This window comes from Sapajus apella, unplaced genomic scaffold (genome assembly GCF_009761245.1).
Source record: "Sapajus apella isolate SASKATOON/1434 unplaced genomic scaffold, GSC_monkey_1.0 scaffold37, whole genome shotgun sequence".
NCBI lineage: Eukaryota > Metazoa > Chordata > Mammalia > Primates > Cebidae > Sapajus > Sapajus apella.
Window position 1 is genome coordinate 13,310,635 of NW_022436977.1, and position 136,710 is coordinate 13,447,344.

Here is a 136,710-nt window from a genome sequence, read left to right on the forward strand (position 1 = left end):
ACTGCACTCCAGCCTGGGCAACAGAGTGAGACCCTGTCTCAAAAAAAAAAAAAAATCATATACTCCTGTTTCAGCTTCTAAGCAAGTAGCTCTCTTTGGGCTGCCGAGAGCCCCTATTCAGATGGTCACAGGAATATCCTTTCCTACCGACCATGCAGACCTATCATGAGCTGGCCCTGACTTTCGAGCTGTCTTACTAATGGTGATGACTCAGCCTCGCTCCTGTGACCCATTGCTAACATTTGCATTCTGCCTGGGAGCACACCTTTCTTTGTATAAAACTAACACCAGGATGGGAATCGAATCTACAGTCTGGGTTTCAGAAGTAATATTGACTTGATGCAGTTAAGGAGGTAAGAATCACATTAATGCTGTTGAAAACTACAAGTTCCCGGCCAGGCTTCGGAGCTGGAAGTGAGGTGAAGAAAGTGTTTAGGGTGGAAGGAATGATAACTGTCCATTTTTGTTGAGGGGTCGTGTAAGATGAGGACTGAGAAATAACCGCTGGATGTAATAATGTGGAGGACAGAAATGATCTGAAGAAAAGCAGTTTTACTGGAATGGCAGCAGGGGGAAAGCGTGAACAAAGTCGGTTCAAGAGAGTATGGGAGGAGAAAAATCAGAGTCAGCACGTAGAGAAACTGTTTCAAGGATCATTGTTATAAAAGGAAAGAAAGAATGTAATCGCTGGAGAGGAAGTAAAATTGAGATGATTTTTTAAAACCTTTCTTCGTGTACATTTTCCAGCATACAAAAGAATAAAGCGGAAAATAAAATGAACCCACATGTACTCATGATGCAGTTTTGTTTGTTTGTTGAGACAGGGTCTCTCTCTGTCACCCAGGCTGGAGTGCAGTGGTGCGGTCTCAGCTCACTGCAACCTCTACCTCCCAGGTTCAAAGGATTCTCATGCTTCAGCATCCGGAGTAGCTGGGATTACAGGCACTCACCACCAACTAAGTTTTATATTTTTTTGTAGAGACAAGGGTCTCATTTTGTTGCCCAGGCTGGCCTCAAACTCCTGGGCTCAATAAGCGATCACCCGCGTTGGCCTCCCAGAGTGCTGGGATTACAGACGTGAGACACCACGCCCAGCCAAGAGGGTTTTTGGGTTTTTTTTTTTAAGAATTAATAGCATGCATGAATGCTGATGGTAGTGATGCAAGAGATGGAGCATCTGATAATGCAGGCAGGAGAGGAGAGGAGATGAGACGTAGTGCTGTGAGGAGGAGGAGCCTGAAGGCTCATCCACAATAAGAGGACAGAGGCCAAGTACAGTTGACCCTTGAACAACACAGGTTTGAACAACATGAGTCTACTTATAGACAGATTTTTAAGCAGTTGCTGATAGAATATACAGTATTCAAGGGATACAAAATCCAAAAGGCTGATCTTTCACCTACACTGGGTTCCACAGGGTATTCTTGGGGGTGTGGAACCCATCCCTTGCAAATATAGAGGGATAATTGCATATGGACACAGATGCACAGTATTGGGACATGTAGGAGAGACAGGGTGTGGACGTTCTATTCAGATGGCTTTCATTTTCTCCGTGAAATAAAAAGAATTCTTCTGAGAGCCAGGGTGAGACAGGTGTTAGAGGTTTGAGGAGAAAAGAGGAACTGAGAGAGCAGGGGCTGAGTGCTAATTATCCATGTCACCATCCTTAAGATGAGGAAGAGGAAGGCAAGTCCATCAGCTTGCCCGCCATTAAAATGCAGTATACAGTGAACACCTGGGGCCTGTTGCGTGGAAGTAAAATATCACCTCAGGGCTGAGGAATTTATCTTAGCTTTGGACATGATCTGAATGCCAAGTTACTGGAAATTTTATTTTTAAATAGCATTAATTAATGAGCCATTTCAAGGCCTAGTGATCTAGTTATTACAATGTTCTTTCCAGTGAGCCTGAAAGGGGAGAAACTGCCTTTGCTCCCATTTTCTTCCTTGAGGTTCTGTTTTCTGATTTGAAAATTTGCAAAATCAGACTGAGCACAGTGGCTCACGGCTGTAATTCCAGCACTTAGGGAGGCCGAAGTGGGCAGATCACGAGGTCAGGAGGAGTTCGAGACCAGCCTGGCCAACATGGTGAAACCCCATCTTTACTAAAAGTACAAAAAAAAAAAAGGAAAAGAAAATTTGCAAAATCAACTTGGAATTTTTCTGAACTGTTTCAAAGTTAATTGGAAATAAAAGATTATTCAAAGTACACATGATTTTTCCTGTTTCCCTCTTTTACCTTTATCTCTCTTCTCTATATTCCTGCCTCCTTTCAAGAGGATCAGTAACTTACGATGGCTAATTAGTATTTATTCACCATGTACTCTATGCTGAGTTCTACTCATTTGAGAGAACAGACTCAGAGGCTAAGTAACTTGCGTGAAGACATGTGGTTGGCAAGAGGCCAGTTCTTGAAGCAAGATCATCTGGTTTCCAAGACTAATGTCTTAGCCATGACACTGTGTTTTGCTTTTGTTTTTATTTGTGAGACAGGGTCTTGCTTTGTCACCTATGCTGGAGTGCAATGGTAGGATCATGGTTCAATGCAGTCTCGACCTCCTGGGCTTAAGCAATCCTTCTGCTTTGGCCCCCCGAGTAGCTGGGACCATAGGCACCACCATGCTCAGCTAATTTTTAAATTTTTCTTTTTTGGAGACGAGGTCTCGCTATGTTGCCCGGGCTGGTTTTGAACTTCTGGACTCAGGCAATCCTCCCGCCTCAGCTTCCCAAGGTGCTGGGATTACAGGTGTGTCACCGTGCCTGGCTCTCAGCCATGACTCTGCATCTGCCTTGTTCTTACCCAGAGGTTCCCCTCTGGGTTCCAGTTGAGAAACGACATGCTGAAAGCTTACCAGGAAGAGCTGGCCTGCACTCACCCTGCCTGCTCTCATCTCAGCCCTGCCACTTTTAACTGAATGACATTGGCCAAGTGTATCCAATGTGTTTATACAGTTGCTGCCTCCGCATCCGTTTGCAGGTCTGGCCTAAGTTGCCTGAAGCCCAGTCTCTCTGTATCACCTCTGTCTGGGTAACGCTCCCCGTCTGAGTGGTTGTTTGTGATGTGGCCCATTTGTTCTTCATCCCACTGATGCTGACAGAGAACCCCCACATCACACAGCTGCTGACAACTATAAAAACCTAATGGTCAACACCGGAGTCCGGTAAACAAGCCCCACTTCGCACCTGTTCTTTTTGAATCAGCGAAGCCACACCCCCGCAGGAAAACCCGAGAACAAAGCTTCAGGCCCTCAGGCCCTCCTGCTGCTCGCTGGTTCCCCTCGGCCTCCAGACTTCCCCTCGGGCTCCTGCTGCTCACTGGACGTCTCTGGGCTATGTAAGTAAGATATTTCTTCTGTTCCTGCATTTTGCTTTTGTGTCCACCTGGTGCCTCACCTGAGTGACACCCCAGAGCTTACCTTTCTCCCTGGCCAGGGCTCTCCCAGAGAGTGGCTGGCTTCTGGCCCCCTCCAAAGAGAGACCTCAAGACCAAATTAGAGAGACGCATAAATATATGAATCACAACACCATGTTATTTAACTTCCCTTAACTTCTGTTATCTCATTGGGAAAAACATGTCTATTATTTATAACATGAGGTTGTCTTGAAATCCAGAGCCAGGCCTACAACAAGTGCTCAAAGTGTCACCTAAGACACTGTTGTTGTTCTGACCGCTCGTCACTTTGGGCGAGACACTTAGGCTCTAATACTGCCTTGATTCACTTGATAGAGTTTTGGGAATCATTGTACAATGTAAGGTATGACCCGGGTGATCGTGCGCCCCGGCTTTGCGTTGTTCGAACGATAAATTATAAAGACACCCAGATTTCCCTTTCTCTGGTGGTCCCAGGAAACTTGTTTCTTCCTTTCTTACAGTGATTGCATTTGTCCTGGTGAGCTGTTGTAACCTATCTGCCTATTATTTACTTGTGGGTACAGTCCAGAGGCTTTTTACTTCTTGTCGGCGCTGCTTTCCTGCAGAAAAAGATTAATTCTAAGAAATAAACCATGTGGGGGCTGGGAAAGCCAAAAAAAAAAACCCATGCAAAAATTAAAAACAAAAATCAAAGATGCTTTTGGGGAGAGAGGAATATAATTTTCAGGTCACCAGAGATGAAAAATCTAGCCCACGAGCTCCGTCGTGCTCAGTTCTGTACAGTAATCAGACAGGCAGAGAGCCCAGAGACAAAGATTTTGAGGTTTTGAAGGGAGAGTCTTGGTCTAACGTCCTCAGCTTTTATTCCATTTGGAGGTTCACCTGGGCTTAGGCAGCAGATGGTCTCACCTCTGCGTCTCCCTTTCAAAGGTCCACCTGGCAACCAATGGTGTTTGCACACCAGGAAACCATTTTCTTGCTTGGTCTTTAAAGCTCATTTTGGAATTAAGTGTTACCGGTGAAGAATGGCTCAGGCTTTAATAGTTGACTTGGGATGAGTACGGTATGTGCCTCTGGTCACCTTGCACACAAGTCTTTTGGTCCTTAAAAACGCTCAGATTTCTGTACTTTGAGATGTAAGTCCACGTCATTTCAACATGGCTGAAAGTTACATTTTTCTTTAAATCAAAATCATAAAATTATCTGATTGCTCCGGGAAAATGTGCAGAGATCTGATTGAGTTCAGCAGTTGTTCAACCGCTTACTCAGGTCTTAGGTCTTGTGTGGTTAAATTATCTGGACTTGAGATTCCCCTTGGTGGTGGTAAAATGCACTCATATATGAAAGCTACCAGCTGTCACTAGTATTTCAAAATGGGAAGAAATTGGATTTTATTTTAAGACACTTTGGGAAACATGTTGACCATTTCTACATTTGTGCTGTAACAAATACACCCAAATTCCCTAAAAAAAAAAATTATCCCTCACTCAAGTATCATTAAGTATATGTAATAATGTAATATGTAACATGGTTATTAGCAGTTTATAAAAGTGAATTGTCCTTTCATTTCTTATGTATTATTTCTTGGGTACTTTGTTTCCATTTCTAAACATGGAGGATAATACATTTAAAGGCCGTGTTCTTCTAACCAGTTGTAAAGCTAATTAGTTGAATGAAATTCCAATTTCATGGTTCTGTTTTATCTTTACCAACTTTTCTGTAAGGCCACCACTGGTCAAATTTGGGACAATGTGAGCATCAAATAGATAATAGGAAAGGATTAGAACCCACGGATAAAGTTTAAAAAAAAAAAAAAAAAAACCGTGAGTCAATGCTGTTTCTCTAGGGAGACCTGGTTCCTTTTATTGGCTGGTGGTATTTACATGCTGAGCTGCATTTTACTTTTGTATATCTGTATTCATTTGACCTTAACATTTTTGTTAGCAAGATTACATTTAATGAGGTAAAACTTAGCTAGCTTTTTATATCATTATTTTTTATCACAAAATTACTTGTATCAAATTTGATAGGAAATCAATGATTCATTTTTCTTAACATATTTGCAAATAATTGAATATTTATTTTAAAGCTTTAGTTTAAAGCATAATAAGTGCTCATTTTTTTCAGTTGGATTATATCTTACCCCCCCTTCTCAAATTCTGTTGAAAAGATTGATTACAGCTCAATAATCAGCAGTAGCATTAATGCAGTGGACGTTGGGGGTGTCAGCAGCAATGTGGAATTTCCAGATTTAATGTAAATGGGGTAAACTGACAGCAGAGCCCAGCTGGAGGGATCTCGGGGCCACCTAGGGCAACAGAAAGAACCTTTCAAAAACATGAAAATGTTCTCTTACAAAATGATGGAACAATGCCAAGATGAGAATCCCTGGCAGTGGGCTGGGCCCATCTTCCACCCCACACATCTTAGCCCTAGGTGTTAACTGACCCCAATGATCACCAGATAATGAAATAAAAGTCTAATTGCATGGGAGAAGTAAGACTCAGCAGAAAGAATACTCCCAAGGATGCATAATCAAAGAAGAAACTAGAATAAAACTCTAAAGGAAACACGGATATCTCAGATTTGGAAGGATCGCCAGCCTTTTTTTCTATTTCTGTGATTAAAGTTCTTGGAAATCAAAAATATTGCTGAAATTTGCAGGGCATTACAAGTTTTTTTTTTGTTTTTTTTTTTTTAAATTTTTTAAGCAGGGTCTCACTGTGTCCCCGAGGCAGGAGTACAGTGGTGCAATCTGGGCTCACTACATTCTCTACCTCCCGGGTTCAGGCGATTCTCCTGCCTCAGCGTCCCAAGCAGCTGAGATGAGATGTGAGCCACCACGCCCAGCTGATTTTTGTATTTTTATTAGAGGTATGGTTTCACCATGTTGACCGGGCTGGTCTCAAACTCCTGACCTCAGGTGACCCGTTTACCTTGGCCTCCCAAAATGCTGGGATTACAAGCGTGAGCCACTGCGTCTGTCCTGGGCATTACTTCTATGCTCACCCTTGTAATCCCAGCACTTTGGAAGGCCAAAGCAAATGGGTCACCTGAGGTCAGGAGTTTGAGACCAGCCTAGCCAACATGGTGAAACTCCACCTCTACTGAAAATACAAAAATTAGCTGGGCATGGGGGTGCATGCCTGTAATCCCAGCTACTCAGGAGGCTGAGGCAGGAGGATTGCTTAAATCCAAGAGGCGGAGGTTACAGTGAGCCGAGATCATGCCACTCCACTGTAGCCTGGGTGATAGAGCAAGACTCCATCTCAAAAGATAAAAATAAAGTATCTTTTAAAGTGGTTTTTTCATCCAATAGTTCTTTGCAATTTAAAAAATTATATAAAATTTACATAATGTAAATCATCTTAAAGTATACAACTCAGTGATTTCTAATATATTAACAGTATTGTGCATCCATCTCATCTCAGAAAGAAACGTCATACCCATTAGGAGTCACTCCCAATTTTTTCCTTCATCTCCTGGCAACCATTAACCTACTTTTTATCTCTATGGATTTGCCTGTTCTGGACGTTTCATATCAGAAAAATCAGACAACACATGGCTTTTTGTGTCTACTTTCTCTTAACATAGTGTTTTCATGGTTTGCCCACGTTGTGGCATATGTCTGTACTTCCTTCCTTTTTTATGGCTGAGTAATACTCTACTATTTGAATATACCAAACTGTGTTTATCCGTTCATTGGTTGATGAACATTTGGGTTGTTTTACTTTTTGGCTGTTAAGAATAATGCTGATACGAACTTTGGGCTTTTGTGTGGACATGTTTTCAATTCCGTCCAGAAGTGGAATTGCTTAGTCATATGGTAACTCTAACGTTTTGAGAAACCACTAACCTGTTTTTCACAGTGGCTGCGTTATTAAACATTCCCACCTGCAACACAGGAGGGTTTCCCCTCCTTCCATGTTGAAACCTCAAGATTCTGGAGGGGAAAAGGAAAGCACTGCCCAGGTAAGACCTGGGGAAGAAACACCTGTGCCCTTAAAATACAGAGGACTGGTGACTTCTGGCCCCTTGGCTTTCCTGACACCTCACAGCCACTCCCCCCCCCGCCCCCCGCCCCCCGCCGCCCCGCTGTCTTGCCAACACTACAGCTGAAGGGCAGGGCACCCATCCTAGATGGGTCAGAAGTCAGCTCCAATCCATCCTCCCTCTGCCTCTTACACAGACAAATGTGCTGTTTCTAACCCACATCACTCAGCTGCTTCTCACTCCAAGGCCTTCATTCCGCATTGCCTGCCATCCAGCTCCTGTTACAAGTTCTGCTCAAGCAGCTAACAGTGCCACGTTTCTAAACCATGCCTCTTTTAATATTTGAAACTCAAAGGAATTGAAAATGTAGGTGACAGTAGTTCATAAAAACCCAGAGCGAAAGCACTACAGTCCCCATGTGGTCAAGCGTTCCCCCTGTCAGGATTTGTCCATCAGTCCCCTTGAGCATGGCTGGTGGAAGGACTAGGCTTACCATGTGCTTGCTACAGCTCTCCGAGTCTGGCCAGTTGAGGAAGGCGTCCCTGAGTCAGAACACCTAGATCTGGATGCTACCTTCCTCTGCAATAGTCACTTCACAGAAATGCATTTTAGCAGCCTTTGGAAGCTCACCCTGAGGTGCAAGGCTGTGCAAAGTAGCCGCATGGCATTGTGATCCTTACCTAGGTGCTTCCAGCTGTGAAGCAGACCGCCTCTGTTGCCAGACTGTCCTCCCCTCTGCCACCTCTGTCCGTCAGTCTTCTGGCTCCATAGACCTTAGCACCAGGGCAGAAGCCACTTGCCTCCTGCTACACATTGGCACAGTCATACACACCAGGCACGAGGGGTGTGGCTAATGCTAGAGCACTCCAGGCCCCAACAACGCTGATGCTTTTCCAAGGAGAGGATGAGAGGCAAGCAGCTGACATGAGCTGGGACGGACGGACGGACGGACGGACGGATGGACGGGCGGGCGGGTGGGGAGAAGAGGAGCCAGGAGCCGGCCACCCGGCACCTCTGCCTCCTGTGCCTCCCAGCTGCCCTCCTGACCTGTTTTCTAGATTTCCCTTTTCTCCATGAATACGTAACATAGTGCTGCCCCAGCATAAGCCTTATACTGTGAATTCTGGTTCTTATTTGACCATGATGTGGCCTTTGAGGTTACCAAGTGTGGTTCACCCAAATACCTGCGGGGTGAAGATATGCATGAAGCACTTAGAACACCGCCTGGCATGTGGCGCCTCTGAAATGTGAGCCATCCTTGATCCTGGGGCTACCATCAGGCTTCGTAATGCCAGAAGGGTGTAGGGGACTCCTTCGGGGAGGTAGGACCCTCCATTTTGCTTAAAAGCCAGTTTCCATCTGTGCCTCAGGTAAGGACATCCCCTGAGAGTTGAGACCAGTGAGGCCGCTGCTCTTGACATGGCTCGTAATGATAGTGACCCTGAATATCTGGGTCTTGCCTCCAAGTGTTTCCTGCATTTGATTTATGAAAAATGCCAAGTGGGAAAGAAGTTTCTGCTGACCTAATGCTTGTCCATAAAATGTGTTTTTAAAAATAAAGTGTAGATTTGATGAATCGTAAAGCCATCCTGCCTCCAAGACTAATAAAAAGTGGTTCTGGCAGCCCAAAGAGAGGTAAGGGACTGTGAAGGGACCACTGGTTTGCATTTATCATCTGCTAAAAGCAGTTGTTTTGAAGGTTTGGTTTTATGTGTTTGTGTTTTTAAGAGTCACAGGCTAACTTGTGCTGTGAACACATGATAAAGAGGAAATCTAGCATTTTGTTTTCTTCTGGAGGAAGAAAATAAATCCATGCCCTGCATCCCCACTCTTTGCCCTGTGCGAAGGCCATGAAGTCTACTGCTCTCATTACCTTAGGATTATAGTTAGTAGAAACACTGACTTTGACCCCAGGCTGGATACTCTGTTCTGTTCCTACCTCCAAAGTGGAGTCTTCACCATGCTCAACCCATCTCTAGTTTTAAAAGTCGTTCAGGTGGCAGGGCGTGGTGGCTCAGGCCTGTAATCCCAGCTTGTTGGGAGGCCAAGGCGGGTGGATCACTTGAGGTGGGAGATTGAGACTATCCTGGCTAATACAGTGAAATCCCATCTCTACTGAAAATACAAAAAGTCAGGTGTGGAAGCCCATGCCTGTAGTCCCAGCTGCTCTGAAGACTTGAGGCAGGAGAATTGCTTGAACCCAGGAGTTGGAGGCTGCAGTGAGCAGAGATCATGCCACTGCACTCCAGCCTGAGTGACAGAGCAAGACTCTGTCTTAAAAAAAGAAAATAAAAATAAAACTACAGATGCCCCTGTGAGCCCTAAAGATTCGGTCTGAGTGGCTTGGATGGGGTGTGGCATGAGTTGGTTCTAGAAATTCCCCGGGTGGTTCTATTGTGCAACCAAGGTTGTGCATCTGGGTGAACCACTATATCAAATGAATATCTAATACTCATCTTTTTATGATAATACTGTTCCATTTGAGCTCAGTCAAACTAATTGACCTGGTTAAGATTTCTGTTAAATATTAAGCTACTTAAAATAAAGACGCCCACTTGGAGTAGATGAATGTCAGCTTTTTATTTTTCAAAATTATACAGTCATAATTTTAAAAACCAAATGGTTTAATAAGGTGCCTTAGGAAAAACAGCAGTGCCTCGTCTCCCTCCCTCCACTTCCCAGCCCCAGAGGCAGCTAACTTCTTCACATTATTTTAACTCATCTTTATAGTATTTATTTCTGTATCTTTAAATAGAATGCTTGGATGACTGTGTCTTGATTTCCAGCCTGGGACAGTATTAATTGTCTTTGCACTGTTGTAAGTAGGGATTTTACTCTTTCACCTCTCCCTGCCCCGTATCATCTGCCACACACACAATTTCTGTTTCCCAACCCCACCCAATATAATTATATCATAACTTTGGTTAAATCAATATCATTATTTACATTGACTTTGTATGCTAGTCAGAGCTGAGCCATGTAATTAACTGTGATTACTATTTTGTACCTTTTTTTTCTTGAGTTAATTGTCTTAATTTTTTTTTTACTTGTTTTTGACTTGCTTTTTGTAAACTCTCAGGAAACCATCTTTAAATTCTCTAACAGTTATTTACATCTCTTATCGAGACATTTATCTACCTCAGGTATTTTGTGTATTTTATCTTCGTGAAGAACTGTCTCCCATAGCCATCTGATATTCTCAAATCTGGACTGATTGTCCTCTGTGACTGCTGTACAGTTGCTATCCTGCAATGTCCGTTCATTATCCTTATCCTGGGCTTTCCTTTGCTTGCTCCTGTGTTGGATCTCTTGTTTCTGTATACCCGGCCTTTCTCTTTCTTGGTTTGCCCCCTCATTTTGATGGAACATATCCTCTAATATCTGTCTCAGAACAGGTAGGAGGTAAATATTTGAAGCCTTGCATGTCTGAAATGTCTTTATTCCACCTTCACAGTTTAATAATACTTTGGGTATAAAATTCAATTAAAATTTTTTTTTATTTTCTATGTCCATAGGTTTTAGGAGAATGGGTAGTGTTTGGTACATAAATAAGTTCTTTAGTGGTGTCTTCTGACATTTTGGTGCACCCGTCATATCTGGGTATAAAATTCTAGATCTCAGTTTATTTCCTTTCAGAATTTCAGAGGCGTTTCTCCATTTTATCTTACCTTCCAATATTAAATATATTCTTCCATGTTCTTTAGCTTCCAGTGTTGATTCCTGATCGTGTGTATGGCCTGTTTTCTCCTGTTCAGAAGCCTGTAGGTTCTTCTCTTTGACCCCAGAGTTCTGAAATTTGACGATGATATGTGGGTATAGTTTTGTCCATTGTGCTGGGCAGTAGGTAAAGCTTTTCAATCCGGAAACCCCTGTTCTTCCATTCTGGGAGATTATCTTGGTTCATTCCATTGACTTTCTTCATACTGCTTTGCTGTTTTCTTCCTACTGCTATTGCTAGTTTGATGAGCTTCCTTGTTGGTGTCTAATTTTCTTATCCTTTTACTACTATTTTCTATTTCTTAGTTTGGGCCTTTTTTGTTTTGTTTTGTTCCAGCTAGATTTCTTTATCTTCCAACTCTTTATTTAAATTGTTTATTCCTTTACATTCTCAGCTTCCTAGAGTTCTTTTTGTTGTTGTTGTTCTCTGAATATTTTTTATAATATGTCCCTTTTCTTTTGTTTCATGGATGCATAATATTATCTTTCTGTGGATATTAAATATACTTCTCCTTATAGTCTTCATTTATTCCAAATACTTCAGCCCCCCACTTTGGTATCATTAATTTTTTTTTTTTTTGCTTTGTTTCTTTAATGTTGGAGGTTTTTCTTGGATGTTTTGTTACCGTAGATTCTTGGCCTGTATCTTAAGAGCAGGGCCTGAAATAAAATTGAAAGCTTTAAGGGTCCTTAGGAGCATGCTTCCCTGCAGGGTGATCTGGCTAGGCCGTGTGTTGGGAGATCTCAAAAGTTGTTACCCCAAGGTCCTTGGGAGGGTCAGAGTTCCTGAGGAAGACATTTTCAATCTCCTATGAAAATCTGAGATCAACATGAACCGCCAGGTGTGGTGGTACACCTGCACTCAGGAGGCTGAGGCAGGAAGATCACTTGAGCCCAGGAATTTGAGTCTATAGTATACTATGATTACGCTGGTGAATACCACTGCACTCCAGCCTGGGCAATATAATGAGTCCCTATCTCTTTAAAAAATAAAAAAATGTCCTTGACCTCATGAAACCTATGTTGTAACTAGAAAAGACCGTCAACAGTTGGAATTAGTAAATACAGTATGTCAGAAAATAGTGTGTACTGTGAGAGAGAGGGAAAGAAAAGTGGAGTAAAGGGGACCGAGAGTAGGTAGGGAGGGGTTGTCCTCCTTGAAAAGATGAGGTTTTTACAAACACTTGAATGGATTTAGCCAAGCAGATATCTGGGAAGTATATTCCAGGCAAGACAGGAGAAAGAAGCATGCGTGGCATGTTGAGGAGTGGTATAATGGCCAATGTGGTCAGGAACAGGATGAGCCAGAAGTACAAGGCAGTCACTGAGGTGAGAGAGGCAAGGGGCTATGGGAGTGCAGATCATGTTTAGCCCTTGGGACTAGGCTGAGGACTTTGGCTGTCGCTCTAGGAGGAAGGCAGAACTAATGCAGAGTTTGGAGCAGAGTGGTGGCCTGCTGTGACTTAAATTTTAAGTATCGTCCTTTGAGAATAGAGCATGATGGGCAAGAGCAGAAACAGATTAGTATGGAGGGGCTATTATAATAATGCAGATCGTGAACCATCATGGCCATGATCACAGCAGTGACACAGGTTCAAAATCTAGGTATGTTTTGAGGTTGGAAGTGATAGGATTTTCTGATGAATGAGACCGTAGTTCAAAATGACAAGGATTTTGGCCAAGACAGCTGTAGGAACGTAGTTGCCATTATGAGATGGAAAACACTAGGGAAGCAGAGGTTTCGGGTGGGGAGAGGACATCAAGTTCAGTTTTGGATTAATATAAAAGATTTGTGATTTAGCCTGAGCACGGTGGCTCACATCTATAATCCCAGCACTTTGGGAGACCAAGGCGGGTGGATCATTTGAGGTCAGGAGCTGGAGATCAGCCTGGCCAACATGGTGATACCCCGCCTCTACTAAAAATACAAAAATTAGCTGGGCGTGGTGGTGGGTGCCTGTAGTCCCAACTACTCTAGAGGCTGAGGCAGAAGAATCGCTTGAGCCTAGGCTGCGGAGGTTGTAGGGAGCCAAGATTGCACCATTGCACTCCAGCTTGGGCAACAGAGTGAGACTCTTGTCTCAAAATTTTAAACAAAAAAAAAGATTTAGGATTTACAAAATCATCTTGGGCTAAGGGAGCAAGAATAGTAACAGGGAGACTTGTTGGGAGGCTGTGCAATTCAGTAGATCAGAGAAAACAAGAGAATCCAGCAGAGAAGACCAGGAAGAAGCAACCAATGAGGTAAGAGGAAAACCAAGAATGTGGTGTCCTAGGGAGCCCAAAAAGAAAAGTACATCCACTCCATTCATTCCATGATGGTCAGTTGTACTGTTTAGTTTCAGTAAATTACAATTGCACTTTCTCGAATAAACATATACATGTACAGTTGATTGTTGAACAACATGGGTTTGAACTTTGTGGGTTCACTTATGTACACAATTTTTTTCAGCCAAATAGGGATAGAGGCCAGGCGTAATGGTCTATAATCCTAGCACTGTGAGGGAGGCCAAGTCGGGTGGATCACTTGAGCTCAAGAGTTTGAAACCAGCCTGGCCAACATGGTTAAACCCCACCTGTACTAAAAACACAAAAAATTAGCTGGGCATGGTGGTGCATGCATGTAACCTCAGCTACTCAGGAGCCTGAGGCAAGAGAAATGCTTGAACCTTGGAGACGGAGGTTGCCATGAGCTGAGATTGCATCACTGCACTCCAGCCTGGACAACAGGGTGAGACCCTGTCTCTAAAAAATAAAGAAATAAAAAATAAAAATAAAAAAATATATAGAAAATACAGTATTCAAGAGATGCCAAACCTACATATATGGAGGGCCTGACTTTTCATATACAGGGTTCTGCAGGGCCAACTGCAGGATTTGATTAGCAGCTGTCCTAGAATCAATCCCCTGTGTGTGGGGAGGGAGGACTATATATACTTAGGCTGATGCATTCTCTATATACCACTGTTGATGAACTTACATTGGATCCATCATTGAAATCATCCAGGCATTGTTTTAAATCTTCACTAGAATTAAACTTTGACTTAAAATGCCAGACATACACATCTTAGTCATTGCAGTTTTTTTCTGCTTACATACCTTGAGTCCCTTAATTGCCACTCGAAGAGAGTTTGGCCCTTCTAGTTCATCACTTATCTTGAGCAGATAATCTCCCATAAGGCCCTGTTATTCTGTTATTCTGTATTTGTCATTGTATTTGTCATCTACCGTCTGTAAGTCTGTGCCCCCATTCAACACACAAACATGCATTAAGAAATTGGTGATAGTGGTGACTGAAAAAGGGAATATCATAGCTACAGACAGCCTCAGAGTCACATCATTCCAAAAAACCAAAGGCCAAAGAAAACATCTCTTAGTATATACAAGTAAAGATTTTTAGAGAGGGTCTCTGATTGGCCTTACTTGTCACAAGTTAAGTTCCCCTTAACTGAACATTATGAAACAGTAAGTTTTCCTTTGGTATAGTCCCTCAGTTTCTGCATACCAGTGAAACTAGTGACATCAGCTAGTCTGAAGGATCCCCCAAGGAGTTGACTCAAAGAATGCAGTTTCCACAAGTTCTGCTGATTTTTTTATACCCCTTACTTCGACCAATCAACAGTCACAATTTTCTAGCCCCTTGCCCTTCACAATTCTCTTAAAAACTTCAGCCCTGAATTCCTCAAAGAGATGGATTTGAGGGTCTTCTCCCATCTCCTTGCCCAGCCACCCTGCAATCATTAAAGTTTTTCTCTGCTGCAAACCTTGCCGTCTTGGTGTATTGGTCTGTTACTGCACGGCAGGCACACAAATCTGTTTTGTGAGCCTTTATTTATTTAGAATCTGTAGCCAAGGAGATGGGGCAATGTGATTGGTCAGTAAAATCATATGTTCACCCTTTGGCCTCGGGGTGGTGAGTACTGTGATTGGGAGGCCATTTGAAGACCAAAAGATGTCATAGGATTCTCTTCAGAAAGAGGTGATGTTACTAGAAGTAGGTAAGGAATGCTGGCATCCCAAACCAATAGATGTATACTGTTACAGGACCAACAGTTTTGTGTGCCTCCTATGCAGTAACACACCAAGGTGGCAAGGTTTGCAATAGAGAAAGACTTTATTGATTGCAGGGTGGCTGAGCCAGGAGATCCTCGTATCCATCTCTCTGAGAAGTTCTGAGCTGGAGTTTTCAAAGAACTGTGAAGGGCAAGGGGCTAGAAAATTGTTGCTTGGTGGAGGTAAGGAGTATGAAAATCATCGGAATGTGGAAACTGTGTTCTTAGAGTCAACTCCTTGTGGGGTCCCTCAGACCAGCTGATGTCACTAGTTTAATTGGCACGTAGAACCTGAAAGAATAAATCGAAGGGAAAACTTAATCACTCATAATGATCAAGTTGTTATCTATAGAGCAGTTAACGGGAACTATAATCTGGGGTTTATGTGATTGTAGTCCAACAGGTACCAAACAACTATGAGGAAGCAGGTCAGAGAGCAAACTGAGTGAATAATTATTGCTGAATGTGCTACAAGCATGGTTTATTTTTGTTTCTTCCTCTCCCTTATTCCCTGAATAATTGTATAAAGTTTATAGGGACAGTGTCATTAACAGAGTCCCATTCATTTATGCAACAAACATCCGTGGAGAGCCTATATGGACCAGGTGCTTTACCAGAAAATTTTGTGTATGCCTATTTCAGCTAATTCTCTCAATAGCCCTGTGCAGTAAGAAATATGATACAGGTGCGAAAATCAAGGCTCAAATTTTAAGTAAGTCACCCAAGATTGCAAAGCAAGCCATCTTTGGAGTTGGGACATAGTGACTTATTTTCTGGCTTTAAGCCAAAAATCTTCCTGCTCCATTAGTCAAGATGAGTCTATAGTTGTTAACTCTTTAACGGGAGGCAGGAAAGGGCTAGCTAATAGGTGGTAGGAAGCTAGGAAGAGATGATGACATAGGTGGAGGGTAAGGAAATCTGAGTCTGACCTCACCAGATCATCTGTAAAGTACATGTTAAATTCCAATAATAAACTCAAAACACAGTTGGAAGGATCTGACTCTGCAGACCCCATGGTTTGGCTGCCCCATACCCCTCCCCAACTTTGTTATTTCTTTGACTGTACATTTGGAATTAGAAAAGTTAATAGTTGCATTCTCAGCTACCTTTGCAACTAGATGTAGCCTTGTGACACATTCTGGCCAATTATATGTTAGCAAAAGTCTGTTGGGAGGTTCTGAGAAGTCTTTGGTTTCTTAACATAAACGGATGGACAATACCAGCATGATCCTTTCTTCTTTCTCCTTGCCTTGAATATAGATTCACATGGATGAAAATGTGATAGTAGCCGGGCGCGGTGGCTCACGCCTGTAATCCCAGCACTTTGGGAGGCCCAGGCGGGTGGATCACGAGGTCAAGAGATTGAGACCATCCTGGTCAACATAGTGAAACCCCGTCTCCACTAAAAATACAAAAATTAGCTGGGCATGGTGGCGTGTGCCTGTAATCCCAGCTACTCAGGAGGCTGAGGCAGGAGAATTGCCTGAACCCGGGAGGCGGAGGTTACGGTGAGCCGAGATCGCGCCATTGCATTCCAGCCTGGGTAACAAGAGCGAAACTCCGTCTCAAAAAAAAAAAAAAAAAAAGAAAATGTGATAGTAACAGATACATAGTATGAATATATAACTGTGATAGTTACCTTGAACCCATAAGGGAAAGGTAAAATAATCAGATATTATCCCTGATATGTATATTTTTTAGCCACTGAACCAACACCAGAAGCTGCGTGTCTCCTGAATTTTTACTACATAAGAAAAATGAATCTCTTCTTTGGGTGAGATTCATTTTTTTTCCCCCCATTTATTTATTTTATTGCATTTTACATTTTGGGGTACATGTGAAGAACATGCAAAATTGTTGCATAGGAACACACGTGGCAGTGTGATTTGCTGCCTTCCTCCCCATCACCTACATCTGGCATTTCTCCCCTTGCTATCTCTCCCCAGCTTCCCACCCCCCACCCTCCCTCCCCTATTTCCCCCCAACTGACCCCAGTGTGTAGTGCTCCCCTCCCTGTGTCCATGTGTTCTCATTGTTCAACACCCGCCTATGAGTGAGAACATGCGGTGTTTGATCTTCTGCTCTTCTGTCAGTTTGCTGAGAATGATGGTTTCCAGGTTCATCCATGTCCCTACAAAGGACCCAAACTCATCGTTTCTGATGGCTGCATAATATTCCATGGTGTATATGTGCCACATTTTCCCTATCCAGTCTATCGTCGATGGGCATTTGGGTTGGTTCCAGGTCTTTGCTATTGTAAACAGTGCTGCAATGAACATTCGTGTACACGTGTGCTTATAGTAGAACGATTTGTAATCCTTTGGATATATACCCAGTAATGGGATTGCTGGGTCAAATGGAATTTCTATTTCTAGGTCCTTGAGGAATCGCCACACTGTCTTCCACAATGGTTGCACTAATTTACACTCCCACCAATAGTGCAAAAGTGTTCCTATTTCTCCACATCCTCTCCAGCATCTGTTGTCTCCAGATTTTTTAATGATCGCCATTCTAACCGGCGTGAGATGGTATCTCAGTGTAGTTTTGATTTGCATTTCTCTGATGACCAGTGATGATGAGCATTTTTTCATATGTTTGTTGGCCTCACGTATGTCTTCTTTTGAGAAGTGTCTGTTCATATCCTTTGCCCACTTTTGAATGGGCTTGTTAGTTTTTTTCTTGTAAATCTGCTTTAGTTCTTTGTAAATTATGGATATCAGCCCTTTGTCAGATGGGTAAACTGCAAAAATTTTTTCCCAATCTGTTGGTTGCCGATTCACTCTAATGATTGTTTCTTTTGCTGTGCAGAAGCTGTGGAGTTTGATTAGGTCCCATTTGTCTATTTTGGCTTTTGTTGTCAATGCGTTTGGCGTTTTGGTCATGAAGTCCTTGCCTACACCTACGTCCTGAATGGTTTTGCCTAGATTTTCTTCTAGGGTTTTTATGGTGTTAGGTCTTATGTTTAAGTCTTTAATCCATCTGGAGTTAATTTTAGTGTAAGGTGTCAGGAAGGGGTCCAGTTTCTGCTTTCTGCACATGGCTAGCCAGCTTTCCCAACACCATTTATTGAACAGGAAATCCTTTCCCCATTGCTTGTTTTTGACTGGTTTGTCAAAGATCAGATGGTTGTAGATATGTTGTGTTGCCTCCGAGACCTCTGTTCTGTTCCATTGGTCTATATCTCTGTTTTGGTACCAGTACCATGCTGTTTTGATTACTGTAGCCTTGTAGTATAGTTTGAAGTCTGGTAGTGTGATGCCTCACGCTTTGTTCTTTTTGCTTAGAATTGACTTGGCTATGCGGGCTCTCTTTTGGTTCCATATGAAGTTTAAGGTGGTTTTTTCCAGTTCTGCAAAGAAGGTCATTGGTAGCTTGATGGGGATAGCATTGAATCTGTAAATTACTTTGGGCAGTATGGCCATTTTCACGATATTGATTCTTCCTAACCATGAACATGGGATGTTTCTCCATCTGTTTGTGTCCTCTCTTATTTCGTTGAGCAGTGGCTTGTAGTTCTCCTTGAAGAGGTCCTTTACATTCCTTGTTAGTTGTATTCCTAGGTATTTTATTCTCTTTGTGGCAATTGTGAATGGAAGTTTGTTCTTGATTTGGCTCTCTTTAAGTCTGTTATTGGTGTATAGGAATGCATGTGATTTTTGCACATTGATTTTGTATCCTGAGACTTTGCTGAACTTGCTTATCAGTTTCAGGAGGTTTGGGGCTGAGACGATGGGGTCTTCTAGATATACAATCATGTCATCTCCAAATAGAGACAATTTGACTTCCTCCTTTCCTATTTGAATGCCCTTTATTTCTTTTTCTTGCCTGATTGCTCTGGCTAGAACTTCTAATACTATATTGAATAGCAGTGGTGAGAGCGGGCATCCTTGTCTGGTGCCACATTTCAAGGGGAATGCTTCCAGTTTTTGCCCATTCAGTATGATATTGGCTGTTGGTTTGTCATAAATAGCTTTTATTATTTTGAGATACGTTCCATTGATACCTAGCTTACTGAGTGTTTTTAGCATAAAGGGCTGTTGAATTTTGTCAAAGGCCTTCTCTGCATCAATTGAGATAATCATGTGGTTTTTGTCTTTGGTTCTGTTTATGGGGTGAATTACGTTTATAGACTTGCGTATGTTGAACCAGCCTTGCATCCCCGGGATGAAGCCTACTTGATCATGGTGGATAAGCTTTTTGATGTGCTGTTGCAATCGGCTTGTCAGTATTTTGTTGAAGATTTTTGCATCTATGTTCATCATGGATATTGGCCTGAAGTTTTCTTTTCTTGTTGAGTCTCTGCTGGGTTTTGGAATCAGGATGATGTTGGTCTCATAAAATGATTTGGGAAGAATTCCCTCTTTTTGTATTGTTTGGAATAGTTTCAGAAGAAATGGTACCAGCTCCTCTTTGTATGTCTGGTAGAATTCAGCTGTGAACCCATCTGGACCTGGGCTTTTTTTGGGTGGTAAGCTCTTAATTGCTGCCTCAACTTCAGACCTTGTTATGGGTCTGTTCAGGGTTTCGGCTTCTTCCCGGTTTAGGCTTGGCAGGAGGCAAGTGTCCAGGAATTTATCCATTTCTTCCAGGTTTATTAGTTTGTGTGCATAGAGTTGTTTGTAATAATCTCTGATGATGGTTTCAATTTCTGTGGAATCTGTGGTGATATCCCCTTTATCGTTTTTTATTGCATCAATTTGGTTATTCTCTCTTTTCTTTTTTATTAATCTGGCTAGTGGTCTGTCTATTTTGTTGATCTTTTCAAAAAACCAGCTCCTGGATTTATTGATTTTTTGAAGGGTTTTTTGTGTCTCTATCTCCTTCAGTTCTGCTCTGATCTTAGCTATTTCTTGTCTTCTGCTAGACTTTGAGTTTTTTTGATCTTGCTCCTCTAGCTCTTTCAGTTTTGACGATAGGGCGTCAATTTTTGATCTCTCCTTGCTTCTCATGTGGGCACTTATTGCTATATATTTTCCTCTAGATACTGCTTTAAATGTGTCCCAGAGATTTTGGTATGTTGTGTCTTCATTCTCGTTGGTTTCGAAGAACATCTTTATTTCTGCCTTCATTTCATTGTTTATCCAGTCAACATTCAAGAGCAAGTTGTTCAGTTTCCATGAAGCTGTGCGGTTCTGAGTTAGTTTTTGAATTCTGAGTTCTAACTTGATTGCACTGTGGTCTGAGAGACTGTTACGATTTCCGTTCTTTTGCATTTGCTGAGGAGTGATTTACTCCCAATTATGTGGTCAATTTTAGAGTAGGTGTGATGTGGTGCTGAGAAGAATGTATATTCTGTGGATTTGGGGTGGAGAGTTCTGTAAATGTCTATTAGGTTTGCTTGGTCCAGGTCTGAGTTCAAGTCCTGGATATCCTTGTTAATTTTCTGTCTGGTTGATCTGTCTAATGTTGACAATGGGGTGTTAAAGTCTCCCACTATTATTGTGTGGGAGTCTAAGTCCCTTTGTAAGTCATTAAGAACTTGCCTTATGTATCTGGGTGCTCCTGTATTGGGTGCGTATATATTTAGGATCGTTAGCTCTTCTTGTTGCATTGATCCTTTTACCATTATGTAATGTCCCTCTTTGTCTCTTATGATCTTTGTTGCTTTAAAGTCTAATTTATCAGAGATGAGAATTGCAACTCCTGCTTTTTTTGCTCTCCATTTGCTTGGTAAATCTTCCTCCATCCCTTTATTTTGAGCCTTTGTGTATCCTTGCATGTGAGATGGGTTTCCTGGATACAGCACACCGATGGGTTTTGTCTTTTTATCCAATTTGTCAGTCTGTGTCTTTTGATTGGGGCATTTAGTCCATTTACATTTAGGGTTAATATTGTTATGTGTGAATTTGATGCTGCCATTTTGGTGCTAGCTGGCTGTTTTGCCCTTTAGTTGAGCTGGTACTTGTTGTTCCTTTATATGTGTAGAGCCTCTTTCAGGAGCTCTTGTAGAGCTGGCCTGGTGGTGACGAAATCTCTGAGTACTTGCATGTTCCCAAAGGATTTTATTTTTCCTTCACTTATGAAGCTTAGTTTGGCTGGATAGGAGATTCTGGGTTGAAAGTTCTTTTCTTTAAGGATGTTGAATATTGGCCCCCATTCTCTTCTGGCTTGTAGGGTTTCTGCTGAGAGATCTGCTGTGAGTCTGATGGGCTTCCCTTTGTGGGTAACCCGACCTTTCTCTCTGGCTGCCCTTAGTATTTTCTCCTTCATTTCGACCCTGGTGAATCTGACGATTATGTGCCTTGGGGTTGCTCTTCTTGACGAATATCTTTGTGGTGTTCTCTGTATTTCCTGGACTTGAATGTTTGCCTGCCTTCCTAGGTTGGGGAAGTTTTCCTGGATAATATCCTGCAGAGTATTTTCCAGCTTGGATTCATTCTCTTCGTCGCATTCGGGTACGCCTATCAAACGTAGATTAGGTCTTTTCACATAGTCCCACATTTCTTGGAGACTTTGTTCATTCTTTTTTACCCTTTTTTCTCCAGTCTTGCCTTCCCGTTTTATTTCATTGAGTTGATCTTCGACCTCTGATATCCTTTCTTCTGCTTGGTCAATTCGGCTGTTGATACTTGTGCATGCTTCACGAAGTTCTCGTGTTGCAGTTTTCAGCTCCATCAATTCACTTATATTCCTTTCTATTTTGTCCATTCTTGTTAGCATTTCGTCAAATCTTTTTTCAAGGTTCTTAGTTTCTTTGCATTTGGTTAGAACATGTTCTTTAAGTTCACAGAAGTTTCTTACTACCCATCTTCTGAATTCTGATTCTGTCATTTCATCACACTCATTCTCCATCCAACCTTGTTCCCTTGCTGGCGAGGAGTTGTGATCCCTTTTAGGAGGAGAGGTGTTCTGGTTTCGGGTGTTTTCATCCTTTTTGCGCCGGTTTCTTCCCATCCTTAAGGATTTATCCACCTGTCAACTTTGTAGTTGCTGGCTTTCAGATTGGGTCTCAAATCTTTCAGATTGACGTTCTGTTTGTTGATGATGAGGTTGTTTCTGCTTCTTGGTTTTCCTTCTGACAGTCTGGCCCCTCTGCTGTAGGTCTGCTGAGGTTCACTCCAGGCCCTGCTTGCCTGGGGTTCACCTGCAGCAGCTGTTGAACAGCAAGGGTTGTTACCAGTTTTCTTCTTCTTCTATCTTTGTCCCAGAAGGATACCCGCCTAGTGTCAATCTGATCTCTCCTCTATGAGGTGTCTTTTTGGATATATAGGGGTCAGGGAGCTGCTTGAGGAGACGGTCTTTTCTTTATAGGAGCTCAAATGGTGAGCTGTGAGCTCTGTTGTTGTTCATTCAGAGCTGCTGGGCAGGTACTTTTAGGTCTGCTGCAGCTGAACTCATAAACTGCTTTTTGTTCCCAGGTGCTCTGTCCCAGGGATTTAGGGCTTTATTTATGAGTTTCTGTTATGCTGCTGCCTTCTTTTTTTTTTTTTTTTTTCTTTTTTTCCTTCAGACCTGCCCAGCCCAGCAAGGAGGCAGCCTAGTCACTGTCGGCCTATAGCAGCTTTGCTGAGCTGCTGTGGGCTGCGCCCCGCTGCCGAGTGAACTTCTCTGCAGTCCTGTTTATATGGGTGTAGTTAGAACTGCTTTGGCGATGGTGGCCCGCCTCTGTTGGGGCGGAGTCTCTGCTGTGGCGTGTTGCCTTGGCAACGGCGGGCTGCCTCAGCAATGGCGGGTTGCCTTGGCAACGGCGGGCTGCCACGGTAATGGCGGACGCCCCTCCCCCACAGAGCTGGACTGTCCCGGGTTCAGCTGCGCTTGCTGTGAAAGTCTCAATCCAGAGTTTCTTGTTGCTGTTCTTTTGTGGGGGTGGGACCAGCCGAGCCTGATCGCCTGGGTACCTGCCTCAGAGCCTTTTTTAAGTTGGTGTTCCAGTCGCCTGTTGAAGAGGCGCCGGGGTCTGTTTGTTTTCCCCTGCGGCCACTCACTGCGCTGGCTTAAACAGCGGCACTGAGGTTTGTGGCGCTTTTTTTTCTTTTTTTTTTTTTGCCCTGGAATCTACTGTCCTGGTTCTCTGCTCAGTCCCCTTTTTGAACCAGCATATGGGCGACTTCCCGTGGCTCCAATCGCCAGCCAAAAGGGCACCCGGACAGGTGTATTTTGTACGGAGAACCGCGGCTCCGGGGCGCCGACAAAGCAGCCGCACGGGGCAAAGCAGCGGCACCAGCCGGCACAGCCGCGCTGGCCGAAACAGCCGCGCTGGCAACCGTGGAGCTCCTCTGCCCGGGAATTTCCTAGTCTGTGGGCAATAAAAACGCGGCGTCCACTCACCCTCTGCGCTTTCACTGGGAGCTGCGATCCTGAGCTGTTCCTAAACGGCCATCTTGGATCTCCCTGAGATTCATTTTTAATAAGGCTCTAGGCAGGCTGATTTTTTTTTTTTTGTTACTTGCAGCGAAATATCTTCCTAACATACATTTCTGCTGGGAGTAGGTGGTTGACCAATGCTTGGCTGAATTCAATGTTTATCTGGGAATGAGAGCTTTGAGCTCATGGATGTCATGTGTCAATCATGTCATCTCTGAGGGGGAAAAACAGAAAAGAGTGTGCCCAGGTCTCTCTTGGTGTCTTCAGAATGTCTGTAGAAAGGGATTAGGAAAACCAAGAAGAACTTTTAAGGCAAACAAATGAAGATACCAGAGGAGCTTGGGGAGACTGGGAAAATGTCAGCATCCGGGCAATGAAAGAGCACCTGAAACCTCACCTCACTCAGCGCCCTGTTTTCCCTTTAGAAGCTTAGAGTTTTATTGTATTTGGACAACAAGGAGAGGCATCTGTTAAAGCAGGAGAGAGAAAAGACCTATGCGGACTGGGAGAGGTTTTCTCTCGGGCACAGTTGTATCTGTGTGTGTGCTGCTTCCCTGTTACATATGTTGAACCAAAGTAATAATCACCCTGTAATCTGTGCTCCTGAAGTAGATCATCCTGGAATGAATGTTTTCACGGAGCAAAAGAATGCATAAAAAATAAAGCTTATTTTATTCTGAAGATCCAACATTGAAGCTTTCTAGAAACAAATGCAGTTCAGCATGATTGTAATTATATGTTTTCATTGCCCCAAAAAATCCAGCAGCTAGAGCCAGAGGAAATTTGATTTAAAAGATATGTATTTAGCACCCATTGCACATTCAGAAAAGGCCCAATCTGGCTAAGAAGTTGGTTTCCTACTGAAAAATCAGGTCAGATAAAAAGAGACAAGGACTGGCCAGGCGCAGTGGCTTACACCTGTAATCCCAACACTTTGGGGGGCTGAGGTGGGTGGATTACAAGGTCAGGAGATCGAGACCATCCTGGCCAACATGGTGAAACCCTGTCTCTACTGAAACACACACACACACACACACACACACACACACACACACACACACACACAATTACCCAGGCATGGTGGTGCATGGCTTGTAGTCTCAGCTACTAGAAAGGCTGAGGCAGGGGAATCTCTTGAATCCGGGAGGCAGAGGTTGCAGTGAACCGATATTGCACCACTACACTCCAGCCTGGCAACAGAGCGAGACTCTGTCTCAAAAATAAATAAATAATAAAAAGAGAGATGAGGGCCATTACCCCCACCCACAGGATTGTGTCATTCATGTACCTTTAGAAACTAGACTTTCCTCCAGTGGAGACAGACCATCTATTCAAGGGGAGAAGAGCATTTCTTAGAATCAGTTGTCAAGTCTGGGTGTGGTGGCTCACACCTGTAATCCGAGCACTTTGGGAGGCTGAGGCGGGTGGATCACCTGAGGTCAAGAGTTCAAGACCAGCCTGGCCAACATGGTGAAATCCCATCTCTACAAAAACACAAAAAGTAGCAGGGCATGATAATGGATGCCTGTAATCCCAGCTACTTAGGAGGCTGAAGCAGGAGAATCACTTGAACTTGGGAGGTGGAGGTTGCAGTGAGCTGAGATCGCACCATTGCACTGCATCCTGGGCTGGAGTGTAATAGCATGTAATAAATGTGATAGTAACAGATACATAGTATGAATATGTAACTATCATAGTTACCTTGAACCCATAAGGGAAAGGTAAAATTATCACAGATATTGTCCCTGATATGTATATTTTTTAGCCACTGAACCAACACCAGAAGCTGCGTGTCTCCTAAATTTTCACCACATAAGAAAAACGAATCTCTTCTTTGGGTGAGATTCATTTTTAATAAGGCTCTAGGCAGGCTGGTTTTTTTTTTTTTTTTTTTTCTGTTACTTGCAGCGAAATATCTTCCTAACATACATTTCTGCTGGGAGTAGGTGGTTGACCAATGTTTGGCTGAATTCAATGTTTATCTGGGGATGAGAGCTTTGAGTTCGTGGATGTCATGTGTGCAATCATGTCATCTGAGGGGGAAAAACTGAGAAAAGAATCTCACACAGTGAGATTCCATCTCAAAAAATCAGTTTGTCAGGAGAGAGAAGTTGGGTATTGGGTGGTTTGACATCTCTCACAAGTGCAGTCTTTACCACAGCTATTTATCTTTTTAAAGCTGCCTTCCAGTAACAGCAAACCCTCAAGGTCGGCAGTTGCACTGGGAGGCCTGCAGTTACCAAGACCCTTCTGCGGAGGCTCACAGCCGGCTGCAGCAGGAGGTGGGAGGGGTGGTAGGCTGGATTTTCAAAAGCGGCCAAAAGATAGAGGGAACGTCGGGAGGGAGGGAGTATCCCATGGGTTAAATGCAGCCTGGTTACCTGGCACAGTCTGGGTCATGCCAGGCATCTATGCTGCCTGATGAGGGGCACTCACACACAGCCCTGCTCTCCCAATGCAACCTGCTGCTGGGAGCTGTAGAGATGAGAAGCAGCTCTCAAACAGAACTTCCCAGTAACTCTGGTTCTCTGTGTGCGATGGGTAATGCACCCTAGGCTGTTGCCTGCAGTGAGGTAGAGCACTCACCGGTCCCCAGGAGCCCTGGATATGCAGTGGCAGAAAGGCTGCCTTTGTCTCTAGACTCAGCATTGGTCTTCTGGGAATCCAGCATGCTTGGTTTGCTGCTTTTCTGCTCCTGTAGGAGAGAACAGTGGAGCCCAGAGGCACGTGGGCATCTCGAGATTGCTGGTGTGCTTCCTCCTTTGAGCAGAATTTAAATTATCTCTCAATCTGAACTCTTCCTCTGTTGAAGCTAGAGATTTCAATTACTTATTCATTTACACATACGTACAATTAGGTCCTTGTAATTTTTTTTTTTACAACTCAGTCTTCTTTATGCCCAAACGTTTCAAATTCCCAGCTTATATAACAGCATATCTGTAACATATATTTAAAATACAGGCCTGGTGCAGTGGCTAATGCCTGTAATCCCAACACTTTGGGAGGCCAAGGCAGGTGGATCACTTGAGGTCAGGAGTTCAGGACCAGCCTGAGCAACATGGTGAAACCCCATCTCTACTAAAAATATAAAAAGTAGCCCGGCGTGGTGGCAGATGCCTATAATCCCAGCTATTCGGGAAGCTGAGGCAGGAGAATTGCTTGAACCCGGGAGGCAGAGCTTGCAGTGAGCTGAGATCACACCACATCACTCCAGCCTGAGTGACAGAGCAAGACTCTGTCTAAGTTTATATATATGCATATGTATTTAAATATTTATAGGCTGTATAAATGACTCAGTACTTCAACTTCACATAGCCATTTACAATTATCATTATGATTTTACGCCTCTGCTGGAGGGAATGGAAATTGGTACAGCCACTTCTTATTTTAATATTTTTAGACTTTTATTATGAACCATTTCAAAAAAGCAAACTTAGAGAAAATAACATAGTGAATCCCTCAAATACCCATTAGCCAGCTTAAAGCATCATCAATTTACAGCCAGTCTTGTTACATCGCTACCCACAGTCCCTCCCCATCTCTCCTGTGAGTGAAGCTCAGGCCCTCCAGGCAAGTGCCTGAGTCCTCCGATGTGAGCACAGTGGTCTTCAGTATGTTGCTTGCTTTTTGGTATGACAGGATGTCCAGATTCATCCCACACCTTTGCTCCCCGAAACTAGAATCAGCTGTTTCCTTTCAATGGGAAATAGTACTTACAGGGCATAATCTGGGTTCTTGGGGTGCTGCTGTTCCTAGGATGGGCACTGTTTCTAGGTGACGATGCCCACTTTGGAGTTCTTCTCATTGGCTGTTAGACACTTGGATTCTCATGACTATAACAGGACATGCTTGGCTGTGACTTTATTTATTTTGAGATGGAGTTTTGCTCTTGTGGTCCAGGCTGGAGTGCAATGGCACAATCTTGGCTCGCTGCAAACTCCACCTCCCGGGTTCCAGTGATTCTCCTGCCTCAGCCTCCAGAGTACTGGGATTACAGGCATCTACCACCATGCCCAGCTGATTTTTTTAGTAAAGACAGGGTTTCATCATGCTGGCCAAGCTGGTCTGGAACTACTGACCTCAGGTGATTCACCTGCCTCAGCTTCTCAAAGTGTTGGGATTACAGGTGTGAGCCACCATGCCCAAGCCTAACTTCATTTAGAATAAGGATACAAAGGCATGAAACAGCATGCCAGATGCTTAATGGCAGGTGTCTCTCTAGCTCCTTTCCCCCAAGTAGGGTTGCCAGATAAAATATAGGATACCCGGGCCAGGCGCAGCAGCTCATGCCTGTCATCCCAGCATTTTGGGAGGCTGAGGCAGGTGGATCACAAAGTCAGGAGTTTGAGACCAGCCTGACCAACATGGTGAAACCTCGTCTCTACTAAAAATACAAAAATTAGCTGGGCATGGTGGCACACACCTGTAGTCCCAGCTACTTGGGCAGCTGAGGTGGGAGAATCGCTTGAACCCGGGAGGCAGAGTTGTGTGAGCTGAAGCCACTGCACTCCAGTCTTGGTGACAAAGCAAGACTCTGTCTCAAAAAAAAAAAAAAAAAAAAAAAAAAAAAAAAAAAACCCAGGATCCCTAGATAAACTGAAATGTCACATAAACAGCAAATTAAAGCCTTCTATTCCAATGAGAAACTGATATTTCTAGTAATGGTCTCATGGGTATAGATTCTTCGTCTCCTCAAGGGGCATGCCCACTTCCAAGAGTCAATACTCAACTCCAGAGCCACAGCTTCCCACCAGGTACTTATGATTCATTCACGGCCCTCGCTGTCCAGAGGCAGTGGATCATTTTTACCGCGAGCATTGTTGCCTGGTAACACAACCGACGTTCCACCCTGATCAGGTTTCCAGGAGAACGCAGCTAGAAAGAAAATGCCATAGAGAATGAGAAATGAGGTTTTAAGATCAATTATTAGAAGGCATTTTTTAAATGAGAAATGAGGATTTATTAGCCCTTTACATATGTAGGCCTTTTCACTGGTCAGAGCTAGGATCGTAGAGAGGTAGATGGTAGGTAGGTAGATACGTGATGGATATTGAGATTAATACGCAAAATTATAGTGAAGTGGGGAATGATAAAATTGTGATGCCACCAAAGTATGGAATATTATACACTCTTATTGATGACATAGGTTTACAAATACTTTTTAATGATGAAAAATAGAAGATTTATATAATCCTAACTCATCTTCTCACAAATGCTTATTTAGTACCTACTGTGTGCTTTGAGCTGTTCTAGGTGTTTGGGATGCATCACAGAACGAAACTGACAAGGATCCTGCCTTCCTGGTGCTTATATTGAGGGGTGATGGAGAGACGAACAGTAAACACGATACATAAGGAAATTGTAGAGGGGAAAGGTGATAAGTGTTGAAAAAAAACAAAACTAGCATAGGACAGGGAGGCTGGGGCACCAAGGGGTGAGGGGAGGGCAGGCTTCGGGCCCAGTAGGGCAAGGGGGTGCTCAAGGCCAGAGGGCTCAGCCACCGTCTGGAGGAGACATGGCCTCAGCTGCCAAATGAATATTGTAACTTGTAAGTTATGCATACTCATATGTATATTCTTTACCTATTTCATATCTTTTCATAGAAAAGGGCTAGAAAAAACACCAAAATGTCAGCAGTGGCTATCTATGGAAGGTAGGATTGTGGTGACTTTTAAAAATGGGATCTTTTTAATAATTTGCCTCACTTGGTAAATTTTATGACATCAGTAGGCACAGTTTTCTTCTCTGGAAATAAAGTATATGCATTATTACCTATTATGTTTCTAAAAGCAGAGCAGATGTACTCTCTAATCCCCAGAAGGGTTTTCTGCAAGGGGCAGCATGTAAGGTTTGCAGGCGAGGAGTGTGTGCTTGGCCTCTGTGAGCAGAAGATGTTCTTCCACAAGGGGGCGCCTGGCTTTCGGTCAAGGAGGGGGCTGAGCCCTGAGTTTAGGAGTGGGGTTTTAGGGAAGGGGTGTGCCATGCGTACATCTTCCATGTAACTCCCCCAGTGTGTCTAAGAGCCACACTCAAAGTGGTTTGAAAGCTTTGGGCCCTCTAATGCCTGCCTCTTTGGTCTCTGATAACATACAAATCAGTGTTCCCTGAACTCAGCCAGTATCGTGTAGGAGGCTTGCACTCTGCAAATGCAAGGAGGAAGATGTTCTCCTCCCCCATGCGGGGAGTTCACATCTAACCAGAGAGGCCAGACTCGGGGTTACCCGTGTACAGTGCAAAGACCTGGGGGGCAAGGGAAGATCCCAGGGAGACCAATACATGCAGAAGCAAATGCCAGTCGGTGAGAAGTCCTCAGATGCTTGGAAGATGAGTGCATGAGGAGGGAAGGGACCTGGGGCAGGAGAGCAGGTAGAGGTGGAGAGATGGCAAGGCTGGGTGTGTGTGGGAAGCATAGACAGTGCTGGGAAAAGCAACCAATCTGATGGCACCTGGGATTTTGCAACCTAATGACCCCAAGGACTAGTGCCAGGAATTGACCCCAAGTACCAGAAATTGCACTCCTGGCCCAGATCTCTTAGCAAACCTGACCTACGTGAATCCAAAGAGAAGTCTGTGGCTCACAGCCAGTTTGGCTTACAAGTTCCTCCTTGTCTGAAGGAAGCTGGACGCACTCCCGACCTCCACTACCGAGGCTTGCTTCGCTGCATGCCTGGGAAAACCGGGTTCGGGGAGGCAGGCCCTGGCCAGATGACTGTAAAACAAAGCTGGATTAGACATACGCCCAGGGGAAAATTTATCTTGTACAACACGAGATGCTATGGGAAGAGAAACACCCAACCCAATCTGAGAGGTCAGGGAGGGCTTCCTGGAGGACATGGCACTTGAGCTAGTCAGGAAGGTTGTTTGAAAGTTAGAGAGGAAAGGGTTCCATGCAGAGGGGACAGTGTGGGAGCAAGAGAGAAGGGGCCATCTGTCCATGCAAGTGGTTCAGTTTATCTGGAGCCTGGGGTGACTGTATGCAAGTGGTAAGAGATGATGGTGGAACGAGGGATGCTCTATTGGAAGGGCACTGGGGAGCCTTAAAGGATATTAAATAGTGGAGTTAGCTGAGGATGGATATAGAAGTTTGCTAAAGTCACCAGTGACCTTTCTGTTGCCAAGTCCATTGTGAACATCTCGGTCTGCCTTGTATGTGAATCTCTCTGCAGCATTTGATCCTGCTGGCCTCCCCCTCCAGGCTGAAGCCCTTTTGTCTCTTGATTTCTGAGGCCCCCTTTCTTCAGTTTTCTGTCTACCTCTCTGATCACTCCGTCTCGGCTTCCCTTGCTGGCTGTGCCTCCCGTCTCTGGCCTCTACTGTTAGTGACCTACAGGGGTCAGTCCTGGTTCCTTCTCACCACTCACTCTTGCTTTTAACCACCTCTTTTCTTCCCATGCATCTGTTATATACAGTCATATCCGGGGCAGGGGAATACAGAATCAAGCAGAGGGCCTTGTCTCCTGGGTCTCACGGCTGAATGAGACATGTTCAGACTGAATTGTGAGCAGTTGTGGGATGAGTCAGGAGGAGTGGCTCAGGGATAAGCAGAAACACGCATTTAGAGGCTGACGAGTTGCTGATGAGTATAGTCGGTGTCCTGGATCTGAAAGAAAAGCAGCCTCCAGGACTCACTGCTCCCGAGGGTGGAGCGGAGGAGTGGACACTGTAATGTGCATTAAAAAGCCAAGTCCAAGGTCTGAGAAGAACACAAAAGCAGGGAGGGGCAGGGAAGATGGGTAGACGTGGCAGGGCAAGCAGACTTCAAAGTCCAGAGAGAAACTAGAGGCAGGGACCCAGGACCACTGGATCCAGGGGATGGATTGAAGAGTAGTCATCTCACTGCCTATGGGGACAGGGTTTCTTTTAGGGGACATAAAAGTTTTCTGAGATCAGAGAGTGTGGTGATGGTTGTACAACCTTGTTAATAAAGAGTATGTCACTGTGCACTTTCTTAAGGGCAAATTGTATGGTATATGCATTATACCAAAATTAACCTACTAAATAAATCTGAAGTGGGCCAGGCACAGTGGCTCACGCCTGTAATCCCAGCAGTTAAAGTGGGTGAATCACTTGAGGCCAGGAGTTTGAGACTAGGCCAACATGGTAAAACCCTGTCTCTACTAAAAATATAAAAATAAACTGGGTGTGGTGGCACATGCCTGTAATCACAGCTATTTGAAAGGCTGAGGCAGAAGAATCGCTTGAACCCCAGAGGCAGAGGTTGTTGTGAGCCAAGATTGTGCTGCTGCATTCCAGCCTGGGTGACAGAGCGAGACTCTGTCTCAAAAATAAATAAATAAATCTGAAGTGGATTACAGATATAAATCTGAAACATTAAATGTGGAAGACTAGTTCAATAATTTTGGTATGTGGAAGGCCATCCCAAGTATGATACCAAACCTAGACTACATAAAAGTCAATATTAGCAGATTGAGCTACGTTGAAACTAAAGATCTACGTGAAAAGACACAAGAAAAAATAGATATCATGGACTTTTACAACCTGTGTGACATATTTAGAGAGTGTTCTTTTTTCTTTTTCTTTTTTCTTTTTTCTTTTTTTTTTTTTGAGACAGGATCTTGCGCTGTCACCCAGCCTGGAGTACAGTGGCCCAATCTTGGATCACTGCAACTTCTACCTCCCAGGTTCCAGCGATTCTCCTGCCTCAGCCTTCCAAGTAGCTGGGACTACAGGTGCGCACCACCACACCCGGCTAATTTTTGTATTTTTTAAATAGAGATGGGGTTTCACCCTGTTGGCCAGGCTGATCTCGAACTCCTAAACTCGTCATCCGCCTGCCTCAGCCTCCCAAAGTGCTGGGATTACAGGCATGAGGCACTGCACCCAGCAAGAGTGTTCTTTAAAATCATTATGAAAAAGATGAACTCTCTGATAATATGCAGCGCTGGGTAGAGTGAGGAAAGGTGGGTGCCTGGGTAGAGAAACAGACTGTTTGTGAATAAAAATTGGTGCAGCCATTGTAGGGCAATTTGGTGTCTAAGAGTGAGATGCACAACGTTTCCGATGGGTATGACGCAGCCTGGGTCAGAAGCACCTGCTGAAAACCCACGTGGTGCACTGGGGCAGACAGGCTAAAAGCCCGTGGGAGATCCACTGAAATGTTCAGCATAAACCTACTCTGTTTCAGAGTTTCTGCTTCTGAAAGCGTATCCTCAGAAATGGCTCAACGACACACAAAGAATGTTTATTACAGTGTTGCTTGTGATAGTAAACAATGTCCATTCATAGGAAATTGGTTCTACAAATGATGATGTATCCTCATAATTATATACTCTGCGGGCATTACAAACAGCCGAGTCAATTACTACCAACATAGAAAGATGCTTGAAATGTATTGTGAGAAAAGAAAGTTACAGAACTGTATGCAGAATAACCCAATTACAAGTACATATATTTGTATATACATTTGAAAAATTCTGGATAAGTGTATAATAAACTATTAATATTGGTTACCAGAGGAGATAGGGATATTTGGATGGGAGAGAATATAAAGAGAGGGAAAAGAGGAAATTATTTTATGTATCTTTGAATTATTTTCACTTTTCTAAATATAAAAAAATAAAGCAGTTAGCTTGGAGGGAGTGGGGGGAAGAGGAAAGGCCCAAAATAATTAATAGTAATTAATAGTGATCATACCCAGGTAATGGGATTCTGGGGAATTTTTCCCACTTGCTTACCTGCATTTTCTAGTTTCTCAACAATGAGCATTCACTCACTCATTCATTCATTCATTCATTCATTCATTTATTATAGAGTTTCACTCTTGTTTGCCAGGCTGGAGTGCTGTGGGGCAATCTAGGCTCACTGCAAACTCCATGTCCTGGTTTCATGAGATTCTCCTGCCTCAGCCTCCTGAGTAGCTGGGATTATAGGTGCCTGCCACCACCTCCGGCTATTTTTTGTATTTTTAGTAGAGATAGGGTTTTGCCATGTTGCCCAGGCTGGTCTCAAACTCCTGACCTCAGGTGATCTGCTCACCTCAGCCTCCCAATGTGCTGGGATTACAGGTGTGAGCCACCACACCAGCCCTATTTTTAAAAATTTAGAAATAAATGTCCTCATGCTTCTCTGCTCAGCAGCTGGACAGATAAAGAAAGGCCTGGTGATGCAGGGGTGCAGGAGGCAGATTGTAAACAACGAAGCCATGTAGAAGATAGTGCTAAAGGAGTTGCTGTTGGAAACATTTATAAAAGTGAAACACCCTGAGTCACATATTTAGTATCATGTAAGCATCCTTGTAAGTCTTCTCTGAGATGTAACTTCAAACTTTAATGTATATTTTGTGAAACATGGACTTGAACCTCTATAGTTCTTTTATGCTAATTGACCATTATGGACAGTAGAATTCTAATAACATCTGAATGCAGATGGTACATAAATTAACGTTTGTTCGAAGTCTTAGAATTTCTTTGTCTTTTCTCCTGTTGAGCATGAAGGCAGCTAAATCAATGACTCAGGCAGGTTCTTTGTCTTAAAGTAATATGCACAAGAATGTTTATTCCAACATTCTCATTTTTGAAAAACAACCCTTTTATAAACTCTGCAAAGTGTGTATGGTCTGTACATGTGTGTATATACACACATATGTATATATTGATGCACATATATGTATAAAATAGGAACACCACCTAAGGATGAATATGATTACCTGGAATGAATGGTGGGGTTTTCTGATAGGGAAGTAGACCAGGCATGCTGGCTCCTGCCTGTAATCTCAGCACTTTGGGAGGCCAAGGCTGAGATTACAGTGGATCACTTAAAGTCAGGAGTTCAAGACCAGCCTGGCCAACATGGCAAAACTCCGTCTCTACTAAAAATACAAAAATTAGCCAGGCGTGGTGGCGGGCAGCTGTGGTCCCAGTTTCTTGGGAGGCTGAGGTGGGAGGATCGCTTCAGCCTGAGAGGTGGAGGTTGCAATGAGCCAAGAATGCGCCACTGCACTCCAACCTGGACAACAAAGTGAGACTCCATCTCAGAAAAATAAAATAGATTCAGTACATCTTCAAGGGTTTATGATGTGTAGGCCTTGTTCTAGGTGTTGAGGTCCATCAGTGAACAACTCTGACAAAGATTCCTACCCTTATGGAGCTTACATTCTAGAAGATAATAAACCAAAACCAGAATATAATTGGTAAATCATAAGTCACACAACTGTGATGCATAAAGAAATTAAGTAGTGCCAGGCACAGTGGCTCACATATGTAATCCCAAAACTTGGGAAGCCAACACAGGAGGAGTGCTTAAGGGTAGGAGTTTGAGACCAGCCTGAGCAACATAGAGACACTGACTCTACCATAAAAAACCCACAAAACACCTTTTAAAAAAAATTAGCTGGGCGTGGTGACACACGCCTATAGTCCCAGCTACTTGGAATGGGCGAGGAAAATCATTTGAGCCCAGGAGTTCAAGGTTGAAATGAGCTATAATCATGTCATCGTATTCCAATCTAGGTGACACGGTGAGACCCTAATAATTTTTATTTACTTTTTTTTTTTTTTTTTTTTTTTTAAATATAAAGACGGGGTTTCACCATGTTGGTCAGGCTGGTCTTGAACTCTCGACCTCAGGTGATCCACCCGCCTTGGCCTCCAAAGTGCTTAGTTTACAGGTGTGAACCACCACGTCTGGCCTACCCTAATAATTTTTAAATAAATACAGTAAATGAAATTATTTTTAAGAATTATTGTAACAAAACAAACATAAATTTTAAAATTAATTTTAATTTAAATTTTGCTAAATCAGTAACCTAAAATTTAATAACAACAAAAGTTACTGGTGTGACACCTAACAGACAGGTGAGTACATATTTTAATCATATAAGAAAGCTGAAAAAAACACCTGTGTAAGAATTCGTAGCCTGAATTCTAGTCCTGATTTATTTCTGTATTCTTCACTCACAAATGGGGATAATATCTGATCTACCTGACCTCATGGGATTATTATGAAATTCACATGAAGTATAGAAGAAGTATGCTGTAAAAATCATCAACCAATCATCACTATACATAAGTCAAGGGATTGTAAGTGATAAAGCTATAAACTATCCTGATAAACCCCACGAGAGACAAACTGGGGCCAGGCGCAATGGCTCACGCCTGTAATCCCAGCACTTTGGGAGGCCAAGGTGGGTAGATCACTTGAGATCAGGAGTTCGAGACCAGCCAGGCCAACATGGCGAAAGCCCGTCTCTACTAAAAATACAAAAATTAGCGGGGTGTGGTGGCACATACCTGTAATCTCAGCTACTTGGGAGGCTGAGGCAGGAGAATCGCTCGAACCCAAGAGGCGGAGGTTACAGTGAGCCAAGATCGTGGCATTGCACTCCAGCTAGGGTGACAGAGCCAGATTCCATCTCTTGGGAAAAAAAAAAAAAAAAGACAAACTGGTAACATCAATGCCTGGAGGACCCCAGTGGGTCTTGTTGGAGAAGCAGTACCCTGCAGAATGATAGGTCTGACAGCTGACTATAAAAAAAAATAGACAGGAGGCCGGGCGCGGTGGCTCAAGCCTGTAATCCCAGCACTTTGGGAGGCCGAGGCGGGTGGATCATGAGGTCAAGAGATCGAGACCATCCTGGTCAACAAGGTGAAACCCCATCTCTACTAAAAATAAAAAAAATTAGCTGGGCATGGTGGTGCGTGCCTGTAATCCCAGATACTTAGGAGGCTGAGGCAGGAGAATTGCCTGAACCCAGGAGGCGGAGGTTGCGGTGAGCCGAGATCGCGCCATTGCACTCCAGCCTGGGTAACATGAGTGAAACTCCGTCTCAAAAAAAAAAATAGGGAGAGAGAGCTTATTGCCATGTGTTGTAGGTACGTTTGGGGACAGCCAGCTAAAAACAAGTCCCCCACCTGCCTTCCACTCCTGATCAACAAGGGTTGACTCCCAGCAGCAGCAGCAGCAGCAAACCCTCAGCATAGCCCTGTCACCTGGACATATCTAACTAGACTTTGGGGAGGGCAGTATGATTTGCTTTCAGAGAAACCTTGAATTGGGAGAGAGAAATAGGCGTGAAGATGGACAGACAGAATAACTCTGTGTAGCTGGAGGGTTACATTTGAAGTTGGAGCTGCAGTGATATGTACTTACTTACATGTAATTCTGCAGACAGTAATTCTTAAAAATCATTTACTGAGTTTATTTAAAAATTATTTTTTGTTTAAAATTAGGGTCTCACTCTGTCACCCAGGTTGGAATACGATGGCACAATGATAGCTCACTGCAACCTTGAACTCCTGGGCTGAAGTGATTTTCCTCGCCCATTCCAAGTAGCTGGGACTATAGGTGTATGCCACCATGTCCAGCTAATGTTTTTTAAAAGATGTTCTCAGGCTGGTTCTACCAGAATCAGAAGCCCAGCTGGCTGAGAAAGAACAGAGCAGGGATGAGATGCAGAGTCCTGCTCGGGCTGCTGGCGCTCCTCCTCCCCTGGCCTGGTTCTTCCTGAGAATCAGTTCTTGGGCTCCACGAATCACCCTTGAATCCTGATAAATTGACTGTTTTTGCAAAGGCTGCTGTGAGGTGGTTTCTGTTGCCACAGATCCTGAGTTACGTGTATAATCTAGGCCTGGGTCGACTGACAGGGTTACAAACAGCAACAGCGCAGAGGCAGTTGAAGACCAAACTGCAACTGTGCTGTCTTAACTGGGTCACGAGCGTATTGTGCAATCCTAACAGGTACAGTCATCCCAGCAAGGAGAACAGGGAAGCAGTTGAGCAGCTGACTCAGGAGCAATATAATCGTTCACCTAAGCTGCACCCACACCTGACAATGCAATTAAGGATCATAAACCAGCCCAACCAGCCTTGTGTATTCCGAGAATTTCTAACTGCTCTTGGAATCACAACTTGGAGCTTGCTAGTTCAGAAGAGTCACATCTAAGGAATCCCAAAGTTAGATACCCCTTTGCAAACAACACAAAGTTGGAGAACTGTGAATACTATAACCCAAAAACTAATAAGCAAACCCCGCAGTGTCAATAGAGCGTCACTGTTCCAGAGCACCCTCAATCCAGCGGGAATTGACAAACGAGGCAGTCAGCATTCGTTTCCTTCTGGCTTCATGCGGTAAATACTGTGTGCTTACCATGTCCCAAGCCCTGTGTCAGGGGCTGGGGATAGGACCAAAGTCCCTGTTTCAAGGAGCTTATATTCTAAAGGGGAAAGACAGTCTGTAAATAAAGATACAGACTGGTTATGTGCTGGAAGACACAATCAAGCGGGGTAGGGGCATATGAGTGATGGGATGCCTGCTATTTTATATGCACTGGTCAGGCACAGCCCCTGTGATAAAGTGATACCTGAGCAAAGACTTCTAATGAGGGAGGGAGGGAGTGATGCAGCTCTCTGGGCCAAAAACTTTTGAGGCAGCAAGAAGAGCATGTAAGAAACCGTGAGGCGGGAGCCACTGTGGCCCAGTGCTGTTGGAGCCATGTGTGCTCAGGAGAGGGGAGTGGAGAGGTGCCTTGTGAGCCTCGGTAAAGACCTTGGTATTTACCCTCAGGAGGGGAGTCATTGAAATTTTGAGAAACTAGAGGAGTGTTGTGGTCTGACTTAGGATTTACAAGGATCACCCTGCGGGACTGCCTGGAAACTGCAGAGTGGCCAGTTAGGAGGCTACTGGCATGGTGCAGCAGGCGGGGAGGCGGTGCTGGGCCACAAGGCAGTGATGGAGATGGTGAAAACTGCTCAGATTCTGGACATGGCCATGGGATTCATTGATGGAGCAGATGTGGGTTTTCAGAGAAAGGAGTGTAAAATGTCTCCAAGGCTTTTGGCTTCTAAATGAAGATGCTTGTTCTGGGGGGTAGGGTGGGGGAAGCAGTGCAGATGGGCTCAGTCTTGTCTTTAGGAATCTGAGAGCTGCTATATTAAATTCATTTGGGCAACGGTTTGGCTGGTGAGAAAGGACCAGAAGCTAGATCCAAAAGTTGGTTAGAGCTGATGGGCATTATGGCTAGAGCAAGAACCCTGCTGTAGGTCAAAGCCAAAAGTTTAGATTGATAGGAGAATGCAATACTGGAGGCAGGGTCAAGGTCAGAATCCAGTGTTCAGTACAATTTGGGTGGCACGGGAAGTAATTCAAACAGGACAAGGGCAATGGTGATTTATTAAGTACCAGACATCATGCTAAAAAGGCTTTGTGTACAGTAGCTCATTGAATTCTTACAATTCCATGAATGAGGTATCATTAGCTCTACCTGACAAATGAGGAAAATCAAAAGGTCGAATGACCTCTGCAAGGCCACAAGGCTGGCAAGCACGAGAACTCTTTGAAGGTCTGTTTGGATCTGACTCTGAAGCATGCCTGACCACTATCCAGTGCTGCTAGGGTCAGTGTCCCAGCTGGCAGCTGAGGTTGCCTCAGAGGTTGAAGTCAGGAGGGTGTGGGTTTCTAAGTCCAGGTGGAAGCAGAGTCTAAACGTACAGACATGGATCCAAGTTTGTGGTTTACGTTAGGCAGGAAGAAACAGACTTGGACTGGACTTTGAACCAGGAGCCCAGGAGCAGCATCTCAGATCTGGCACCAGCATTCCCACTCACCCAACTACAGCAGCACTAAGACTTAATGAGGCAAGGTGTCGCAGAGGCAGACGATTGTAATGGAAAGTCAGTCTTGTGCTTAGCTAGGTTTGTAACACTCCCACTGTATTATACTAAGATAAACATGCAAATCCGGTAGAATTTCATTGTTTGGCCTCTGCATTATAACTGCAACAGTGCTGTAACGTGGATGGTCAAACACCCTTCCCTTCTGTAAGATATTTGTCATGCAGATGTCGGAATCTTTGTTGGAAGAGCTCACAAAGATCCTTCTCTTCACCTGGCTTAATTAAGGAGACTGCCCTAGATCCTCTAGAAAAGAACTTAGTGAGCTTTGCTCTTTCAAAGGCAAACAACCGTGGAGTTCCAATACTGGTGCCTTTTTCGCTACCTGTCAACTGGTAAGGGTGCACTGAACACAAAATTTCATTCTCAATCTGCTGAAAAGGTACATTTAATGCTCCCAGTTCAATAAAGATATTATAGAAGATCTATAAGCAAGCACATTCTGGCAAGAGCTAATCGCTATGCTATTATAATGGGTTAGAATTCAATAAGACAAGGTCTGGTACTGAAGTTGTTCCAGGTCAGGCTCGAGTAATACGCATCTTGTAGTTTAATAAGGAACGTAGGCTCGCCAAGATGGTGACACCCAAGTGATGGAGTCAGTGGTAAAACTGGGTCCAGAACTCAGATATCCTGATTTCCAATTCAGTCGTCTTCTCTACTTAGAAGGTGCTAGGATCTAAATGATATTTATTATAAACAGTGCTCACGTGGACACACTTCAGGTAAAACTACGATTGACTGTGACATACATGATGGACCTACTTAGGGTAGAGCCTCTATTGGTTTTTAATTCAATAGTAAGCAGGTACTGAAAAGGCTGGGAGCAGGTCACTGGTTCAGACAACTGTCCACTTGCTGAGTAGACCACTAACTGTGCTCTATATAAAACACATCAGGCCAGGCACAGTGGCTCACACCTGTAATCCCAGCACTTTGGGAGGCCAAGGTGGGTGGATCACTTGAGGTCAGGAGTTCGAGATCAGCCTGACCAACATGGAGAAACCCTGTCTCTACTGAAAATACAAAATTAGCTGGGCGTGGTGGTGGATGCCTTTAATCCCAGCTACTTGGGAGGCTGAGGCAGGAGAATTGCTTGAACCTGGGAGGCGGAGGTTGTAGTGAGCCGAGATAGCACCATCACTCCAGCCTGGGCGACAAGAGCAAAACTCCATCTCAAAAATTAAAAATAAAATAAAATAAAACACCAAAGCATCGAATGGAAAACACTACTTGCAAATAAAATGATAATTTCATAAGCAATACTACGCAGGTTTTTTAACTGAGAAGCAAAGGTAATACTTGCTCGGATTTTATTTGAAAACCCTATTTGATTCATGCTCTGCTTCTACTGCCTAGATATGGGCCCTTGTGTAAATTACATAATTGGCTCAGCCTTTAAGATTCAAGCTCTCTGTTCCCAGGCTGCAGTGGCTGAAGCAATAGGAAATGAGATACAAGGCAATCTCATATTGAAGCGGCTACATAAGGATCTCTCAGGTGTAGTCACAATTTCCTGCCATGCAGTTGCTTGGAATTAGAAATCCTGATTCCTGCTGGAGTTAAACTGAACATTGCAAAACTGGTAGGATTAATTCAATGGAAGAAAGTTGGTTTCTTGTTTGGAAGCATGTGGGTGAATAGGAACTCTTGTGCATTGCTGGCAGAAATGTGAGTCAGTACAATCACTTTTGGATTTGGATATGGCATCTTCATAGACTTGAAGATATATAGCAACTCCACTCCTAGGTATCTGCCGTAAAGACATTCTTACACATGTTCACAAGAATTCTCACTGCAAAGATATTGGTAGAAGCACAATTTTGGAAGATGTCATTTAACAAAATACATTGTGGCGTAGCAGTTAAAGCTAAAGCTATCAGGCAAATGATAAAAACACCAGGGGTGGCCATACTCATGTCAGAAAAAATGCTTTACAGTCCAGCACAGTGGCTCACATCTCTAATTCCAGCACACAGGGAGGCGAAGGAAGGACGATGGCTTGAGCCCAGGAGTTCAAGACCAGCCTGGGTGACATAGTTCCGGAGACCCTGTCTCTTAAAAAAAAAAAAAAAAAAAAAAAAAAAAAAGTTTAAAGTACTATGAAAAAAATTAAAAACTAGCTGGGCATGTTGGCTCATGCCTGTAGCTCCAGCTACGCAGGAAGCTTAGGCAAGATTGCCTGAGCCCAGGAGGTCAAGGTGACAGTGAGCTGTGACCATGTCACTGCACTCCAGCCTGGGCCACGGAGTAAGACCCTGTCTCACGGGAAAAAACCACTGTCAAAAACTGTCATAAGAGACAAACAGGGACATTGTATAACAGAGTAGAGAACCCAGAAAGAAATCCTCGCATATATGGCCAAGTGATCTTTGACAAAGATGCCAGCTGCTCCTAGCTACTCAAGAGGCTGATGTGGGATGATCACTCTAGCCTAGGTTCGGGGCTGCGGTGAGCTGTGATCATGCCTTTGCACTTCAGCCTGGGTGGCAGAGCAAAACCTCTGTTTCATCTTCATTACCCTATAAAGATACTTTGATTACAGGTGGGGAAAAAGTAAATGGCACATATAGTTTTTAATTGGAAATTGACTTTACAAGTTAATACCCAGCCTGGGTCACCCTAAAGCAAACATATTTTATATAAGGGATTTCAACGTTTTACTTACTTTGATGACTATGTTTTGACTTTTTTTTTGAAAGAGTCTCGCTCTCTTGTCACCAGGCTGGAGTGCAGTGGTGTGATCTCGGCTCACTGCAACCTCCGCCTCCTGGGTTCAAACAATTGTCCTGCCTCGGCCTCCCGAGTAGCTGGGACTACAGGTGCGCGCCACCACTCCCAACTGTGTTTTAGTAGATACAGGGTTTCACCATGTTTGTCAGGATGGTCTCGATCTTTTGACCTTGTGATCCGCCCTCCTCGACCTCCCAAAGTGCTGGGATTACAGGCATGAGCCAGAGCCCAGCCTGTTTTCACTTTTTAACGCCAACAATAGTCCATCGTGTAGATAGCCACTAAACTGCAAAAGTGACAGATTAAGTCCAGGAGCAAGTTTCCGAGTAAGAAAAATCCTAGGCCTCCTCCAGCGAAGACAGCATTTTAGATTCGAAGCTAATTATTCTCAAAATAAACATTTATTTCCCAACCCCCACCCCCCCCCAAAAAAAAGTCCTAATGGAGGATCAGGGACAAATGTCTGCTGCCCGTTGCTTCCTTCGCCTCCTGTCCATCTCATGCTGTCATGACACTCAAAGCCTCTGCACTTATCACCCCACCCAGCTCCAACTATAAGGGTCCCATTTTTTTCTACAAATTCTCATGACTGCATTTCAGAGCTTGTCCTTTTAAGGTAATTTGTGCATGTGTTTAAAGTCTTAACGTGATAGCATTCAAGCAGAGAAAATATATATCTTAAAAGCTTTGTGAATCCAGATGAAGTCTGTTGTTGGGAAGGTAGGTGGGCGGATACTAACAGAATTGGTGTTGTATAAAACAAGGATGAAAGACACACTGAAAAGTGAGGTGAAAAGGAGGATGGTTTTATAGCTGGATAAGTAAAAGGTTAAGTTCCTAAGCAAACGAAAGATGTATCATGGAGCAAATACTTCTCAAGTTTTCTGACGGCAGTTCAAAGCTTCGACACACGTCTTACCTAACAGTTTTGAAATGTATAAAGCCTTATTCCATTGTAATGTGTGATGGTTAAAGTCAAAAGACTTGAAATCTTCTCAGCCTTTCAGACTAGCTATCTATGGCCATAATTCAAAGTGATTCTGGTAGTAATTTTCATTCTAGCAGAAAATTTTCATTAACCCAAGAGTGAAACAGGAGCCGTGTTTGCTGGCCATGTTTTATTTGTCCTTTTTCTTCAAACAAGATAACCAAAGATACAGACAGTATTCAATAAAATAAAATAGATGAAACAAATTCTAAGAGACTGCGATGCCACATGCTACGTTTAACCTAATTTTATTCATGCTTGCCTTGGGATGGGGAATAGATCATTCAGTAAAAACATACAGTAAAAACAAAATGTCTTATATCATGTACAACTTTTAAACTACAATGATGTACCTTAATTACTTCCATGCACACAAGTCTAACATTCGTTTTTTTTTAAAAAATAAACACAATTAAGACTTCTAGGAGCATTTTATAATAAAGTAATTCCTAATTAATTTTTCTTTGTAGATAGATCAAGCACCTCCAAAATACAAATTCCTATACACAGTGAGCACGTTACTTAAAATGAACACTTAAGTAAATTAAGTACGTGGACAGCCTTGGGATAAGCTGACATAATATATTCAGCTAGGTAGGCAACAAACCATAGTGCCAAATGGAAAAAGTGTATTTGCAAATAAATTTTAAAAACTAAGTTAATTTTTATAATTAAATACAGAAAATATACTGATTTGCTAAAATAAATAAGATGTGATGTATTAACACTTCACTATAAAGAATGCATACCAGAACATTTATAAACAATGAATGAGTCTTATTAAGAATAGTTTACTACAATAAACGCTGGCTAAATAGAAGTGCATATTGTGAAGCACTATGGGTGGTATATGTTTTGCCACATACTTTTGTTACCTTGAGGTAGATAACACATGTGTACCAAATTCGGCATTCATTTTCAGTTGCTGCTGGTATCATGTGTTTTAAGAAATGTGTACAGTATGAAAAACTTGAAAATACTCATGAATGAAAAATGTCTTAGGAAAAAAATAGATATTTTCATGCAATTATGTACAGTCTCACTGTGTAATTTTCAAGGCAAGGTTTGTTTCCTGTAAAACAGATCACTGTTCTATGAGAGAATGTTCTTTGTCTTAGTGCATTGCTTTTGTCTCCTCCTGCGTTGCATTATTTTACTCTAGTCTTTATTTTTGTGTGCAAATGACATGCCAGTTAAAATGAAAACTATCTCACATGTAGAAAAAGAAAGTCTGGATTTTAAAAACCAAGAACTAATAAAATTCTTACTAAATGACACCATCTGATTCAAGTAAAAAATGACTTAAACACTAGTAATAAAAAAAGACAAACACACATTTCATGAAGAATACAAAGATAAGTGTCTGCTGAGTGTTTTAGTTCAGATGTTTCAGAATGCTGCTGTATGTTTTGTGAGGAATCTGAGGGGAAGATTTCATAGCAGAAGGTGTTAAGGTGGCCTGTATGGACTTGAGTGGTGACCCGACTGGGCTGTGAAACTGCGGGATGCCTATGGACTCGAGCTGCTTGTTAAAGAGGAACTCCCCACTGTTGTTCAGAAATCCCTCCTCATTTCCTCTCTCCCCAAGCTTCCCATCCTCTGTGGGCTCCATTTCTAGCATTTCAGTATCTTCTTTCCTGCTAAAGAACTTGTCCAGGTAACTAGTGTAAGTGTTTTCCTTCTCAAGTTGTTCATCCTTCCTTACCTCACAAAACTGATTTATGAAAAAACAGTCCTCCCCCCCGCTCACAAACTGACTATCCCAAGAAGACTGGTACAAGGCTTCTAATTGAGCCAAATTTGCCATTCCTTTTTCCTGTTTTTCTTGGCTTACTGACTTTGATATCAAACTTTTCAACTCTAGTTGGGACACTGAGCTATTCAAGTCATTTAATTTATCAACAACATCAGTAGGCTCATGTTGGGAACTAAGCTGAATAGTTCCTGCAATAAAGGAATCAAAATCAAATCCCTGATTCTTTTCCCTTTCTTTTCCAGCCAGTTGCTGGGATGCTTCCTCTAGTGCTATCTGGGCTTTAACCAATCCATTCCTTTCACATTTTGATTTGCCTTTCTTATCAGATTTTTCTTTGCTTTGTTCTTTCCAATTGGAAAGATCTATAATAAGCTTGGGTTCATAGTAATGGTTAACTTCACTCTCTCTCCAAACTAAGTTATCTAAATATGATGATGACCTCGTTTTGTAGTTACAAGTATGGCTACACTCCAGGTCACAGTATTTGTTTTCATGATGATCTGGGTACTGCCAACAAGGCTCAGTAGAGTAATTGGTATCAAAAGCAGGATCTTCCAGATACTTTTCCCGATCTCCATCCAAATATTTTCGGGGATCAACTTGTACTTCCTCTTCATCAGTGACATCAGACAAAGCTCTTGGATCAAGCTGAACTTCATCAATATCAAAGTTGTTATGTATAGGCCAATCATGCTCTGAAAACTGACAATCATGGTACCTGAAAAAAAATCAATACACACTAGTGTTACTCCATGTGGTTGATTTCATTTTCTAATTCACCGAGTACCTTTTATGTGACAGCACAGTGCTAGGTCTATGAGGGGATAATCATAGGAAAATAAAGCCAAATGCCTGCCTTGCCCTACTAGAACTTAGTCTGGAGGGGTAAGCTCTGTTACTATATTTGGTAACTGCCAATGAAGTTTGTAACCTCATGAGGAACTGAGTCTTGCATTCTTAAATAAGACCAATTCTCATTTATCTCCAGTTTGGTTTTTGTCCGCCAGATAAAAACTTTCATGGCCACAAAATACAGAATCTCAATTGAGTACCCTACAAATTTTTACTCCTCAGTAAGAGTAACTAGAAGAGGAAGTTCACTAAAAACTCATCACCATGAAAAGCAAAAATCTCCCTGGGTATACAGGTTACCGAATGTGCTATCCTACTACTGACCCATGACAGCAAAGTGACCCCACCATGCACAGTCACTGATATATACAAAAATTGGTTGGGGGACAGGGAAGAGGGAATAGAAAATGCAGGCCTGGTGCAGTGGCTCATGCCTGCAATGCTAGCACTTTGGAAGACTAACATGGGTGGACCACTTGAGGTTAGGAATTTTAAAACCAGCCCGGCCAACATGGTGAAACCCCATCTCTACTAACAATGCAAAATTAGCTAGGCCTAGTGGCAGGTACCTGTAATCCCGGCCACTAGGGAGGCTGAGGTTGCAGCAAACTGAGATTACACCACTGCACTCCAGCCTGGGTGACAGAGTAAGACTCCATCTCAAAAAAAAAAAAAAAAAAAAAAAAAAATTAATGCAGTGGTGGGCGCCTGTAGTCCCAGCTACTAGAGAGGCTCAGGGAAGCTGCAGTGAGCAGACAGATGGTGCCACTGCACTCCAGCCGTGGTGAAAAAGTGAGACTGTCTCAGAAAAGAACCATGGAGGAAAAAAAAGTAGTCTGCAAATTTGTGTAAACATACCAATATCTCACCATTTGAGGAGAGGGAAAAGAATTTTTTTTTTTTTTTTTTTTCTTTTGAGACGGAGTTTCACTCTTGTTACCCAGGCTGGAGTGCAATGGCGTGATCTCGGCTCACAGCAACCTCCGCCTCCGGGGTTCAGGCAATTCTCCTGCCTCAGCCTCCTGAGTAGCTGGGATTACAGGCACGAGCCACCATGCCCAGCTAATTTTTTGTATTTTTAGTAGAGACGGGGTTTCACTATGTTGACCAGGATGGTCTCAATCTCTTGACCTCGTGATCCACCCGCCTCGGCCTCCCAAAGTGCTGGGATTACAGGCGTGAGCCACCGCACCCGGCAGGAAAAGAATTTTTTTAAATCTTCTTTTTTTTGAGACAGAGTCTTGCTCTGTTGCCCAGGCTGGAGTGCAGTGGCAGGATCTCGGCTCACTACAACTCCGCCTCCCAGGTTCAAGCAATTCTCCTGCCTCAGCCTCCCAAGTAGCTGGGACTACAGACATGCACCACCACACCCAGCTAATTTTTGGTAGAGACGGGGTTTTACCATGTTAGCCAGGATAGTCTTGATCTCTTGACCTCATGATCGGCCCGCCTCGGCCTCCCAAAGTGCTGGGATTACAGGCGTGAACCACCATGCCTGACCTAAAATCTTAAGATTGGCATTAGTGGTTTCCAAACCTGGCCATGTATCAAAATCACCTGATGACTCGATAAGCTACCATCCTACTTTGAAGCAGAATTATGTTTAAACTTCCCCATAAATTATTTTTTTCAAATGAAGTCTCATTTTGTCACTCAGGTTGGAGTGCAGTGTCATCATCTCAGCTCCCTGCAATAGCCACCCTCCCAGGTTCCAGCAATTCTCCTGCCTCAGCCTCCCAAGTAGCAGGCCCCCACAACCACACCCAGCTAATTTTCCTATTTTTAGTACAGACGGGCTCTCACCACTTTGACCAGGCTGGTCTCGAGTTCCTGACCTCAAGTAATTGGCCCACCTGGGCCTCCCAAAGTGCTGGGATTACACACATGAGCCACGGCAGCTGGCCAAACTTCCCCCCAAAATTTAGAAATCCAATTCTTTCACTTTATAAAACATCAAAATATGGATAACATTGTAATGTTTAGACTATAAAAGTCCCTTTTACTGAACCTATGTTAAGTGTGTTCACAATAATTGTCATTACGAAAACAGATTCAAATATTGGCTGAGTGCCGTGGCTCACACCTGTAATTCCAACACTGGAAGGCTGAGGCAGGCGGATCACCTGATGTCAGGAGTTTGAGACCAGCCTGGTCAACATAATGAAACCCCACCTCTACTAAAAATACAATAAATTAGCCGGGCACCTGTAATCCTAGCTACTCAGAAGGCTGACGCAGAGGTTGCAGTGAGCCGAGATCGCACCACTGCACTCCAGACTGGGTGACAGAGTGAGACTCCATCTTAAAACAACTAAAATACTACATATGAGTCAAATATTTTTTATCTTAAGACATACCACTGAGACAGTGGAGATATTTTATTGGATATGAGTCTTGTCATCTAACATCTTAAATTGTTCTGACATTCATAAATGATTAATTTCTAACCTTCAGTTAAAGGACGTTATAATTTTATTAACTAAATATGCTTTAATGACTCTGAAAATGTTTCAAAGTAGCATTTAACTTTTCCCATTATGTATCGTCTGAGCAGTAATTACTTTATTAAACATTTAAAATAGCTACTGGCCGGGCGTGGTGGCTCACGCCTGTAATCCTAGCACTTTGGGAGGCCGAGGTGGGTGGATCACCTGAGGTCAGGAGTTCAAGACCAGCCTGGCCATCATGGTGAAACCTCATCTTAAAAAAATAAATAAATAAAATAGCTACTTATGGATATTATTAGGGACCATTAGTAAATTTTTCTTTTTGGAATGAAGTCTTGCTCTATTGCCCAATCTCAGCAGCCTCTGCGTCCCGGGTTCGAGCGATTTTTCTGCCTCAGCCTCCCAAGTAGCTAGGACTACAGGCACCTGCCACCACACCCGGCTAACTTTTGTATTTTTACATCACTAAATTTTTAAGACTTCTACCTTGTCTTCTATAGGATTTAAAAATAAAAACTGACTATATCTGGTTCACTGAAAGTTCAGTAAATATTACTTTTCTAATTTAATAGTATTTCACCTTTCCCAGTTATAAATGTGACTGTGAGTTTCATCCATAAGCAAAATATCATCAACTTCATCTTCAATATGAAAAGGATGGCTTGAAATTGGCTCATCCATTGGAAAAGAATATATGCTCATGTAAGGATGGGAGAGCGCTTCTTCTGCTGTTAACCGATCCATGGGGCTAAATGTCAAAATTTGTTCCAGGAAATCCAGTGCTGCAGAAGGAAAGGTAAAAGTTTTTCAGAAAAGAATCGCTTCTCTTTAGGAAAACAGCAAATGTTGATTTCATTTATTTAAATGACTAGCTAAGTGATTACCTTAGCACTTCATACTATGCAACAGGAACTGAGCATCTTAATTGTACTATAGAAGTCCCCATCTTATAAAGGGGAAAAATGGACTACACAATTACACAGTTAATTTGTTGGCTGGGCACGGTGATTCATGCCCATAATCCCAGCACTTTGGGAGGCCAAGGCAGACAGATCACGAGGTCAAGACCATCCTGGCCAACATGGTGAAACCCCATCTCTATTAAAAATACAAAAATTAGCTGAGCATGGTGGCACTCGCATATAGTCCCAGCTACTCGAGAGGCTGAGGCAGTAGAATCGTTTGAACCCATGAAGCAGAGGTTGCAGTAAGGCAAGAATGCAACACTGCACTCCAGCCTGGCAACAGAGCAAGACTCTGTCTCCAAAAAAAAAAAAAAAAAAAAAAAAAAAAAAAAAACAGGAAAAAAAAAAATACTATTTTAACTACTATAAAAGTTAGACTTTGATTTATACCAACAAATCCTAAAGCTATGTTACTACTCCAATTTGAGACATGAAATTTATTGCTTTAAGGTTGACAAAGTTTTGATTCTAACCTCCTATATTTCTAAGCTTGCATAATTCTTCACATTTAGTATCTACCACTGTTAACACCAATCCACAAACTCTTTTATGTTTTGCTCCTAGGGATTAATCCAGAGTCACATACACTATTTTTGCTTGGGTTTTGCTCTTTCCTCCACCTCTTCCTTGTTGCTTTCCCCAGGACTCAATTATCTTTCACATCTAAGTCATATCCATACCATTATAACTTAACATATAACAGAATTCCATCCCAACTTAACTTTCTGGAATCTGGAAAGTGATTCAGAGAAATAAAAAAACAGATCATAGCCTAAATATCAAGACAAAAAAAGGGAAAACGAGAGTTAAAGTTTCAGGTATACCTTAAGTGCATAAAGACTATTTGAGAGAAAGCCCATATTTATGGATGAAAAACTCAAGCTTCCCTACACAGATTCTGCTTCACACACAGGCATTAATGTGAGGGTTACTCTCAAGTCACAATACCTTCTCTACTAATTCCTGGAAGCAGCTGAGTTAAAGGTTTGTGTGGCTCAGTCATGTCATTTCTAATGTAAACTGGAATTACGCTGAGAAGCTCCTGACGATCTTCCTCATGTACAACAGGAATAGATTCTAAAATCAGCTGCATCTGTTCAAGTTCATGTGCACCTGAGGGTTAAAACACACACACATTCCTCAATGTTTGTTTATTTCACAATAAACATACTAAAATAAATTTAAATTTATAATGACCAGTGGGGGAGGGAGTTTGAATTGAACAATCAGCAGGTTTTATTGCTTTGAATATCGCCAATCTATCCAACTTTCTGCTTACTGAGATACATAGTTTTAGCTCCTTTGTTTCCACAGGAAACTCACTCTAACTTTGGTCTCATATTAAGGTTATAACAAACTAATGGAAAAAAAAAAAAAAAAATTGAGATTGAAGAGATCTGGATTCTGGTCTTAACTGTACCACTAATTAACTGGCTATAACTTCAGAGACAATAGCCAACACCTTAACTTCATCATCAACGAAATGGAGAGTTGGATGAGATTTGTAAAACAAGAAGTTTTATAGTACTATGTCAGGGCTCAGTTAGCATTTCTAGGCTGTCAGGCAATTAAATAAAGGGGGAAACTTTAGGCTAAATAGGTGACCTTTAAAAATTCCATTTGCTGTATATGCCAGCCTGGAAGACAGAGAACCTGTCTCAAAAACAAAACAAAAAAATTCCACTTGCCTTTCCTTTAATGTCTATAAATTCATTTAACATTTTAATTTTCTCTAGCCAGGCTGCCAGCTAAAGAAAAAAAAATTTTTTTAGTTTCCACTATGAAGCAGTCTCTGCCTTCATGGATTTTATAATCTTGTGGACAAAGACAATTCTGTAAAGAATAGTAGGTCTTATGGTGACATATACTATAAAGAAAAATAGAGCAGGCTAAGGGTGATAGCACTGTTGGGAGGAATAGGGTTTATACTTCAACACCAGCTTGGCCAACATGGCAAAACCCCATGTCTACTAAAAATACAAAAATTAGCCGGGCCTGGCACACACTTGCTGGCTACTCAGGAGGCTAAGGTATGAGAAGTGCCTGAACCCTAGAGGAGGAGGTGGCAGTGGGCCACGATCATGTCACTGCACTCCAGCCTGGGTAACACAACCTCTGTCTTAAAAAAAATAAAAGATCAAGGAAGGCCTCAGAAGTGGAAAATTAAGGAAGTAGGGAATACATCAAACATTCATAAGGAAAAAGAAAGGAATTCTAGGAAGATGGAAGAGCCCAGAGGAGAGATGTGAGTTGGTATGTCCAAGAAACAACCATTAGACGAGTGTAGAAAAGTACAGTAGCTTGGGGCAGATAGTGGGAGATGAAGTCAGAGTGGTACTATACTAGCACACAGAGGGTTTGCTTTACCCTGAGTTGGATGGGAAGCCGTCACACAGTTTGAGCAAAGATATGACATGATCTACCTTATCTTTCAACAGGGCCACTGGCTTCGATGTGGTAACTAAAGACAGCAAACACTGAAGCAGGAAAGAGAAGGTCCTTCTAACAGGAGAGACATAATGGCTGACTGGACTGGGGCAGGAAATAGTAAGAGAGATAGTCACAAGCGGTTAGAGTCTGCATATAGTTTCAAGAAAAGAGCCCCCAGGATCTGTGCTAACAGAAGTGAAGGACAACCACAAGATTTTTGCCGAAGCAACTGAAAAATGGAGGTACTGGTTTGCTAACATGAGGGAAGATAGTAAAAACCAAGAAGGAGGAAGAATATCAGGGGCCCAGTTCTGGTAGGTTAACTTTGGGATGTTATGAGACATCTGAGTGGAGATATTGAATTAAGAAACCTGGGGCCGGGCGCGGTGGCTCAAGCCTGTAATCCCAGCACTTTGGGAGGCCAAGGCGGGTGGATCACGAGGTCAAGAGATCGAGACCATCCTGGTCAACATGGTGAAACTACATGAATACTTTTTTAAAATCTCCATGCAGCAGTAGGTACTGACCTCATTTCTATGACTTGGAGCATGACCAAATGATTTTTTTTTTTTTTTTTTTTTTTTTTTTTTTTTTTTTTTTTTTTTTTGAGACAGAGTCTCACTCTGCCCCAGGCTGGAGTGCAGTGGCACGATCTCGGCTCACTGCAACCTCTGCCTCCTGGGTTCCAATGATTTTCCTACCTCAGACTCCCGAGTTGCTAGGACTACAGGTGAGTGTCACCACACCCAGCTAATTTTCGTATTTTCAGTAGAGACGGGGGTTTCACCATGTTGGCCAGGATGGTCTTGATCTCTTAACCTCGTGATCCATCTGCCCTGGCCTCCCAAAGTGCTAGGATTATAGGCATGAGCCACTGCGCCCAGCCTGATTTTTCAGTCTTGCTCCGTTGCTCAGGCTGGAGTACAGTGGCACGATCACAACTCAGTATAGCTTTGACCTGCCAGGCTTAAACAATCCTCCTACCTGAGCCCCTTGAATATCTGGGACAACAGGTGTGTGCCACCACGCACAACTACATTTTTGTTTCTGGTCTTTTTTCTTGCAGAGACAGGGTCTCACTACAGTGCCCAGGCTGGTCTTGAATGCCTGGGCTCAAGTAATCCTTTGGTCTCAGCCTCTAAAAGTGCTGGGATTACATGTATGAGCCACCACACCTGGCTTGTTTTTCTGACTCGTTACTATGGTGGCTTTAAAATGTGTCCACTTGGCAGACACGGTGGCTCAAGCCTGTAATCCCAGCTCTGTGAGAGGCAGAGGCAGGCAGATCACCTGAGGTCAAGAGTTTGAGAGCAGCCTGGCCAAAAGGGTGAAACTACTAAGAATACAAAAGTTAGCTGGGTGTGGCAGCAGGCACCTGTAATCCCAGCTACTCGAGAGGCTGAGGCAGGAGAATCGCCTGAACCTGGGAGGCCAAGGTTGCAGTGTGCCAAGATCACACCATTGTACTCCAGGCTGAGCAAACAGAGCGAGACTCCATCTCTAAAAAAAATTACACACACACAGTTTACCCTTGTTCATTCGAGAAGGTGAAAAATGAAAAAGGTCCAAAAATTATTTTGATACTCCTCCCTTCAAAGGATGGATCTAAACTCGGCTCCAATTGAGCATGAAGTGTACTTAATGACTCGATAGTATGTAACTTTTGAGACTTGGTCACAAAAAGATATTTTACATTATTGTCAACTGATTTTTGACAAAAGTGTCAAGATAATTCAATGGTGAAAGACTCTTTTCAACAAATGTACTAGGATAAGTGAATGTCCACATGCAAAAGAATGTGTAAAAGTTGGCTGGGTGCGGTGGCTCACGCCTGTAATCCCGGCACTTTGGAAGGCCAAGGCGGGTAGATCACAAGATCAGGAGTTCAAGACCAGCCTGACCAACACAGTGAAACCCTGTCTCGACTAAAAATACAAAAATTAGCTGGGAGTGGTGGTGCATGCCTGTAATCACAGCTACTCAAGAGGCTGAGACAGGAGAATCGCTTGAACCCAGGAGGTGAAGGCTGCAGGGAGCCAAGATTATGCCACAGCACTCTAGCCTGGGCAACAGAGCAAGACTCCAAAAATAAATAAATAAATAAAATTCTTGTTTCAAAAGACACTATCAAGAAAGGAAAACTTCAAAATAAGAGAAAATACATGTAAATCACAAAGGATTTCTATTCAGAATTCTGTTGAACTCTTACAACTCAATAATAAAAGTACAACCTAATTAAAAAATGGGCACTGGCTCTGGATAGACATTCAGCATCATTAGGTATGCAAACCAAAACCACAGTGAGGCTGGGTGCAATGGCTCCCACCTGTAATCCCAGCACTTTGGGAGGCCAAGGCAGGCAGATCACTTGAGGTTAGAAGTTCTAGACCGGCCTGGCCAACATGGTGAAACCCTGTCTCTACTGAAAAAACAAAAACCAGCTGGGCATGGTGGCACATGACTTTGTAATCCCAGCTACTAGGAAGGCTGAGGCAGGAGAACTGCTTGAACCCAGGAGGCAGCAGTTGCAGTGAGCAGAGATCATGCCATTGCATTCTAGCCCGGGCAACAAACCAAGCCTTTGTCTCAACAAAACAAAACCACAATGAGATACTACTTGATACCTGGTAGGATGGCTATACTCAAAAAGACAAAATTTAACTCTCATACATTGCTGGTGGGAATGTAAAATGGTACAGCTGGGCTGGAAAGCTGTTCTTCAAAGAGTTACCACATGACTCAGAAATTCCACTCCGAGGTATATATACCCAAGAAAACTGAAAACATGTTCACACAAAAACTTGTACACAAATATTCACAGCAGCATTATTCACAATGAAGAAGAAGTAGAAACCCACATGTCCATCAACTAATGAATGGATAAACAACATGTGGTATATCCATATAGTAGCAGAATACTATTTGCCCATAAAAAGGAAAAAATTACTAACATATGCCACAACATGGGTGAACCTACAAAATACTGCTACATGAAAGAAGCCTATCACAAAGTCCAAATGTTATATGAAACATTCAGAGTAGGCAAATCTGCAGAGACGTAAAGTAGATTAGTGGTTGTCAGGAGCCGGGGAAAAGGGGAAATGAGAAGTGTCTGCTAATGGTTGCAGGATCTTTTAGGAGCAAAGACAGTATTCCAAAATTAGACTGTGGTGATGGTTACACAACTCGGTAAATACACTAAAAAATACAAAACTGTATACTTTAAAAAGATTTACTGCCTTTCTCCTTGCTTTCTTTTGGATCATTAGTTCCAGAGGAAGTCAGCTGCCATATTATGAAGACACTCAAGCAATCCTATGGAGAAGCTCACATGGTGAGGACCCGAAGCCTTTCGGTAACTGTCATGTAAATGAGCTATCTAGAAGTGGATCCTTCTGCCTTGGTCAAGCCTTCAGGTAACTGCTCCCTTAACAACAAACAACTTGACTGAGAAAACCTGAACTAGAACTAAACCACTCCCACATTTTGACACACAGAAACTGTTAAGACAATAATAAATGTTTGTTGTTTAAGCTACTAAGTTTTGGAGTAATTTGTCACACCACAACAAATACGGAATTATTTACATATGCTGGAAGGCACTTGATATGAGCAACATAATCTGCAATCACAGTATTGTTCTTAAGCAAAAATAAAAATAAAAATAAATCAATCCATTTAATCATTTAGCTTCCCGGAATCCCTCATATTTTTTCATAGTGATTGAATTTCAATTTAGAAAACTATCACACATCTTAGAAAAAAAAATTTTATTTTTTTTCTTGAGACAGTCTTGCTCTGTTGCCCAGGCTGGAGTGCAGTGGTGTGATCTCGGCTCACTGCAAACTTAGCTTCCCAAATTCAAGAGATTTTCCTGCCTCAGCCTCCCAAGTAGCTGGGATTACAGGCACACACCACCAAGCCTGGCTAATTTTTTTATTTTTAGTAGAGATGGGCATTCACTATGTTGGCCAGGCTGGTCTTGAACTCCTGACCTTGTAATACGCCCGCCTCAGCCTCCCAAAGTGCTGGGATTACAGGCATAAGCCACCACGCCAAGCATTTTTTTTTTTTTTTTTTTTTTTTTTTTAAAAACAGTGTCTTTCTCTGTTGCTGAGCCTGACTGCAATGGTGTGATCCCGGCTCACTGCAGCCTCAGCCTCCCCAGTAGCTGAGATTATAGGCGTGAGCCACCACGCCCAGCTAATTTTAGAGATGAGGTTTCACTATGTTGGCCAGGCTGGTCTTGAACTCCTGACCTCCAGTGATCCACCCACCTCAGCCTCCCAAAAGTGCTGGGATGCATGAGCTACCACACCCAAGCCAGAAATTTTACATAAACATAAGAAAAAATTATAAAGGACTGGCTAATGCTATATAAACTAAGTACTGGCATTAACATACTTAAAAGACATTTATGCATGCTGTCCTTTCTTCACCAGTGCTCTCCTATGTACACTAATCTTTTGTATGTAAATAGACCCTGGCCTATTCCTCTCCTGCTCTTGCCACAGTCCAGGGGTTGGCGGGGGATGGCCACTCTAAAAATTGTTATAGTGGGGAAAAAGCAGTGTCAAGGCCAGGCACAGTGGCTCACCCCTGTAATCCCAGTACTTTGGGAGGCCAAGGCAGGCAGATCATGAGGTCAGGAGTTCAAGACCAACTTGGCCATCATGGTGAAACCCTGTCTCTACTAAAAATACAAAAAATTAGCTGGGCATGCCAGTGCACACCTGTAATCCCAGCTACTCAGGAGGCTAGGGCAGAAGAATTGCTTGATCCTGGGAGACAGAGGTTACAGTGAGCCAGTATCTTGCCACTGCACTCCCGCCAGGGCGACAGAGCGAAACTCCTTCTCAAAACAAAACAAAAAAAGTAATGTCAAAAGACAGAAAAAGGCCTAAATCACTACCACATCACTTCCCCAACTAAAAAACTCTTCAGTACCCCCATTTTTTACTTTTCCAAATGGAAAATCCTCTACCTACTTTCTAAAATACTTTCTAGTATTCTGACCCCATCTTAACTAGTCATAAATATGTTTATTGTTATTTGACAATTTGCATGACTCTCAGATTCATGAATGCCCTAGGCTTATGCTTTTATTTATATGGGTACCCTTAAATAACACATTTTCTCTCTTCCCCAGTTAAAATTCCTTGCTATTTCTAAATAGTGAAAAATCTTTTGGACTCCATAATATCTTCCATTCCAGCAACCAATGATGCATAGCTTCTCTAAGTTTATAGCTCTAGTCTATATTAAATAATTTTATACAGACACATGCTTTATGACAAGACATTTTTCATGGATGATTCGTCTCATCTTGACAAAGTTCTCTCTCACACACTTCTTTACACTTCTAAATAGCACCAAACTTAAAAAATTACTTGTTTATAGAGGGAGGGGACCAAGAAAAATTTGTTGGATTTTCAACAATAGCTTAAAATTTTCACCAGGAAGTGACCACACTGACAGAATTATGCAACTCAAATATTAACACAAATTACCAACAAGTATTATGGGTCTACAACATATGAAATTATATTTAAACAGTAGAGTTCTGATAATTTATCAAGTGACCAATTTAGCAAATATGTGAATAAGTTTTCTCAATTTTTTGAATAAAAACACCAATTTATATGTTCATTTTAGTATTCTAGATCACAACAAATTATTTTAAATCTTATATGGATCTTGCTTCAGAGATAAACGCAAAATTATTTCACTTTGGGTAATTTTTTTCCCCACAAAATACTAACCTGCAAAAAGGGTTTTACCAGTCAGCATTTCAGCAAAGATGCAGCCTGCTGCCCACATATCAATGGCTTTCGTGTAATTATTAGGAGAAAGTAAAAGACGTGGAGATCTGTACCATTTAGTAACCAATCCTTCAGAAAGATGACCCTACAAAAGAAACAAACATACATACCTTTTTTTTTTTACTTTACCTAAAGAACAGCACTTAAAACTTTAACCCCAGCATTTTGGGAAGCCGAGGTGGGTGGATCGCTTCAGGCCAGGAGTTTGAGACCAGCCTGGGCAACATGGGGAAAGCCATCTCTACTAAAAATACAAAAATTAGCCTGGCATGGTGGTGCATGCCTGGCGTCCCAGCTACTTGGCAGGATGAGGTGGATGACTTAAGCACAGGACACAGAGGCTGCAGTGAGCTGAGATCATGCCACTGTATGCCAGCATGAGTGACAGAGCAAGACCATGTATAAAAAATATATATATATATATACACATACATACATAAAACTCTAGTTATTAACTCTAGGCCACACATTTTTCATTCTTTCTGAAAAATGAAAGCATTTTTCAGAAGATAAGCTGGTTTTCAAAGTCTTGAGATAATCAAGGAGCAGGTATGCTTCAATTCAGAGCAGAAGGGAAGAACATCAGAGGAGCTACTTATAAACCGATGTCAACCTCCCTACTGACAACCCAGGGGACTTGGCTCTACTATAAATCCTATTCATAATCAATTTATTCTACTTTACAATTACAAAGCATCTTATAAAACCTTATACACATATTGCATTATTTCATTTTCAAAACTACCCTAAGAGATTTTGATGGTAGGTATTAACTCCATTTTATAGGTGTGATGATACAGAGATTAAGGGATATGTTTCAGGTCATATAGCTAGTTGGATGTAGAAATGGAGTCAATTTTAGATAGTATAAGTCTTAGTTCACTGCTTTATCCATCAGACTTCACTGCGGATAGAGTGAATACATAAAAAAGACATGGTCAGTTTAATACTCATCTTTTTTTTCTCTAGAAAGAAAAAGTGTCTGTGTTGCCCAGGTTGGTCTCCCTCCTGCCCCAGCCTCCCAAAGCGCTGAGGTTACAGGCATGAGCCACTGCGCTCTTGGCCTAGTACTCATTTTCTACATTAAAACTTTCTTAAGTAAAAATATCTTAATGTGGGCAGGGCATGGTCGCTCATGTCTATAATCCCAGCACTTCAGTGGGCAGAGGTGGGTGAATCACCTGAGGTCAGGAGTTTGAGACCAGCCTGACCAACATGGTGAAACCCCATCTCTACTAAACAAACAATAATTACTGGGTGTGGTGGCGGGCACCTGTAATCCCAGCTACTCAGGAGGCTGATGCAGGAGAATTGCTTGAACCCAGGAGGCAGAGGTTGCAGTGAGCCGAGATCACACTATTGCACTCCAGTCTTGTCAACAAGGAGTGAAGCATACCTGCTCCTTGATTATCTCAAAAAAAACAAAAAACAAAAAACAAAAAAAAAACCAATGTGAAACAACACTTAGGAAGATTTCCTTTAGGCATGCACTGTGGAAAGCCAACAAAGCAGGGCTCCCACGGGTTCTTTACAACCAAAGCAACTCCACTTTTCTATTTTAAACATCGGGGTTCCATATAAGATTTCATTTCAAAACTAAAAGACCAAGGTTCAGCTTGAAAAATACTATCAAATTCTTCTATGAAGGCAATTTGCTCTCTAAGAGGAAGTTGCTATGAATCTTTTTGGCTATACTTACTGCAATTGTTCGTGTGAATTTAGATTTCAAACTAAACGTGGTTTAAACAAAGCAGAAATTAAGTATAGGCTTAATCAAAGGGACAAAAGAAGACAGAAGCTGGGTGTGCTGGCATGTACCTTTAGCCTCAGCTATTCAGGAGGCTGAGGTCAGAGGATCGTTTGAGCCGAGGAATTTGAGGCCAACCTGAGCAACACAGCAAGATCTTGTCTCTAAAAAAATCAGAAAAAAGGGCTGGGTATGGTGGCTCATGCCTGTCATCCCAGCACTTTGGGAGGCTGAGGTCAGGAGTTCGAGACCAGCCTGACCAACATGGAGAAACCCCATCTCTACTAAAAATACAAAAAAATTAGCTGGGTGTCGTGGCACACACCTGTAGTCCCAGCTCTCGGGAGGCCAAGGCAGGAGATTTGCTTGAACCCAGGAGGCGGAGATTGCAATGAGCCGAGATCGCCACTGCACTACAGCCTTGGTGACAGTGAGAGACTCCGTCTCAAAAAAAAAAAAGAAAAAAATCAGAAAAAAGGCTGTGCATGGTTGCTCATACATGTAATCCTAGCATTTTGGGAGGCTGAGACAGGCAGATCGTTGGAGGCTAGGAGTTCAAGACCAGCTTGGCCAACATGGTGAAGCCCCACCTCTACTAAAAACATGAAGAAAATTAGCTGAGCATGATGGCACATACCAGTAATCCCAGCTACTTGGGAGGCTGAGGTACTGAATCACTGCTTGAACCCAGGTGATGAAGGTTGCAGTGAGCCGAGATGGCACCACTGCAGACCAGCCTTTGAGACAGAGCGAAACTCTGTCTTGAAAACAAAACAAACAAAAGACCTAAAAGTCAAAGTAGCATCCCCTCTTACAATTCTGTCCCAAAGAGAAAAAAGTATATTCCGCTTTTAAATAACTAAGGGAGAATTTCATTTATAATAAATAACCACATACTTTAGAACTTCTTATAATAACCATCTATTTTTAGAAATTTATATTTAATTATCCCCCTCCACCTTCATTTCAAACAGAGAGACAGTGAAGGAAAGTACATCTGCATCAGAAAAAAAGGCACTATGTAAAGTTTAGTAAGATTAAACATTGTGCCACAATCTACAAAGAAAATACAAGTACCTATTCCTGATGAAGTGTATCAGTTTAAAGGTCTGTCTCAGCTGGCTTTCTACATACCTTATGGGAATAATGAGGATCCATGATCCGTGCAAGACCAAAGTCACCTATCTTCAGCACCAAGTCTTCAGTATTAATGAAAAGATTAGCTGGTTTGAGATCTCTGTGCAGTACATTTGCAGAGTGAATATACTTGAGCCCCCGTAGCAGCTGATACATGAAAAGTCTGGCATGCTCTTCCAGTAAAGGGCCCTGCTCCAGCACATTAGCCAAGTCTGTCTCCATGTACTCCTGAACAATGTAAACACTGTTCAGCTCCGTAAGAGAGCCCACATCGTCTGTTAATTGGCTTCCACTGGGACCAAGAATTTCAAACACTTTCACAATGTTATCATGATCAAGTCTTCTAATAATTTTGATTTCACGTAGAGCATGTTTGACACTCTGGGGATCGGTAAGGACAATTTTCTTGATGGCTACTCTTTTGTCACAGTCATTGTCTACAGCAGAAAAAACCAAGCCATTGCCTCCACAACCCAATGGTTTTAAGTCCATATACCTAGAACCCAGATCAAAACCATGAATGTTCATGAGACTTTCAAATTTCTCTGCCATTTTGAAACCCTTACTATTGCCTTTTCCTTTCGAATTGTTGAACTTGTGTAAACAAGGAAGAAAACTGGCATCAAAAGGAAAGATCTTTCAAAAAGGGAGAAGAAAAATAATTATGCTTCCACAGCAAGATGGTTTCTTGATGTTCATTGCATACGCCAAACAGGCCTGTTGAGTTCCCCTTAGATTTAAAGCTCAAAAAGCTCTACTCATATTGAGAATTAAAAAGATTGCAGTACTCATAGTTCAAGAAAGGGGCAGCAACTCTGCAGACATTTAAAGAAAACACTCAAACTCAAACGGAATGAAATGACATACTATGCCTCAGATTACTGTGCTAAACGATTTAACATTTAACAAAAATGTGAATAAATATGCACACAACAGGCTTCTATGAACATTCTCCTCACAGTGCAGATACATTCAGTGTTGGACTGGTCCTGAGCAGCATCGTTCTAAGGTGCTGGTAAGCACTATTTCCGTTTTGCTTCTTTTCTTCCTTTGTTACTATGTATTTCAACAGGAAGCCCTGGCGGCTGTTGGTTAACAGATGTCTTTTGTTAGTGATCAGGTGGCTCCAGCTCACCACAATCACAATCAAAGCTACCGTCCATCTTACTCTGATACAACCTGGGGAATAAGAAAAAGAAGGAAAAGTCACCACTGCAGGAAATACACTTTTCTTCAAATTTGTAATATGACACAAACTGGGCATTTAGCAATAAACTGCTACTGGAACATTAAACTTAATTATGGTCATTAAGTGACAAATTACCCTTAATCAAAAATAGCCTGCAAAAATGTTGTGAGAAATTCACACATATTGGCTGGGGCTCCAAATTTCACTACCCTAGATTCTTTTTTTTTTTTTTTTTTTTTTTTTTTTTTTTGAGACGGAGTTTTGCTCTTGTTACCCAGGCTGGAGTGCAATGGCACGATCTCGGCTCACCACAACCTCCACCTCCTGGGTTCAGGCAATTCTCCTGCCTCAGCCTCCTAAGTAGCTGGGATTACAGGCACGTGCCACCATGCCCAGCTAATTTTTTGTATTTTTAGTAGAGACGGGGTTTCACCATGTTGACCAGGATGGTCTCGATCTCTTGACCTCATGATCCACCCGTCTCGGCCTCCCAAAGAGCTGGGATTACAGGCTTGAGCCACCATGCCCGGCCTACCCTAGATTCTTGATAACACTTAGACTCTTTAGGTTGTGCCATTTCTGAAATGCCAACAAATATGGGAAGGTTCATCGTATTTTTATAGAACCGAGTTTTATGAGGGGTAAAACATTAGTGATAGTCTATCTAAAAGAACTGATAACAAGCCGGCGATGTCTGAGTTTGTTAAAGAGCATGTTTACTTATTAACTATGCCTATCAATATCCAATGAACAAAAATCTAACAGCACAAATAAGATAAATATGCAAATAATGCTCTTCAATTTACAAGAGTAAACTTGAACAATGAATACACCTATGAAAAAGCACTTAATGGGATTGATAGGAAACCTTAAGAGAACATTTCAGATTGAAAAAACATGCTTAGAGTCTGTTAATGTCAAGTCTGAGGAGTGTGGAAAAACAAACTTTCACACAATATTGGATGGAGTTTAAATTAGTAAAAAAAACTTCAGGGCAATTTGGCATGAACATATAAATGAATAAACAGCATATTCTATGACCTGGCCATTTTTCTTCACAGTAAACTCCCTAGAGAAATGCTCATTTTTTGGTAAAGAAAAAATTAGTAACAACCTAAAATTCGTAAAACAGAAGAACAGATAAGTAGTTATATGCATGTAAAATAGTTTTTTTGCTAAGTATATATGTATACCACAAAAGTAAAACAAATATGAAAAAAATGAGACTGACAAATACCAAGGTCATCATGATTACCTGGAAGTTATTAAGGAAAGAGACCAGAATAATTTCTGTTATTTATTTGAAAGTAACAAGCATGGCAGATTACTAGAATCTTATAAAGCTGGGTCGTATGTATATAAAGGTTCGTTATATTGATCTCTGTACATTTAAAATATTTCATGCTTTAAAAAATATCCAATGTAAGGGCAGGAAAAAATAGTCTCAACTCCAGTAGACAGTTCCCTAGCCCACCTGAAAAAAAAAAAATAATGCAACTTGGTTCATTCAGTTTCTTGATGGCTTAATCCTTGAATCTGCAGACTACCCAGAGTACCAGCTATGAGGCACTACGGAAAATAAGGTGGTAATAAGGTGGTCAGAATTCCTGACAAATAAGACCACACAATATTTTAAGCAGAAAGAATAATCTAAAGCCAACTTATTCATTTAATTGAATATATAAAAATATATTGAGCAACTATTATATGCTAGGCAGGAGCAAAGCTGATATGAGCAAAAGGATTCTGGCCCTCAGTAAACTCAACTCATTGTTCAATAGGAGAAAGACAGCTTTAATAAAAACTGATAATGGCCAGGCGTGGTGGCTCGTGCCTGTAATCCCAGCACTTTGGGAGGCCGAGGAAGGTGGATTACCCGAGCTCAGGAGTTAGAGACCAGCCTGGGCAACACTGTGAAACCCTGTCTCTACTAAAATACAAAAAAACAGCCGGGCGTGGCGGTGTGTGACTGTAGTCCCATCTACTCAGGAGGCTGAGGCAGGAGAATTGCTTGAACCTGGAGGTGGAAGCTGCAGTGAGCCGAGATCATACCATAGCACTCCAGCCTGGGTTACAAAGTGAGACTCCGTCTCCAAAATAAATAAATAAAAACTGATAATTTACTATCTCGCAGTTCTTTTAATAAATAAGAACAGGTCTTATATCTGCTTAATGTTATGAAGGACACTAACAGTATAATACTTTCTTTTACTGTAACAGAGATGGCTTCTCCTGTCCGCAAGTTTTTCTCTACTTCTTAGAAATCAGCCCTCCCAGCCCGGCAAAAAAAAAAAGTCCCCTAAAAATTCTGTTGCTTACCAGTCTATTTGTAATAAAAAACTTAAAAGCTGAAGTCTATGAATAAACTTTTGAATTAAACAATATTTCAAACAACTTAAGTTCAACATATCATTTGCCATTATCTAACCGAGCCCTTAGTCTCTTTTTGGTCTTTAGCCAATGGATTTTTTTTTTTTTTTTTTTTTGAGACGGAGTTTCGCTCTTGTTACCCAGGCTGGAGTGCAATGGCGCGATCTCGGCTCACCGCAACCTCCGCCTCCTGGGTTCAGGCAATTCTCCTGCCTCAGCCTCCTGAGCAGCTGGGACTACAGGCACGCGCCACCATGCCCAGCTAATTTTTTGTATTTTTAGTAGAGACGGGGTTTCACCATGTTGACCAGGATGGTCTCGATCTCTTGACCTCGTGATCCACCCGCCTCAGCCTCCCAAAGTGCTGGGATTACAGGCTTGAGCCACCGCGCCCGGCAGCCAATGGATTTTTAATGTTGTTATATGATCTAGGCTCACGTGACTATGGAAATAAGTAATAAAAATAAGTTTCTATATTCGAAAAAACTTTCAGATTTTTACAAAGGGCTTTAATATTGCATGTGTCCCTCCCACCAAGTTTTTTATGTTTCCTGTACACATCTTGATTCTCCCTGCTCCCCACGAAATACCCTAGGAAAACCAGTTTTGTTTTTGAGACACGGTATTGCTCTATCACCCAGGCTAGAGTGTAGTCGCATGATCACCACACACTGCAACCTCTACCTCCAGAGCTCAAGAGGTCCTCCCACCTCAGCCCCACCCCCACTGCCAAGTAGCTGGGCTACAGGCAGGAGCCACCACACCCAGCTAATTTTTGTATTTTTTGTAGAGATGGGGTTTCACCATGTTTCCCAGTCTGGTCAAGAAAACCAGTATTTCTCAAAGGCTCCACTATTTCCAAAATTTTACATCTGTAGTCTCTACCTGAAAAATAAAGTTTGTTCATGCCTACCTTCTTGCCTTAACGAAGACAATTCCTTAAAGCTCAGTCATGCTTTACATTTCTGATAAATGTACATTGTAGTCAGTTCCATAGAAAAATGAATTAAGAACATTAAGATCTCCAAGTTCTCTCTCAAACTTCTAGTTCACTAATATAGCAACCCAGTCAAGCACAAATAATGCTCTGTCCTTACATCACTGCTATATGACAGAACAGTACTATAGGAGGAGTTGTGGCCAGATTAGGGAAGCCATAAAAATGACAGATCCTTACTCAAGACCTCCATCCATATCTGCCCCCTTAAATTTTACCAAGACCAAGAAGCGTCACAAACTAGAAACTTCAAGGATGAGAATGACTCTTCAGAATTCTCAGTGACTGATCAGCACTTCATGAGGTAGAGGAAGTAAAAATTGATACTAGGAAAGGTAGGAGCTTTGGCAATACTGAGAACTGCGGTGTCACCACTATGGACTCAGATGATGAAAACTATACATTCTAACAAGAGAAGGTAGTATTTATAAACCAAACTGTAATTCCACAAAACAATGAGGATTATACCAATTAAACATCTGAAGGGAAAAAAGATTTATAATATCAGTGCTTGCTCAACGATTCTGCCTCGTTGCTCTGTGAGCAGTAGTCTTCAGAATCCTTCAGTATCCATTAGATCAAATGCTGATGGACCGCCTTTTAAATCAGCTAGGATCTTGGAAAGTAGACTCACTTTAATTTGTAAGTTGGGAGTAATGCTGTATATCTCTGTATCACAGAGTGAATCCAAAAAATGTGTACAATTCAGTCATGTTCCATTATTTGATAAGTATTTAATAAGTATCTGTGTCAATCTCCTGGCCCTGTAGATAAAATGGTGAGTAAAGAAAGACTTGAGACTCTGCCCTCATGGAGTTTATTGTGTGACTAGAGACAAACAAGCTTTTAAAAAAGAAAAGAAAACAGGGAAATAAAGAAACAACAAGTGGTACCAAGGAATGCTACAAGATGCTACTGAGTCTACACACTGGGGTCTGGCCTAACTAGAAAGTCAGGAGGTGTGCATCTGGTAGCCAGAAAAAGGGCAGAGGCCTCTCATGCTCTCCTAGTGACCCGAGAGAGAAACTGTTCCCTCCTTAACACCTTAACTCTTAGGGCAGTTATATTCCAAATGCTCATCTCCCTCCAACTACCTCCAACTTTTACATCAATCATGGAGCTCCTTGGCCTGACTGAACATCCATAAAACTCAACTAAACTGCAACCTCTGTCCACATGAGTGTTGCCACTATATCCACCATCTTTCGTGTTTAATTTTATAAAGGCAAAGTTTAAAGCTTAGACCCAGGAAAAAACTGGGGCTCTGTATTCTTTTTACATGTTTCACACACTCCAAGGGAGTAAAAAAGAAGATAACATAAAGGGACCCTTTCCAGTGTCTTTCCAATTTCTCTGCTTCCAAATAAATGCTACCCTTTCCTACTAGGCAGGGCTGATTCTGGGTTGTTTGGAGAGGGTAAAAGTTTGATTAGCTGGTTCAATACTGTTTTGTTTTTAACAATTTGGGTGAATAAAATGAAGTACAGAGAACAATTTATAAGAATAAAGTTGGCATTTTAAATTTGGCTTTCTTTCAGTGATTTACCATGCCATGGAATCAAAAGCTCTCTGTAATCCAGGCTGGATACCAGCTTCCTAAGTTTATAAGGCAGCTCCCTGAAACTGCATTAGTCACAGGTGTCTGCTCAAGCACTGCTCTCTTCTCTAAATTACCTCCTGCTCTGTCACCAGGTCTACCCCCCCGCCCCCCACCAACAGCAATGCTGGTACTGGGAGTCAAGCCTAAGTGTATAAAGTAATGAAATGCAAACAAAAGACATAAAATAACTTTATTCTGTTTCATCTCAACATTCTATAGAAGCTGAATTTTCTTTTTTCTTATCAAGGAGAAACCTGGCCTACCTATGTCAAAAAGGAAGTCTAGATGTGCAAAGAAGTCTTAAGTAAGGGCCATAAACATAATTTTTCTGGTTTTCTCCTCAAACTTCTGCTCTGCTGCTTCTCAGGATAAATGCTGACATGGGTCATCTGGCCTGTTCACAGTCACTGACGGCACTTCCCCCATCTCCTCTCCACAAAGGCTCTTGCTTATTTTGCTCTTCTCCATAGTCAAGCAAGTAATTTGAGTTAACAGGAATCTAGCCAGCCTCACATGTCCTCAGCCAAAACCCAGTTGCTTTTGGACAGAAGAAAAAGATTGAGCTTTCCTTATATTCACCTAGGGCTATCTCCTAACCCTGGCACAAGAGAAATGTAGCTGTAGCAAATTCACCCCTCCCTGGGATCATGTCTCAAGCTCTCATAAAAGCTACTAAGTTTTTCCGGCAGAGAAGGCCAAGTGCTACAGCTTAGCGGCTTGCTCATGTGCATTCTTGATAAACCCCTTGCTCCTAATGTAGGGTGGGTGGCCCTGAGAGTTATCAGGGACCCCTTTCAGTTATCAGTGGACCTCAGTATAAACTATTATCAGCAAATAATCTTAGGAATCTGGGAAGAGAAACAGGACCTTAAAACTAAAATGCCAAAGTCTAAAAAGCTTTGCAGAATATCAGTAACTATGCTTTTCTACAGAGACAAACTTTTGAAGTCAGAGACAGTAACAGAGCATCCAATTGAAAGACAAAACAGGCTGGGCAGGATGGCTCACCCCTGTAATCCTAGCACTCTGGGAGGCCAAGGCGGGCAGAAGACCTGAGGCCAGGAGTTCAAGACCACCCTGGACAACATGGTCAAACCCCCATCTCTATTAAAATTAAAAAACTAGCCAGGTGTGGTGGCTCACACCTGTAATCCCACCTACTCGGGAGACTGAGGTTGGAGAATAGCTTGAACCCAGGAGACAGAGGCTGCAGTGGGCTGCTACTGCATCACTGCACTTCAGCCTGAGCAATAAAGAGTGAAACCCTGTCTAAGAAAACAAAACAAAACAAAACAAAACAAAACACTCACCTACTGCTACCAGTTTGTGTTCTTAAATTGTCTAAGCACTTGCCTAAATGCATTTTAACATTAGGGCTTTCATTTGCCTTTGACCATTTAAAAAGCCATTGCGAAGTACTCGCCATTGTATGTTTTTTGTTGCTTATCTCTAGTTGTTATTTTCCAGTATGGACGACTTACAGTAAACGTGCAACTAGATTACTACTAGTAAGTCTAGTTACAGCCAGGCGGGATGGCTCACACCTGTAATCCCAGGACTTTGGGAGGCCAAGGCGGGCAGATCACCTGAGACAAGCCTGGACAACGTGACCAAACCCCATCTCTACTAAAAATACAAAAATTAGCTGGGCGTGGTGGTGCACAGCTGTAATCCCAGCTGCTCGGGAGCTGAGGCAGCACAATCACTTGAACCTGGGAGGTGGAGGTTGCAAAGAGCCAAGATTGTGCCACTGCACTCCAGCCTGGGGGTTAGACAAGACTCCGTCTCTTAGTTACAGATTTACTGTAACTTTGTAATTTTGAAATTCAAAAATCATAGACCTTGATAAGCTAGTAGTAACATCCCTACAGACCCTCCCAATTCTAAGTCTATGATTTACAAAAGCGCAGAACGTGTCTTTTATTTCTTTAGTTTTATTCCCAACCACTTACGGTGGGTGGTATGCTCAGAACGGGAGAGATGCTACTGAAATTGCTGTACACTAAACAAATATAATCCCTTCCACAAATGTATGGCCGCAAATTTTAAAATAATTATAATAACCCTTCATCCCATTTCTTATCTTCCTCCTGGTGGGAGGCATCATTCTAAGATTCCCAATCTAACTAACATTAAAGAAACATTGGAGCAAATACAGGACAGGAGACATGTGCACAGCCTCTTTCTTCAAGCACCTTTGGACACCTGAGGATTCTAACCAGATGAAAATATAAATTTTCATAGCAGTCATAGTAAGTTAGATGGCCCCCAAAAGTTTAAGTCTTGCTCATGCCACAAGTCCAATGTAGCTGTCAGCCAAGCTGTTAAAGTATCTACCATCTCAGCTATTGACACACTATGTAGCAGAGAAAACAAGTGAGACTATCTCACTGGCAACAAAGCTTCCATCCAAAAATGACACCATTCACTTCTCACATTTTACTGATGAAAGTAGGTCACATGGTCATATGTATACCCAAGGGAGTGGGGAAATGAAATCCCAATGTAGGCCAAGAAGCAGAATGAACCAAGATGCTTTTAAAACATCTTTTACACAGACTAAATAGATTCAACTCTCCCATCCATGCATTATCTTTCATTCAACAAAATTTTACTGAATGCTTACCATGTGCCAGACATTGTTTTAGGCATTAAGGTATAGCAGAGGTCAATTTTTTTTTTTTTTTCCAATCGTGAGCTCATAGGAACACATCATTACTTTTGGAGCACAGGGGCACTGTAGTGGATTCCTCCGTACCTCACTAGTATTTCACTTTTCTTCCTCTTCTTTCTAATGACATTGTCACTCCCTTTTCTTTTGCCATCTTTCCCCAGTCTAATCTAATTTGATTCTTCAGAACCTCTACTCTTCATCTTCCAGGGTACCATCCCCCTCCTTTTTTCTGTGGCTTTGTCCATTATGAAAGGTTTGGATCTAAGTAGCTTTGGGAACATTTCCTAAGCATAGTAATAGGTAATTAGTAGGTACCCTAAAATGTGTACAGAATGAATCAATGCAAACAGCATATTCTACATGGCAGTAGGAAGCTTTGGAGAAGGGAAGTCCTATCCTCAAATTTTTCAGAATGTGATCACATTCTGATCTGCCACTAGAAAACATCAGTGAAGGTGCCTAGATATGGTACTTTCCTTTCCAGGCATTCCACCAGGACCCTCACTCTATGCGAACGCATAGGTCTGCCAACAACATGAAGAAGGCAGCTGGTTTCAACCCACTCACAATGAAGAAATAAAACAGTTCAGCTTTGTTATAGCTCTCATCTTATTTTGTTTAGGTGGTGGGGAGGGATTGTGTCACTGAAATAGCATTCTATATAAGCAGACAAGCAGGACTCTTAAAAAGTCCTATCAGCCCATGTAATACCAAAGAAGGTATAACTGAAGATATGCAAGACCTAGCCACTATTCCTCAGTCCATCCTAGCAGGGTTGATAGCTTTTAGCACCATTGCTTTTCAGACTATAGATCAAACGTTATTGCTGTTGTTTTTGAGCTAACTCTGATGAGGGTCTAAGGAAGGTCACATTGTGTAAGGCCCTAAAAAAGCATCTCTAGAGTCTTATCAAATGGAGAGAACCAGATGCTTAGTTGGAGATTCCCTTTCTAAAAGACAGGGTCTCACTCTGTTGTCTAGGCTGTAGTGCAGTGGTATGATCAAAGTTCACTGAGGCCTCAGGCAATTCTACTACCTCAGCCTCCCGAGTAGCTGGGACTATAGGCACACACCACGCCCAACTACCTTTTTTTGTAGAGACGGGGTCTCACTATGTTACCCAGGCTGGTCTTGAACTCCTGGCCTAAAGTTATCCCCCAACCTGTCTTCCAAAGTGCTGGATTACAGATCAGCCCTGCATCTGGCCAATTCCCTAATTTTTAAAAACAATTCAGAATGGCATATAATTTTTCTGGAATATCCTTCCTCTTTCTCACTTTCTTCAGAACTGAAGAAAGCTTTCAAGATTTGGCTGCCCTGCCTGTGGAGTAGCCATTCTTTTATTCCTTTACTTTCTTAACGAATCAAAGAAAGTGAGAGAGAGAGAAAAGGAAACAAGGAAGGAAGGACAAAGAAGGAAAAGAAAGAAAACTTGCAAGATTTAAAAACAAAATTTTGTTACCTATCAGACACATACAAGAACTTGGCACTACTGAAAGAGTCCAGTCTGATTTCACTAGGCCTGCGCTATGCTTTGACTGTGACCCCAAGGTGCATGGGTTAGAAAATCCTCAATGCAAGAATTGGGAGGTGGGGCCTAATAAGTGACAATTATTAATCACTAGTAGGAAGTAGATGGGTTAATGTCATCATTGTGGGAGTGGGCCTTTATAAAAGTAAGTTTGGCCCTCTCTTTCCCTTCTACCATGGGATGATGCAGAAAGGAGACCCTCACCAGATGCCAGCATCATGGTATCAAACTTCTAAGCCTCTAGAACTATAAAGAAATAAATTTCTCACAGGGCTAGGTGGCTCACGCCTGTAATCCCAGGACTTTGAGAGGTTGAGGGGAGCAGATCACCTGAGGTCAGGAGTTCGAGAACAGCCTGACCAACATGGAGGAACCCCGTCTCTACTAAAAATACAAAATTAGCCGGGCATGGTGGTGCATGCCTGTAATCCCAGCTACTCTGGAGGCTGAAGCAGGAGAATTGCTTGAATCTGGGAGGCAAAGGTTGTAGTGAACTGAGATTGAGCCATCGTACTCCAGCCTGCACAACAGAGTGGGACCCTGTCTCCAAAAAAAAAAAAAAAAAAAAAAAGATAATGGACAAAAACTAAGACATCAACCCACAGATCTAGAAGTTTGATGAACCCCGAGCAGGATAAATACAAAAAAAAATCCACCAGGCACAGTGGCTCACACCTGTAAATCCAGCATGTTGGGAGGCCGAGGCAGCAGATCATGAGGTCGGGAGTTTAAGACCAGTCTGGACAACATGGTGAAACTCTGTCTCTACTAAAACAAAAATTAAAAATACAAAAATTAGCCGGTCATGCTGGTATGTGCGGTACACGCCCGTAATCCCAGCTACTCAGGAGGCTGAGATAGAATTGTTTGAACCCAAGAGGCTAAGGTTGCAGTGAGCCGAGACTGTGCCACTGCACTCCAGCCTGGGTAACAGAGCGAGACTCTGTCTCAAAAAAACAAAAACAAAAACAAAAAAAACATACCTATGTACACAGTCAAACTGTTGAAAACAAAAAGATAAGTGAAGAAAAAAGAAGCAAGGACGAGAAAGAACAACACTTGGCCAGGGCACAGTGCCTCATACCTATAATGCCAGCACTTTGGGAGGCCGAGACAGGTGGATAGCCTGAGCTCAAGAGTTTGAGAACAGCCTGAGCAACGTAGTGATAACCCGTCTCGACAAAAACTACAAAAATGAGCCAGGCATGGTGGCACGCGCCTGTCCCAGCTACTTGAGGGGTTGAGGTAGGAGGACTGCTTGAATCTGGAGGCAGAGGTTGCTGTGAGCCGAGATCAGCCACCACACTCCAGCCTGGGTGACAGAGCAAGACTCTGTCTCAAAAAGCAAATGACAAAAAGAATGACTCTTAAAAGCAACCAGGCAGGAGTCCAGGCACAGTGGGTCACACTTGTAATCCAGCACTTTGGGAGGCTGAGGCAGGCGAATCACTTGAGGTCAGGAGTTCGAGACCAGCCTGGCCAACATGGTGAAACTCCATCCCTACTACAAATACAAAATTAACCAGGCATGGTGGTACATGCCTGTAATCCCAGCTGCTCAGGAGGCTGAGGTGGGACAATCACTTGAATCCAGGAGATGGCAGTTGCAGTGAGCCAAAATCTCACCACTGCACTCCAAGCTGGGCAACAGGAGCAAAACCCCATCTCCAAATAAAAAAAAAAAAAATAGAAAAAAAAAAAAAAAAAGGAACAAGGAAAAAACAGAAATAAAAAAGTAACCAAGGCAAAGAGAGACAGAGTACACTGGAGAGGAACAAAAAGAATGATAGCTGATTTATCACGAGAAACAATGAAAATCCGAAGACAACAGAATATTTTTCAAGTACCAAAATGAAAAAAGCAAAAAACAATCAACCCAAAAAGAAAATAAGGAAAAAAATAAAAAAACAAAACTTATCAAACCAGATGTATTAGTCAAAGTTCTCCACAGAAACAGAACTAATAGGTTATATGTATATATGAAAGGAAGCTTATTTGGGAGAATTGGCTCACATAATCACAAGGCAAAGAAGTTCCACGTCAAGCCGTCTCCAAGCTGGGGAAGAAATAAGCCAGTAATGACTCACTCAAAATCTCAAAAGCAGGAAAGCCTTCAGTGCATCCCTCAGTCTGTGGCCAAAGGCCGGACAACCCCCAGCAAATCACTAGTCTAAGTCCAAGAGTCCAAAGGCCAAAGATTCAGTCTGATGTTCAAGGGCAAGAGAAATGGAAGGAAGCATCCAGCACCAGAAAAAGATGAAAGCCAAGAGCCTCAGCAAGCCAGCTCATCCCATCTCCTTCTGCCTGCTTTGTTTTAACCTCAGTGGCAGCCAATTGGGTGGCACCCATCCACATTGATGAGGGTGGGTCTTCCTCTCCCAGTCCACTGACTCAAAGGTCAATCTCCTTTGGCAACACCCTGACAGACACACCCAAAAACAATACTTTAGAAACTATCTAGGCAACCTTCAGTCCAATCAAGTTGACACCCAATGCTAACCATCACATCAGAATTCTATGTCTAAGGAAAATAACCTTCAAAAATGAAGACCTTTTCAAAGATACACCAGTAGAAAGATGCCAGGCACCATGGCTTATGCCTGTAATCCCAGCTACTTCTCAGGAGACTGAGGTGGGATGATTGCTTGCGTTCAAAACCAGCCTGACCAACATAGTGAGACCCTATCTCTATTTCAAAATGGAAAAATAAATGTATTTAAAAAACTGGATAGAATCTGTCTCCAGCAGACTTTCACTACAAGAAGTGCTAAAAAGAAGACTTTTAGGATGAAAGAAAAATACACCAAATGTAACTAACCCCAGATCTGCAAACAGGAATAAAAAACTCAGGGTAAATTCTCAAAAATATAAAAAGCCTATTAAAAATATCTAGCCATGGCCAGGTGTGGTGGCTCACGCCTGTAATTCCAGGACTTTGGGAGGCCGAAGTGGGAGGATCACCTGAGGTTGGGAGTTCAAGACCAGCCTGACTAACATGGAGAAACCTGTTTCTATTTTGAACGGGGGGTAGGGGTGGGGTGGGGGATTGCGGTGAGCCAAGATTGTGCCACTGCATTCCAGCCTGGTGACAGAGCAAAACTCCGTCTCAAAAAGTAAATAAAATAAAAACACTTAAATTTTTTTTTATTTTGAGACAGGGTCTCAATCGCCCAGGCTGAAGTGCAGTGGCATGAACACAACTCACTGAAACCTCTGCCTCCAGGGCTCAAGGGATCCACCCACCTCAGACTTCTGAGTAGCTATGACCACAGTTCAAGCTGCCACGCCCTGCTCAATTTTATTATCTTGGTAGGGACAAGATTTCACAATGTTGCTGAGGCTAGTCTTGAACTGCTGGGCCCAGGCGAGCCTCCCAAAGTACTGGGATTACAGGTGTGAGCCACCACAGCTGGCCAATTTTTTAATACTTTTTAATATTTGAATTTTAAAAGAATATAAGCAAGGTTTTATTGAGACTCTATTATGTGTGTGACACTGTGTCAGATATATGCCCTTACACTAAATCCCAACAGGCAAAATAAATATTATAATCTTTATTTTAAAGAATTTAAATAATACATTCAAGATCACACATGAATGAGACAGCCAGGATTTGAACCAGGATTGTAAACCAAATTCCATGATCTCTCACTGTAACTTTTTTAAATTGACATATAGTACATGTCTCCCTCCACTCCCCAACTCTTTGAGTAGAGTATATTTCCTATAGACAAAGACCTTCTTCTGGCTGGGTGCGGTGGCTCACACCTGTAATCCCGGCATACTGGGAGGCCACGGTGTGCAGGCCACCTGAGGTCAGGAGTTTGAGACGAGCCTGACCAACATAGTGAAACTCTGTCTCTACTAAAAATACAAAAAAATGACCCAGGCAGGGTGGTGCATTGCCTGTAATACCAGCCACTTGAGAGGCTGAGGCACAACAATCATTTGAACCCAGGAGGCGGAGACTGCAGTCAGCCGAGATAGCGCCACTGCACTCCAACCTGGGTGATGGAGTGAGACCGTCTCAAAACACAAAAAACACAAAAATTAGCTGGACATGGTGGTGCACGCCTATAGTTTGAGAAGGCTGAGGCAGGAGAATTGCTTGAACTTGAGAAGTGGAGGTTACAGTGAGCCGAAACTGCACTACTGTACTTCAGCCTGGGCAACAGAGTGAGACTCTGTTTCAAAAAAAAAAAAACCAAAAGATCTTCTGCATAACTAAAACACAATCATCAAAATCAGGAAATTAACACTCGTATAGTACTACTACCATCTAATAATCAGACCCTATTTAAGTTTCTGCAATGATCTCAATCATGTACTTAAAAGGTAAAGGACCCAGTTCAGAATAATGTTACATTGAGTACAATACAATTATTAATGTAGTTTTTCTATTCTGAGATTTAAAGGAATCAAACATTTTATACAGACTGCAAAAATCTACTGAGCACTTAGCACACGCCAGGCACTCTTTGATGATACAGTAAAGAATAAGATAGATAACCGTTCTTCTGCTTCCAAACAGCTTGCATTCAAGTAAAGAAAGACCAGCAAACAAGTTAGATAATTAACAAATCCAGACTTGGCCTAGTACCTGGGAAATGGCCATCTGAGGAACTGAAACCTGAACGATAAGAAGGTACTAGCTCTGCTAAGAGACAGGGGAAGAGCATTCCTAACAGAGGAAACAACAAAATGAACAACCTAAGGCAGGACAGAACATGGCATTTCGGAGGAAAAGAAATGCCCCTGTAGCCACAGCATCTAGAGCAAAGGGCATAGAAAAGGAGGTAGCAATGAGACAGGAAGAACACATGAGGCAGGATTCTGAATCTCATAACTAAGACCAAAGGAAAACTATGAAATCATTTTAAGCAGGCAATCTACATGATTGCATTTACATTTTTGAAAGACAATTCTTCTCACTGGGAGAAGCATGTCTGAAGAACGTAGCTGAGTGAAAGCAAAGACAAGTTAAGCGCTCTTTTGGTAAGCCAGGTGACAAAATGGTGGCTGAAACTAGGGTGGTAGAAATGAAGATGTAAAACAGATCACTGAATAAAAGGATTTCAGTGATCTTTTGGAGACCAAAACAACTTGATGATGGATTACCTATGGGGACAAGGGCAAGAAAGGATTCAAGGATAAATCCTAGGTGCCATTTACTGAAGAGGGAAAGACTGGAAACATATTACAGAAGAGGGTTCTATTTTGGACATGTGAGGTATATTTAGACAACTGCCTACTAGGTTACTAAGTGGTAATGTCTAGCAAGGCAGCTGGATATTATGTCTGCAGCTCAGGCAAGAAGTCTAAACCAGAAACATCAATAAGAGCATTTTCACATATAGATGGTTTTTAAAATAATGAGTTGAATGAGACCACCTAGGGAAAGAATTTAGAAAAAGAGGGGGAAGAAAAAACTTAGGTATTTTTTCCCCTCTTAGGTATACCAATACTTAGAGACAGGTAGAGTAGAGAAGCCTGTTGGGCTTGAGGGGGAGGCCGTATGCAGTAGCTCATGCCTGTAATCCCAACACTTTGGGAGGCCGAGGTGGGCAGATCACCTGAGGTCAGGAGTTCAAGGCCAGCCTGGCCAACATGGCAAAACCCAGTCTCTACTAAAAATACAAAAATTAGCCAGGTGTGGTGGCACATGCCTGTAGTCCCTGCTACTAGGGAGACTGAGGTAGTAGGATTGCTTGAACCGGGCAGGTGGAGGTTGCAGTGAGCCGAGATCACGCTGCGGCACTCCAGCATGGGCAACAGAATGAGTCTCTATCTCAGAAAAAAAAAAAAAAAAGGTAAACAACAACAACAAGAGTATACAATATAACAACGTATGAAGTAGAAGGAAAACAAGAACATATGTCTCATAAAATAAGAGAAGCAGATGAATAGGCAGAAAACAGCGGTCAACTACGTTGAATGCTCTGACAAGAGAGCCTATAAGATGAATTTGGTAAACAGAAGCCACTGGTAACCTTGACAAGAGTAGTTTCAGAGATAAGAATGGAAACCAATCTGTAGTAGGCTGAGAAGCAAAGGCAAGTAGAAAGAACACGCAAAAACAACTTGTGAAAACTGGCTGGGAAGAGAATCAGAGAAATCAGGTTGTAGCTAGAGAATAAGGTGGGATGGGGAGAGGGCTTATAAAGAAGGAAGCCTCACTTAGTGCGTCCAATAGCGAGTCTGCAATGACAGAGATGTTCTATATCTGCACTGTCCAACAGAGTAGCCATTAGCCACATACAGCTATTGAACAACTGAACTATGGCTAGCAACACACTGTGGAACTTTTAAAAAATTATTAAACAGCCACGTATTTCATTGCAAAAAGCACCATTGGTTAGTAACTACCATATTGGACAGTACACTTCTAAAGAACATCTGTATACTTATAAAGATGACCCAGAAAGGGAAAAATTAATGATGCAGGCAAGAGTTAAGTCCTTAAGAAGTCAACATGCTGGCTGGGCACGGTGGCTCACACCTGTAATCCCAGCACTTTGGGTGGCCAAGGTGGATGGATCACTTGAGGTCAGGAGTTCAAGACCAGCCTGGCCAACATGGCAAATCCCCATCGCTACTAAAAATACAAAAATTAGCCAGGCGTGGTGGCAGACACCTGTAGTCCCAGCTACCTCAGAGGCTGAGGCAGAAGAATCACTTGAACCCAGGAGGCTGAGGCTGCAGTGAGCCATGACTGCACCACTGGCACTCCAGCTTAGGCAACAGAGTGAGACTCCATCTCAAAACAAAGAGAGAAATCAACAGGCTGAGCAAAGTGGCTCATGCCTGTAATCCCAGCACTTCGTGAGGCCGAGGCAGGATGACTGCTTGAGCCCAGCCTGGGCAACGTAGGGAGACCCCATCATTACCAAAAACAACAAAAACAAAAACGAAAAAAAGGCAAGAGAAGAAACCCAGAGCACAAGTGGCTAAAGATACATGAGATACAACATGAATGAAGCAAGGCATTAGATTACAGTAACTGGTAGAGACCAAGACTCAGAATATGTATTAAGCCTTACTAGAATCTTAAGCATAAAGCTCAGTTACAGAAAGCTATAAAATCCAAGCAGGAGGGGAGAGTAGGTAACTCATACATACTAAGGACCTATTACGTGACAGGCATTTTCTTTCTTTCTGGTTTTTTTTTTTTTTGGCGTGCACCGGAGACTGAGTCTTGCTGAGTTGCCCAGGCTGGAGTGCAGTGGCGGTGATCTCATCTCGGCTCACTGCAACTTCTGCCTGCGGGCTCAAGCAATTCTCCTGCCTCATCCTCCCAAGTAGCTGGGACTACAGGTGCACGCCAACATGCCCAGCTAACTTTTTGTATTTTTAGTAAAGATGGGGTTTCACCCTGCTGGCCAGGCTGGTCTTGAACTGCTGACCTCGTCATCCACCTGCCTCAGCCTCCCAAAGAGCTGGGATTACAGGCGTGAGCCACCGTGCCCAGCCATGACAGGCATTTTCTAAATAACAAATTATTTCTGTCATCCCTAACCACAATCTTGTAAATATCATTTTACAAACAAAGAGCACTGCTGCTCCAAGAAAAGCAACTTCATGAAATTACACACACAGTAAATGCTGGGATTTGGACATAGGCCTGCCTGACTCTAGGGTCAGAATCTTCCCATGGCCATAAGGTAGGAAGTTAAGGCCAGGCATGGTGGCTCATGCCTGCAATCCCAGAACGTTGGGAGGCCGAGGTGGGTAGATTACCTGAGGTCAGGAGCTCAAGACTAGTCTGACCAACAAACTGAAACCCCATCTCTACTAAAACTACAAAATTAGCCAGGCATGGTGGCGCATGCCTGTAATCCCAGCTACTTGGGAGGCTGAGGCAGGAGAATCACTTGAACCCAAGAGGCAGAGGTTACAGTGAGCGAAGATTGCACCATTGCACTCCAGACTCAAAAAAAGCGAAGGTGGGAGGTTAAGAACCACTGTTTGTGCACCTGGAATTAACATAAACAGCATATCAATCTGGAAGTTATCACAAGTGCCAACAAGCCTAGAGATACCAGGCAGGAGGCAAAAACCATCGTCTCAATGCTTTCTACAGGATAATTAAGGAAAACTTATTTAATAGCCACTTTTTAAAAATCCAAGTGAAAATATCTATTGAGACGGGAAGAAATGGACCTTCTTACAACTTACATTATCTACTCTATTGAACACTGATGTACCCATTAGAAAATCAGCACTGTTTTTTTTTTTTTTTTTTTTTTTTTTTTTTTTGAGACGGAGTTTCGCTCTTGTTACCCAGGCTGGAGTGTAACGGCGCGATCTCGGCTCACCGCAATCTCCACCTCCTGGGTTCAGGCAATTCTCCTGCCCCAGCCTCCTGAGTCGCTGGGATTACAGGCACGCACCACCATGCCCAGCTAATTTTTTGTATTTTTAGTAGAGACGAGGTTTCACCATGTTGAGCAGGATGGTCTCGATCTCTTGACCTCGTGATCCACCCGCCTCGGCCTCCCAAAGTGCTGGGATTCCAGGCTTGAGCCACCGCGCCCGGCCTTGTTTTATAATACATACTAAAATAATATCTGGGCATATTAGAAAAACTAAGTCAACCTACCATCTCTCCGATTTGTACATTAAGAGAGAACAATTATTAAACTGAGTCTAACCAATTATTAAATTATAGCTTAGATTTTAGTGTGGGCAAAGATCATCTAGATCTGTGCTGTCCATGTAACCACCAGTTACATCCAACTATACAAAGTAATTTAAACTAAATAAAAAATTCAATTCCTCAAGCGTACGAGTTGCTCCTCAGGTATTCAACAGTCACACAGGGCCAATGGCTACCTCACTGAGTAGCACAGAACACATCCATCATCACAGAAAGTTCAACTGGGCAGTGATTAAATCCTAAATTTTCCATTTGACTTTTTTCAGAAGGACCAGTGGAAAGAGCAACTCAGAAGACTTGGGTTTTCCAAATCAGTACTAACGAGCTGAGCAACCAGCTCCTTATTTATTCATGTATTTTTTGAGACCGCGTCTCATGCTGTTGCTCAGGCTGGAACTCAGTGCGATCATAGCTACCGCGGCCTCATCCTCCTGGGCTCAAGTGATCCTCTTAGTCCCTTAAGTAGCTGGGACCACCACAACTGGCTAATTTTATTTTATTTTGTAGAAACAGGGTCTCACTATGTTGCCCAGGCTATATGCATCATTTAGCAGTGCTTCTGGAACTGAATGTGCACTGAATCACTTGAAAATCTTGTTAAAATGGCCGGGCGCGGTGGCTCAAGCCTGTAATCCCAGCACTGTGGGAGGTCGAGGCAGGTGGATCACGAGGTCAAGAGATCGAGACCATCCTGGTCAAGATGGTGAAACCCCGTCTCTACTAAAAATACAAAAAATTAGCTGGGCATGGTGGCGCGTGCCTGTAATCCCAGCGACTCAGGAGGCTGAGGCAGGAGAATTGCCTGAACCCGGGAGGCGGAGGTTGCGGTGAGCCGAGATCATGCCATTGCACTCCAGCCTGGGTAACAAGAGTGAAACTCCATCTCAAAAAAAAAAAAAAAAAGAAAATCTTGTTAAAATGTAAGTTCTTCCCAACATGTTGGGAGGCCAGTAGTTTGAGATTAGCATGGGCAACAAAGAGAGACCCCACTTCTTAAAAAAGAAAACAAAATTAGCAGTGTATGATGGCACATGCCTTAGTCCCAGCTACTAATACGAGAGGATTACTTGAGTTAAGGAGTTCCAGGTGGCAGTGTGCTATGATCACACTACTGGACTCCAATCCAAACTGGGCAAAAAATCAAGACTGTCTCTTATTAAAACAAAACAAAAACACAGTAAATCCTAAGATTCTTATTCAGTAGGACTGAGATGAGGTCAAGATTCTAACAAGTTCCCAGGTGATACCAACACTGTTGCTCCAGAAATTACACTTTTCAGTAACAAGGTCTTCAGTGTCTCCAGGCATTAGTTTCTTTCTTTTTTTTTTTAAAGAGAGTCTTGCTCTGTTGCCCAAACTGGAGTGCAGTGGTGCAATCTCCACCTCCCAGGATCAAGCAATTCTCCCGCCTCAGCCTCCTGAGTAGCTGGGATCACTGGAACCTCCGCCTTCCAGGTTCAAGCAATTCTCCTGCCTCAGCAACCTGAGTAGCTGGGATTAAAGGCACATGCCACCATGCCCGGCTGATTTTTATATTTTCAGTAGAGACGGGGTTTCACCATGTTGGTCAAGCTGGTTTCGAACTCCTGATCTCATGATCCACCCGCCTCAGCCTCCCAAAGTGCTGGGATTACAGGTGTGAGCTGCTGCGCCCGGCTCCTTGGTTTCTTAAGCTGTCAAATGATGTACATGAATGAGGCAAGATAATGCCCATGACCCCTCCAAAACACTAATATTTTGAAGTTTTATGATTGTACAGAATTAAATGCATATAGATTTGCACTCTCTGCAGACTTTTCTGAGGTAAATGCTAAAATTCTAAAAAACAACTTTTATGATACCAGTTTTTTCTGTAAAAAAACAAACAACAAAAATCAGAAAATTTTATTTGCTATATAAACATTCAATCTCTGAACAATTTTTTTAGAAATGGACTTAGAAGACCGACATGAATGAAAGACAGATCTTTTAAAACTCTATCAGAGAGGCACACAGTATTTTCCAAATAGGCAGTTCATGGAGGAGAAAAACCAATGCTGGACTCGGCCCACACCACTATCTTAAAAGCATCAGCTTCACGTGAAAGCAATCCCTGGAAAATGCCATTAACTACAGTAACATTGAAATTGTTTTTGTAAAGTCTCAGTCAAGGCTCTGAGCAATAAAAATGAGCAAAATTCCCACACCACAGCCAGGTTGCAGTGTAATGCAACAGCCCACAAAACAGGCCGAATGAACTGATGAGGGCAGCCAACAATGCCACACAGAATTTACTTCTGAGGCATCTTCTTTCCATTTTAACAGAGGCCCTAAAGTAAGACAAGGTTCAAATGATTCAAAAGCAACAAGGAACTGGATAGCAGTGGTGAGAAGGTTCAGCACTTCCTAAAGCAGTACCTTGGAGATAGGAAACAGGCTAAGATATCCAGTTGTGTTTTTTTGAGACAGAGTCTCGCTCTGTCACCAGGCTGGAGTGCAGTGGTGCTGCGATTACAGGTGTGAGCTGCGGTGCCCAATCTTGGCTCACTGCAACCTCCCTCCCCCTCCCCCGCCCCATTCAAGCAATTCTCCTGCCTCAGCCTCCTGAGTAGCTGGGATTACAGCTGCTCGTCACCACACCCAGGCAATTTTTGTATGTTTTGTATTTGGTCAGGATGGTCTCGATCTCCTGACCTCGTGATCCACCTACCTTGGCCTCCCAAAGTGCTGGGATTATAGACATGAGCCACCAAACCCAGCCCCAATTTGTTTTTAAACCCTGAATGATGCACCACAGCTAATTACCTATATTAGAGAACAACGCAGGAAATACGTTAAACCTTTAAGTAATGTGATGCTTTGAAAATATTCAATACTTTGATATTTGTATTTCTATGTTTCCTTTAGTAGGAAATATTTTTTTAAGTTTGAATTAAACTTTATAAAAAATCCTTTATATATAAATCATGCAATACTCTCCCAAAATAATTTCAAAAATTTAATTCATATTAACAATACATTTTCCGGACCGAGATCAGGGGTTTATGCCTGTAATCCCAACACTCTGGAAGGCTGAGGCAGAAGGATTGCTTGAGCCCAGGAGTTCAAAAACAGCCTGGGCAACATAGTGAAAACCCATCCCTACAAAAAAATATCAACAACTAGCCAGGCATAGTCGTACACAGGTGTAGTCCCAGCTACTCAGAGGCTGAGGCAGGAGGATCACCTAAGCCCAGGAAGTAGAGGTTGCAGTGAACAGTGATCATACCACAGCACTCCAGCCTCCGTGACAGCATAACCTTGTCTCACAAAAACAACAAACACTTTACGAACTCCTCAAATCCCTTTGGAAAAATAAACAGTATACATAGAAGAACTAGAGGATGGGGTAGGAAATTTTTTTCTTTTATTTTAAAAATTGAGATGGTCTCGTTATGTTGCCCAGACTAGTCTTGAACTCCTGACCTCAAGCGATCCTTCCACCTCAGGCTCCCAAAGTGCCAGGATTACAGGCAGGAGCCACAGTGCCCAGCCCCACTCAAACTGCCATTCTCAATCTTTTTTCCCCTCTCAATCGTATTTTAAGCCAAGTTGCTAAACGTTGCCTGTTTTAAAACCAGTCAAAAGATTTAATTTATTACCGAGTTACAACTTAAAGTTCTAATCTGGAACTGTACATTCAGCTTATCTTCAGAAAAAAGAAAAAAAAAAAAAAAAAACATCAAAAATAGGGCCTAATGCCTATGTCAAGTTGTCTTTACTAAAACAGAAAATTCATATAAATCATAAGAAAGCACAATATATAATCATGTTTTAATAATTCTACAAGAGTGAAACTTTCCTATTCAGAATTATAGCTGATTAAATATTAATCACTGATGGTATCTTTACGATACCTATTTAAACCAGTAATTTCTAGAGTTTATAAAGATAACTTATGTAACCAATAAAAACATAAGGTCAATTTCTACCAACACCATAAAAGTACTAACTGACTTTATAAATAACCTGTAACAAATCTCTATCAGCAGTAGCCAAAAACCTGCTAGTATCAAACATTTCATTTCACCACCTGACCAGCAATTGGTTTTACCTTTCCTCTCAGCAAATGTTACACAATTCCACCTGTAGGTTATATGATACCCTTTTAAAATGCATTTAAGAAGCCATTACATTTTTAGAGAAACTGCTGTTCCTCTTCAGAAAAAAAGAGAATGTCAATATGGACAGGAACATTTTAGCCTATCATTTAAAAAAAAAAACACTATATTTAAACAAAAAAAAAAAAAAAAAAAAGCCACGTAGCAGTCCGTGGGCAGCATGAGTCATCATCCAACTCAAAACTTGAAGCAGCACTTGTAAGCTTCCTCCTACCCGACCCCATCCCCTTCACCAAAGTACCCTGAGTCAGCAAACCTTACTATTTTGTCAGTTATGATTCTCACGATGCTTTAAATGAATTTATGTAAAGGACTGCAACACTTTTAGTGCTAACATTTCCCTTTAGAATGTGTGCATTTTATTGCAAAATTAACTGGCTTCAAATCACTCTTCTCTGGATTTTTTAATCACAGAAAGTAGCCAACGACAACTTCTAAACCACTTGCAAATAACTGAATTCCAAAATATACACGAAGCTTTTTCTAAAATAATTCTCCATTTTCCAGTGTTTTCTTCTGAACAATAATATCTAGATGATCTAATATGTTCTGCTCAAATCTGGCATATTTTCTAGATAACTGCAATTACTGAATTCAGGATATTAATAAATAATTTTACAAGCTTAACAAGGCAATTCTTACTAAATGACGTAACATATACGTGAAAAGACTACACTCCTTGGCATACGGCAAACACTTCATAAACATGTTTGAATACTACTATCTAAAGACAAAGTTTCTTTCCACCCAATTCAAAATTATTTTTCCAACATTAAAATCTGACATGTTTATGAACAAATTCCTGATTTCAGGGCCAGGCCCTGGTTGGACCCTACATTCTTCTGGTCAGATCATTCTTTCCACCTCGGTTTCCCAGCGTTAAAGAGAGAAGATATGCCCAGTCGGAACTGTAAGATACAGGCTAGAAGAATCAGTATCAGAAAATTACTCTGAAGCTGCTTGCTCTTCCTTGTACGGCGCGTTAATTTTTCCCCTTGACAAATCATCTGTATGCGTTTAAAAAAAAAAAAAAGGCATTACTGAGACTGCATCTTTAGCAATGAACATGAATTCTGCTGTTAATACAGTAGGCTTCTAATTCCAACTCACCAGTCCCTTTCACTGGATCTTTTCCAATGAATAAGCAAGAGAAAAAATAAAACAGGAAAGAAATCAAGAAGCTCCTCCTGCACAGAGCTCCCGTAACACCTGAACCGGTTGGGTCCTACACTCGCCAAGAAACAAAAGGCTACCAAAACACCTTTACTTTTCAACACAACTCACAGGCGGATTAAAATGCACAGCAAAGTGACGAGGCCCTTGTTGGAGAACCGACAAAACAAAATTTCACTGGGGCACTTTTTTACAGACCACCACTTAAGGTCCCGAAAGAAGCTAAGGAAAGACTGTAGGGCCGGGGGAGGAAATTAGGAATTTCGTCTCGGAGTTCTCAGTACCTCATTCATGGCTAGACTCAAAACTTGAGCGGACTTCAGAGCTCTGAGACAAGCCGGGTGAGCGCTGCGCGCTACGCCACTGGAGACTTTGCCCGGCCGGAGTCAGCTGAGGCCGAGTCACCGGGTGGGATGGGGGAGGAGACGTGGGAGCATTTCGAAAGGCAGCGTGCCAGGAAGGCGAGTCTCCGCGCCACCTCATGCTCTCCGGGCCGCCGCCCCTCGCTCACCCGCCCTCCAGTCAGGAGGGGTTTCGAACCCGCGGAGCCGGGAGAGGGGCGGCAGCCGGCACGCGTGGCCCGGGAGCGGGCGCGGCGCGGCGCTGACGGACCGGGCGACGGGCTAGGGGCGTGCCGGGTGGGAGGGGCACGCCAGCCGCCTCGCCTGCCCCACGCGGGGACCCCGGCCCGCCGCCTGCCTGCCCGCGCGGGGACGCGCCGGCCAGGCCGGAGCGGGCGGGCCGGCGGGCTAGCAGGGGGCGGGCAGGAGATTGAACAAAAGCGCCTTTGTTGAGCGGCAGCCGCCGGAGGGTCACACACAATGGAGGAGGTAGCCGGCTCCGCCGCCGCCGGGCCCGCCGCGGCGCCCTCCCGAGCCGCCCAGCCGGCGCGCCACGCACACGTACACACACACACTCACGGGACTTCTCCGACTCATCGAGAGAGTGCGGGGCCCGCGGACAGCCCCCAGTGTCGGCTCAGGTCTCCGGCTGTGCTGGCGGCAGCGGCGTCTCCGGAGCTCTCGCTTTGCCGCAGTCGCCGCCATGTAACCCCGACCCGCGAGAGAGGGCGAGGGAGGGGGGCGGGACCTCATTGAGCCACGCCCCCTCGCGTCACAGGCTCACTCCACGGGTTCCCCCGCCCCCGCCCTGCCCAGAGCGCCCGCACGCGCCGGAATTTCCAACGCCCGTGACTGGGCTGCGCGCGCCGCGGGGGCGGTGGGAGAGGCACGCGGCTTGTCCTCCGTCTCCCGGGGATTTTGCCTGCGGGTGGGCAGGGAGGAGGACAGCGGGCCATCTCAGCTCTACTACCTGTCCCGTCGTTAAAGGAACAATGTGACCAAACTCGGTGCGAGCGTTTACTAAGCACCTCCTACGTGTAAGGCACTGACTGGGCAATCCGAAAGGAATAGGCCTCAGTCTCCAGGATGGCTGGACCTCAAGATGAATTAGCTGGAAGGCGACAGTTCGAGCACAAGGCAGACGCGTAAGAGGCCACATATTAAGGTCATTCATTCTGCCAAAGAGTACAGAGGAAGGCTTTTAGGAGAGGTCACCACGGGTGGCCTTTTGGCTGCATCCTGCAGGAGCCGGTACATCCAGGAGGTGAGGGGGAGGCTGTTTGCCAAAGGAACAGTGTGAGCAAATACCTAGCTTGTTGCAGGAACTGGGATAGGCCAATTTGAATTTGGGAAGGTATGCACTGTGAAACGTAGAAAAATGGATGAGTACCTTCTTGGTCCTATTTCTTGCCTAAAAGCAAACTTAGATTACTTATCATGGAGTATTGAGTGCAAGGACCCTTTCCAGTGTTTATGTGAAATTTAAGTATTTATGAAATTAGAGACGCAGGTCAGCATATTTTTTGAATGACTTCATCACCATCTCTATGAAAACCAGACATACAACAGCCCCTTAGCCATTATTATGGGCATCTTCAAGAGTGAGGCAAAGACCAAAAAGATCACAGAGGGCTGGGCGCGGTGGCTCACGCCGGTAATCCTAACACTTTAGGAGGCCGAGGCGGGTGGATCCCCTGAGGTCGAGTTCGGGACAAAAAAAAAAAAAAAAAAAAAACACCAAACAGTTCGGGACCAGTCCGGCCAACGTGGTGAAACCCCGTCTCTACTAAAAATACAAAAATTAGCCGGGCGTGTTGCCGCGTGCCTGTAATCCCAGCTACTCGGGAGGCTGAGGCGAGAGAATCGCTTGAACCCCGGGGAGGTAGAGATTGCGGTGAGCCGAGATCGTGCTCCACTGCGCTCCACCCTGGCGACAGAGCGAGGCTCCATCTCAAAAAAAAAAAAAAAGGACAGAGTAACGAAGTGCTTGGGGTGAGCTTGAATGGTTTATATTTTTTAATATTTAAAACAACATCAGCTGAGTACCACGTGTGAAGAAGCGGTGACGAGTGGATACAACCAAGAGAAAAGGGGAGACTTGTTCCAACCGCAGAATTTCCAACTTCTGCAACGAGAGCTCTTACCTTCAGCCCCACTGCCCCTGCTCTAGGGTCTCCTTTGATTCTCAGGACATTTTTCCTCCCACTGTTTGAGAACTCATTTACCTTCCTCTTCCATCAATGTTTGATCACCTAGAGAAGGTGGGAGAATAAATACCAAGCACTGTGCCTTCCCTCAAGGAACGTATAAGTGTCACTGCTGACTTCCAGTAAATAACCTGTGGATCAGTCAAAGCCAAGTTGATGGTTTACAACAGTCAGGGAGACCACTGAATTGACAGAATCTTTGTAGCACTTCAAAAGGGGAGATCAAGGATGGAATGATTATAAGATTTGGGGCATCTAAGACTGTTTTTTTCAGTGAGGGGTCCTGATTGGGACTAGGACAAATTTGTGATATAATAGTTTAGGCTGGGTGGACAGAGGACCTGGAGAGTTTTGAAACCAGCCTAAAGGGATAAATAGTTGCTAAACCCAGTAGAGGAGGGGACTATTTACTCTGATGAAGGCAAATTCTGTCAGTAACTTACTGAGATAAATGGGTCTCAATCCACTTATCCAGCACGTTGGGAGGCGGAGGTGGGCAGATCACCTGAGGTCAGGAGTTTGAGACTAGCCTGGCCAACAGGGTAAAATCCCGTCTGTACTAAAAAATAAAAAAAAAAATTAGGCGTAGTGACGGGTGCCTGTAATCCCAGCTGCTGGGGAGTTTGAAGCAGGAGAATCACTTGAACCCAGGAGGTGGAGGCTGCAGTGAGCTAAGATCACACCACTACACTCCAGTCTGGGTGACAAAGCAAGACTCTGTCTCAAAAAAAAAAAAAAAAGAAAAAGAAAAACAAGAAAGTGAAAACTTTATCAAAATATGATATCTCATTGCTACATCCTGATTTTTTTTTTTTTTTTTTGAGAGAATCTCACTTTGTTGCCCAGGCTGGAGTGCAGTGGTGCACTCCATGGCTCACTGTAGCCTCAATCACTCAGGCTCAAGCAATCCTCTTGCCTCAGGCTCCTGAGTATTTGGGACTACAGGCATGCACCACTACACCTGGCTTTTTTTTTTTTTTTTTGTAGAGACGAGGTCTCACTAAGTTGCCCAGGCTGGTCTCCAATTCCTAAACTCAAGTGATCCTCCTGCCTCAAGCCTCCCAGAGTGGTGGGATTACAGGGATGAGCCACTGCACCTGGCCTAAATCCTGATTTCAGGCATGAAAAAGAGGAAGTACTTCTTAAAATTGATAAAATATATAGTTTATATAAATGTGTCTATTGGGTCATAATGTAAAATGTATTTCTATTTATTGCTCATTGTTGCTATGAGCTATGCTATTGCTAAAAGTTTGAAAGCCACCGCCATAGTGGAGGAATGCAGGAGAGCAATAAGTACAACGTGAAACAGCTGAGTGCTTCCTGAGCAGAGATGCAAATTACTTGCTCTTGTTGGACTATAATGGAAGAAACAATTTATAAGAACCGGGGACATCAGGAAGATAAAGTATTTGAACTGGGCTTGATTCTATCCAGTAGTATCTAGAGAAAAAATCCCGGATGAAAGAACAGAAATGTACAAAAACATGAGTATGCAGGGCACACTTTGGAAAACGGGAGAAGTCTGACAGGCCTGGGAGAATGAAGACAAGTTAGCACCAGATTGAGAAGGCCTTGATTGGCCAGGCATGGTGGCTCACGCCTGTAATTCCAGCACTTTGAGAGGCCGAGGCAGGCAGATCACAAGGTTAAGAGATCAAGACCATTCTGGCCAACATGGTGAAATTCCATCTCTACTAAAAATACAAAAATTAGCTGGGCATGGTGGCACACACCTATAGTCGCAGCTACTTGGGAGGCTGAGGCAGGAAAATTGCTTGAACCAGGGAGTCAGAAGTTGCAGTGAGCCGAGATTTTGCCATGGCACATTCCAGCCTGGCAACAGAGCCAAACTTGGTCTCAAAAAAGAGAAGGCCTTGATCATAAGGCCGAAACTTTTGGATTTTATGCTAAAGAGAGTAGGAGAGGAATTTAGAGGATACAATTAGGATACAGCTAGTATTTTAGAATATAACACTGGCATGAATAAGAAGGGTAGATTGTTTGAGCCAAAGATTGGAGACCTGGAGCAGGTAGAAGAATCCATTGTTTTTTCTACCCTGTATCCAATGTACCTTGTTCTGGTTACAAGACTCCAGTGTCCTCTAAGGAGCCTCCCTTTCCTGTGTAAGTAAAAATTGTTTCTGTTGCAAGTGAGTGATGGAGAAGCCAAACCAAACTGTATCTCAGGAGAGAGACAGAATGTATTTAGATGGTTATTGTACCTTTACCGGCAACGAAGGAGATGATAATACAGGAAAGATTCTTGGGTAAAGTGGACTTGGTGAAAGCGTAGGTGAGTCACAGATATGTCTTAAGTCACCCAGTTGCTCCCACATTACCTCTTTAAGTTCCCTCTTTAGGCTTCTTGTTTTATCTTCTTCCAGTTAGGTTACCCTATGAAGATAAACTGCCAAATACCTTGATTTTCAAAATGGAGGGAAAATAGTGTTTAGCAATACAGACTACTATGTTTGATGGTAATATCTGGAAAATGTCTGATATAAATCATTAAAGACAGTATGTTAGGGAAAATGTAACAAGTCATCATGACTTCTCTTCAAGTAAGTCATTACTAAGAAATACCACTTCCCTTCTTGATAGGATTATTACATTACTTAACCAAGAGGTTGGTCATTTCAGGAAGGCAAGACACCTTTGTGGATAACATGGAGTGATGTGGGTTTAGATTATAACAGAGAAAGGTTTATTCAAAGAGTGTAATTCATGTCATGACAAAGAATCCTGAGAGTTCTCTAGAAAAAAATACAGATTTTCCCCCTTTCCCCTCTTTATTCAGTCTTGAGTAATATTTTTATCAGTGTTTTAAGATACTTATGTCATTTAAGGGAGATATAAAACAGTATGATAGATGACAGTATAATTACTCAAAATCATCTACATAGGTTGCAAAAAATCTGTTTTAAAAAATGACATTTGACTGTAATAAAGTACAATATCTTCCTTCATTTAAAAAGGGCCAGGATGTGGGAGAGTTGGCTTAACCTGGTAATGTGACAATAAGGGATATTCATGCAGTGTGAGCAGATGCCAAAGTAACAAAATAGAACAAAATGTGTTAATAGGAAACAGTGTCCAAGTCCCAGGGGGTGCCACACTTACGCTATTCAGCTCAAGATTTCTGAACTTATGTGTTCAAATATAGACACCACATTTACAAAAGCTACCACACATAGCAAATTAGAGTAATTCATTAGGAGACATTCAGGCAGGGTGTGGAAACCACATTCTCTGAAGAAAAGATGCGAGAATTGGGTCTGATTAACCTGCAGCAGGGATTTGCTGAAGGGTTGTTGTGTGCAGAGGAGGGAATGGTTGCTCTGGAGTTCAGATCTAAAACCACTGAGAGGGCTATTACCAAAAGGAAGATTTTGGCTCAGCATAAGAAAGGACTGTTTTGGATACTGGAACTGAGCCACCGTGGACAGGACTTCCCTGCTGAAGTGAGTGCTGCATCACTGGAAGCATTCAATCAGAAAACAATGGCCACCTGTCAAGGAGGCTCTAAAAGGAACTGCAGAAGAGACGAGGGGCTTATAGCCAGCTGATAACTTCCATGATCTCCAGCTTGAAGCTTCTGTGTGTCTGTTTATACTCTTAATTGAAAATGACTGCTCTCCTAGACATGGTTTATAGAAGAACACATTGTAATTTGATTTGTAAATAAACAAAACAGCCTTCCACTGAAGAAATTCATTGCCAAGTACAGTTCATCCTCACAGTGGATTCTCATTATTTGTGGTACTTACATTCTGTAAAGTCAACATAAACAGTAAATTAGTGAAAACTGAACCCTTGCTCCTAGGGGAAATACAAGGTTAGTTTCCTGCAAACCTCTGGCATAACATTCTCATCAGCCAGTGAATATATAATCTTGTTTCATGTGTATTACTGTTTAAAGACACCTTTTAAAAATACTTATTGTTGATTAATTAACACTGAACTCACTGCCAAAAGCACTGATTTTTTTCTGTTGCCTCCCCCAAAAAAGATAAGCTTTATTTAGGCATGAGAATAATGAGAATAAAGCTTTTCTAACATGTATTTTCTCTGTAGGGCACCTCACAGCCTTCTGTGCGTGGGAACTCTATACAGCACTTCAGCAATACATTTGGAGGCCACTTTAAACAGCTAAGTCACCAACAAAAAGCAAAATATGTGATAGCTGGGCACAGTGGCATGTGCCTATAGTTCCAGCTACTGAGGAGGCTGAGACAGGAGGGTCAGTGGAGCCCAGGAGTTTTGAGTCCAGCCTGGGCAGCATAGAGAGATCCCATCTCTAAAAAACAAACAAAAAAATCATCGCACCAAATAGACCATGGAAGGGACGCTTATTTATAGTATGAGAGTTGAAATAAGAAGGCAGAATCTTGTCTTGTTCGACCTTAGCTGGCAATGTTCACATAGGGTGACTCAAATATTTTGTTACTGTGCACATTCAAAAGTGACTGCAAAGGTGCTGTGACTGTTTATTTCAGGATTATAAATAAGTTAGCTGCATTGGAACCAAATCATTAAAAAATAAATAATAAGTTTTAGCAATAGGCAAATCTGCAAACAGAATCTGTGAATAATGAGGACTGGCTATAGTTACAGATTATGGGTTGGGCATGGTGGCTTATGCCTGTAATCCCAGTACTTTGGGAGACTGAGGCGGGTGGATCACAAGGTCAGGAGATCAACACCATCCTGGGCAACATGGTGAAACACGTCTCTGCTAAAATATGAAAAAATTAGCCAAGCATGGTGGCATGTGCCTGTAGTCCCAGCTACTCAGGAGGCTGAGGCAGGAGAATTGCTTCCACCCAGGAGGCGGAGGTTGCAGTGAGCCGAGATTGCGCCACTGTACTCCAGCCTGTTGACAAGAGTAAGACTCAGTCTCAAAACAAAACAAAGATTATGAAGAGAATATTTTCAATCAAAACCCATCAAAATTGTACACAAAGTTTGATGAGAGGCAGATCACACGAATGCTTTTTGGAAATGGGAGACTACCTGCAAACAAAACTAGGATCCCATATTTAACTGGATGGGGCAACAGAGTTTATCCTCTGTGCCAGGCGCCATGGCTCATGCTCCCAGCACTTTGGGAGGCCAAGGTGGGCAGATCACTTGCGGTAAGGAGTTCGAGACCAGCCTGGCCAACATGGCGAAACACCATCTCTACTAAAAATACAAAAATTAGCGGGGCATGGTGACATGTGCCTGTGGTTCCAGCTACTCCAGAGGATGAGGCAGGAGAATCACTTGAACCCAGGAGATGGGTGCGGTGGCTCACACAGTAATCCCAGCACTTTGGGTGGCCGAGGTGGGTGGATTACCTGAGGTTAGGAGTTCAAGATCAGCCTGACAACATGGTGAAACCCCGTCTTTACTAAAAATACAAAAATTAACCGGGTGTGGTGGCACATGCCTCTAATTTCAGCTACTCGGGAGACTGAGGCAGGAGAATCACTTGAACCTGGAAGGCAGAGGTTGCAGTGAGCTGAGATCCTGCCATTGCACTCCAGCCTGGGCAACAAAAGCAAAACTCTGTCTCAAAAAGGAAAAAAAAAGCTATCCTTCAGCAGGAGCATGGTAATAGGAATCATTTATCAAATTCCTACCAAGTAGCCTGTTTCAGGTAAACACTTTACAAACGTGACATCATTTTCTCAGAATATGACAAATGGGAATTCATAGAAAAGCTGTAAAAAATTACTTAAATATTTTAGACAAAACCTAGCTTTCCTTGTAATAAAATCAATTTCTGAGACAAAAACTATATATTTACTCTTTGAATAATGGTTATATAAACATTTAAATGCACTGGGAAATATCTGTTGGGATAATTTTATAAAACCAAATAAACAATCCAAAGATCTCTAATTTATCTGCTTTGGAAGTCAGTATTTTCTGTCAGCAGGACAAATTTGTAGAAATGGTAGAATTAAACTAGTAATGCAAAGTTATAGCCTCTTCCAAAACACACTTTTTAAGAGAAGCATAGAGAGAACAATAATTTCTGCTTTAGGGAAATTTAGTCCAAAGGTTTCCTTATTTGTACTCTATCCTTCCTTCTATCTTGAGAGGCCCAACAGGTTGAGCACAGATACTCCTGATGTCTGGAGACAGTGTCCAACTTGAACCTCTCGAGACCACAATGCCTTCTATAACTAGTCTCGGTTTTTGAGAACAACCTGGGCCTCTGCCACATAACCAGGAAATAAAAGGAAAGAATAGACACGTTCCTCAGCCCATGTGCAGGGAGTGCATATCTTGAATAGTGGAGACAAAGCAGCTTTCACCACAAAAGGTCATGCCCCTTCCCTTTGCACTTCAGTAGTCAAGCTATCCTGTCCTTTCAGGAAGAAGGTAATCACTACCTCTAACTAAACCTGTACCCAACATTTGTTTTCACTGGTCATTCTAAGTGCTCCATTTATCGATTAGTATATAATATGGTAGGCTTAGTAGGTCTGCCTTCCACAATCCTGCCTCTCACCCTCCATTTGCCACTTGATGATTACTACCAGAAGCTATCATCAACCTCAGAAACTGATAACCCCCTCTGGTATCTTTGTCTGCACTCATCATTGCCTCTAGCAGACCCCTAGGTGTGGTGTCCTGGAAGAAAAATGACCAGAGGCTCAAGAGGCCTAAAATTCATTTGCCCATCCTGGCCTCACTCTAAACCCATGAATGCCCATCCCAGATTGCCACAGTTCTCTCCCTTCCCTCCCACGCCCAGGGCATTACACAGGACCCTGCGTACAAAAGGACCCCATGCTTGGTTTAATGCTCTGCTATTATCATTTTGACATTCCTGATGACTTTACCTTTAAACTCATGCTGTGTAGTGAAGTCAGATGTGGTGGTGGAGCATGCAGTTGTGAGCAAAGAAAACAGATGCAATAAGTATGTTCACTATTTCTTTCCACCCCATTCACATGTAGCAAGCGTTTTCCAGGACTCATGTGCACAGGATTCTGTTGGGCCTATCGTGCATCAGAATTCAGAAGGTAAAGCAAGGAGGTATTATTAATACAAGGTAAGCGTGTTTAGGCTACAGCTGAGTAAGTGGAGGTCCTGATAGTTCTAAGAAGCCATGCTTTCCACTGGAACCAGAACTTCAAACAGAAAGAAGGCAATGGCATTCTTTTTTTTTTTTTTTTTTTGAGCCAGAGTTTCGCTCGTCACCCAGGCTGGAGTGCCATGGCACGATCTTGGCTCACTGCAACCTCCACCTCCTGGGTTCAAGGAATTCTCCTGCCTCAGCCTCACAAATAGCTGGGATTACAGGCATGCGCCACCATGCCCGGCTAATTTTGTATTTTTAGTAGAGACAGGGTTTCTCCATGTTGGTCAGGCTGGTCTCAAACTCCCAACCTCAAGTGATCCACTCACCTCAGCCTCCCAAAGTGCTGGGATTAGAAGCGTGAACCACCGCACCCGGCCAGGCAATGGCATTCTAAGACATAAAAGACCAAGATACCCTATCACATCTTTTCTTACTTGTGTCACTTCCCTGTGTGAGCTGACTGCCTGGGCTGAGGACATTTCCTTTGCCTTACAGTACGTTCTTACTCCTCAGTAAGTCAAAGGTGGAGTGTTAGTACAATGTGTGTGCATCAAGAAATAAAATAAGGGCTGGGCATGGTGGCTCATGCCTGTAATCCCAGCACTTTGGGAGGCCAAGGCAAGTAGATCACCTGAGTCAGCAGTTCAAGACTAGCCTGCCCAACATGGTGAAACGCTGTCTGTAATAAAAATACAGTAATTAGCCAGGTGTGGTGACAGCCGACTGTAATTGGCAGGCTCAGGCAGGAGAATCACTTGAACCCGGGAGGTGGAGGTTGCAGTGAGCCAAGATCGCGCCATTGCACTCCAGCCTGGGCGACTGAGTAAGACTCAGTCTCAAAAAAAAAAAAAAAAAACTGAAATAACAATTGAGGTAGTTTTGTGTAGTTTTTCTACAATTCTGGTAATAACAAACTTTGTATGTAAAAGGTGAGAGCTAAAAAAGTAGAAATTATGTCATTTTGGTGAGTTCTCAAAGGAGTTAAATGTTCTTTTTTTCTTTTTTGAGATAGAGCTCTAGCTCTGTTGCCCAGGCTGGAATACACTGGTGCAAACACAGCTCACTACAGCCTTGGCCTCCTGAGCTCAAGCAGTCCTCCCGCCTCAGGAGTTAAATGATCTTATATTTGTATTTAAAACTGGGCTTGCACAGTGTAAAAATGAATTATAACATTCATTCTAATCATTTAAGTTTTTCTTTTTTCTTAGGTAGAATAACATTAGATCACAAATTTAAAACACTGTAACCAGTCAAGAGACAGACAGCACAAGAAAGGAGAAAAGTTTTATGCTTCACTACCTTAGCAGCATTTTAATTTTTCTGCCTTTTGAACAAGGGGCCCAGAAATTATGTAGCCAGTCTTGCTAGAACTATCCACTTGCCCAGGAGCTATCTTCTGGACAGCCCTGAAGAAGGTGGGTCAGGGACAGACCCCCACCTGCTCCCAATCCCCTCCCTGCCAGAGCTGGGGCCGCAAAAGTGAGAGTATCTCTGCCCTTGGGATAAGTGTCCAAGGCTGCCTCAAAACCCAGCTGCCCACACTCGGGAGCAGCACTTCCTGTAGTAAACACACAGGCTTCATTATACAGGGAGGTAGGAAGTGGGGGAGGAAGGAAGACCTTGTTCCTGCTGGGGCACATTTTCCCGTAGAAACAATGTTGTAGGTCACAGTTCTATAGTCTCACAGTCAAGCTGCATATGGGCTAAATGGCCTTCTAAGAGCTGGCCTGAGAACGGAACCAGTATTTATAACATTGATCCTCTGTGGAAAATGCATTTTCAGTTTCAAACAACCAAGTTAGAAATCAACTTTTGGGAACATAGCTCAGTCACAAGCAGGGACTGTCTGTACCTTCCTGGCTCAGAAGTGCTGAGACCACAGCGAAGGGTGGTATCTATTAGACCCAGGTAAACAAGTAAATGTTAATGACGCTATTAATAAGTCATAACTTCACTTTATGCTCTGACTGGTATAAGGGTCCAGTCCTTCATACCAGCAGTCCTTTTGCTGCTTGAAGAACCTGACTGCAGGTTTACCAGGGATGACTGGCCCCTGGCAGCCAACACATACCAGCCAAGTTCAAGAGACTGAACCCTAAACCAGCTGTCAACCCATTAAGCATGTAAGAATAGCCGTGCTGACCTGGACTCATGATTCATCCCGGCTGGTATTCTCACACAATGACTGTGAACTTCTGTGTTTTAGTTATCGTGAACTCTAGTGTTGAGCACAGTGTCTGAATGTAGTTGTTTCTCAAAAAAAATGTTTGTTGAAAACGAAAGGTGAATAGGGGTTTCCTTCAAATTTCCCCTTATTTAATTCTACTTTTAAAGCCACTTTCTTCTTAGGAAATCTATTTGGTCATTTTAGTTACTTCTTTCTGTGACCTGGTACATCTATTAAATACTAAACTCTTTTTTATGATTTCCAGGGAGAACTAAATGCATGGTTTCAGGCATAACTTCATTATCATTTTATCAAATGTAAGAATGCTTTCAGTTCTGTTTTCCACCCTCTTTGTTCTTAGCAAAGAGGCCTAGCTTATTGTTATATGACTTTAACAGTCAACAAAAACTCATAGATCTCTTTCTTAGAATAAAACATAGCTCCAAACTCATCTCCTTTTAAGTGACTTTAGACTAACAGTCCTAAATGCATTATTCTAATTCAGTACGGAATGAAACTTATTTGCCATATTTTTGTCCATTCACATAAGCTATGCGAAGCTTATCTTTTCAATATAGAGCCATCTACTTGGTGTTTACTACTCTGGAGAGCTTAAGGCCATTTCGGCCATGTGATGTTTCCTACATGAGCCCGCTTCCCCACAGATTATGACTGTTTTAAGTATGACAAGTCCCCCAGCAGTAACCCTTGGGGGCTCCACTCTGAAACCAGAAGAGTCTCTCTGGTGTCTGGGCGCCAGCGGTAGGAAGCAGAACTAGGTGTTGGCCCAGTTCTGCCACTTAGTTGTTTGATTCCAGGCAAGTCATTTAATCTCAACTTTAAAATGGTATAAATAGCACCTGCCTCCCCTCCCTCGAAGAGCAGGGTCTATCTAAGGAGTACATGAGCTAAAGTGTGTGGAAGCACTCTGAAAATGCTAACCTACTGTTTAAATAAAGGGTGCTGTTAGTAACTCCAGCCAGAACCTTGCCTGTTTAAACTATCGTTTATCTAAGTTATGCCAGATCTTTCTTCATTCATTCATTTCATTCAACAGATAGTCTTTGAGTGCCTGTTTTATCCTAGATAGAACTTGCTCCCCACCTTTTGCGTAACTTAGTTGGGGTGTTTTGTTTTTCTTTTTTTTTTTCACTGTTTAATGTGTAAATTAGTAGAGATCTTTTTTAAAGTGTAGCATTCACACGCTTATTAATCCATCAAAGAAATGTCGTCCATTTGGGAAGCCGAGGTGGGCGGATCACGAGATCAGGGGTTCAAGACCAGCCTGACCAACAGGGTGAAACCCCGTCTCCACTAAAAATACAAAAATTAGCAGGGCCTGGTAGCACGGGCCTGTAATCACAGCTACTAAGGAGGCTGAGGCAGGAGAATCATTTGAACCCGGGAGGCGGAGGTTGTAGTGAGCCGAGGTCGCACCACTGCACTCCAACCTGGGAGACAGAGAGAGACTCCATCTCAAAAAAAAAAGGAAAGAAATGTGGTCCAACAGTGAAACATGAGGCATGCTCAAGCGTGTTGCTGCAAAGGAAGAAGATCAAACACAGTCTCCGCCTGCATCTCTCCACAGAAAGCAGGAGTGCCTTCCATGCTCAGCCTTGGAGGGACAGAAGGGAAAATCCAGAGTGAGGCTGCTATGGTTTGAACATGTTCCCCAAAAAGTGTATGTTGGAAACTTAATCCCCAATGCAGCAGTGTTGGGAGGTGGGGCCTAATGAGAGGTGATTAGGACATGGGGGCTCCACTCTCATGAATTAATTAATGCTGATTATAGTAAAGCTGGAAACTTCGAATTCAATGTCTTGCCCTCTTGAGATCTCTCTTGCCCTTCTGCCTTCTGCCACAAGATGTTGCAGCAAGAAGGCCCTCATTAGATGTTGTCCCCTCTTAGACTTCCCAGCCTCCACAACTGTGAGCCAAATAAATTTTTTTCTTTTATAAATTATTCATTCTCAGGTATTCTGTTATAAAAAGCAAAGAACAGACTAAGACGGGGTATAGCTGAGGGGGCCAGTGAGAAAGGGAAACAGGGACAACTATATAACCCTTCAGACCCCAACAACCGCTACAATAATAAATGGATTTACTTACATGAAAGCAGCTTATAGCAATCCCCTTTAATTTAGCCTGTGCTCCATTCTAGCAAAGAAAAATTCCTTCCAATTTTAGAAGCTTCTGATGAAAGCTTATGGATACTGTTTCCAAAGGAAAAATAAAAGGTAAAGCATTCTTAGGGAAAAGGGGGAAAGACGTATTTGTAAAATGATTTAGCTGTACAGCAGGTTATGAAGGAGTGAAAAGGAAAAGATTAAAATGGTTCTTTCCCTCCTCCCTCTGTGACTCAGATTAATCCTAAAAATAATCTTCATCCCAGTATGAGAAGCTTAGGAAAGACTACATCTCCACGGACCAATTTTCATGATGGTCTTGGGGAGGAAGGAACAAATAGGGAAGAGGAACTACTAAAGGTAATCTAGAAGAGACTTCACCTACTCAGAAGAGGTGAGGTGAAATTGAAGGCCGGTGTAAGTGTGAGGCAATAGCATTTTGCATTCTTGCCCTATTCTGAAGGCTTGTAAATTATATTGCATCAGCAAAGATGAAGCTTCAATTTACTGTTTCGCTCTTATCTTTCACGAATAATTCTTCTGCCCATCCATATTTTGCTCATTCAAATGAATTTTCATCTCTTCAACATCATGTTTCTTTCTGTCACCAACAGGAGGCTCTTTTTCAGAAATTTTTTAAGTCACAATTTGTGTAAGTCTGTTGATTTGTTTTAAAAGCATTTTATTTTTAATGTATTTCAAGCTGACAGAAAAGTTGCTCACATAGCATTGAGGTTTTACCTGAACAATCTGAGAGTAAACTGCTGACATGACACCTGTGGTGGATATTGAGATGTTTTGACCAGATTCCCCTTCAAGGAAAGACTTGCTGCCCTGCTGTGGGGACTGTGCTCCGCACACAGCTGTCAACTACCGTTTCTTACCAGGTTAGCCTCATGTGCAGAGAGCTACCTTGCCCAAGAAGATGTGCCTTTTCTGGGTTGCCCAAATCTGATGACTGATCAAGGCAGAAATAAAAAGGTGATATGGTTTGGCACTGTGTCTCCATCCAAATCTCATCTCAAACTGTAATCCCCATAATCCCCGTGTGTTGAGGGAGAGACCTGGTGGGAGGTGACTGGATCATGAAAACACTCCATGCTGTTTTCATGACAGTGAATGAGTTCTCACGAGATCTGATGGTTTTACAAGTGTTTGATAGTTCCTCCTTCACCCACTCTCTTTGTCTCACCTGCTGCCATCTAAGATGTGCCTGCTTCTTTTTCCGCCATGATTTTAAGTCTCCTGAGGCCTCCCCTGCCATGTGGAACTGAATCAATTAAACCTCTTTTTTTTGTTTGTTTTTTTTTTAATAAATTACCCAGTCTCAGGTATTTCCTTCTTTCTTTCTTTTTTTTTTTTTTCTGAGATGGAGTCTCACTCCATCGCCTAGGCTGGAGTGCAATGGTGTGATCTCAGCTCACTACAACCTCTGCCTCTCGGGTTCAAGCAACTCTCCTGCCTCAGCCTCCTGAGTAGCTGGGATTACAGGTGCATGCCACCATGCCTAATTTTTGTATTTTTAGTAGAGGCGGGTTTCACCATGTTGGTCAGACAGGGTCTCGAACTCCTGACCTCATGATCTGCGCGCCTCAGCCTCCCAAAGTGCTAGGATTACAGGTGTGAGCCACAACGCCTGGCCCTCAGGTATTTTTTTATAGCAGTGTGAAAACAGACTAATATAAAAGGCCTGGCTGTTTTGTCCTGTGCAGAACAACTCTGATGAGCCGTTTCCACTGGAGAGATCCCTGTGTGGGGTTAACTGAGGCTATCAGCCTGCATCTCAGATTGACTTCGCCCTCTGCGCAGTCTTATTTCCTTTCCCTCCCATTCACAGATGTTGAGCCCAAGGGCCCTCCCTAATAAATATCCTGAACACTGAAGTCCATCTAAGGATCTGCTTCCTGGAAAACTCAAACTACCACAGTCAGAGCCAGGAGAGGTCTGAGAAAGCACAGATGGCGTTTTGGAACTGGGTCACTCATCCACCTAGCTGGGAGGGAGGACTCCATCACTGGTGATAGATGGAATACAGATAACCCCTTGGCCCAAGGTGGTGGTCATATATTAAAACTTTCACCAGTGGTGAACCGGGATGGTATACCAATGAAAGAGAATGTATTAGCTCAAGCAATATATGGCAGAATTAGTAACTGTAAAAGCAATGGGATTGTATGGTTATTGCTTACTTCTGTTGAAGCTCTAGGAAAAGAAACCAAAAAGTGGAGAGAGTAACCAGCAGACAACTGAGAGCCAAATGAAAGGTTTCGTCACAGGGTCTCTGGTAGCATGTAAAGACTTTCATGACCTACGGTGGGAAGGCAGAAAGGACAAGGCCCAGACTAAATCATCAGTGTAGCCAAATTCCAAAGATTAAATACCAACCCAATTAGGTCAGGGCTCTCGTTGGGAAAGAGTGAGACTCTGACCCAAGGGATGGGGACAGCTGGGTTGATGCACCCCAAAATCTTGAATTCCCAGATTCCTCTTGAACCTCTGAACCAACAGAAGTGAGTCATTCTTTCCTATTAGGGGCTATATGCGACAGGGAGCAGTGGTTCACACCTGTTATCCCAACACTTTGGGAGGCTGAGGTGGGTGGATCATTTGAGGCCAGGAGTTTAAGACCAGCCTGGCCAACACAGTGAAACCCATCTCTACTAAAAATACAAAAGTTAGCCAGGTGTGGTAGCTTGTGCCGGTAGTTCCAGCTACTCAGAAGGCTGAGGCAGGAGAATTGCTTAAATGCAGGAGGCAGAGGTTACAGTGAGCTGAGGTCACGCAACTACGCTCCAGACTAGGTAACAGAGCAAGACTCCATCTCAAAATAAATAAATAAATAGAACAAAATTATACTACAAACTATGGTAATCAAAAGTGAAGTAATAGCAAAAGGACATACCAATGAACATACAGACCAACGGAATAGAATTGAGAGTCTAGAAATAAACATCTATATCTATGAGTGTCTTAATTTGCTTGTGTGCTATAACAAAACACTTGAGACTGGGTCATTTAAAAAGAAAGAAACTTATTTCTTGCAGTTCTGGAGGCTGAGAAGTCCAAGATCAAGGTGCTGGTAGGTTTGGGTGTTTGGTGAGGGCTGCATCCTCTGGAGAGCAGAAATGCTATGTGTTCACATGGCAGAAAGTGGAAGGCAAGAGACTGAACACTGCATGAAACCTCTTTTATAAGGGCTTTAGTCCCATTCACAAGAAAGGAGCCCTCATGGCCTCAATCACCTCTTACAGTCTCCACTTCTTAATGATATCACATTGGCAACACCTGAATTTTGGAGGAGACACATTCAAGTCACAGCAATGGGCAATGGATTTTCAACAAGAGTGCCAAAACAGGGAGGGTGGGAGGGGGGTGACGGATAAAATATCACCCACTGGGGACAATGTATGCTACAAATGTGATGGGTATGCTAAAAGCCCAAACTTCACTACTATACCAAAAATATATCCATATAACCACATAACCAAAAAGCAGCTGTACCCCTAAAGCTATTGAAAAGTTTTTAAAGTGCCAAAACATTTTCTCAAAACAGTCAAAAAATTTTAAAAAAAAGAAAAAGAAAATAAGAAAAGATAAAGTGCCAAAACAATTATGTGAGAAAAGAATAGCTACATGCAATAAAATCATATTGGACCTGTATCTCATATAGTACACTAAAATTTGACACAAAACAGGTCAATGCAAGAGCTAATACTGCAAAACTCCTAGAAGAAAATGGGTTCTTAGATATGACACCAACAGCACAGGCAGCCACAGAGAAACAGGTAACCCAGACTTCATATAAATGAAAAACGTTTGCGCTTCAAAAGACCCCATTAAGAAAGTGAAAATGAGGCCAGGTACAGTGGCACATGCCTGCAATCCCAATAATTTGGGAGGCCAAGGCAGGGGGATAGCTTGAGCCCCAGAGTTTGAGACAACCCTGGGCAACACAGGGAGACTTAAAAAAAAAAAAAAAAATACTGGCTGGGTGGCTCACCTGTAATCCCAGCCCAGCACTTTGGGAGGCCAAAGTGGGTGGCTCACAAGGTCAAGAGTTCAAGATCAGACTGGCCAACATGGTGAAACCCCGTCTCTACTAAAAAAACAAAAATTAGCCGGGTGTGGTGGCATGTGCCTGTAATCCCAGCTACTTGGAAGGCTGAGGCAAAGAACTGCTTAAACCAGGGAGGCAGAGGTTGCAGTGACCCGAGATTGTGCCACTGCACTCCAGCCTGGGCAACAGAGCAAGACTCCATCTCAAAAAAAAAAAATTAGCCAGCGTGGGGGCACACCACTGTGGTCCCACTTATAGGAAAGATGAAAGCGGGAGGATCACTTGAGCTGGGAAGTCAGGGCTGCAGTGAGCCATGATTGCAACATTGCACTCCACCTGGGCAACAGGGTGAGCACCCCCCCCCCACGCCAACCCCACCTCAATAAATAAATATAGGTCAGGCACTGTGGCTCACGCCTGTAATGCCAGCTCTTCGGGAGGCCGAGATGGGTGGATCATGAGGTCAAGAGAGAGAGACCATCCTGGCCAACATGGTGAAACCTCGTCTCTACCAAAAATACAAAAATTAGTTGGGTGCAGTGGTGCATGCCTGTAGTCCCAGCTACTCAAGAGGATGAGGCAGGAGAATCGCTTGAACCCAGGAGGTGGAGGTTGCAGTGATTCGAGAAAGCGCCACTGCACTCCAGCCTGGCGACAGAAAGAGACTCCATCTCAAAAAAAAAAAAAAAAAAAGACAACCCAAAGCATGGGAGAAAATATTTGTAAATAATGTATCTGATAAGAATCTACAAGCAGAATATATTAAAAAAAACTCTTCACTCAATAATAATAAAATAAATAACTCATTTTTATAATAGGCAAAGGATTTGATAGACATTTCTCCAAAGAGGATATACAAAGGGAAAACAAGCACGTGAAAAGATGATCACCATAACTGGTCATTAAGGAAATGCAAATCAAACCCACAATGAGATACCACTTTATACCCATTTGAATGGTTACAATTTTTTTTTTTGAGATGAGACTCTGTCACCAGGCTGGAGTGCAGTGGTGCAATCACGGCTAACTGCAACCATGATTACAGACACGAGCCCCCGCACCTGATTTGTTTTGTTTTGTTTTGTCGTTGAGACAGAGTCTCACCCTATTGCCCAGGTTGGAATGTAGCGGCATGATCTCAGCTCACTGCAACCTCTGCCTCCCCGATCAAGAGATTCTCCTGCGTTGGCCTTCAAAAAAGCTGGGATTACAGGTGTGCACCACCAAGCCTGCTTGATTTTTTTATTTAAGAGAGTCTCACTCTGTCACCCAGGCTGGAGTGCAGTGGCACAAGCTGAGCTCACTGCAGCCTACATCTCTCAGGTTCAAGCAATTCTCCTGCCTCAGGCTTTGGTGTAGCTGGGAACACAAGTGCGCACCACTATGCCTGGCTAATTTTTTTTTTTTTTTTTTTTTTTTTTGGTTAGAGACAGGGTTTCACCATGTTGGCCAGGCTTGTCTCGAACAGCTGACCTCAAATAATACACCCGCCTCAGCCTCCCAAAGTGCTGGGATTACAGATGTGAGCCACCATGCCCAGCTCCTAATTTTTGTATTTTTAGTAGCCATGGGGTTTCACAATTTGTTGGCCAGGTTGGTCTCCAACTCCTGATCTCAAGTGATCTGCCCACCTTGGCCTCCAAAGTGAAGGGATTATAGGTGGAAGCCACCATGCCCAGCCTCCATTTTAAAAATTTTTGCTGCGAGGCTGAGGTAAGAGAATGGCTTGAACCTGGAAGACAGAGGTTGCAGTGAGCAACATCTGACTGGGAGGATAAGACAGGTGTATCACTTGAGGTCAGGAATTCAAGACCAGCCTGGCCAACATGGTGAAACCCTGTCTCTACTGAAAATGCAAACACACACACACACACAAAATTAGCCAGGTGTGTTGGTGCATGCCTGTAATCCCAGCTACTCAGGAGGCTGAGGTAGGAGAATGGCATGAACCTGGGGGGAGAGGTTGCAGTGAGCCGAGACTGCGCCACTGCACTCTAGCCTGGGTGATAGAGCGAGACTCTGTATCAAAAAAAAAAAAAAAAAACCAAACAAACAAAAAACAAAACAAAAGAATATATTGGCGAAAAAGCACCAGAATTACTAAGTTGGTGGAGATTCCCTTTTCAGGCCAGACTGAGGTAGGAGATACTGTAATAAAACTAGGTCTAGGCCAGGCGTGGTGGCTCACGTCTGTAATCCCAGGCAAGATCCTTGTGATCCCAGCACTTTAGGAGGCCAAGGCGGGTGGATCACCTGAGATCAGGAGTTCAAAAGTAGCCTGGCAAACAAGGTGAAACCCTGTCTCTACTAAAAATACAAAAATTAGCCAGGCATGGTAGTGGGTGCTTATAATCCCAGGTACTTGGGAGGCTGAGGCAGGAGAATTGCTGGAACCTGGGAGGCGAAGTTGCAGTGAACCAAGATTGCACCACTGCACTTCAGCCTAGGCAACAAGAGTGAAACTCTGTCTCAATCAATCAATCAATCAATAAAACAAACTATGTGTGGTGGCTCATGCCTGTAAACCCAACACTTTGAGAAACTGAGGTGGGAGAATCTTTTGAGGGCCGGAGTTTGAGACTGGCCTGGGCAACAGAGACCCCCTGTCACTACAAAAAAAAAAAAAAATGTTAACTGTGTGTGGTGGTGCACGCCTGTAAACCTAGCAGCAAGGTCAAAGTGGCACCCAGGGGCGCCTGACCTGCAGAGGATGATGGAAATGGTTAATAAAACTTGGTGTTTCTTGCTGAAAAATAGATGGGCAGATATCATGGGTGCTGCTCAATCTATTCACAAAAGAAAAGAAGGATGGAGGGAATGAAACTATTTGCAAGCAATATTTTTGTATACTATTGAAATTAAGAAATTAAGTTGATATTAATCTGAACTAGATTGTTATAAATTAAGATTTTTTTTTTTTTTTTTTTTTGAGACAGAGTTTCGCTCTTGTTACCTGGGCTGGAGTGCAATGGCACGATCTCGGCTCACCGCAACCTTTGCCTCCTGGGTTCAGGCAATTCTCCTGCCCCAGCCTCCTGAGTCGCTGGGATTACAGGCACGTGCCACCATGCCCAGCTAATTTTTTTTTTGTATTTTTAGTAGAGACGGAGTTTCACCATGTTGACCAGGATGGTCTCGATCTCTTGACTTCATGATCCACCCGCCTCGGCCTCCCACAGTGCTGGGATTACAGGCTTGAGCCACCGTGCCCGGCCTAAATTAAGATGTTAATTGTAGGCCAGGTGCTGTGGCTCATGCCTGTAATCCCAGCACTTTGGGAGGCTGAGGTGGGTGGATAGCCTGAGGTCAGGAGTTTGAGACCAGCCTGGCCAACATGGTGAACGCCCCCCCATCTCTACTAAAAATACAAAAAAATTCGGCCAGGAGCAGTGAAAAATTGTATTTCTTTGTATTATTAGTAGTGACGGGGTTTCACCATGTTGGCCAGGCTGGTGGCAGGTGTAGTGGCCAGTGCCTGCAATCCCAGCTACTCGGGAGGCTGAGGCACAAGAATCATGTGAACTCGGGAGGTGGAGGTTGCAGTGAGCTGAGATCAAGCCACCACTAAGAAAATAACTTTACAGGCCGGGGACAGTGGCTCACGCCTATAATCCCAGCACTTTGGGAGGCCAAAGTTGGTGTCTGAGACCACCCTCAGCAACATGATGAAACCACATCTCTACTAGAAATATAAAAAATTAGCCTGGTGCGGTGGCAGGTGCGTTAATACTAGCTACTTGAGAGGCTGAGACAGGAGAATCACTTGAGCCCAGGAAGTGGAGGTTGCAATGAGCTGAGATCGTGCCATTGCACTCCAGCCTGGGCAACAAGACCGAATCTGTCTCAAAAAAAGAAAAGAAAAGAAAGAAAGAAAAAAAGGGAAAAAAAAGGAAATAACTTTAAAAATTTGCCTGGGTCAGGCACAGTGGCTTACACTTGTAAGCCACCTCCCAGCACTCTGGGAGGCCAAGGCAGTTAGATCACTTGAGGTCAGGAGTTGGAGATCAGCCTGGTCAACATGGTGAAATCCTGTCTCTACTAAAAATACAAAAATTAGCTGGATGTAGCGTGGCATGCCTGTAATCCTAGCTACTCCGGAAGCCGAGGCAGGAGAATCACTTGAACCCAGGAGGCAGAGGTTACAGTGAGTGAAGATCATGCCACTGCACTCCATTCTGGGTGACAAAGCAAGACTCTGTCTCAAAAAAAACAACAAATTGCCTGGCATGGTTGCTCACACCTGTAATCCCAGCACTCTGGGAGGCTCAGGCAGGAGGATCACTTGAGGTTAGGAGTTTCAGATCAGCCTGGGCAACACAGGGAGACTGTGTCACTATAAAAAACTAAAAAACTTAGTCAGGTGCACTGGCACATACCTATACTCCTAGCTACTTGGGAGGCTGAGGCAGGAAGATCATTTGAGCCCAGGAGTTCCAGGCTGCAGTGAGCTATGCTCATGCCATTGCACTCCAGCCTGAGAAACAGAGTGAAACTTTGTCAAGGAGAAGGAGAAGGAGGCTGGGCACAGTGGCTCATGCCTGTAGTCCCAGCACTTTGGGAGGCCCAGGTGGGCAGATCGCTTGAGGCCAGGAGTTTGAGACCAGCCTGGTCAATATGGGGAAATCCCATTTATACTAAAAATACAAAAAATAGCTGGGCATGGTGGCACATGCCTGTAATCTCTGCTATTCGGGAGGCTGAGGCAGGATAATCACTTGAATTCAGGAGGTGAAGTTTGCAGTGAGCCGAGATTGTGCCACTGCACTCCAGCCTGGGCAACAGAATAAGTCCCTGTCTTAAAAAATAATTTAAAATAAAATAAAAAATAAAAGGGGAATATTTCCACCAGGGGAAACAGCCAAAACCTCGAATTACCAGCAAAAGCTGCCATCTGGGCAATGAGAACTCTAGCAATCCAGAGACAGGCAGGCTAGAATTAGACCAACAACGTTCATAGGGGTACTGACCCTGGTCATCAGAAGGAGTTAGGTCTTCTTCTGTTATACAATAAGGAAGAATGTTTCAATATTCTGACAATCTACCCTTGCCTTGTTATGAAGGTAAATGAATAACACAGCAACTCTGGTCTTAGAAAGGCCTGGTGACCAGGAACTCAGACCTTTCTGAGATGGGAATCTAAATCATTTCCCCAGGTAAATAACCAAGGTTGAGAGAAGTAGTAGCTAAGGATGAAAGGAATTTAGAAAGCCTGTAATTTTTTTTTTTAATTGAGACGAGTCTCACTCTGTTGCCCAGACTGGAGTGTAGTGGTGTGATCTCAGCTCACTGCCACCTCTGCCTCCTGGGTTCCAGCGATCCTCTTGCCTCAGCCTTTTGAGTAGCTGGGACTATAGGCATGTGCCACCATGCCTGGCTAATTTTAACATTTTTAGTATAGATGGGATTTCACCTATGTAGGCCAAGCTGGTCTTGAATTCCTGACCTCAAGAGATCTGCTCACCTCGGCCTCCCGCAGTGCTGGGATTACAGGCATGAGCCACTGCACCCAGCCTAGACAGCCTACAAGTTTTTATTGTGGCCCCAGCACCAGTTATAGCAGAGGCAGCTATAGTTTGTCCTACAAATCTTCCTTTTCTACGTTTCCCCAGGGAGAGAGGCCTATCAGAAATCTTGCAGGAGTTACTACTCAAACATATGTGAAGAAGTGGATGTAAAGGCAGCACAAGAATGAACACGAAGATGAAACCACTGAGCTTCCTTTTATGGAAGGACTTCTTGTCCCCTCTACTTGGAGTACCGTCAGCAGACAGCAATCACTCATCAACTCCTACAGCTGCAGAAAGCAACCTCACCCAAGCTCATGCCCTTTTGGAGACAGTCCATATCCAGTGGCCGATCAAGGTGTAATTTGAAAGTCTAGCCCTTTCAGGCTGGTTTGGGACAGTGCCCAAGGGTCACTGTAGCTCCAGGGCTCCTCATGAGGTCAGTTGAGGCTGCTGGGCCTTCCTTACCGACAGTTTACTTTTCCTTCTAAGCCTGCTTCCTCCTCTGCTCTGGCGCAGGTGTCAATCTCAAAGACACTCCCTAACAAACATCCTGGACACTAAACTCTGACTCAGAGACTTCCTGCAAAGCTTAAACTTTGAAAATGCACCATCATGCCCCAATACTTTAGTTTTTCTTACTAATAAGAATATTCTTCTAGCATAATTATCACAAGCAGCAATGTTCAGAAATGATGGTTGTATTTAGTTGTTATGGCTCTTCAGTCTTCTTTAATCTTGAATGGTTCCTTAGACTCTTTTACTTCCAGGACTTTGATACTTTTCTAGATTACAGGCCATTTATTTTTATTTTTTTTTAGACAGACTCTTGCACTGTTGCCCAGGCTGGAGTGCAGTGGTGTGATCTCAGTTCACCACAACCTCTGCCTCCCGAGTCCAAGTGATTCTCCTGCCTCAGCTTCCCAAGAAGCTGGGATTACAGGCATGTGCCATCACACCCAGCTAATTTTCTGTATTTTTAGTAGAGACAGGGTTTCACTATGGTGGCCAGGCTGGTCTTGAACTCCTGACCTCATGATCCACCACCTCGGCCTCCCAAAGTCCTGGGATTACAGGTGTGAGCCACTGTGCCGGCCCAGGCCATTTATTTCTATAGAATGTCTTTCTATGTAGGCTTGTCTGAGGTTTCATCATGATTAGATTCATGCATCTGTAGTGGAACAATCAGAGAAGTGATGCTGTGTTATTCCAATAGCATGATGTCAATTTGTCTCATCACTGGTGTGGCCAATTTTGATCACTTGAATAAGATGGTATCTTCCAGACTTTTCTACCATAAAGTTACTCTTTTTCTCTTTGTAATTAAGTATTTCATCAGGAATATCTTGAAGCTATGTAAATATTCTATTTCTCACCAAACTTCTCGGTTAAAAAAACTTTTTTAGATACAGGGTATCTGTTGCCCAGGCTAGAGTACACTAGCACGATCATTGCTCACTGCAGTGATAATCATGATGAAACTTTAGACAAACCTAAATTGAAAGACATTATATAAAAATAAATGACCTATAATCTACTCTCAAACTCCTGGGTTCAAGCAATCCTCTGTCTCAGACTCTGGTACGAGAGCGACGATGTCCGGCATCTGCCTCAGCCCTGGAATCAGCCATTCTCCAAGGGGCCCTGGTTCCTTTTGGTGGAGAATGGTATTTAGAAACCAAGCGCTGGCTGGGTGTGGTGGCTCATGTCTGTAATCCCAGCACTTTGGGAAGCTGAGGTCAGGAGTTCGAGACCAGCCTGACCAACATGGAGAAACCCCATCTCTACTAAAAATACAAAATTAGCTGGATGTGGTGTCACATGCCTATAATCCCAACTACTTGGGAGGCTAAGGCAGGAGAATCACTTGAACCCAGAAGGCAGAGGTTGCAGTGAGCCAAGATTGCGCCATTGTACTCCAGCCTAAGCAACAAGAGCAAAACTCCATCTCAAAAAAATAAATAAAAATAAAGAAATCAAGAGCTAAGCTGGGCATGGCGGTGTGTTCCTGTAATCTCAGCTACTTGGGAAACAGAGGCAGAGGATTCCTTTGGGCCAGCAGTTTGAGACCAGCCTGGCCAACATAGTGAGACCTCATCTCAAAAAAAGAAAAAGAGAAGAAAAACCAAGATCTGGGCATTACATGTGCTCATTGCTATCAGGTGTCACTGTTCTCAGGCCCTTTTTATAGACAGAGCTAGGGAATATATGAAATATATGTATGTGTACACTTATGTGTGAGCACTTGTATATCTAAACTTTTACACATATACACATTTACATCTATATTTATTTCTACATCTATCTATACATATTTAAAATTATGAGTTTACACTAATACCTTTCTAATCCAACATCAAATAGTTCTTCTAGTTTTTTCACTTTCCATATATGTAAATCCTTTTCTACTAGTGAGAAACTTGATTTCTATTTCCCTTATTATGATGACTTATTTAATCAGTCCTTCCACATGTAAACAATCTCCTGTGTCTATGACATTGTAAGGTATATATTTTGATCTTCATTTGCAGTTCCTGATGTAGAACTTCTAAAACCCTTCGAATTTCCTGAACAATAGTGGTGCTAGCATAATCTTTTATTCTAATATTTGGTCTTTGACCTTGGTTCCTGACTCAGCGCTCCCAACATTTGTGTAATTTCCTGAGTGATAGGTACATATGATATAGAGCTCCTCAATCCCTTGGAATTTCCTGTGATTGGCACATCTTTTTTCTAATGAGGTAATTCTTGGCATGTTTCTGAATAGCCTCAGAATGGGGGCTGGTTGCCAGGGGAACCAACCATGTGATTGGAGGCTTAGAAATTTTACCCCCTTTCCCCTCACCAACCATGGACCTCCAGCGAGGGGAGAGAGGCTGAAGGTTGAGCTGACCACCAAAGACCAATGATTAAATCAGTCATGCATGCCTACATAATGAAGCCCCCATAAAAACCCAAAGGGACAGGGTTTGGAGAGCCTCCAGATAACTAAACATATGGAGGTTCCTGGAGGGAGGCGCTCCCAGAGGTGGCATGGAAGTCCTATACCTCTTCTTCCACACCTCGCCCTATGCACCTCCTCCATCTGACTGTTCATCTGTATTCTTTGTAATATTCTTTACGATAGATGGGTAAACATAAGTAAAAAGCATTTCCCTGTGTCTTTGAGCCACTCTAGCAAACTAATAATTGAACCCAAGGAGGGTGTCATGGGAACCCCACTGGTGGGTCAAAAGTACAGGTCAAAACCTGGGACTTGTGATTGGCATCTAAAATAGGAGAAAACCAGGTGCGGTAGCTCACGCCTGTAATCCCACCACTTTGGGAGGCTGAGGTAGGCAGATCACTTGAGCCCGGGAGTTCAAGACCAGCCTGGGCAACATAGCAAAACCCTATCTCTACAAAAAATACCAAAAACTAGCCAAGCATGGTGGTATGCACCAATAGTCCCAGCTAATCGGGAGTCTGAGGTGGGAGGCTCACTTGAGCCCAGGATGTTGAGGTTGCAGTCAGCTATGATCACACCACTGCACTCTAGCCTAGGTGACAGAGCAAGACCCTGTCTCAATCAATCAATAAAAATTTAGTTGCCTCGAATTTTCTCCCAGACTTTTTCCTATAGAGATACTTCAAATGTCCTAAAGCCAGTAAACCCAGATCTCAGTATGAATGGGTTATTCATTTTTCCTCAAATATGCTCCAAGCTGTTCTAGCTCTGTGCCAGAGTCTTCTACCTGGCCCATCCTCCCATTGCCTCTCCAAAGGTCCTTTGACCTACATATTGTTCAAGTCACACTTCAGACGCTGTGTTCTCCCTAAAGCCTCTGCTGATGTAAGCAACCCTGGACGCTCAGAGAACCGTGTATGTATCTATGACATAGCCTTTTCAGATTTATATTCTAATTACCATTCCTAGGAAAATAGAAACTAATTCCCTGGAGACTGGTACCATTTCTTCTTCACCTCTTCACTCCCTGGAGGCCTTGCACATAGCAGAGGCTCTAAATACATTTGTGGAGTTATGTAATAAAGGTTTATATACTTTGTATTAATTTCTCTTTATGTGATACACTTTCCAGAACAATTCAGCTTCCTAGTAGTCCTTTCTGGCATGAGACCTAAATTTTCTTCATCATAGAAGAGAAAGGTGTTTACTTATCTAAAGGACAGGGAAGTTATGATGTCTGTCTTTTTTCCAACATGATGCCGTGGGTTATGTTAGTACCAAGAGATACAATCTACTCTCAACATAAATTCACATTTGCCTATGTAAGCCTATATTTTTATCCTGCCCAAATCATACACCAATCTAACTTTTAAAGTTATGAAATATTGACATTTTCACTACAATATATGCATTACTTTGCATATTGAATGCAATCATATTTTTATCTACAGAGAGATGGCTCTAACTTCTCACTGCCCATAGCAATTATGTAACTATAGTAGGAGACCAACATGCTTCTTTTGTGTTGGTTTTAGCATGGATTTGCATAATCCGTTCCAAAGTTGGGCATTATCAAAAATTTGGCTACTTTGTTGTATTTTTTTCCCTATTAACTCTTTAGTGCAAAAGGAATCATTAGACAGTAAACAATGACTCAGAAGTATCTTCTAACTTCTTTGTATCTTTCTCACAAGTCTACAGCACACCATAGATGTACAATGAATGATTTCACCAAATTAGTTTTAGAGTGCTTCACTTGTTTATGCTGTTCTTATTAATCTTGCTGTATTTAGTAGCCAAAACAATGGACTTTTGATTTTGGGTTTCTTTTTGTTTGTTTTGTTTTGTTTTGAGATGGAATTTTGCTAATGTTGCCCAGGCTGGAGTGCAACGGTGCGATCTCAGCTCACTGAAACCTCCACCTCCTGGGTTTAAGGGATTCTTCTGCCTCAGCCTCCCAAATAGCTGAGTTTACAGGCATGTGGCAGCACACCCAGCTAATTCTGTTGTATTTTTAGTAGAGACAGGGTTTCTCCATATTGGTCAGGCTGGTCTCGAACTCCCGAACTCCAGGTGATCCACCACAGGTGATCCATCCTCCTGGTCTCCCAGAGTGTTGGGATTACAGGCAGGAGCCATGGCACCTGACCCGATTTCTTTTTCCATTATAAAAGTAATCTAGACTTTTCTTAAAGCATTTCAGAAACATAAAAGTTAGAATGCAAAATCCCCCCATAATCCCCACTACTACTCCCAGAGAAAAGCTTTGCTAACAATTTGAAATATTCCAGATTTTTCTGTGCATATGGTAATACGTTTTTATAAATATTACAGCAGAGGAATCATGCTGGTAAATACTCTTTTGCAACCTGCCATTGAAGACTTTGAGCAAAATGAAAATATAATCCATATTTTAAGATGATTATCTTTTGGCAACATGCACATAGATGTACCTAATCCTTTCTAATTACATTATGAGCTATATTGAGAAGAAAAATGACAACAAAGAGAGTAAAGGGCTGCCTTAATAGTCTGGGCAGGGGCGGGGGGCTGACAAATAAAAAAAAAACAAAAAAAATAGTCTGGGCAAAAATAAGAGTAGGGGCTATGACAGCAGCTGATGGAGTTGCGGATTGAGAAATTTTATTATTTCAAGATCTTGGGCCACATAAATAAAAGCAGAATTCCCTCTTTTACCTTCGAGAGGGGAAAATATAAAAGATTCCACTCATCCATATTTTAAGATAGTCATATGCTCTAATTGTGGTACTAGCAGCCGAAAATGGAAGAAATTGCTCCCTAAGCAGTGACAGCAGGGCTAAGACAGTATTTTGTATATAATGATTTCTTTTTTGATTATAAAAGCATTACATAATTATAAAAGAATTTGTAGAAAACATGGAAAATAGGCCGGGCCTGGTGGCTCACGCCTGTAATCCCAGCACTTAGGGAGGCTGAGGAGGGGCAGATCACCTGAGGTCAGGAGTTCAAGACTGGCCCGGCCAACATGGTGAAACCCCGTCTCTACTAAAATACAAAAATTAGCCGGGCCTGATGGTGGGTACCTGTAATCCCAGCTACTAAGTAGCCTGAGACAGAAGAAACACTTGAACCTGGGAGACAGTGGTTGCAGTGAGCCAAGATCGAGCCATTGTACTCCAGCCTGGGTGGCTGAGTGAGACTCTGTCTCTAAATAAATAAATAAATAAATCACCCAAAACTCTGTCACTCAGCTGAAAACACCAGGTAGATTTTGGCTTATTTCCTTTCAGGCATTTGCTTGTGCAACTGTATGAACACACACATACTTTTAAAAAATGAGGTGTGGGCTGAGTGTGGTGGGTGGTTCACGCCTGTAATCCCAGCACTTTGGGAAGCCGAGGCGGGAGGATCACGAGGTCAGGAGTTCCAGACCAGTCTGACCAACATGGTGAAATCCCATCTCTACTAAAAATAAAAAAAATTAGCCGGGTGTGATGTTCCATGCCTGTAATCCCAGCTACTCGGGAGGCTGAGGCAAGAGAATCGCTTGAACACGGGAGGTGGAGGTTGCCGTGAGCAGAGATCACGCCATTGCACTCCAGCCTGGGCAACAAGAACAAAACTCGGTCTCAAAAAAAAAAAAAAAAGGCAGCGAGCGGCGGCTTACCCCTGTAATCCTAGCACTTTGGGAGGCCAAGGCATGCGGATCACGAGGTTAGGAGAGTGGGACCATCTTGGCCATCATGGTGAAACCTCGTCTCTACTAAAAACACAAAAGTTAGCTGGGTGTGGCGGCACATGTCTGTAATCCGAAGGCTGAGGCAGGAGAATCACTTGAACCAGGGAGTCAGAGGTTGCAGTGAGCCGAGACTGTACCCCTGCACTCCAGCCTGGTGACAGAGTGAGACTCTGTCTCAAAAAAAAAAAGAAATTGGGAAAATCCAAAATACAGCTTTGTGACTAATATGGTTTGGTTCTGTGTCCCCACCCAAATCTCATGTTGAATTGTAATTCCCAATGTTGGTGGGGACCTGATAGGAGGTGATTGCATCATGGGGGTGGATTTTCTTCTTGCTGTTCTCTTATGAGTAAGTTCTCACGAAATCTAGTTGTTTAAAAGTATGTACACTTCTCCCTTCACTCTTTCTCCTTTTCCACCATGATCGTAAGTTTCCTGAGGCCTCCCAGCCATGCTTCCTGTACACCCTGCAGAACTGTGAGTGAATTAAACCTCTTTTCCTCATAAATTACCCAGTCTCAGGTAGTTCTTTCTAATAGTGTAAGAACAGACGAAAACAGTGACATTTTTTTTTTTCTTTTTTTGAGACAGAGTCTTGCTCTGTCACCCAGGCTAGAGTACAGTGGTGTGATCTTGGCTCACTGCAACATCTACCTCCCAGGTTTAAGCAATTCTCCTGCCTCAGCCTCCCGAGTAGCTGGGATTACAGGCATGCCCCACCACACCCAGCTAATTTTTGTATTTTTAGTAGAGATGGGTTTCTGCCATCTAGGCCAGGCTGGTCTCAAACTTCTGACCTCAAGTGAATTGCCCACCTTGGCCTCCCAAAGTGTTGGGATTGCAGGGGTGAGCCACCATGCCTGGCCCTGACATACAATATTTTATTTTATTTACTAGAGTTGGGGTCTGCCTCTGTCACCCAGGCTGGAGTGCATTTGCATGATCATGGCTCACGGTAGCCTGGAACTCCTGGGCTAAAGCACTCCTGCTGCCTCAGTAGTTGGGACTACAGGTGCATGCCACTATGCCCAGCTAATTAAAAAAAAATTTGTAGAGATGGGGTCTCACTATGTTGCCCAGTGTGGTCTAGAACTTCTGGGTGCAAGTGATCCTCCCACTTCATCCTCCTAAAGTGTGAGCCACCACACCCAGCTAACAATTTTTGCCTGGCAATAGGTTATAAGCATCTTCCCATGACTTTACCTAGTCTTTTAAAAATCTTTGCTTTTTTCAGTGGGTATTTCATTCTTCTTATTGATTATAATAGTAATACAATTTCACTGCAAAATGCAAAACAAAAATGAAAACAAACTCACATAAGTATATAAAATGGAACATGACAGTCTTCCCATAATCTCACCTCCCAGAGGCGTAGAGCTGTGCTGCAGCCTGCCTGCACTGGCGCATCTAAGCTGATTGTGGACATCTCTTCCCAAGCGTGTACAATAACTATACATTGACAGCTTAAAATCAGCCATGGCAGGAATATTTACACCAGTGAAATTGGGAAACACCATATATCAGGGCTTTTCTTTTTTTCCCTGGAAAACTGGCTGTTTAGCTTTTAGTAGCACATCACTGTACACATCTTCCTAGACATTTTCTTCATATTTAAATACTTGTTTCTGAAAACATAGAAAATATCCAGTTTCCTAACTGGCTTTGGTAATTCAACAATATATGATGCTCATTTCTTCAATACATGTTCATCAAACTAATTCTTTTTAATGGCTACTTAGTATTCCACTGTGTAACTGCATCATTATAATTTATTTAGACAATTCTCTGTTGATGAGTGTTTTGATTGGTTTCAATTTCTGGCTATTATAAACAAAGTTTTAGTGAATTATTTTCATATATTTGCATATCTATCAAATTATTTTCTTAAGATAAATTTCTAGACATGGAATTTTTTTTTAAAGACGGTATCTTGCTCTTTCACCCAGACCGGAGTGAGGTAGCATAATCATAGCTCACTGCAGTCTCAAACTTAGACATGGAAATATTTATTCAGAGTAAGCTATTTATAGTTTAGATAGATAATACCAAATTGCCCTTTCAAAAGGCTGTCTTATTATTAATAAGAATTATTAAAATATAAAATCTTGCTCTGTCACCCAGGCTGGAGTGCAGTGGTATGATCACAGCTCACTGCATCCTCAACCTCCCAGGTTCAAGTGATCCTCCCACCTCAGCCTCCAGAGTAGCTGGGACTACAGGCACGTGCCATGCCAGCTAATTTAATTTTTTTTTTTTTTGACACAAAGTCTTGCTCTATCACCCAGGCTAGTGTGCAGTGGCATGATCTCGGCTCGAGGCAACCTCCACCTCCCGGGGTTCAAGCAATTCTCCTGCCTCAGCCTCCCGAGTAGCTGGGATTACAGGCGCCTGCCACTGCACCCGGCTAATTTTTGTATTTTTGGTAGAGACAGGGTTTCACCATGTTGGCTAGGCTGGCCTCAAACTCCTGACCTCGTGATCTACCTGCCTCAGCCTCCCAAAGTGCTAGGATTACAGGCATGAGCCACCATGCCCAGCCTGTTGTCCTATTTTTATACTCCCATCACTAGTATATGAAAATAGCCTGACAATAAGATTTAAATGATCATATAGGATTCCAATTTATAGATGTCTGATAGTTTATTTGAGCAATTCCCTCCTGTGTTGTTTCCAGTATTTTTTTTTTTTTTTTTTTGAGACGGAGTTTCGCTCTTGTTACCCAGGCTGGAGTGCAATGGCGCGATCTCGGCTCACCGCAACCTCCGCCTCCTGGGTTCAGGCAATTCTCCTGCCTCAGCCTCCTGAGTAGCTGGGATTACAGGCACGTGCCACCATGCCCAGCTAATTTTTTGTAGTTTTAGTAGAGACGGGGTTTCACCATGTTGACCTGGATGGTCTCGATCTCTTGACCTCGTGATCCACCCGCCTCGGCCTCCCAAAGTGCTGGGATTACAGGCTTGAGCCACTGCGCCCGGCTCCAGTATTTTTTATTACTATAAATAGTACTATAATAAACACACTTATCATCTTCATGTGGATTTGTTTTCCTGAGATAAATTCTTCCATATGCAATTTTAGAGTCAAAGGCAAGATTTTTTTGATGATATTTTGATAGATACTATCAGCTTCAGGTCAGTATTTAGAAGTTAAAGTTGTTTTTAAGAATTTACTTGATATTAACAAAAAAAGAAATTTCTAAAGGTTAATAATTGTTTTTGCCAATAGAGATTTATGACCCTGGGATATTTTTAGGCTTTTTTCCTATTAGTTACTTCTTCTTGACATCTTGGGCCCAGGAGTCTACCCTATTTCCCTAACCACATTTTGATTCTGTGTTAAGTAGCAGATAAAGTGTACAAGTGTTTTTGCACATCTGAATGTTAAACTTATCCATACCTCACTGTGAATCACCATTAACCTAAAATGTCACACCCATTTAAAGAAAGGAATTAATCCTGCCTGTCATTTCCTCAGTGAATAAGGAAATAAATTACAGTCAAGGAAGTAAAATCTTCACTGGACTCTTTAGGGAAATTTCTTCTTATGGAGCCCAAGGAAACTTTAAAAAATTTCCTTAAAAGATAACAGTTACTTTACATAAATGAGTTACTTTATCAGCAGATACATACAAATCAGAGTGCCTGCAGTTGAAAAATATTTCGTTAGTGTTTTCTAGTCTTAAAAATACTGCTTTAGCTTTTTTTTTTTTACTTGGGAAAAATGTGAAAACAAATGAATAAACACTGCCTCATTTTATCATAAGAAGCGTTTTGATTACTATCTAAAGATAGTATTCTTGGAGAGAGATCCAAGATGGCTGATCACTAGCAGCTCGGGATTGTAGCTCCCACTGAAAGCGCAGAGAACGAGAGGACGCCACACTTTCAGATCAATTTTTGCTGCTCACGCACCAGGTGATTCCCAGCGGAGGAGCCCCACGGGTTGCCAGTGCGACTCTTGTGGCCGGCGAGGCGGTTTTGCTGCTGCCTTGGTGCAGCGGTTCTTGGTGCAGAGTAAAAGCACCATCAATCTTAAAGCTGCTGTTTTGGCCAGCACAGTGGGTTGCTCAGATTTTAGCGCCGGGAATCAACAAGTTGGACGTCCGTTCAGAAACCCAACTATAAAGACGGTAATTATAAAGACCACAGATGGATAAATCTATAACGAAGGGAAGAAACCAGCCTAAAAAGGCTGAGAATACCCAAAATCAGAACGCCTCTCCCTATACAGGGGATCACAGTTCCTCATCAGCAACAGAACAAGGCCTGATGGAGAAAGACTGTGTTCCATTATCAGAAGCAGGCTTTAAAAAGTGGATGATAAGAAACTTCTGCGAATTAAAAGAACTTGTTCTAACCCAATGCAAAGAAACGAAGAACTTCGAAGGAAGAATTGACGTAATGTTAACAACAATACACAATTTAGAGAGGAATATAAGTGAATTAATGGAGCTGAAAAACACAACACAAGAACTTCGTGAAGTATGCACAAGTTTTAACAGTCGAATTAATCAAGCAGACGAAAGGATATCAGAGGTCGAAGACCAACTTAATGAAATAAAATGTGAAGACAAGATTAGAGAAAAAAGGATAAAAAGAAACGAGCAAAGTCTCCAAAAAATATGGGACTATGTGAAAAGACCTAATCTACGTTTGATAGGTGTACCTGAATGTGACGAAGAGAATCAATCCAAGCTGGAAAATATGCTTCAGGATATTATTCAGGAAAACTTTCCCAACCTAGCAAAGCAGGACAATATTCAACTCCAGGTAATACAGAGAATACCACAAAGGTATTCCTCAAGAAGACCAACCTCAAGGCACATAATCGCCAGATTCACCAGGTTTGAAATGAAGGAGAAAATACTGAGGGCAGCCAGAGAGAAAGGTCAGGTTACCCATAAAGGGAAACGTATCAGACTCACAGCAGATCTCTCAGCAGAAACCCTGCAAGTCAGAAGAGAGTGGGGGCCAATATTCAACATTCTTAAAAGAACTTTCAACCCAGAATTTTACATCCAGCCAAACTAAGTTTCATAAGCGAAGGAAAAATAAAAACTTTTGTGAATAAGCAAGCACTCAGAGATTTCATCACCACCAGGTCTGCTTTACAAGAGCTTCTGAAAAAACCACTACAAACAGAAAGGAACAACCAGTATCAGTCTTTCTAAAAAATACCAAAAAATAAAGAACATCAACATAATTAAGAACTTGTATCAACTAATGGGCAAAACAGCCAGCTAACATTAAACGGCAATATCAAACTCACATATATTATTATTAATTCAACTAAATCCCCCAATCCAAAGTTACAGACAGGCAAAAAAAGCCAAGACCCATTGGTATGCTACATCCAGACCCATCTCACATGCAAGGATACAGAATGACTCAAAACAAAGGGATGGAGAAAAATTTACCAACCAAATGGAGGGCGAAAATAAATAAATAGAAAGCAGGAGTTGCAATTTTTTTGTTTTTTTTTTTTGTTTTTTTTTTGAGACGGAGTTTCGCTCTTGTTACCCAGGCTGGAGTGCAATGGCGCGATCTCGGCTCACTGCAACCTCCGCCTCCTGGGTTCAGGCAATTCTCCCGCCTCAGCCTCCTGAGTAGCTGGGACTACAGGCACGCACCACCATGCCCAGCTAATTTTTTGTAGTTTTAGTAGAGACGGGGTTTCACCATGTTGACCAGGATGGTCTCGATCTCTTGACCTCGTGATCCACCCGCCTCGGCCTCCCAAAGTGCTGGGATTACAGGCTTGAGCCACCGCGCCCGGCTGGAGTTGCAATTTTTCCTGATAAAATAGACTTTAAAGCAACAAAGATCAAAAGAAGCAAAGAAGGATATTACATAATGATAAAAGGATCAATGCAACAAGAAGAGCTAAAGATCCTAAATATATACGCACCCAATACAGGAATACCCAGATATATAAGACTTATAAAGAGACTTAGATTCCCACACAATAATAGTAGGAGACTTCAACATCAATATCAGACAGATCAATGAGACAGAAAGTTAACATCGATATCCAGGACTTGAACTCAGATCGGGAACAAGTAGACTTAATTAACATTTATAGAACTCTCCACTTTAAATATACAAAATATACACTCTTATTAGTACCACATCACACCTTTTTACGGTTTAAATGAAATATTGGTTGGCTGCTTGTTAGTTATTTTCTTCCCTCATTTTTTTTTTCCATGTCTCTATTACTAAACACAATTACAGGCATACCCATTTTTAGACTGCATTCTAGCCCGGGCAATAAAGTAACACCCCAGTTCTCTCTCCCTCTCCTTCTTCCTCATTCTTCCTTTCCTTCATTTTTTCTTTCTTTTTTTATTCTTTCTCTTTCTTCCTTTCTCTCTTTCTTAAAAAAAAAAAAAAATAGTATTCTTCTAATCTTCTTTTCTCTCCTTAAGACCTCCACCACCACCACATACATGACAATGTCTTGCTAAAGAAAAATTAGTTAAGTGTATGGTGTGTGTGTGTGTGTGTGTGTGTGTGTGTGCACGTGCGCGTGTGTAAACCTCATTGGACATATGATTGAGGTCTCTTCAGAGTATACCATCACCATCTTGTGGCCTTTTGCCTTATTACTGTTAAGAATTTTCATACTGCAATGCTTTTTTGCCATTGCAAGCATGAAATTCATCATTACCTCCTCTTGGTAGCCCTCTGTGGGTGTGATGAAATATACTGAAGGCCAGATACAGCCTGCATGCCAGCAGTCCCCACCCGCCGATGAGACAGTATCTCTGTACTCACGCTGTATTCTCACAGGATTGTAAAAATCCAGTCGAATAAGGAAATCCAGTGAAGAGATCTAATCAGAGCAGTTTTGCTGTGGAGTGAAATTTTCAGTTTTGCTTTGTGTTTGAGCCGGATCTGTCCTAGTGGTTCCTTTCTATTTGTAAAATTTTGGTTGGCAGGGAAGTCTACATTTCCTGATGTTTCTCTCTGTTTCTTTGTGCTGTTGGGATGTTTTCACATTTTTGTTCCAATATTTCCCCACCTCGGTACTATTTTATTATGTGCTTTAAAAAATTATTTTTCCATCCCCTTCTCTCACTGGATGTTTCCTCCTTTCCCTTGGTCTTCTTAATCTATTTTTTCCGTCATTTCTCTCCTTCCTTATACTTCTCATTTTCAGTTTCTTTGATATCTTTGCTGCATATCATTTTTCTTATTCAGTTTCCTCTACTAACACCCACAGCGCCCTCCCTACCCTGTCCTCCTTTCTTTGTTCCTTCTGATTCTTCTCCCCAGTAGTTGTTCCTGCTCTGGCGCTGAGTACACTAACCTCATCCTGCCTGCTGCAAAGGTCTTTTCAGGACATAGCTCTCGGGTAACCCTCAAGCTTCAGCAAGGAGCCTAAAGACTACCTATTCCAGGAAGCGGGTTCCTAAACCCAACCCTATATTTAAGAGCAAAGGTTTCCAAAGGACAAACTTTGCTTCTGTCCTAAGAAATAATTTCTGACTCATTACCTTTATTGTGTTCTTTTTTTCTTCGTGTAAGTCTGAGTTTTCATAGGAGGTATACTGGAACCTTTTCGAAGCTTATATTTACAGGTCCAAACTCTCATTTGCATAGGGAGTAATTTATATACTAGTGCTTTGGAGATGACACTTGAATCTTATAAAAGCAAGTTGGATTAATGATGGTGGAAGAAAGAGGTTCAGGAAGGAGGTTTGCTATCATTTTAGAAAGCAGCTTAAATTATGGGAAGTATGTTTTCTGTCTTTTACTGCATACCCTGCAAATGCTTCCATGAGGTAATCAGCTCTATATTCAAATAGCTTTTGCGGCCGGGCATGGTGGCTCACACCTGAAATCCCAACACTCTGGGAGGCTGAGGCGGGCAGATCACCGAGGTCAGTTCAAAGCTAACCTGGCCAACATGGTGAAACCCCATCTCTACTAAAAACATAAAAATTAGCCAGGCATGGTGGTTTGTGTCTGTAGTCCCAGCTACTCGGGAGGATGAGGCAGGAGAGTTGCTTGAACCCAAGAGGTGGAGGTTGCAGTGAGCCAAGATCGCAACACTGCACTCCAGCAGGGGCAACAGAGTGAGACTCCATCCAAAAAAACAGCTTTTGTAATTCCAACTGGGTAAACAGCTCCAAAATACTTGAGGCAGCTAATGTGATTCCCAGTTTATTATATATTATGCATTTCCCACCATGGATTATGAAAATATTATAACATGAGCTATTGTTTATTAGCCCAAGAACCCTAGACTTACTCATTCTTCAGGCTCAGAAGACATCTATTGTCATACAATCCTAGATACCAAACTAGTAAGAAAAATGTAGTTGAACAAATGATATACTACCTAAACAAAGGTTTTTTTCTGTTTATTCTAAAATGAATACATGTTCATTATGGAAATTCTAGAAAATATTAAAACTAACAATAAAATAAAATAAAATATCAGCATCCAGAGTTAACTAAACACTACTGACATTTTGGTGTCCCCATTTTCTTTCTTTTTTTTTTTTTAAGACGGAGTTTTGTTCTTGCTGCCCGGGCTGGAATGCAACGGTACAGTCTCAGCTCACTGCAACCTCCATTTCCCAGGTTCAAGCAATTCTCCTGCCTCAGCCTCCCAAGTAACTGGGATTACAGGTGCCCACCACCACATCCAGCTAATTTTTGTATTTTTAGTAGAGATGGGGTTTCACTATGCTGGCCAGGCTGGTCTTGAACTCCTGACATCAGGTGATCCACCTGCCTTGGCCTCCCAAAGTTCTGGGATTATAGGCATAAGCCACCAAGCGCGGCCCTTCTACTTCTACTTCTGATTTTAATTTTCAATATACTTGTTTGGTACAAAATTCAAATGGTACTGAGTGAAAAGTGAAGTTTTTCTCCTCATCTCTCCTCCAGCTCCCTAGCTCCTCCTCTTGGAGGCAAGGGCTGGGTCTAGCTTCTGATGCAATCTTCCAGAGGTAGTCTCTTTGTTTACATGCTAGACACACACACATATTTGAATTTTTTTCCATTTTTTTTGGAGACAGGGTCTCACTTTGTCACCCAGGCTGGAGTACAGTGGTACAATCTCTCCCTCACTACAGCCTTGACCTCCCGGGCTCAAGCGATCCTCCCACCTCAGTCTCCCAAGTAGCTGGGACTATAGGCGGGCGTCACCACACCCAGCTAATTTTTGTATTTTTTGTAGTGTCGGGGTTTCACCATGTTTTCCAAGTTGGTCTCAAACTCCTGAGCTCAAGTTATCCTCCCACCTTGGCCTCCCAAAGTGCTGGGATTACAGGCATGAGCTGCCACACCCGGCCTGTATTTAAATTTTAATGGTAGCTTTATATATATATTACTCAGAATGGTTTTCCCCTCCTTACCCATGTATCTTGGAAATATTATTTACTAAAATTATTAGTGTGTGGTGTTATGTTTTAAAAGTCAAATAATCTTACTAAACTGAAAATATGTTTATGTTATTATGCCTGAGCAAGTCTTCTTAGCTGTGTAGCTTACAGTCTCTTAGCTTCCCTGTTCTTCCTTTAAATTCCTTCCTTCCTCTCTTTCTTTCCTTCTTTTACTTTCCTCCTTTCCCTTTTCTCTTTCTTCCATCCTCTCTTCCTTTCTTTCTTTCCCTCCCTCCCTACCTTCCCTCCTTCCTTCCCTCCCTCCCTCTCTTCCCCCCTTACTTCCTTCTTTCCTCCTTCCTTCCCTCCCTCCCTCCCTCTCTTCCTCCCATCCTTCCTTCTTTCCTCTCTTTCTTTTTTTTTTTTTATGCTGAGATGGAGTCTCACTCTGTCGCCCAGGCTGAAGTGCAGTGGCGTGATCTCAGCTCACTGAAACCTCTGTCTCCCGGGTTCAAGAGATTCTCCTGCCTCAGCCTCCCAAGTAGCTGGGATTACAGGCACCTGCCACCACGCCCGGCTAATTTTTGTATTTTTAGTAGAGACGAGGTTTCACAGTGTTGGCCAGGATGTCTCAACCTCTTGACCTTGTGATCCACCTGCCTCTGCCTCCCAAAGTGCTGGGATTATAGGTGATACAGGCGAGAGCCACCAGCGCCTGGCCTTGTTTTTTTTTCTTTTTTCTTAACAAGGTCTCACTCTATCACCCAGGCTGGAGTCCAGTGGCATGATCATGGCTTACTGCAGCCTTGACTTCCCAGGCTCAAATGATCCTCATGCCTCAGCCTCCTAAGTAGCTAGCACTAGCTGGGACTACAGGGGTGAGCCACCATGCCCTGCTAATTTTTCTGTTTTTTTTTTTTTTTTTTTTTTTTTTGCAGAGACCAGGTTTCACTATGTTGCTCAGGCTGGTCTCGAACTCCTGGACTAAAATGATCTGCCCACCTTGGCCTTCCAAAGTGTTGAGATTACAGGTATGAGCCACTGCACCTGGCCCCTTCAAATTCTTGACAAGTGAAATGGGAGGAATGTAATTAAATCTATGTTACAGGGTTGTGAAAATTGAGTAAGTTAGTTCTAGTCCATAATTTCTCTTCCAAGATGCTGAAGTCCAAAAATCTCTGAAATTGTTTTCTTTTAAAAAATGTTTTCTTTTTTTAATGAGGTTAAAAGGTTTCTCTCCCAAAAAACTCTGAAATTGAGAGTTCTTTCATAACTCATTTTGGTGGCAAATGCTGATCCAAACTGATCTAAACCTATTTAAAGTTTATCACTCTTAGTTTGAATTTTCATACATTTTACCATAGAAATTTTATTTTTCTTATAGGATGCTGGTCAGACTCTGTTGGCTGTGGTAAGTAATAGAGTTTAGATACTGTATTACCCTTCTGAAATCTGGAAAAAATTTTGAATTTTAAAACACATATGGCTCCAGGGGTTTTGAGTAAAGGGCTACGGACGTGTATATAAAAAGCCACTTGGGGCCGGGCGTGGTGGCTCATGCCTGTAATCCCAGCACTTTGGGAGGCTGAGGCAGGTGGATCACGAGGTCAGGAGTTCAAGACCAACCTGGCCAAGATGGTAAAACCCCGTCTCTACTAAAAATACAAAAAATTAGCCAGGTGTGGTGGTGGGTGCCTGTAATCCTAGCTACTCGGGAGGCTGAGGAAGAGAATTGCTTGAACCCAGGAGAAAGAGGTTGCAGTGAGGCGAGATCACACCACTGCACTCCAGCCTGGGCGACAGAGTGAGACTCCATCTAAAAAAAAAAAAAAAAAAGGGCTCAAACCATCCTCTAGCCTCACCCACCCCCGTAGCTGGGACTACAGGGGTGTGCCACCATGCCTGCCTATTTTTTTTTTTTTTTATTAGTAAAGACGGGGTTTCACCATGTTCGCCAAGCTGGTCTTGAACTCCTGACCGCAAGTAATCTGCTTGCCTCAGCCTCCCAAAGATGGGAGACTCTGTTTCTACAAAAAATTAAAAAGTAAATTAGCCAGAAGTGACGGTACACACCTACATTTCCAGCTACTCAGGAAAGAAACCTTTGCTGACTAGCCTCCATCTACATTGATCATTTTCTGGCTTTCAGTTTTTAGCACCTCTACATAGTTTATAATTAACTTTTTTTTTTTTTTTTTTTTTAATGGAGTCTCCCTCTGTCACCCAGGCTGGAGTACAGTAGTATGCTTGGTATGCTCTCAGCTCACTGCAACCTCCGTCTCCTGGGTTGAAGCAATTCTCCTGCCTCAGCCTCCTGGGTAGCTGGGACTACAGGCACACGCCACTACACCTCGCTAATTTTTTATTTTTAGTAGAGATGGGGTTTCACCATGTTGTCCAGGCTGTTCTTGAACTCCTGACCTCAGGTGATCCACCGACCTCAGGTGATCCACCTGCCTCAGCTACCCAAGTGCTGGGATTACAGGCATAAGCCACCACTCTCTGCCATAATTAACTTCTAAAATTGAAATTCTTTAGATGTTTTAGAATATTTGTTTCATTTTTCCCAAACTCTTTTATATGAAAATAGTGCAGCTGGGTGCAGTGGCTCATGCCTATAATCCCAGCACTTTGGGAGGCCAAGGCAGGCAGATCACCTGAGGTGCGGAGTCTGAGAGCAGCCTGACCAACATGCAGAAACCTCGACTCTACTAAAAATACAAAATTAGCCAGACATGGTGGAGCATGCCTGTAATCCCAGCTACTTGGGAGGCTGAGGCAGGAGAATCGCTTGAACCCAGGAGGTGGAGGTTGCGGTGAGCTGAGATTGCACCATTGCACTCTAGCCTGGGCAACAATAGCGAAACTCCATGCCTGTGATCCCAGCACTCTGAGGAGGCCAAGGTGGGAGGATAGCTTGAGTCCAAGAGTTTGAGACCAGCCTGAGCAACATAGAGAAACCTCCTCTCTACAAATAATTTTTTAAAAAGGCCAGCTATAGTGGTTTACACCTGTAATCCAAGCACTCTGTAAGGCCAAGGTGGGCGGGTCAAGAGATTGAGACCATCCCAGCCTCTACTAAAAATACAAAAATTAGCTGGGCATGGTGGTGCATACCTGTAGTCCCAGCTACTCAGGAGCTGAAAGCAGGAGAATCACTTGAACCCGGGATGCAGAGGTTGCAATGAGCTGAGATTGCACCACTGCACTCCAGCCTGAGACAGAACAAGACTCCATCTCAAAAAACAAAAACAAGAAATAAAAAAAATTGGCCAGGTGTGGTGGCATGGATCTGTGGCCCCAGCTACTTGGGAGACTGAGTCAGGAGGGTTGCCTGAGCCCGAGATGTCAAGGCTGCAGTGAGCTGTGATTACACACTCCAGCCTGGACATCAAAGTGAGACCCCGTTTCAAAAAAAAAAGCACATACACACACACACACACACACACACACACACACCCTCAAACCAAAACCAAAACATAGTGCCTGGCACAAGCTATGTTATGTGTTATCTGTCATTATTATCAGCTGAGCCACATAATGTACTGTACATCATTTTGTTTTTCTTGGACTTAATGTCTTGGTTTTCTGTTTGCTTAGTTTTAATGTGTCAATTACAAATTTTTTATATATCCAATTACAGAAACATAATATTTCAAAATAAACATGGCCAGGTGCAGAGGCTCATGCCTATAATCCCTGCATAATCCTAGTTGGTCTTAAGAAGGTAACAGGTTGATCTGATTCTCCTGCCTCAGCCTCCCGAGTAGCTGGGATTATAGGCATGCACCCCCATACCGAGCTAATTACTGTGTTTTTAGTAGAAGGGATTTCACGATTTTGGCCAGGATGGTCTCAATCTCCTGACCTCATGATCTGCTTGCCTCAGCCTCCCAAAGTGCTGGGATTACAGGGGTGAGCCACCATGCCCGGCTACACTGTTATTTTTTTTAATTACCTTGTAAAAATCTTTGGGATGACACATTAATTGTATTGTGTTATGTACTAAACCGCATTGAATCTTTGTTCTTTGGGTTCTGTGGTGTCTCAAAAAATATTATTCTGAGGATCCATCTCTACCTTATGAAGGCAGAGCCTGAGGCAAAAGAGAAGACCTTTCAAAAACTGAAATATCAAACAAGGTAAAGCCACTCTGTAATTGTTTTATTTAATCACACAGCGAATAGATTAAATTCTTGGCCCTGGCATGGTAGCTTATGCCTGTAATCCCAGCACTTTGGGAGGCCGTGGCAGGTGGATCACTTGAGGTCAGAAGTTCGAGACCAGCCTGGCCAACGTGGTGAAACCTGTCTTTACTAAAAATACAAAAATTAGCTGAGCATGGTGGTGCACACCTGTAATCCCAGCTACTCAGGAGGCTGAGGCAGGAGAATCGTTTGAACCCAGGAGGCGGAGGTAGCAGTGAGCCACGTTCATGTCACTGCATTCCAGCCTGAGTAACAGAACAAGACTCTGTCTTGGGAAAAAAAAAAAAATTCTCCATTCCTGGAAACAAATGACAAGATCATCTTTCAAAGTTAAATCAGTTAAACACAAACCAAATAGGATGAAATTCTCCATCTCTGGGAGTAAATGAAGTTATGTAGTACTCTAAACTTCAATCAAATGGGGTGTATGGCTCACACCTATAATTCCCATACTTTGGGAGGCCAAGACAAAGATCACTTGAGACCAGGAATTCAAGACCAGTCTAGGCAACAAAGTGAGAACCTGTTTCAATTTTTTAAAAAAGTTTTTTTAAAAAGTATTAAAAATAAAATAAACTTCAATCAAAGTGATAACTTCAGGCAAGAAATACTGCAAAATGATTGTGACTGATTTAGCTTAAGTCCAATCTCATGTATTATATCCTGCATGAAGAAAGGCAATGAGTAGAGGTGAAATGGTTAGCATAAAGTGTAGTCCAAATAAGGCTGGGCACGGTGGCTCATGCCTGTAATTCTACCACTTTGGGAGGCTGAGGCTCAAGGATCACCTGAGGTTAGGAGTCTGAGACCAGCCTGACTAACACAGCGAAATCCTATCTCTACTAAAAATACAAAATTAACCGGGCAGGGTGGAGCATGCCTGTAATCCCAGCTACTCTGGGAAGGCTGAGGCAGGAGAATCACTTGAACCCAGGAGGCAGAGACTGCAGTGAGCCAAGATCACGCTATTGCACTGCAGCCTAGGCAACCAGAGTGAAACTCTGTTTCCAAAAAAAAAAAAAAAAAAAAAAAAAAGTATAGCCAAAACATAAACAAAAAATCTGTCCAAGAGCCAGAAGTTATTTGTTTTATACTATTAATGTGGGAAAAACACACTCATTCTGCTAGCCAGGAATATGGACATGGTGATTCAGCAGACCAAGATGTAATTCAATTTATTAAGGCTTAGCCAGTCACTGTAGCTCATACCTGTAATCCCAATGTCTTAGGAGGCCGAGGCAGGAAGATCTCTTGAGGCCAGAAGTTTGAGGCTGCAGTGAGCTATGATGGGACCACTGCAGTCCAGCCTGGGCAACAAAGTGAGACACTGTATCAAAATGAAATAAATTTAGTCAACATACTTTTCAAGGACAGTACTCTAAGTGAAAATGAAACTGAGGCCTGGTGCAGTGGCTCATGCCTGTAATTCCAGCACTTTGAAAAGCTGGGATGGATGGATCACCTGAAGTCAGGAGTTTGAGACCAGCTTGGCCAACATGGTGAAACCTTGTTTCTACTGAAAATACAAAAATTAGCGGGGTGTGATGGCAGGTGCCTGTAATCCCAGCTACTTAGGAGGCTGAGGCAGAAGAATTGCTTGAACCTGGGAGGTGGAGATTGCAGTGAGCCCAGATCGTGCCATTGCACTCCAGCCTGGGCAACTCCGTCTCAAAAGAAAAAAAAAAATGTCTCACCTCTTAATACCATCACAATGGTAATTAAATTTCAGCATGAGTTGTGGAGAGGACATTCAAACCAAAGTAGGAAGGAAAATCTATGATGTTTGAGAATCACTGCTTCTAAGTTGGGGTTGGATGGAGACTCTTTCAGGGGATCTGAGAGAGCCTCCCTTTTCCAATTACAAATGTATTTATTCAAGACCAGATTTTCTTCATGTGGTTCAACATTTCTCAGCAGATTGTAGAAACAGGTATGAGAATTCAGACAACTTCTTTTAAGCTAGGTATTAAAGATATTTTCAAAATTAAAACAATTCCACTCTTCTAAACATATATATATATATATATATATATATACACACACATATATATATATTTTTTTTGAGACGGAGTCTCACTCTGTTGCACAGTTTATATGTCTGATAGGTGATGCTTGCTGTCAGAAATCACACTTTGAATGCCAAGTGTAGGGGGGTGATTTTAAAGATTTTTTTTTTTTTAGACGGAGTCTCGCTCTTGTTGCCCACGCTGGAGTGCAATGGCACGATCTTGGTTCACTGCGACATCCGCCTCCCGGGTTTCAAGTGATTCTCCTGCCTCAGCCTCCCACGTAGCTGGGATTACAGACATGTGCCACCATGCCTGCCTAATTTTTGTATTTTTAGTAGAGACTGGGTTTCACCATGTTGGCCAGGCTGGTCTCGAACTCCTGACCTCAAGGTGATCTTCCTACCTCGGTATCCCAAAATGCTGGGATTACATGCGTGAGCCATTGGCCCGGTCTAAATATTTTGTAGAAAAAAATGGTCATTTAAAGCTTAAAAAAGCTATTTGTTAAATATATTATTTTTAAATGAATTAGTAACTTAAAAATTTCTTTATTACTGTTTTAGGAAGACTACAGTAAATATCAACAGCTGTACCCCCACGTAAACAAAAGCTTTGGAGTCCTCAACAATTTTTAAGAGTGTAAAGGGGTTTGGGATGAAACAACTGGAGAACAGTTGCTCAGTAAGAAAAAGGGCTTCAGGCCTGAATCGCGATAGATTTCATCCAGCCGGAGGCCCTTGTCTCGGGAGCTCCAGTCACCGCCCACTCCATCCGCACCCGCACCCGCACCCGCACGCGCACCCGCACCCGAACTCAGGATGCCCGCCTCCAGTAAGAATCCCGGCAAAGAACAGATATTGATGAAATATCCGGGCTTGTCAACCATGCAGACCCAGAAGAGGATAGGTTCACTGGGCAAGCGAAAACTGGGTCACAGAAGGAAAGGAGTGTCTTCGGCGAATCTTTGCGACACTGTCGTGTTTCGTTGGTTCCGTGCCGTAAAGAGGCCCGGAGCTGCCCCTAGCCAAGGCAGCGGCAGACGTGAACGACAATGGCGGATATGGAGGATCTCTTCGGGAGCGACGCCGACAGCGAAGCTGAGCGTAAAGGTGGGCTTGGCCGGGCTTCGGAGTACGGGTGCGTGGCAGGCCTTCTGCTGTGGGAACCAGACAACCGTGGAGGCTCCGGCACCGCGGGCAAGAGGAGGTATTTCCTCCTCTCCTGTCTCAGCGCCCCCTGCACTCCCGGAGGTGCCACCCTCTCCAGACGGGCGGGATGGAGAGACGGACAGAGTCTGCGCCTCGAGGCTCTCTGGGTGTCGGTGGAACACACGGTGCCTGAGAGCTTGTGGAACGAAGGGGGCGCGGGGCAGGAGTGGAGATGCAGACGAGCCTGCGCAGCCCGGAGAGGAACCTTGGAGTCCTGTTCCGCCCTGTCTTGCACAGGCCAGCGCAGAGTAAGGGTGGTTTGTGAATGAATGGAAATGAATGCAGCAATACGGGATGGGGTGGGCGAATTTACAGAGGGCCTCAGAAGGTCAGATCATGGTGTGATAGGGAGCTTGAGATGTCTGGATGAGGAGTATGGAACGGATAATGGGATGGGGTTACAGATATATGTTTCACATTGGAGAGAATGTGTTCTCTAAGAGCTTGTGCAGAGACTCCAGAATCTCTGGAGTCTGTGATGTTAGAATGGGGAGTACATGGGGTCTGTGTTCGAAGAGGAGGAATGAAGGATTTGTTGATGAAATGAATGAATTAGTGCATATGCATGGTACATGGAAGTATTTCTGGCACAGGATTGTGGTTTTTTTGGTTTCTTTTCTTTTTTTTTTTTTTTTTTTTTTTTGAAAGAGACAAGGTCTTGCTTTATTGCCCAGGTTGGCCTTGAACTTCTGGGCTCAAGCCATCCTTCTGCCTCAGCCTCCAAGTAGCTGAGACCACAGGCTGTTGAAATATGAATAGGAGTTATTTGAAGTGAGAAAAAAACCCAAGACCAAGTTCACAATTCTTGCAACCCTCCAGGCTCCAAGTAGTGCATTTGTATACTTTTCCCTTAGTAAAATGCATTGTTGGGTGATTCTTTCTTTTTTCCCCTTCATTTTCACCAGCTCCAATTTATTCATAATTTCTATACTGTAGTGAAGGTAGCAGTAGGTGGAGGTACAAAGAACTAAATTCTAGTGTGAATGCCCTTCTGGGATGGCTATCTAGGAGGTGCTAGTCAGGAAAAGTGTCAAACTATAGAGTTCCGTATACTAACTCCTTTTTTTTTTTTTTTTTTTAAAGACGGGGTTTCACCATGTTGGTCAGGCTGGTCTTGAACTCCTGACCTCAGGTGATCCGCCCGTCTTGGCCTCCAAAGTGCTTGTATTACAGGCGTGAGCCACGATGCCCGGCCTCTGTATACTAACTCTTGTTCCACTACCCTTGCTCATGTTTTCATTTTTTCCTCATTTTTACTTGTGTATATCCCATTCTCCCTTCAAGGCACAGTTCATTGTGAACCCTCCCTGGCTTATTTATGAAGTTATTCATTAATTTGTTAAGTATTTATCGATCCCCTATTGTGTTTCAGTTGTTTTGCTAGATTTTGAGGATATAATGATGAAAAGTTGATCCCCTTACCTCCCAGCTTATATCAGTGCTTAATGCATAGTTGATTAATTGGATAGGTAGAAGCAATAGGTGTACACCTTTCATAAGGTGTACCCTGCAGTGCTTTTGCATTGCAAACTCAGTGTATAGGGTGGTGAGGAGTGGAGATGGTTGCTTCTCTAGGCTTCAGGTTTTACCTTCTTGTAAGTCTACTGAAATTTTCTTCTAGGATTTACTTCCAAATCTGATATGCTATCCTTGAAAATTTCTGTTGGTTCTGAAGATAGTATGGATATGATTCCTGTTAGGCCTAGCGTATTTCATTATCTCCCTGGTCTGTGAGAGTTGTGGAAAATAACTATATCCGATGACTTTCTTATTATAAGAATGACTAGGACCTCTACCTAGGACTAGCATGCTGCTTTCATGTATAAATATGCCAGTTCTTTCTTAATTTCTTTCAACAATGTTTTGTAGTTTTCATTGTGTAAGTCCTGTACTTCTTACATTAAATTTATTATTAATATTTTATTCTAATGGATACTATTGCAAGTGGAATTGTTTTCTTAATTTCATTTTGATTTATTTATTGCTAGTTTATAGAAATACAACTGATTTTCACTTGTATTCTGCAATCATTTTTTTGGTGAATCCTTTAGGATATTCTACATATAAGATCATGTTGGCTGGGTGCGGTGGCTCGCATCTGTAATCCCAGCACTCTGGGAGGCCTCAAGTGATCCCATTGCCTCGGCCTCATAAAGTGCTAGGATTACAGGCATGAGCCACCATGCCCAGCCTCAACTCCATAATTTCTTTCTTTTCTTTTTTTTGGGGGGGATGGGGAATGGAGTCTTGTTCTGTTGCTCAGGCTGGAGTGCAGTGGATTATCTTGGCTCAGTGCAACCTCCGCCTCCTGGGTTCAAGCGATTCTCCTGCCTCAGCCTCCTGAGTAGTTAGGACTACAGGCATGCACCACCATACCCAGCTGATCTTTGTATTTTTAGTAGAGATGGGGTTTTACCGTGTTGGCCAGGCTGGTCTTGAACTCCTGACCTCAAGTGATCCGCCTGCCTCGGCCTCACAGAGTGCTGGGATTATAGGCAGGAGCCACCATGTTCGGCCCATAGTTTCTGTTTGGTTCTTTTTCTAAGTATGTGGTTCTTTTCATTGATACTATTTATTTAGTAATAGATCATTTTAATGTCTGGTCTTCGGGAACAATTTCTAGCCATTTTCCTTCTGTATGGGCCACGCTTTGTTGTTTCTTTGCATACCTAATAATTTTGCATTGATAAATGGGCATTCTGAATATTATAATGTTGCAACTGAGAATATCACGTTCTTTCTCCTCCCCAGGAATTTTTGTTGCTGTTTATTGTAGCAGCAGTTGTTTGTTTTGTTTTGAGTCAGGGTCTTATGTTGCCCAAACCGGGGTACAGTGATGGAATCATAGCTCACTGTAACTTCAAATTCCTGGGACTCAAGAGATCCTCTTGCCTTGGCCTCTCGCATAGCTGGGACTACAGGCACATGCCACCTTTCCTGGCTAAGTTTGTTTGCTTTTTTTATTTTTGTAGAGATGGACCAGCCCAGGCTGGTATTGAACTCTTGGACTCAAGATTTCCTCTTGTCAGCTGGGTGTGGTGGTCAGGAGTTCGAGACCAGCCTGGCCAACATGGTGAAACCCCATCTCTACTGAAGATACAAAAAATTTGCTGGGCATGGTAGTGTGCGCTGTAATCCCAGCTACTCTGGAGGCTGAGGTAGGAGAATCGCTTGAACCTGGGAGGCGGTGGTTGCAGTGAGCCAAGATTGCACTCCAGCCTGGGCGACAGGGAGAGACTCTGTTTCAAAAAAAAAAGATTTCTTCTTGTCTTGGCCTCCCAAAGTGCTGAGATTACAGGTGTGAGCCACCACACTTGGCCTGTTTATTTGTTTAGTGACTCTTCTGAATTAATTGGTAAAGCTTGTAAACTTCATTGAGTGTGGCCATTGAAGGCTCTGTTCTATACCTTAGTGGTCAGCTAATGGTCGATCAGAGATTTCCTTAAATGTTTACAATGTTAATTCTAACAGTTTTTGCCAGTTTCTTCATTGCTTTTATGTTGGGATGGACTTTTGGACTGCCTTACTCTGCCATTTTTTGCTGATATTATCCTTTGTTTATGTGATCCCTTAGATTCTGATTCTGGATCTGACTCAGATTCTGATCAAGAGAATGCTGCCTCTGGCAGTAATGCCTCTGGAAGTGAAAGTGATCAGGATGAAAGAGGTGATTCAGGACAACCAAGTAATAAGGAACTGTTTGGAGATGACAGTGAGGATGAGGGAGCTTCTCATCATAGTGGCAGTGATAATCATTCTGAAAGATCAGACAATAGATCAGAAGCTTCTGAGCAATCTGACCATGAAGACAATGACCCCTCAGATGTAGATCAGCACAGTGGATCAGAAGCCCCTAATGATGATGAAGACGAAGGTCACAGATCTGATGGAGGGAGCCATCACTCAGAAGCAGAAGGTTCTGAAAAAGCACATTCAGATGATGAAAAATGGGGCAGAGAAGATAAAAGTGACCAGTCAGATGATGAAAAGATACAAAATTCTGACGATGAGGAGAGAGCACAAGGATCTGATGAAGATAAGCTGCAGAATTCTGACGATGATGAGAAAATGCAGAACACAGATGACGAGGAGAGGCCTCAGCTTTCTGATGATGAGAGACAACAGCTATCTGAGGAGGAAAAGGCTAATTCTGATGATGAACAGCAGGTAGCTTCTGATAATGATGATGAGAAACAGAATTCCGATGATGAAGAACAACCACAGCTGTCTGATGAGGAGAAAATGCAAAATTCTGATGATGAAAGGCCACAGGTCTCAGATGAAGAACACAGGCATTCAGATGATGAAGAGGAACAGGACCATAAATCAGGTAATACATTTATGAGAACCAAAATGGCTCAGTAAGAAGCATTCAGATACAGAAGGGACCCATTTATTCTTTCATTTCCATATGTATTACCCTGTTTTTTCTCTTCTGTCCCTCCCTTTCAAACTTTACTAACTCTAGAATACATTTTGCTCCTGTTAAATCTTTCTAATCTACTTATTCTTTCTTACTCCTTTCCCTTCTATTTGTTAATTGATAGGTCCGGGGGGGAAAACAATTTAAAGAAGACTTAAAATTAAGTCTTAGAGAGCGGGATATGGTGTAAGAAGAGCTAGTTACGTTTGTTCCATTTCTGTGGATAACTGAAGAGCATGCCTCGTGAGAGAATAGATTTGCCTATGGAAAAAACAGTACCATTGAAATTTCCCCACAGAACACTGTACTGGGATGTGGGCACTATTGCTGCAGCTCAGCTTTTTGAGATTCAAAATTTGATCATCCAGAGATGGTTAAGCTCTAAGGAGCTTACTCAAACTTGTCAAATTACACGATATTAATGTATAAAATTGAATTGCAAAATTGTTTCAAGAGGATCAGTTATTTCTTATCATATGTTTCCCCAAGGGCAAATCTACAGTGGATGCCAAATTATAATAATCAGGAGGTTGCCTGGGGAGTATAATATGTAGAAAGTGCAAACATGGCCGAGTAGTCTCAATGGACAGTGTTACTGAGCCAGGACAGATTGATGTGTGTATCTTCACCCTACAGAGATGAGCTTGGGCTAGAGCACTCATTCCCTAAAGACTATAGGAGGCATACGCCTGAACTTTGGTTTCTGGACCCTGCTTTTGTAATTACCATTTAGACTATTCTGCTCAAGTTAACACATTCTTGTGTATAAAAATTAGAGATCATATTTCTTTCTATATAAATTTATCTTAATTGGGTTGAAGTCTTCCTGAAGTAATACTTGGATTGTTTCACTTCCATAGTATATTAATTCTATTTTGATCCTATCTTCTTAGCTTAAATATGAGGGAATCTAACACATACCTCATAGGACAGCATTGAAAAACCACATTTTGGTTCTATTAGAAGAGAAGGGCAACATATTTCCAGAGATTAATATAGATCTGTGTAGACTATGGGACTGCAGTAAGTTTTCAATAACTACGTCAGAGTAGGATTTATTTTCTTTCTTCTTTTTTTTTTTTTTTTTGTTTTGTTTTTTTTTT

At 42.8% G+C, this 136,710-nt stretch overlaps 2 protein-coding genes across 7 annotated transcripts in view; one reads left to right on the forward strand and one right to left on the reverse strand.

Moving 5' to 3' along the window:
- Positions 1-42,901: 42,901 nt before the first annotated feature.
- On the reverse strand, positions 42,902-98,393 carry MAPK6 (mitogen-activated protein kinase 6). Of its 4 annotated transcripts, none has more exons than XM_032297441.1 (6): positions 98,177-98,393; positions 59,940-61,121; positions 56,999-57,143; positions 49,755-49,919; positions 48,422-48,623; positions 42,902-45,260 (listed from the first exon to the last, which is right to left on the reverse strand). In XM_032297441.1, exons 2-6 carry the CDS (start codon positions 60,492-60,494, stop codon positions 44,162-44,164), a joined length of 2,166 nt encoding a protein of 721 aa, XP_032153332.1. In that variant the 5' UTR covers positions 60,495-61,121; positions 98,177-98,393; the 3' UTR covers positions 42,902-44,161. The 4 variants fall into 4 exon arrangements, with proteins under 4 accessions (XP_032153332.1, XP_032153329.1, XP_032153331.1 ...); XM_032297438.1 differs by lacking the exon at positions 98,177-98,393 and adding an exon at positions 85,192-85,360; XM_032297440.1 differs by lacking the exon at positions 98,177-98,393 and adding an exon at positions 85,178-85,360.
- A 32,566-nt stretch (positions 98,394-130,959) lies between these two features.
- The window catches only part of LEO1 (LEO1 homolog, Paf1/RNA polymerase II complex component), a 31,506-nt gene continuing 25,755 nt past the window's right edge, over positions 130,960-136,710 (forward strand). For 2 of the 3 annotated variants that reach the window (XM_032297443.1, XM_032297444.1), the window contains exons 1-2: positions 130,960-131,085; positions 134,759-135,514. In XM_032297443.1, the coding sequence (XP_032153334.1) occupies positions 131,028-131,085; positions 134,759-135,514 (814 nt within the window). In that variant the 5' untranslated portion in view covers positions 130,960-131,027. Of the gene's footprint in view, positions 131,086-131,287; positions 131,433-134,758; positions 135,515-136,710 lie in introns of those variants that run through there. The other variant, XM_032297442.1, reaches the window with a different exon arrangement.

Coding starts and splice junctions, on each gene's coding strand:
- MAPK6 (XM_032297441.1), bottom strand. CDS start 60,494: ATGGCAGAGAAATTTGAAAGTCTCATGAACATTCATGGTTTTGATCTG. Junction 48,624..49,754: donor TCCAGGAATTAGTAGAGAAG/GTATTGTGACTT, acceptor TTCCTTCTGCAG/CACTGGATTTCCTGGAACAA. Junction 45,261..48,421: donor CACATTTATAACTGGGAAAG/GTGAAATACTAT, acceptor ATTTTTTTTCAG/GTACCATGATTGTCAGTTTT.